Source organism: Hermetia illucens, chromosome 4 (genome assembly GCF_905115235.1).
Source record: "Hermetia illucens chromosome 4, iHerIll2.2.curated.20191125, whole genome shotgun sequence".
In the NCBI taxonomy this organism is placed as follows: Eukaryota; Metazoa; Arthropoda; class Insecta; order Diptera; family Stratiomyidae; genus Hermetia; species Hermetia illucens.
Window position 1 is genome coordinate 76,384,533 of NC_051852.1, and position 144,179 is coordinate 76,528,711.

Here is a 144,179-nt window from a genome sequence, read left to right on the forward strand (position 1 = left end):
CTAGGGAATCGTCCATCCTCATGTAGAGGGCCAAAAATTCTTCGGAGGATTCTTCTCTCGAACGCGGCCAAGAGTTCGCAATTTTTCTTGCTAAAAACCCAAGTCTCCGAGGAATACATAAGGACTGGCAAGATCATTGTCTTGTACAGTAAGAGCTTTGACCCTATGGTGAGACGTTTCGAGCGGAACAGTTTTTGTACGCTGAAATAGGCTCTGTTGGCTGATAACATTCATCATCGTAGCTGTTATTGGTTGTGATTTTCGACCCTAGATAGAAGAAATTATCAACGATCTCAAAGTTGTACTCTCCTATCTTTATTCTTCCCGTTTGACCAGTGCGGTTTGATGTTGTTGGTTGATTCGTCTTCGGTGCTGACGTTGCCACCGTATATTTTGTCTTGTCTTCATTGATGTGCAGCCCAAGATCTCGCGCCGCCTGCTCGCTCCGGATAAAGGCAATTTGTACGTCTCGGGTGGTTCTTCCCATGATGTCGATATCGTCAGCATCGGTCAGTATTTGGGTGGACTTAAAGAGGATCGTACCTCTTGCATTTACCTCAGCATCACGGATCACTTTCTCGAGGGCCAGATTAAAGAGGACACATGATAAGGCATCCCCTTGTCGTAGACCGTTGTTGATGTCGAATGGTCTTGAGAGTGATCCTGCCGCTTTTATCTGGCCTCATACATTGGTCAGGGTCAGCCGAGTCAGTCTTATCAATTTCGTCGGGGTACCGAATTCTCTCATGGCCGTGTACAGTTTTACCCTGGCTATGCTATCTGATCTGTTGCTGATTTGCCTAGAGTGAAGCCTCTTTGGTATAGGCCAATGATGTTCTGGGCATATCTTATAGATGGTACTCAGCAATGTGATACCGCTATAATTGCTGCACTGTGTGATATTTCCCTTTCTATGTATGAGACAGAAAATACCTAGTGTATAAGGCTTCATCCTGCTGACTTGTTGGTAAAACTTCCGCATCTGGTGCGGTTGCTCCCTGTATTTTTTTAGTTCACAGACCTTTTGGTTCTCCCAGGCTTCCTTTTGCCGTCTGTGAAGTTGCTTCTCCGCTAGACGGAGTTCGTGATAAGTCTCTGCGCGTGCCCGCGTTCTTTGAGAATGCAACATTACTCGGTATGCAGCATTCTTCCGTTCCGTAGCTAGCTTACATTCATCGTCAAACCAGCCGTTTCGACTTTTTTTACGGCTGGGGCCAAGTATTTTTGTGGCCGTATCAATGATAACGTTTTTCAGGTGGTTGTGAAGATCATTTGTTGATGCTTCATCTCTAAGATCTCTGCTGACAGCGCTTATTGCTGCATCCATTTGCCTCTTATAGGTGTTTTGGATGGCTTCAGCATTCACTCTCACCTGATTGTCAGAGGGGAGTGGAGGTGGTGTCGTAATTCGAGCTCGGAGCACCATGCCAACGAGATAGTGGTCCGAGTCTATGTTGCCCCCCCCTATATTTTCTCACATTCATCAAGGCTGATAAGTGGTGGCGTTCAATCAGCACGTGGTCAATTTGGTTGAAAGTGGTCCCGTCTGGAGAGGCCCACGTATGTTTGGGGACCGCTTTCCGCGCAAAATCAGGTACTTCCAACAACCATTTCGTGCGATACTGCTAACTGAATAATCCGCAGTCCGTTATCATTGGTATCCCTATGTAAGCTATAGAAGCTGACGTATCGACTGAATACGGGCTCCGTCCCTACTTGACTGTTGAAATCTCCCAAGTATGATTTTGATATCATACTTGGGACAGGTTTTGAAGGTCCGCTCAATTGCCTTGTAGAAGGTATCCTTCTCCGACTCTGCAGTTTTCTGTAGGGGCGTGAACGTGTATGGGGCTTATATTTCTAAATTTGCTTCGCAAATGCAGAGTGCATAGCCTTTCGCTTATATTTTCAAAGCCGATAACAGCAGGTTTCATTTTTTGCCTAACTAAGAAAGCTACTCCGAGCACATGGTTTACTGGATGGCCGCTATAGTATATGGTGTAGTTTCTCTTCTCCAGGAAACCGGTCCCTGTCCATCACATCTATTGTAACGCTGTTACATCAGCCTTAGATTGGGACAGGGTATCGGCTAGTTGCTCAGCAGCATTCGCTCTGTACAGGGAGCGCACGTTCCATGAAAAAATGCACAAATCGTTAATCCGCTGTCGTTGCCGGGTTCGTCGTTGTAAAATCCATCCTGCCCGAGGCTCCTTTCGTAACATCGGTTTTCCGTGTAGGGTTGTCAGCCCTACCCAACCCCCAACCTGGAGGACCAGTTGGTACATTTTGTCCCGGTTTAAGGCGCGGGAGACTTGCCTTCAGCCTTCTCCGTCTGCAGTTTTTCATAAAGAAAGAACTCCCAGCGACCACCACGTGGAAGTGGAGATAGGGTTCGGTAGTAGAGCTGTTGGTGTTGGTTCAGCAGGCAGAAATATCATTTAACTTGTTTATTTCCACTCTGATCTACTTTGTTTTTACTTTTCATACAAACAATCTGCTTTTTACTTAGCTAAATTTAATTTTAGTCGAACTTTTTCCTGTCCAGATGGCTCAAGTGGTCGCGCTTGAAATCTCACTGGTGGATTTTCGTGGGATTTTCGATCGTGAATAAGTACCTGAGTCAGGGTATTAATCTCGGGCGAGCGCAATGCTGACCACATCGCCTCCTATAGTGTAATTGTAGTGTATCGTTACGGCCTTGAATGAAGTGCTCTAACAAACTTTAAGGCTCTGATCCAAGTTGATTGTTCCACGAACGATTATTGTTAAACTTTTTCCAAACACTTCATCCTCTCCTTCACTTCTTCACACACAAATTAAAAGTAAATTTATTGAAACTACTCGATACCGTTAGAAGCTGGTGCCATACATTCTTAGTGATTTCACCCACGATATCCACAGTGGAGACACTGCCCGAGCTTAACATTCAACTGACAAATTCCAGTCCAGGTGAGGAAATAGGGAACAGAATCAATGAATATGTATCTGAAAGAAAGAAATAAAACACCTTTTTTTATTTTTCAAACACAGAAAAAACAGTATATTTTTCCGCTTTCGTTTTGTACTTAACTACTTATATATTTTTCATGTTCTTCCACTTTTGCTCTTTTTTACGATAACAATAACTATATTTCTGCTTTTTGCAAAACATATAGGAAAAAAATCATCTCTTATTTAAATTTAGTTCGTATTTGCACATGAATTTGGATTTGTTTGGAATTTCTTCTGCAATTTGAAGTCAATTTCAATGACAGAACTAAGATAAACTCAAAATTTCAGACTAGTGCGGGGAAGCTAAAGCGATGCATTTAAACAAATCGCACTTGCCCGCATGCACAGCTACAAATGCATTTTCAACAATTTATTCTTTTATACTTTTACGTGGTTCTGCTCTTTCCAGTGCAGACAAGGTAAAATTACGGCTGTATTTGCTCTGTAACCTTGCAGGTGGGCTAGCGGTTAGTCTCTCCTCCCTGAAATATAGGATGAGGCGTAGAGATGTAGAGGGTAAATGAGATCTACACAGCAAAGCTTATCGACTGTAAGTGCTTTCAACTTAGTGAGTTGGAGGCAGCTCCAAATGAAACTTATGAAGGTTTTTATCTGCCAGGGATTCTACCTTGTGAATTGACAAAGCCGCGAAAAAGTATACAGAAGAAGTTTGCAGAACTATCGACATTTGAAATAAATTCCTATCATAGAATTTCTTCTTTGAGCGTGTCCCTCTAAAATTTTGCTTCGATAGTTCTAATCCGATCCTTTAGCCTCAAACACGAATTTTCCTTCCAATATGAGATCCTATTTAGTGCGAAAATAGAGCGCCTTTGAAAAACAGGGAATTAAAATCAGGTAGAATAGAATAGAATCGTGATATAGCTTCGAGTAGAAATAAACCTAAAACGAAGGGTTTTGTATAATACTTAATGTAGGGTATATGAATTTTTTTCCGTTTATCAAAACTAATTCCTTATACACATTTGTCTTCCGCATGTCTTCTAAAAAACAGAATACGAAATAGACCACACATGCAAATATATTCGAGAAATTGAAATATACAATATTTCAAAATAAAACGGATTTCCCTTACATGCTTAATTTGCTAGAGCTCGTCTCTCATTCTGCATGTCTACCCACCTAATCATTGATTAAACCTAGCTTAACAGATTACGATTCATTTCATGTTGCAGTATTCTCAGTAGTGTGACCAACCTTCTCCTATTTGCCTACTTTATATTATGTGGTTTAATTTGTTTTCCCGTTAAGATTTGATACAACATACTTTGAATATATAGAATTAACTAACATTTACTACTACAAAGCGGAACGTCACTTAATTGATGTAAAGGTGATGTAGATTTCTTATTTGGCAAATTGCAGTTTTGTGCTGGTGCTGTTGCAGATGAGTTGATGAAAGTGGTTGCGGTGGTATTGGTGTTGGACAATACAGTATTAGCTGCTACACTGGACTTGCTTTGTGACATGGCTAGCTGCGTCGGTGCCAACGTTTGTTGCGATGAAGGTATCGTGAACAGCAAGGACGCTTGTGGGAGTTGGTTCTGAGTAGCCGTCTTACCGTTATTTTGATTAATATCACTATCACTATTGCCAAGAAATCTAGAACCCAAACAGTTACGTAAGATTTTGCCTTTCTCGGTAAATAATACTGAATGTCTTGTTGTGTTCGGTGGCGCGTTACTATGGATGTTATGATTCACTTTGTCTCGCACAATGGATCCACACGATTGAGCCTTGTAAAGCCGACCGCGTTGAAATAAGCCTGGTAGAGGAATGCAGATTTTTTTATGAACCTGTGTGTGAAGGGAGATAATAAGTGAATATTAGTTCGGGGGGAATTGAATAATGTAAAAGTTTAGAAGGAGCTTATAAAACAAAACTAAATTGCCATTCATTCAGATGTGGCTTTAATGTTTTTCCAAGTTAGCAAATGAAAAATAACGATCCAATAATGGAAGTGAAATGAAATAAAGGATTCTAATTACTAGATTTTGTCTCCATATGAGATTCAAGCCTGTTATATTGGAGCTTTAGACGAAAGCTGCTCTAGTGATATTATAGGGTGGCGTCGAACGGAAAAGTGGACGTAAATCGTAAAAGCAAAAAAGGCTTTGTTGTTGCGCGGAAAATGATCATTGGAAAAGATACAATAGAAATGGTCGCTACGAAAATAAAGAACAATTGACAAAAATAAAACTTATAATAATAAATCATAAGCGTCCGCGTGAAATATTGAAAATGTCTACTGCCAGTGAAGTCTTCCTATTTGAAATGCAGTTCAAATCAGGCAGCAATTGTAAGCGGTGGATATATGAAACAACATTTAAAGGAGGGTTAATCAAAAAAACCAAAAAGACTAAAATCGTTCTTACTTTTCTACAAAGAAAAACTACATTCATACTTAGAAGTGGTCCAAACTTCAATTCAAAGTAAAGAGGTCAATTAATTAGGGCAGTTTACTCGTATAAACTTTGGGCTGAAATTTATTTTCGCATTCACGGCCCTTTTGTCGTTTTTCGAAAAGTACAAAACATATATCTCAATTGGACAGCAATTGCCGATTCTCTTCCAGGTGGCACCACCCTTGAAAGCGGAGGATCCGATCAATTACTGTAGCAACACAACCTCCTGAGTGCCCGGATAGCCAAGTGGTTAGAGCACAAGGCTATCGTACGGGAGGTCGCGATTTAAATCTCACTGGTGGCAGTGGAATTTGTATCGTGAGATAATCTACTCCTCCAATCGCTTTCAGCATTCTACAATGACATATATCTCATACCTCTAGCTCTTAGCTTATATATACAGTACTGGGCAAAAAAATCCGGTCAGTTAAGTGCGCCCTACTTAATCTTGCGTAAGTTCGTTATTTTAATTTTAATTGACAAGCAGTTTTTTGTTGTATAAATACAGATGTGAAGAAAGTATTAGCACCGTTAGATTGTAGTTTCTTGCAGTGGTAACTTTTTGAAGTGCATTAATTAGAAAAAGATGCAAAAAACATGTAAAATGAGTGATATCGACAAAGGAGAAATAATTGCCTTATTTCATGAAGATGTAGCACACGATAAATAGCGGTCGTTTTGGGCTTTAGTTAGCCCTCTGTAGCTGACTTTTAAAAAAATTCCGGGCTACTGGGTCTACTGCCCAAAAAACAGGGTTCTAGAAGAACGAGAAAGACTACATCAGTTGAAGACAGACTGATGCGGAGATTCTGCCTGCGGGATCGATTCAAAACTTTATCGGACATTAAAAAGAACTCAACGATGCCATTCGGGCAGAAATTGATGCATCAAAGGTTCGACGAGGAGGAGGCTCAGAGAGGGCGGATTTTATGGGCGACGTCCCGCAAAAAAAACTCAGTAAAGCAGCTGATTTGGCCCGGGAACAGCTCAAATTTAAACCCCTTAGAAAAGTTCTCGGAACACTGAAGAAAAAGGTAGCTGAACAGAAGCCAAAAAGCCAACATGAGCTGGATTTAATCCTCTTAACAAGGTGGAATAACGAAATTGACCTGCAGGTTCTGCAGAATCTCATTTCATCAACGCCAGCGAGGATTAGGGCCATAATTAAGGCAAAAGGAGGTGCAACGAAATTTCAATCAAGCATTTATAAATTTATTGTTTAGCTATTAACTAAACAAAAAAAAAATATTGTGATGCAACGAGTTTTATGATGAAAACTAAACCAAATTTACCTATTTTTCGTAAAGTAGACTAATTTTCAATAAATGTCCCTCCTGAAAAATTTTACATACTTTTTTTTTCTGAAAACTAGTTTTAGTGCACAATATCAATAAAAAAACCTTCATTTTTATTTTTTTGATCAGCTCGATATTTTTTCTGAAAAATCAGATTTTTTTTTGCCCAGCACTGTATATTCACACTGAAATCGAAAAAAAACCGATAGTTCAGAAAATGTACGTTGGAACTCACGGTACATAAATCAGAGCGCTACAAAAGAAGCTGGCTGGGGGGGACAAAAAGATTAAAAAGGTTGAAACCGGATACACGGCGTATCTGAGGGGGCCCGTGAATGAGAGAAGTAGACTGTACGCTGATAAGACAGTTGATGAATACCAAGGAGGTTTTGGACTAGAAAATCGACAACTGACCAGCTATTTACGATCAAACAGGGGCTAGAAAAATGCTAGCAATTCAACATCGACGCTCATCAAATATTCGTTGACATCAAGCAAGCATATGACAGTATTGATCGAAACGTACTGTATAAAGTAATGCTTGACTTGGGAATTTCAACAAAACTGGTAAGCATGGTAAGCATAATGAAAATGTTTAACAGCGAAGGTCAGAGTCAATAATAGCATAACAGATGGGTTTAAGACAAACCACAAATTAAAGCAAGGGGATGGACTGACACCTCTGCTGTTCAATCTGATACTGGAGAAGGTTATACGAAAGTTGTCTATGGACACAAGCGGCACGATGCTCATAAGTCCCGCCATATCGTCGCATATGCGGACGATATAAATGTCATGGCGTGATCTTTTATGTCAGTAAAAGAGATTTTTACAAACATCGACAAGACAACAAATGAAGTTGGCCAAAGAAAATTTGCAACCAAATATAGTCGAAAATTAAGGATAGTATCTATCTTGCAATTCAAAGCCTTTTACATTTAATGCGAATAAGAGGACGAAACGAATGGTATTATATAGTATGCTAAATGCAAAGTGAAGCTTACCGACTGCTCATTCAAAGTCGTACACAAGTCAAATACTCGTGTTATTAAGAGGTTAGGCTAAGACTCCAAAAATTGAATATCAAAAAACTGTATTACTTGATGATAATATGAATTAAAACGAGAAGCATTCAGCATGAAAAAGCCAGATTAGGTTTTAAAATACGAATAATAAAATGGACGAGTAGATTTCTGAATAGGTAAACCAATTCGTTTACTTAGAAATTCTACTTTCGAAGGACGGACTGCCATTTGTACCCAGTAGCGACATAAATACTATTACAAAATTGAACAATGGAAGAATTCCGGAAATTTAAAATTATTCCAGCTTTCACCATGGAGTGGTCAAATAACGAGAAGCATACCACTGTTGTAGCTCTGTGTGAAATGAAAAAAAGTGATGTTTTCAAAACGCTCCGTCCGTCTTTTGTTCTGGTAGTCTGCGTTATTGCGTGAAGCAATTTCATCACGAAGTTCTCCATTGGCTGATAGCGTTGACCCGAGGTATTGAAATCGCTCAATTCTGGGCAGGAAAACATCATCTATATAAAGCAGTGAATAGGGCGCTGGACGTTGGATGTCACTTGTGACGGTGTCCATTACAAGAACAAAGAGGAGGAGCCATACTTCGAACTTTACTTTTCGGATCGTGGTACAGCAATTGAACCCAGCGCACGAGTTCTTCTGGCACTAAGTGTTGTCGTAAAGCATACCAGATGAGTTGGTGTGGCACACGGTCAAACGCTTTCTCTAGATAGGGAAATGTAATGTAAAGTGGGCGATGCTTCTCACGGTGTTTCTCCATTCGTAACCGCGCAGCGTGTATTGCATCCGTAGTTCCGTAATTTTTGACAAATCCGGCTTGATTCACGGTTATTTCAATGATTTCGCGAATACGGTTGTCAAGAATGCGTTCAAAAATCTTCATGTTATGGGAAAGTAATCGGATCGAACGGTAATTTGAAGATTCTGCTGCACTATCTTTCTTTTTCTATATTGGAACTGTGGTACTTTCTTGGCAATCATATGGTGTTCTTCCTTCGTGCATAACCCGATTAAATAATTCATTGAGCCACAGTGTTGGATCTCAGCTCTTCGCTTTCCAGAGCTCATATGCGATGTCCTCAGGTCCTGCCTCCTCGACTTCAGTTACTCTGACAGTTAAGTCCTTGAATGTTTTACGTAGGTACCTGTCCTGGAGACTTAATCCCACGGTCTTCTTAAGACACCGGTCTTCGTAAAACACGGATTGATTTTGTGACCACAATCAAAGCTCCGCTGTGACAAGCAACAACGGTACCAGTCTACACCAAGTGCATTGCTTAGCATTCATACTGGTGAATGCAAGACATACCAAAATCTCTACCGAACTAACGAGTACGGCACCCGTGTTGAAACGCAACACCACGCCGAGGCCCGAAGGTCTCTTCTCGCTTGAGCATAACCACAGCGCCCATGAAACTCCCACTAGGGGGCCTACCGCAAATAACCGAGCTGTACTCAAATACAACGGGAGTTCACCCGAAGTATGAGAGTCCAGGAGTTATCCCGGTTCCAATGGTACCAGTATACCCCTGGTAAGGTTCCGTGGCCAATTACCACTTCAGATGAGTCCCCGTGCAGACTCGGGTCTGATCGCTGTGATTAGGCCTTTGGATCATTCGCCTACTGCATCACGGCCGGCAAACCAAAATGAGTACAGTGTCTCCCGATGCCAACACTATGGAGGTTCTCCTCGATCACTTGGTTTTGGATTGGCCGACAGGGTTGCCGCCCCGTCTTCTTCACCGCCACCTCTGGGCACCCAGTTGCCTTGACAGGTGGCAATGATTGTGGAAGTGGAGGATGAGCAAATTTTTCAGTTGAAGTCTGCGCGAAGTATTCTCGCCATCTATCCGTTGCGGTTCGACGGTTGGTAAGCAAAGCACCGTTCTTGTCATTAACGCAACAGAAGTGTTCGATATCCTGTGTGCGTTCGTTACGGCTTTTGGCAAGTTGATACAGATCTCTCTCGCTATCCCGAGTGTCCAGTGTATCGTAAAGATTTTTGTAATGGTCCGCTCGGATGACAGCGACTGCTTTCTTTGCTTCTTGGTTGGCATTCTTATAAATTTGACAATTGGCCAGTGTTTTATCGTCGAGAAATTTGTGGTAGGGGCGTTTCTTTTTTATTCCAAAGCCAAGTACCCGGCTTGGTTCCACGATTCTTCCGCATTCGTAATGGTTGGTAATCGCGTAAGTGTTGTTGTTGGAATAACGGAGATAAGCACGTATTTAGAAAGTCTAATACTTTCCTTACAAAAACAAGTTGGAATACGGGAAGCTGGCGCTTCTGACATTTTCCTATTCGTACATTGCTAAACACACAAAATGTTCCTCAATATTTTTTGAAACTACAAAAAATACATACATATTATAGACGTAGATATGCTCTCCCTAAACAAGCAAACGTTGCATTTTGCCAAATACTATACTTATATATGCGTGTGTATAAATTGACCATACACAGATTTCCGATTTATTTCGTGCAGAAAAGATACATATGTACATATAAAGTATGTGTATTGAATACCGCTTGTTCAATGTACAAATATATCTATCTGAATTGCCAAGGTTATGTCTTAGGTTATCCCTTAAGCAAGTGCCAAATCTTGCAATTCTAGCATGAACTTAAAGAGGTTTCTGGCAAAATTTCTAAAATGTGGTAATATACTATCATTAACTTTATTTGTGCAGATATCGGAATGGGATGTATTTTGAGGCCCAGATTTCACTGTGATTTTTTTCAGAGTTTTCGGTTAGAAAGGTTAGATACCCCATATGGCTACATGCTGTGAAAAAAAAAATTGCACCTTCCACTCCCATGTATGGGGGCCCCCTCTTAAACTTAACACAAAATGGCACCACTTGCTGTATGTAAAGGGAACACCAGACCACATGCTCTCATCAATTTTCGTGACAATCGGTCCAGCCGTTTCCGAATAAATCAGGTGTGACAGACAAACAGTCAGACGTCGAATCGATTCTAACGATGTCGCTTAATAAATTATTAAAATATTCACTAAAAATACATTAATATGAACAATTTTGAATGTATTTTGATATTGTTCTTAACTAGGATCATGGCTTATACCGTTCAATTCACTATTACACAGTTAAATTTACAGTTCCCACCGCAAAATGTCGAAGCGCTTCTGTAACAATAGCGCACAAAAGTGGTACCACCTTAGAGTGTAATATAAAATCATCACCGAGGGCGATTCCAAAAACACCAAACACCGCAACATCATTGCGTCACCGAAATGATGAAGATAATTATCTTGTGACAAGTAATGTTTTCTAATGTCCACGCTGATCACATTATAAAAAATTACTAATCATCATCATTTTTTTTAATACAGATTACTATCTATCGGTTGTTGAATCCCGAGCCCCCTCGGTCGATATCGACTATTAATATTATGATTCCGTTTTCTTGTTTGGCTTTGGCGTTCAAAAATTATTTCAGGTTTTTGTGGGATAAACTTCAATAGAAAATGCGTACGCTCCTCAGTGATAACTAATGCTCCTTCAAAAGAATCATGAGTGTCTGTTCTTTGCATGTGAAATTTGGTCTCTTGCAAGAAAGGTTTATTCTTCAAACATACACACTTGGCCATACTTTTTTTTTTATAAAAAAGGGATGTGATATAATAGTACCTACTAGCCTAAGTCAATACTACATGCACAACATATAAACTGCACTTAGAAATTTGCTTTTTGAGACAGAAGACTTAGTTGTTGGATAAATGGAACTGCATTTGGCGTGGCTGAGGCTTACACTGTAAGCAAATGTATCAACTATCAGAACACAGGTAAAACCATTTAATACTTTGGAGTAACTTGCTTGAGCGAGTCGAATTCATAAAATTGGTGGCGATTCAGCTAAGAAAATCAAATCAAAATCCTTTAAACAAACTAAAAATATCTTTTAAAATTCGAAAATTATATAATGAATGAAGGAATTGAGAATTATAAAGCGCAATTTCAGATACTGAGCAGCTGTTCCCGGAGCATGGAAAGTTTTTAAAAACTAATTCAATAATTTTGTGTAGTTAATCGAAAAATTAGCATGTATTTCTGACATCAAACATTAAAGCCAGACTTTCTCCTCCCAACGGTAAAGTTAAAAATATAAATGGTATATTATCAGAATATGATGCGTCACAACCACGGTTAATACTACTATGAACAAAGAGACCAATAATTCAAAACTGTGTTATTATGTACAAAATATCTGATTGAAAATGCCATGAGATTGATTGCTAGTGCTGATATAAAATAGGAAATTCAAATACAAACATTGACGAATGACTGCGTGAGATTGTATTTGAAACGTGAATGCAAAAATTGGTTTTTTCATGGAATACTTTTCACTATCGTCCTTATAGTCGTAATGGGCGTTTTTTACAAAGCGAATTTGGATTGAAAGCTGTGGGAAATGCAACATTACGGAAAACTTCGTGTAATAATTTGCCATATCTTTGCCCGAATCGAATGAGAAGCAAGTACCCAAAGTTTTCTATCGGATTCTGCATCACTTTCCTTTCCTCTCAAAAGACACTTTTGGAATAGATTCTAATATTTTAGACTCCGAAGCGTTAACTGAAAAATTTCGAATCGTCCAAATAGATTTTTACCGTATATTAGGGAATTATTATTTACTATTTATCAAAGAAAAGACAATTCGTTACGGATGATTTAAATGGAAACATGTTAGTTGGAACTGAAATGAAAGCAACACGAATGTCAGCACTTTAATCCGAAATCAATGGTTGGAGTTATTTACAAATGGAACTCATGATTTAACACACCAATTGCCTAATACAGAAAATGTCTACTGAACATTTGTGTCGCTTTTGGTAAAACAATTTGAATTTTCCATATTTTCAAACTGTTCCACGGAACGAAAAACAATTGGAAATGAACACGTAACAACATGATTATGTGCACGAGATGGGGAATAATGAATTGTATCTATCAAAACGTTACAAACGACACTGTTGTTATTTCCAAAATGAAAATTACTCAAAACAAAATCGTATTTACCTCTTGTAGAACTTTGCACAAGTAATCACATAATTCTCTTCGGTTTCGCTAGCATTTTGGTAATATACGGCCAAAATTCAATCAGAATTACATTTTTTGCTTTTCAAGTTTAAATATATATAGAACTTCTGAATGTTTCAAATAAAGATAATGAAAAGAACAGACTATTCAAATCAATTTGCATTTTTGAGTTGTCTCTTTCTCCGATTCAAAATTTATTTTCTTGGATAGCGCAAACGACCTAAGCAATAATAGAAACAACGGAAAGTATGCGTAAATAAAAATATAGTTCATATGATATGATTTCTTGGTATTAAATTCAAGCAATCGGGAATGACAATCACAGAATAAATATTCGATTGTCAGACATTGTTCATAGGACGATATCTATTCCCATAATTTCAAGATGTCATTCTACAAAGAGCATTTATTCTGCGATTTAAATTAATGAAGCTACTGAAAATTACCTGAAAGTATCGGCCAAGCATCTTTAACTTCTTCGTAGCCGATGAACTTTTTGATTCGTTCACACGCAGAGAGTTCTTCGTGAAATCCATTCCCAACACCATATCAACCTCGTCATTTGACCCAGGATCAGGCGATATCGTAACCGTACTCGTGCTATCATGCAATGGTGTTTGAATGACATCGGCTTTCTTGATAAATCCGTGGAACAGACGTGCACTTATTCCCTTTGGTTTTTGGTGGCAATTTACATGAGTTGCCGCTTGCATCATCGACGCCGGCATGCTGCTATTCATTGCACTGTGGCTGTTATTGCTCATGTTGTTATTATTGTTGTTGCTGCTATGCAACTGGCTGGAAGTGGAATTACTAACTGGCGGTAATTCTGACTCTTGAACTTCGGTTATACGGTTCAGCGATTGGCTCTCCCGTAAGCGAGTCTCGCCCGCCCTTCGTCGTCCGGCCCGATGCCGCCGGAAAACGATTGGAGGCTGATCAGTCTTTTGACGTCCATGGGTTGCACAATTAGAATTTTGGTTTGTTGTATGGGTCGTAGTCGATCCGGTACGATCACCAGTTGTAGTCGTCGTCGCGGCCGGAAGAAGGTACATACCCGACGACGAACCATTTCCCCCTGAAGCAGCAGCCGTTCCCTGATCTTGAGAATCGCTTGAATCGTCGTGTGAATCACGACGCTGGCTCTGAAGCGGTTTTGATACATCATTTACGTTAATTTTGTGAACACGCTTTTTTCGTGATTCCGAGTCATCATCGGATGCATCCGAACTACTACACGATGGTGTTCGACTCTTGTGGAATTTTGATCGCCGTTGTGTAGTCGGATTACTCTGATTTGCCCGATTGCTCGTGAAGTGTGAACTTCGAACAACTGGACGGGGTGTTGTAGTTGCACTATCGGAGGAACCAATATCTGTACCCTCCTCGAAAATCTCATTGAGAGCACGTGCTCCTCCTGTTAATATTGCATTTGGTCTCGTTGGCGATGGCATTGTTTTATATTTTGGAATTGCGTTTGTACACGACGAGGTTTGTGATGTCGCCGAACTTATGGGAATTGTGATAGTCGACGAATCGACTAGAAATTTGGTTTGCGTCACATCTGCACGATGATGTTGTTCAGTCTCGATATTTTGGTGATCTACTGAATTAGATCTCTGTCCGATATCATTTAATTTACTATTGTTATTACTACAATTATTTGAACTACTATTCAATAGTAGCTGTTCCTTACATCTATTATTTTCTACTAATTTTCTAGATATTCCGCCGCTTACGCCTCCTAGACGGTTTCTCATATTGATTAGATCCTTATTGATTGGTTTCAGACCACCGGTCGCACCGCTAAGATATTCTACGTTTGTTCCAGTCTCTAAATTGGCTTTTGTTGATGATGAATTAGTTGGAGCATTCGTTGACTCCTTTTTTAATCTTTCTGCTTCAGGGACGCGATCTTGTATAGCTAAATTTATACGACCTTCCGAACGAGAACCTCGTCTATTTAGTGGCGTTTGAAGCTCATCGCGATTCGAACTTGGTATTTCGTCTTCGTCGTCCTCCTCTTGCACAATACTACATTTTCGGCTTCGACCGCCCTAAAACAAAAATATTTCAAATTCATAATTACAATGCGTCTTTTATCGAGCTAAACAGAGTTTACTTACAGCAGTCGATTCCGCACCAGGCGTTCTTGGAGTAAGTTGATTATTGCTAGGTACTAATAAATGATTTCGACTATCTCCCGACGATTCTCGATCAGTACTGTTTGCTGCAGTTCGAGTGCGCGGTGATAATCTAAAATAAATAAATTAGGGAAAAAAAAATCAGTACAATCTGGTACGTGCGAATCCCTTTCATCTGGTTAATATAACAATTCCCTGAATACATTACCTTGAGCAAGCTCCATTCAAACATTCCACTATTCAATCAGTTCAAAATACAAAACCCACTGCACAAAGTCATCTGGCATCAAATGTTAGATACATTTTTTGGCATTGGATAACCATTTTTGATTTCAAATTAGTACAAACATTTTTACAGCCTAAACTCCATCAACTTTCATTGGTTATTATTATTAATTTTAGTTTCCTAAACCATAGGCTTCAAATTTACTTGAATCATATAAGCACAGAGAGAACCACAGAAAGTGGATATATCTATACAACAGAGCTAGAAAGTTTAACGTTAGAAAAACAACTTCTTTGTAGGAAAAAATACTTAAGGTAATGTTTAAATTAACAAAACTTTGAGTTCCCAGAGTTAACTTAGCCAGAAAAGCTTTAGAAATCATATAGAGATCCACCTTTATAACAGGTAAATGAGTAAGCAAATAACCTGCCAATTTCGTTATTGCCAAACTGTAGAAACAAGTTTCTACAATCTGGAAACCTGCACATATTTTCGATACCGAGCGAGGCAAAAGCACTTCTTCTCTCAATTTCAACAGGGAGACAATAGTTGGATAATCCCCCAAATTTGATCAATTTTTTTTTAGAAAATAGTTTATTCCACCACAACACGAAATTTTTAATAATTAAGTACCTATTTTCCTTCCTAAAAAAATACATTGATAAATGTCAATTGCGTCCGCTGGTTCCAAATCTGTGTTTCTCCGCTATATGGACTTAATGCCCCCATATTGATCCAGAACCATTCGTAGGAGATGACTACCCAATTCATTTTATAGCTTGAACCCTTTGTCCATTCTACTTTAGCATGTACCAAGCGATCTTGAATGAAATTCTAACTTGATGTTCATGTCAAATACCAACGCAAGAACTGATTAGCAATGAAAAGTGAACTTTGCTCCAGAATGATCGGCATTATAGATAATGAAGGAATCTTACTGGCAATAAACGGTTCGTAAAGTTACTATTCATTTATAATTGTCGACGAATTGTATGCCTCGCAAGTGAATCAGACCAAAATCCAATCCCCTCTCTTCTTGCAGAAAAAACATTTTTGGAAATTAGATTACAGAAGGAAGCACCGATATTTAATTAACTAACCGCAAAGGATTATTCTAAAATTGTCCATAAAGGAAAAAACTTTCCTAATCTCTTAGGTATTCTAACCCCAAATCGATTAAAAATAGTGAAGATTTGATTTGATTTCTCGCCAAATTAATTTCAATGCAACATTAATATGAAATGATGTTAAAACGTTATTTACGGCCATCACCATCCACACATTTTTTATTAAAACAAGCAGCGAAATACTTACCTCTCTTCTTACTTAAAAAAAATATTAGCACAGAACTACACAGCCAAAAAATCAACGAAGGAAAAGAAGGCGCGTAAATAAACCAGATGAAATAAGAAATCGAGATTTCCGTTACTTCCTTCATTCTAAGCACAGTAATCTGTTTTATTTTACAAGCAAATTAATATAAAGTATAGTACCGAAGTCTAAAACTAATAGTGTAAGTGCTAGCTACATATACATTTAAAAGGTTATTTTGTGTCTTAAGAAATATAGGTCTACTTGCTATGCATCTCCCTAATTTTTGCCATATATAAAGTATGTGTCATTTTCTATGAAAACTTCACTTTGAGTAAAAAATCAAAGAAATATCTGCAAATAGATCTCGTCTAGTAAAAACAAGCAAAATATATAAAACTTTTAGAAAAAGTGTTACATATTGAGGTGACAATGCTTCTTCCTGATTTTCATCGCCAGGCATTTCACTTTAGTTTCATCCCGTTTAGATTCTTTTCTTCTTTTCCTACTTTTTCTGTGCATCTGATTTCGTTATTTTCTCATGTGTTATATATAAATGTCAACAGTTTAAGTTTTCTGCAAGTAATATTTGAGAAAGAAAACCATGCAAAATACCATGCGAAAAAGGAGTCAAATAGAAAATGAAAAAATAAATAAAAATGCCATAAGGAAATGTGTGTGCTATCAAACTATCAAATTAATAAATTAATCTTTGTGCTCTCTAGATAGGCATTAATCATATCATAGTTATGCTATACAAATGCATTTGTGGGTGGATGTGTGTAACTTGGTTTATAAATGCTAAATGTATGGTCGATTATTATCAAACTTTTCATCGGTTAGATATTTTTTGCTGGTACAGCTCTCTGAGTTTAACCCACCTGGACGTGGACGATACGGGCAAGGACAATTCTGGACGACGTTTTTGAATTTGATCTTGTCGCTGTTGTCGAAGTTTACGTTCGGCAAGGAGGAAATACGTAGCAGTGATGTGATTATATTCATTTCGATCTAAGGCACTGCAGAATAGATAAATAAAGTTAGTTACTGAAAACATTTCTAATACAATATCAAACTATCGAACACAACTTCTATTTACAGCAATTATAGGTACGGAAAATGCGCTTTCCCTGCAATTGATAGTTTAACATTGCACTGATTGTATTAACTTGTTTGGATTTTTTCTCTGAATATCACATTGTATCACCATTTACTTGCCTGAAATAATAAAAAACTTGTTTGTTTCGAAAAAGAAATAACAAGTTTTTTATTATCTCTTCTTCTTCGAGAACTTGTTAGCACTGATGAAGGGAACAAGTGGTTCCCGAAATATCGGTATTTGCAAGAATAAATATCCACACCAACGAAAAAGAAACAACAAGTTTTTTATTATTTCAGATAATTAATCGTTGCAAACACCGCATAATTTCGCTCAGATCATTTACTTTTCTAGATTCAGCTAACAAATTTTGTGAAAACAAGCTTCAAACACAATATCTTAGGTAAATATGCAAATATGCAGCATATGTTCAGTTCAGATAAAAATTATTTTTTTATCAGTTTATCACAAAACTTACTCTAGAATCTCCTCTTTGGTAGCTATGTTACCATTCACCATCTTTTGAATAATAAGCGTATGATCTTCATCACTAACTTGTTGACGACTCACAAGTGGCAAATATTCGGGCACAGTATCTTGAGCACCTTGCGTTAACCAGCTGTTTTGGGCGATTGCTTGCAAGGTGGCGCGTTTCTCAGGTTCACGAACAAGCATAGCTGCTATCAGATCGCGACAACCAACCGACACATGCGATGGCATTGTGTATTTGCAGTCCATAATCATTGTAAGCGTTTCCGAATCATTGGCTTTCTCGAATGGTGGAGTACCACAAACAAGCATATATAGAATTACGCCTAGTGACCAGACATCTGGAAGGTGTAAAGGTGTATTAGTGCGTTAGAAAACATGCCGAAACTCAAAGTTTGTTCCGTTAGTACAAGGAATCTTTACTTACCAACAGCCGGTGCATCATAAGAATCACCGAGGAGAATTTCAGGTGCTGAATATGCTAAACTACCGCATGATGTTTCTAATTTTTGGCCGGGACAGAATTTATTACTAAAACCGAAATCAGTCAATTTAACTACACCTAGTTTTTCAAAAAACACAACGTTTTCGGGCTTGAGATCCCTGTAAAGAAAATAAAAATCAAATTGATATTCTAAAGGTTGCGGAAAATATTATGAAATTAACGCAGGAAGGCCAAATTTGATGTGTGTAAGAATGGAAAGGATTCCAATTGTGCCAAAAATTAATAAATATGAAAAAATGTTTATTCCCCCCCGTTTTACCATGTTTCGAAATTAAGCTTCGTGAAAAATACCATTTTATACAAGTTACAATAAACCGCTCACAATCTGATGATGAATTAAGGGGGTCATCCCGTCTGTCGGATCGGCGGAATCGAACTTTTTTCGGCATCAATTGTATCTAGATATAGTGTAGAATATATGGGCAAAGTTATTTTTTGATATTCGGGGTCGTTCGGAAATTATAGTATTAAACACGTGATAAGTCACATGCTAGATTTATGTCGATCCCCGTAATAAAACGCGTATTTATCATTCCAAATTATGTTCGAATGACTTCGTTAAACGGACAAAAATTGAAGCCAAGGCTGTACATGTCTTTTTTGAAGAAACCTAAGGTTTATGAACTAGGTATAGCAAAGTAATGGTCAGTTAAGGTTTTATGGTTAAAAATCGCATTCTACTTTTTAATTGCGGTTTTCTCGAAACTGCATGTTGAAAATCGGCTGCCACCATAGCCCAAAATCTATCCAACGAAATTCTTTGAAATTTTCACGACTTATTCAGAACATATTTCCACTGTCCGCAAACTATAGGGCCTACAAATAAGTTCTGTCGGTTTTTTTTGTTAAATTTGAAGCTTTATTGTGAAAAATTGGTTATATATTGATTGTTCAAAGTATTGCCCATCGCTAGCCACAACTTTCTTCCATCTTTCAGACAACTCATAGATACCATCGCGCCAAAAATTGGCCTGTTTGGCCGTTATCCACTCATCGAGCCATTTTTTGAGTTCGTAGTAATTGGAGAAGTGCTAGTCAGCCCAGTCATGTTGCATTGACCGGAACAAATGGTAATCAAAAGGAGCAATGTCTGGAGAGTACAGCGGGTGGGGTAGGACTTCCCATTTCAATGTTTCTAGATATGTTTGAACGGGCTGTGCAACATGTGGACGAGCATTGTCATGTTGCAAAATAACTTTATCATGCCTTTGCTGGTATTGCGGCCGTTTCTTCTTGAGTTCGCGGCTCAAACGCATCATTTGACGTCGGTAGAGGTTGCCGGTGACCGTTTCGTTCGGTTTTAGCAGCTCATAGTATACCACACCCAGCTGGCCCCACCATATACACAGCATGATCTTCTCACCATGAATATTCGCTTTGGCCGTCGACGATGCGGCATGGCCGGGGTATCCCCACGTTGCCCGACGCTTCGGATTATCGTAATGGATCCACTTTTCATCGCTAGTAACTATTCGATGCAGAAAACCCTTCCTTTCTTGTCGTTGGAGCAGTTGTTCGCACGTGAAAAAACGGCGTTCGACATCTCTTGGCTTCAGTTCATACGGAACCCAATTTCCGACCTTTCGGATCATTCCCATTGCTTTTAAACGGTGGGAAATGGCTTGCTGAGTGACTCCAAGTGTTTTTCCAAGTTCTTGCGTTTGCGATGGATTTTGGTCGAGCAATGCCTCTAATTCTTCATCTTCAAAAATTGTTAGCCGTCCGGCGCGCTCTTCGTCTTCCAAGTCAAAATCGCCACTTTTAAACCGTCCAAACCACCTCTGACACGTTCGCTCAGATAGAGCATGGTCACCATAAACTTCCACCGAAATGCGATGACTTTCGGTTGCTTTTTTCTTGATGAAGTAGAACTCCCCGCAAAAACACATTATTTGGTACAAAATTAGCCATTTTCGTTGATGAAAAAAGTATTGTTGTTTACACTTCAATTAAATAATTTATACTGACGTTTGTGCCTATTGACAGTAGCTTTCCGATGAATGTTTGGAAATGTGGTTCAATGGAATAAAAAACAAGCTACGCCGTCTATTGTGAAAACCGACAGAACTTATTTGTAGACCCTATAGAATAATTGCGATCCATTCAGAAGTTTTTTTTATTTATCAAAGAAGCCTTAAAAAAACATCAAAATTCACAAAAAAAAGTTTAACACGGCACTAAAAATTTAGCTTTTAAGATTTTTTAATAATCCTAGTTTGCGGACTGTAGTTAAGTCTGTACGTTAAAATGCCGTTTACTTTTTTCTTTGAGAGGCAGAAGAAAAACATCTATTTTTGGAGATTGGTGTATAAATAAATAACATTTCAATAACCAACTATGCGATCGGGCTGGAAAAATTACAATGCGCGCTCAAGATATTAATAAATCTATGGTGAAAAATTCGCATTTGTATCTTTATCCAGTTCTTCACAAAAAAATTCTAAAAAAAAATCCAAAAAAAAACGGCCTTCACACGGGTAAGTATTGCAAAAAGTCCAGACTTTGTACGGCACGGACCTAATCTTAGTAAGGAATCAGTCGATAGTCATACAAAAGTGGCACATCAAGTCGTTAATGCCTTCATCCTAGAGTGATGGTTCAATGACTATCTGTACAGTTCATATGTTCAGATTTTCCAGTTTCCAAAGTACGTGATTCTGTCATCGTTCCACGATATTTGCAAAAAGATTGACGCGTGGTTACGTTGATGCTCTTTATGTTCAAATTAGATACATAACCAAGTACCTGCTTTCTGATTTTTTGCGCAAATTAAGCTGGACACTTTAATAATATCGCATGTCTTTCTTCGAAGAGTATTTCAACTGAACTATCTTGATTTGACGTCGGATACCAGTCCACTTAGCTGTGAATGAGTACCTGAGTCAAATCAGGGTAATAATCTCGGGCGAGCGCAATGCTGAACACATTGCCTTCTATAGGGTACTGTAATCCTGTAGTGTACTGTTACGATCTTCAATGAAGTGCTTTAACAAATTTCCAGGCCCTGATCCATTTGGATTGTTGCGCCAACGATTATTATCATCTTAATTTGAAAGCTGTCCCGCTCAATCATCTAAGGAAATGAGTGGTAATCGGAGAGAATGAATGGAAATATGCGGGTCTTATCTGATTATCTCCATTTACGATAGATTTTGAATTTTGTCCCCACTGTCTTTCTAAAAAGTACGTTAGAGAAATACTAATGTCTAGACTTTAGAAAGAGAAAACGTAAGAATTATTGGAATGCTTTTTTGTTAAGGTTTTGTTTGTAAAACAAAACCTTATTAAAATCGGTTTACCGTCTGTCTGTCTGTCCGTCACACGCATTTTTCTCGGAGACGGTTGTAGCGATTGGCATCAAATTTGGTAGAAAGGTGTGAACGCTCACGCATATAGTGAGTTACATCCTTTTACGTCGAATTTAAGGGGGGGTCCCCATACATGCAAAGGAGGGTGCAAATTTTTTTTCATCAAATATAGTCATGTGGGGTATCAAATTAAAGGTCTCGATTAGTACTTTTTGAAGCCAGTCTTAGTGTTGACATTTGTTGAAAAGGTGGGGGGTGCGGAGGGTTGAAAGTGGTCATTTTTTTAACGAACCCAGTCTCAGAAACTACCCAACCGAAAAATCTGAAAAAAATCAGGGGGCTGTCACTATATGGTGCCTAGGCTCCGAAATACCCTTCATACCGATACCTGTTCAAATAAAGTTAATAATAGTACATTACTATAATTTTTAGTAATTGACAGGAAAACCCCCCTTAAGTTCACCCTAGAATCACAATATAGGCTACAGCATAGAGCATGGTCCTGCCAAATTTGGTGAAAATCGCACTATTACTAACAAAGTAATACTAGGTCAAAGCTGTCGGTTCTCTGCAAATTCGAGACTATGAATGTCAATATCACTTGAAAGTGGCTGTTTTCACGTAATATACGCATATTTTACGTGCTACATGCTAATGGAACAAATGCACACCCAAATCTCTTTATAAAAGAAATACACAAAACCTTTCATACCTGAAGCGTCCAGCTTCCGGTTTCCCGACTTGTTTACTTTGTTTATACCGTAAAGAGAAAAATTTTAACTACCTGATAGCAGACTCATTTTTCCGAATAGCTCATACGGGGGTTCAGAGAACTAAGCCGCATATTACATTCAATATCAGTTGAAAGGGGCGCATTAAAGCACTTACTTTGCGAACTTGTTTGATGGTAAAGGATTTTATAAATACCCAAAGTCTGCAATCTTCGACGGGTCATCGCACTCTTCCTACAGGCATTAATGAGCAGAATATCGAGGGCGTGGGACAAATAAGCGGTTAGATGTGGTCTTCTATTTGTAGTTAAGTCTAAAATTGATAGACCAGTAGCTTACTCCAAACTACAATATTATTTTATTATGTATATATATATTTCGGGAGCAACTTACTCCCTTCGTCAGTACAAAGCTACTGTGGAACAAATAGTATCTCTAGAAATTGTTGCTTCTTCCGATGGCGGCACTGAGCTTGCGTTAATTGCACTTTTGTTGCTCAGTCCAAAATCTGGGAACTCAATATCAATATCCAGTTATGGTTGTTCTTGGTAATAGTTTCTGTGTATAATTGTATGGGAATAGCACATGGAAATTGACCGCTACTGCTACAATATTCCATTAACTCATGTCTACTTCGTATCACCGTGATACTCTGGCCTAAGACAATATCAAACAGAGAACTTCGCCGGCGTTCTGACTAGATACCGATGGACTTGTTGAAGTTGATTAAAACACGGAAGTAGGAGTGAACAGGTTATCTATTTTGGATTACGTCATTCAATGAAATTCACTAGCCAACGATGGTCTTTAAACTTTTCAGATAATCTTCACCATACTTGATTTCGATGTGACTTTTTGGTGTTTAAAACGTTAAAAGTACGAGTCTCACTGGGGCGCCGTAAATCACACTTTCGGTTATTGTCAAGGGCACCCATATTAAATTCGGCAAATCATAATTGAATTCTTATATGAATTGGTTTCAACATAGGTTTCGCTATTCGCAAAGCATATTGAACGTTTCAATTTTCATGCAAAATTTAGCAAATCCTATTCCTGGTCACATCTAGCTTCAGTGCTAGTTTTATTTCCACAAAATTCTTTTTGTTATTCACTCATAAACGTCGATTACTCCGCTTGTGCCGGTCATAAGTCGATGATTTTCGACCACTTCGCTTCATAACACCATAATTATCTAGATCTTCATTTTAGACATATACCAGGGAAGTGGTTAACCAGTATATTTCAATCAACTAACGGTACACATAACGGATGCTGCTCGAATGATTTTTTCCCTTAAAAGTGAAGATGATGTTAAAAAAAGCAGCTGCAGCAAATAAACAAGTCGGGGAACCGGAAGCTGGGCGCTTCAGATATGAAAGGTTTTGTTTGCTTCTTTGTGAGTATATTTGAGTGTAGAACTATCCCATTTGTACGTAGCCCGTTAAGAATATGCATTTAGCATATCAGATTTAGTACTTCGGGTTGTAAATTTACACGGTAAAGACAACTTTGAGCTACTGTAACTTTGTTACTAATAGTATGATTTTGATCAAACTTGTAGATAATATGCTTCATATTATATTTCATACTACTCCCAACTTTTATAACTCTAAGATAAATTTACTCAATTTTCCCAAAAATATGGTAATATATTATTATTAACTTAATTTGAACAGATATCGATATGGAGAGTATTTTGAGACCTGGGCACCGTATAGAGGCAGCTTCATGATTTTTTTCAGATTTTTCGGTTGGGTAGTTTCTGAGAATGGGTCCGTTAAAGAAATCATCACTTTGTACCCCTCCCAATCCCCGCCTTTTTAACAAATCTAAAAACTAAGACCGGCTTCGAAAAGTGCTAATCGAGACCTTTCATTTGGTACCCCACATGGCTATATTTGGTGAAACAAATTTTTACACCCCCTTTTTTACATGTATGGGGACCCCCCTAAATCTCAACGTAGGAGGATATCACTCACTGCATGTCTGGGGGTCCACAGATCCCACCTTTTCAACAAATTTCGTGTCAATCGGTATAGCCGTTTCTGAGGAAAGTGCCTGTGACAGACAGACAGACATTGAACCGATTTCAATAAGGTTTTGTTTTTGTTATTATTATTATTTATTTAACAGGGTGTACATACTTTGCGTTCATATCTTACAACTAATGTAAGAAACTTTCAATTACCTTGAAATTTTTTCTAGAAGTGTTTTCTTAGATAGCGCATCTATCCTGAATTTGTTAAATCCGGTAATAATTATATCACCTACAGCATTCGTTTGTTTCAAATTGTTCATTTTTTCAATCGTTCATAAATAACAGAACCACCAAAAACTTAGATAGTTTTTTATCAATCTAATGCATAGCGCATTACGTACAGGTTACCTAAAATATTGTGACGAAAACCACTTTGGGGAAAATGTGTGACGTGAATTTGAATTGGAGTAATGACCATTAGCCAACTCACCAAAATTGTATAACAGTAGGACGAGTATTTAGTTAGTGTTAATCGATGACTCTAACGTCAGTAAGGAGACTTGTCAAAAGCGCAAAGTAGTTTTCTAGTAAAGTATTTGCATGCCTTTCTGGAGTGTTCCACGGCGTACAAAAAGGCCGGAAGTCCGCCGACAAAGTCAGTTGAGTTTCATAAGTAAACACGTCGTTTATAAATACGCCTCGAATTGTAATATTTGAAGAAAGTCTTCTATAATTAATTGTTCAGTACCGTTAGTTATAGTTATAGAACGGGTTTTTGTTTGGTGCTACGCAATCCAGTGATACGAGCAGAATTATCAAAATTACGCAGCGCTTTCCGTCATTTAGCGGGCAAAGCGCCATTCTTCGGGCGCGCGGACACTGTATTACGTTCGCTTTGCATGAGTTGATCTTTGTGTCACTTTTAGTCCAGTCATTAAAGCTGAGAATCGGGTGCGACCTCCGAATTCTTTCAGTCAAGATCAATTGACATGAAATTTGAGTTGGGCGTAGAGGGTGGCATAAAAAGAGGATGTATGGGTAAAGGAGGTAAAAAAAATTGGGGTAAACCACACTTTTTCCCGAAACTATGCACTCTATATTTACCAAATTTTCAGAATTTAATGCAAGGTCTCAAATACAGAGGGTTCTCAGGGGTCGGCTTACTTCAATTTATACCTCATTGTAAAGGTCAAGCACTTTAAAAGAGCTTTAGGTCAATTTATACTAAATGTTACTGGTCAAATAACCTTGAAAATATTTTCTTAGACATTACGAATTTACGCAACTCAATCCATATTGTTTCCACAAAAAATAAAAAGATTATTCTTTTTGTTATTTGATATGCGTTGTTTTATGCTTAGTATCATTTCTACATGAAATGCATGGCTCTCAAGTTATTTACGAAAAAGCGTTGAAAAACCAATTTCATGTCAATCGGTGTTGACTGAAATAATTCGGAGGTTCAAAGCATGTGTGGAATGTTTCCTAAATAAGACACTTGTTGACCACCGTATTATAAAATCCCAACAGTAACAGTGTCCGGATAGCTGAGTGGTTAGAACACAAGGCTGTCGTACGGAAGGTCGCGGTTCAAATTTTACTGGTCGCAGTGGGGTTTGTATCGTGATTTGACGTTGGATACCAGTCGACTCAGCTGTGAATGAGTACCTGAGTCAAATCAGGGGAATAATATCGGACGAGCGCAATGCTGACCACATTGCCTCCTACAGGCTATCCTGTAGTGTACCATTACGGTCTTGAATGAAATGCTCTAACACACTTCAAGGCCCTAATCCAATATGGATTGTTGCGCTAACGATTATTATGAACAGTAACTGTATTATTATCTCTTTACTAAAAAAATGCATGGCACTTGCAGATCATAAACGGCTTTGTAAACATTGTGATTTTATTTTCATATAAAATTAGAAGAAGAATGGTGTTTGAAAATGGATAGCAATACCATCTGGACTCGTACCTCAAGTTCATTTCCACTTCAAATTAAAACTGAACGAAACAACGATAAAACGCATTACGTGCTGAGAGTATCAATTCAACTGCTGGACTTTTCAATTTATACGAAGAACTGTATGACTGGCAATCAATTCCAAGTAGCATTCAGACAATCCCATGAAAATCTCGGAAAGAAATTAATTACACATTACATGTCACTGGGTTTTGACCTTCCTACGTCCACTCACTGATTCATTCACTCATAAATTACATACTTATGTGAACTTACCTGTGTACAACATGTAGCTGATGACAGTACGATATTGCCCGCACAATTTGCCTAAAATATTCTCTAGCTAAATTTTCAGATAGACCGCCTTCATGTTTCATAATGTAATCATAAAGGTCACCCCCATCGCCTAATTCTAATATTAAGTAGAGTTTGGTTTGTGTGTCTATAACTTCATAGAGTCGAACCACATTTGGATGTTGCACTAGCTTCATGCATCTGCAAGGAAATCAGAACAACAAAGTTTCATTATGGTCTTATAGTCCAAAGGCAATTTGCGATATTGAGACTAGCACAGCGATTTAGTCATTCAATAAAGACATAAAACAAATCTAAAGAAAAAAGAACTCAAGAATCGATTTTCCTTGGCTACAAGAAAAAAGATACTTAAAACCGCCCTTTCTATGTATGTTCTACCCTTTTGTGAAGGTTTCTAGCAACTACTTGTACTCACCGAACTTCTTGAAATAAATGTGCCCTAGATACTTCATCCAATTTAGTCTTATCGATTACTTTAACAGCTACTTTTTCGCCGGTGAAAACATGTCTGGCAAGTTTCACAACAGCAAAATGGCCTGATCCCAATGTTTCTTCTAAATCATAAAGACCAGCTATTTTACCATCGTAAACTATGGCACGATTGCCGTTACCAACGCTCTGCATTTTTATAGATGCGAGCAAACTGAAAGTAAAAATGAAAGAAAACGTTAGTTTCGTCGGAATATAATGAAAGTATTTCCAAATTTTTAGGAATTGTAAATATTTCTGATAAAAAAAGTTGAGCTACAAGTGGAACCCACTGTTTTGTAAACAACTTAAGACGGGGGTTTGTCAGGAGGTCGGCAATAGTAAAAACCGAAGCATCAAGAGCTATAGTGCGTTGGCATATTTGATGGATGGACTTCAATCAGGAGTTTTCAGCACTTTTTCGTTATATTGTCCGAAATTTCTGGCGAAGTATTCCATTATAGTAAAACATAACCCGCGAATGCGATTAGCCTTACATAGACACGCTTATAATATGACAAGTTTCGATATTCTGTTAAATATATGCAAATTATTCTATGCCATTTCTAATTCATCTCGATGGACGACGATACAAAGGTGGAACTTTTCAGCGGTTAGGGGTAATTTGGCGATATCCTTACGAGTATAGACTCACCCTTTTCAGTACAGCGCACCAATGGGTTTTTAATTCTAGTTGCAGATCAGCTCACAAACGTTAATATCTAGGCGTGTTTATCGTTAATTTTACTACCCCTGTGGATTGAGGAAGGATAGAAATTTGTGGATTACAACCTGCAAATTTTTAAAACTTTACTGCTAGCGAAATAATAACAACACCTCGGATAGGGACTGACTTCACGCCGAAGACCTTTGGCTATCGAGAACGGACCACAATTGGTTTCTACAATGTGCCCACGCTCCTCGACAACTATAGTGTGAGTCCCGGGAAAGCTCGCTTTTTCCAACTCGAGCTGGAATTCCAACGATATAAGTTGTACGTTCTGGGTCTAAGCGAAGTAAGATATTGGCACTCTGGAAAGTACTTCTCTCACCATTGTCACACGTACGGCAATGTGCTTTTATACTGTGGAACGAAGTAGACGCGAATTCGGCTACCACAAGACCCGCTCTCGCGACCTTGGAGCTGGTTTCTAACTACAAGACTCTGATCCAGACTAAGGAACATCATAATTGTACAGTGCTGTGCACCAAGAAGATTTCCGATACAGTTTAGGAGAGGCTTCCTAAAAGAGACATTATGATAGTGATAGTGATGGGTGATCTGAATATCGAGGCAGGCTCTGACAACACTGTTCGGACATGTGCTGGAGAAACATGGTTTTCGCGACCGTAACGATAATGGTGGGGTTTCAACTGGCCGACACCGTTACGGGCAATCAGATCGACCATTTTGCGATCAGCAGTAGATTTAGGAGTTGTCTCCTGGATGTGCGTAAGGAAAGAGATGCTGACATCGGCCTCAAAAGGGATCACCATCTGATGGTCGCTTACGTGTTGCATCCGCCACTTCTCGCAGGATTGGTGAGCTGCGACCCCAAGCTCAACTTCGGCGGATTAGATGATCCAGCTGTCGCTCAACAGTGGGAGAGCTACCTTACTGCAGATACACTGAGTAACCCGCCTGAGAATATCGAACAATGCCCTTTTCTCGGGTACTACGCAGGACGAAACCCATGTCCGGAAGGGACTTCATAAGATCTGGCTGACTGTGGAATCGTGGATGCGGATCGATGAACGAAACCTTTTGAACGCTCTATTGACTGCTGCGTGTGATGGCGCGGTGGCAAAACGGAAATTACTATTGCGCTGGTCAGGAAAGTCGAAGATACCGCAGAACCCAATGATTTCAGAAGTGTATACCGCATCACAAAAGAACTTGTATATGGGCGGAAATATTTCAATGGTCCAGTGTTAACGTTAACGGCAACTTCTCATCCACGATGACAAGCAACTGAAGAGGTTCAATGGAGTATGACATCTTTCCTCAAACCCCTCGATAATGGCATCTTTAGGTTCGCTTACCATTGACTTTCACCAAATTGCTCTGAATTTGGAAACAGAAACAGGTAGAAAATAAACACCAACGACCTATTATCGAAATACACTAGCCTTACATTATTACAAACGAAGAAATTGAACGGCACACAGGTCTGGTACCCATACACTATGTGATCGGAAGGCGGAAGTGGCAGTGGATAGGTCATACGAAAAGGAGGGGCAACAATCGAATGGCTGGCTGTGCCATGCAGTATCCACTCATAGCCTTGGAAAGTTGCGGGCGGAGCTGAAGTGCATTTCGGGTAGCCGCGAGCGATGGCGCGTAGGTTTGGTTGGCGTACTATACGAACTATAACCTTATGCTTCCATCGACGACGGTTTGGTTCTGGATTGCGCAAACTCGACGAATTTTTCAACTTCAACGATAGAGGCTTGACATTCTGGCGGTAAGCGATATAAGATGATTTGAGGAAGGATACCTACCGGAAGAAATCGTGAATCCGATATCAAATTAATGCTTACTGCTTGCGCTAGGCGTGTAATATTGTCCTCGGTATCGCAACTAAGGAAAAAGAGGCTTTCTGCGATGGTAATGTTAACATTGTGATGGCAATGGGTGATTTGAATGCTGAGTTGAATTGGCGTGAATGCGATGGAAAAAATGGTCTTCGGGACCGTAACGACGACAATGGTGGTTGGTGGGTTGTGGCTTTCTGCAATTTCTACCGCCTCATAATTGGCGACACACTGTTCGAAAACAGAGTCTGCCATAAGGTCAGTTGACTTTCGACTGACGGGCAACGCAATCAATATTAGTTTTAAGAGTTGTTTTCTCAATATACGTAACAAATATGGTGCGAAAATCGGCCTCCACAGGGACCATCATCGAATGGTCGCTTATCTTCGTTGATATATCTGATCGCAGGACAATAGAGTGGCGGTCACTAAAATTCAATAAGGGCCGACTCTGTCATCTGGCTGTCGCTCAGCAGTGGGAAAATTTTCTTTCTATGCAGGCACACAAATTTTGAACAATCCATCCAATATTGATTGATATAATGATAAGCATTGGGCCCTCATCAAAAATACCTTCGGCTCTGGTGCAATAGATGTCGGACACTCTGCCCGACCCGCATACGGGCCAGATAGCGATTGTATTGACTAGAAGGCAGAAGTGGCAGTGAATAGGTCAAAATTCAAGAAAAGACCACAACTTCATTGCTGGTAATGCCAGGCAATGGAATCCGCTATCTCAGAGTGTGCGGCGAGTAGATCGTCCTACCAATATGTAGCGTAGAACAGTACAGAACGAGTGTAGGTTTCTCCGGAAGATCTGGAGAAAGATGAAGCATATATCAGCGAATCGAAAATGATGTGTGATACGTTTAGAGGTAATGACAACTATATATATTGCAAAACTGGTGTGAGCTCGTTGGCCCGACTGACTGGAAGAGAAAAGTAGACCTGATCGAGTTGTGGCTTTAGGAGTGGCGGATTTTATATTCTAGGTTTCTTAATTGCATATCTCCACATTAATTTTTTGAAAATAAACTCCAACATAAAAGTTCCGCGTTTGTCAGTTGATCATGAAGTCATGATTGACTATGACCATGCCAGACTATATTACTGCAGTTGCCCGACCCAAGTTGCAAGACTTTCGTCAGCAGGTGTTGTGACACTCACGATATTTATCGAACTCTAATATTTTGAATTATCATCTCCCTTGACCCCTTCAAAATTGCCTACAAAGCAACGAATACGACGAAGTTGAAGCCCCTATTCGAAACGGATTTCACGGCTTTATAGGAAGATGAGTTGTTTTACTAAAGAGGAAACAATTATATCAGTAATAGTGATGATAATGTAATAGAACAGGCTTAAGTGGTTTAAGAGGGATCATCCCGTGTGTCGGATTCGAGGAATCGATTTTTTTTGGTGTAGAATATATAGACAAAGTGATTTTTTTATATTCGGAGCCGTTTGGAAATTACAGTGTTAAACAGGTAAAATATTACATGTCAGCCTTATGTCAATCACCGTAATAAAGCGCATATTCACCGCTCAGAATGACGTTCAGAAAAAGCCGGATTGAAGCCAAGGCTTTAGTTGTGTTTCCTCAAGAAACCTTTTGAGAAAAAAGATATTTTGATGAAATTTTGCACATATATTATCATGATGTTTAAGTTTTAAGCAAGTCGGAATACCGGAAGCTCGGGGCTTCAGGAAAAAGGTTTTCTGTTCGTTTTATGTGAGCAACTCTCTATGTACGTTTTTCATTCGTACATAGCTAAGAATAAAAAATATTCCTTCATATTTTGCCACACCACAAGATACACATGTATGTACAATACATATCAAAGTCATATGTAAATATTAATGTAATTGATTCTGACATGCTAATAACTAAAAATAGTTAAAAAACAAAAACGCATCACTGTGATTTTTTCAGATATTTCGGTTGAATATGTTCTGAGTGTCCGGATAGCTGAGTGGTTAGAGCGCAAGGCTATCGTACGGAAAGTCACGGTTCAAATCTCACTGGTGGCAGTGGAATTTGTATCGCGATTTGACGTCGGATACCAGTTGACTCAGCTGTGAATGAGTACCTGAGTCAAATCGGGGTAATAATCTCAGGCGAGCGCAATGCTGACCACATTGCCTCCTAGTGTACCGTTACGGTCTTAAATGAAGTGCTCTAACACACTTCAAGGCCCTGATCCAACATGGATTGTTGCGCCAACCATTATTATTATTATGTTCTGAGAACGAGACCTGTTTCACTTTTTGGGGTACACATTTTGAGCTCTATCTCCCCTTTGTTTCATCCAATATCAGAAATAGGATCAATTTCGGAAAGTACTAATCAACTTTTTTCAATTGATGATCATTTGGGGATCATATTCGGTGAAAAAGGTCTCGATGAATACTTTTCGAAGCCAGTCTTATTTTTGATATAAGTTGGAACGGCAAGAAGTGCGGGCGTCGAAAGTGATGATTTCTTTAACGGGCTCATTCTCAGAAACCACCCAATCGAAAAATCTGAAAAAAATCATGAAGCTGCCTCTATACGGTGTTCAAGCCTCAGAATACTTTTCATATCGATATTTACCGAAATTAATTTTATAATAGTATTAATGTCTTTGGCGAAATTGGACGGAATCCCCCCTTAGGTTTAACCAGATTTACATAGTAGACTATAAGGCAAACACGAGGAGTCCATGGACCACAAGAGGAGAAGTAAGTTGTTTCCCAAGTGGTCCAGTCCGTCATCAAATAGATACGGACCCAGCATCCTCAACAATAAAAATTTCCTGGCCAATTTCCAAATAGACTATATGGAGTATAGTATAGCTAATGCTTTTGAAGCACTATGTTTTTCTTGTACAACCAGAAAAATACCTCGACCCCGCAACCATAAACATCGATGCGTTAGGCAAGTTAACAAGCTGCTCACGAAAACTGAAGATATTGAAGAAAGACTGAATGAACTTTCAGACAATTGATAAGTTTCAAACGCAAGAACACTAATCCATAACCGTATGAGAAAACTATTAATAATGAATAAAAATTGGTAAACATTTCAATTATTAGCTTTCCAGCAAACATGTATCCATGTCTAATTTGTTCTACTATGATCTATTGACAAATAATCGAACCGTCTTTCTAGTCGTTGGATTTTATCATCGAATAATTGAATCTGTCCAATTAGGTGTAGATTTCACCTCGAATCAACGAAGTCGTAACTTTATTTTGTCAATCTAATTTGCGATTCCGCAGTTAGTGCGGCCGACATTCTCGCTCTACATAAGAACCAAAAGCAACGTCAACGGCGACGAATTTGCAAAATTAATTTCCTAATTGCATTTTGTAACTGTTGATATTGCACGCGGAAAACAACCAAGAAATGATGTTGGAATGTGGTGTTCTGCCGTTGCTCCCCAACTTACCTAATTAAAATTAAAATTGCAGCACTACTCTCTATTACACGTTCTGATTCAATTACTACAATGGCATCCCTAGCCTCAGCAATGGTAGTACGCGATTCAGGCTGACAGGAGAAAAATCTTGACGTCAACCAGAATAGAGCCATTTAATGGAGAATGTCGAATCTCAGATAAGTTCACGGGCCTTTAATTGGAAAATTACAGCGCCGGAAGATAGATATGGGTCAACAGATGGAGCTAATTAATTCCACAATGCTAATAATGAATTATTTGCAAATGAAGACGGTATTTGCAGCACGAGAATCAAGGGTGGTTCGAAACCAATCATGTATGATGGATGTTGTTTCTGTCCGTCTGTCATATACATTTTATTATTATCCGGATATGGTTGCACCTATTGATATGAAATTTGATAGATGGATGGAATCTACGAAATTATACGCAATGGCGGGATTTTGCATTGAGTTCAGAAGTCTCTAAAAGTGCAATTTAATCTTATTTCTCCATAGTCGTATAAGGTTAAAAGTCTCGATTAGTAACTTCTGAAATAAATCTTGCTTCTAGCATCGTTGCAAAAGAGAGGAGTGAGATGTCAAATGATTCAAACTTAAGGAGGTCACTACAAAAATTGACATCTTTTTAAGGTTTTGTGTAAACATAAAACCTTATTAAAATCGGTTTACTGTCTGTCTGTCCGTCACACGCATTTTTCTTAGAGACGGTTGTAGCAATTCGCACCAAATTTGGTAGAAAGGTGGGAACTGTGAACGCCCACACATATAGTGAGTTACATCTTTTTAGGTAGAATTTAAGCGGGGGTCCCCATACATGCAGAAAGGGGGTGTACATTGTTTTTTAACATAATATATCCATATTTTACGGGCTACATGCTAATGGGACAAATGCACACTCAAATCTCTTTATAAAAGAAATACACAAAACCTTTCGTACCTGAAGCGTCTAGCTTCCGATTTTCCGACTTGTTTTTGCATAATATAACTCTTTCTAGAGATTTTGCAATTAGTGTAATGCGAATCTGGGCAGTAGAATGCTAATGCACAAAACTTTTTAATCATTTTCGACACAAGCATACCTCACAAGAGCAGAATGCGTCATATGTTATAGGGCAAAACACTATGCCATGTATGTTCAAGATAACAGTGAATTCCAAAACATAGCATATCTAACAATGGAGTTGTCGATTTTTCTGCAGGTAGCTGGGCATACGCTGACGCATTTCATCGGTTGAAATCATGTTTGCTCAGAACATCCCGATGATATGGCGGAGAAAGATGTTAATCTAAGCTTCGTGCTTCCGAGTACCAGTGGCCGTCACTTTCCCCGTGCTGCTTCCATATAGCAATACGGAGAGAATATTTGTACTGACCAACTTCAACTTGATGTTGAGATTGAGGCTTCTGACTTCCAAATTCTGGACAAAACAACGAAGGCGGATTTAGCACTGTTAATGCGTGGGGTAACATGGAGTTCGTTGCCACCATCAGCAGAAACAATGCTATTAGAGCGGACAAAGTAATCGACGTTTTCAATGTTCCGACCATTAATGCAGCTAGGAAGTATGCGATGTCTAGTCAATATATTTTCATTCCTTCCAGGTTCCTTTCTTCTCCATTTCGGCAAGGTCCATGTTTCGATGAGAGATAGGAAGACGTCATCAGCGTAGTCGAAGTGTTTGAGGAAAGATTTCATCGTCCATTGAATTGCTTCAATGTCGCAGAGCAGTCAAGTCGGAAATTCTTTTCAAAACTTTGCCACTCCCTGTGTTTCGAGGAGGTCGTCAGACCCAGCGACTTTGCACGCTTGAGTGCATTGATAGCTTTCACTATGGTTCGGAGGGGCAGTCCGCATCGGAAAATTGCGGTGGCTAGCCATTTCATTCTCAAGAAGTGGAACTTCATCAGATTTTTTATGGTTGAGAAACGTGGCGAAATGTTCCCTCCTCCTCTTAAGCTGCTCGTCATAGTAGACGAGGAGCCGGTCGTTGCATTCCTGACCGGACCATCGTTAAATTTACGACCACCCGCAAGTTCCTTTGCGATGTGTGCATCCGTTTTCGGTTTTCCCAAGTAAATATGAATGTACTCTTACCTGCCGGCCAAGCTTAGAGAAAGTCCCGTTGAAGGAGATTGCTAAGACAAAGGTAGTTAATACCTAGACCCAGTGTTGAATGACTGGGAAGTCTTCACTATGGAAGTTGATGAAATTGATTAAAGGCTTTGTTTACTGAATGATCGATCTCGGACACAGGGCAGCGAATTTGTCGAAATTTGTGCGTAATTAACGACGGTAACATTACAACCGGACATGTATTCCAGCAGTAGTTCTAGGGATTTCCTGATCGGGACAGACGGATCGAAGGCCAAATGAGCTTGAAAGCAACGAATGAAATTGTAGGAGGATAAATTAACTGTTGCTGAACTATTAAAGAGATTTAGAGGTGCACCGTACCACCACAGAAAGAACAATCCGATTTTTGAATGGTGTTGTGAAATTTGATTCCTGAGGTCTTTACGAGTTATTTGTCAGCAACGCGTTTCACCCCTGAATAGACAAAAATGGGAAAATTTCCTTGCCCATTTAGTCACTTGGTGAAGGCTCGGATACAATACGCAAGCGGCCGTCAGGGCCGTGCTTCATTATCATCATCATCAACGGCGCAACAACCGGTATCCGATCTGGACCGCCCTTAGTAAGGAACTCCAGACACCCTGGTTTTGCGCCTGTCTGGTGTTGTACCTACGCCATCGACCCATCTCAGGTAGGGTCTGGCTCGTCCTTTTTTTCTACCATAGACATTGCCCTTATAGACTTTGCAGGCTGAATCATCCTCATCCATACAGTCGTGGTATCATAAATTTTGTCGTAACGTAGGCTTCTTTCTTTGGAATATTCTTCTCTCGAACGCGGCCAAAAGTTCCCATTTTTTCTTGCTAATATCCCTGGAATACAGGAAGACAGTTTTTGTAAGCTGAAATAGGTTCTGTTGGCACCCGGTAGTGATGTTCGACAAGGGTCTGAAAGTTGTAGTCTCCTATCTTTAGTGTTTTCGATTGATACCATGTTGTTGGTTCTTTGTTCTTTGGCGTTGACGTTGCCACAATGTCAATATCGTCAGCGTAGGCCAGTAATTGGGTGGACTTGAAGAGGATGATGCCTCTTGCATTGACATCTGCATCGCGAATCACTTTCTCCAGGGCCAGGTTAAAGAGGACGCATCCCCCTGTCTTAGACCGTTATTGATGTTAAATGGTCTCGAGAGCCATCTTGCTGCTTTTATCTGGCCTCGCACATTGGTCAGCCAAGTCAGTCTTATCAATTTCGTCGAGATACCCAATTCCCTCATGGCCGTGTACGGTTTTACCCTGGCTATGCTAAGCAGAAGATCGTAGTCGAAATATGAATCCTCCGACAAAGCATAGTACCCAGTTTCAAAGTATAAGATTTAAGGAGTTGTTTGTTGATATACCTCTATTCTTTTCAGTCGATTTTTGCGGGAAGCAAGGAATGAATGAATTCTAAACTCCCAGCTCACAGGAGAGTCACTATCACAGTGAGGCACTAATTTTCCGTCTTAATAGGAAATACTATTGGACCTAGTAAAATTTGCTCCACTTAACCCTTAAACAAAAAGTGGGCTATGACCATTCAGACCTGTGGCTCTTACCTCATCCTCACTTAATGGGTTTGGAACTAAATGTGCGAAAATCAAAAATAGTAAAATATTATGGCAAAGCGTTATGGAGTATTATAGATGCAAGGCTTTCGAAGGAATGTTTATCTTAACTTCGTCTCCATTAGCAGATTCTATGCTGTGGGCCGTTATATAGATTGAATAAGAAAATTAAAAGTCATTGGAATTTTCATTCATTACGAATTTATGAAATAGACATAAACGAAGAAATTGAAATGAAATCCATAATTAATATTTTTTAAGAACTTCCATTGTTACTTTTTAATCAAAGACAAACCTATGAATGCAATATTAACAAATTGCCAACAATTGTACGCATTCTGATAAGATTGTCCCCGGGCTGTAGCCACCTCACATCAATCACCAGCAACATGCTCCTGCCATACCTCTTCTGTCTAGTTCGTAAAATAAATAGAGCAAACAAAGAAGCCAACATCATGGATGTATGTACATCAGTTTTTAATTTATTGAACAGCACACGCCTGTGTGCTACCAGATCATTCTAATATTTTAGAGCCAAGTAGTGAGTGACCTTGCTGTCATTCTCAGCCCGTTTGCTACCAGAGTGCGGTGGCTGATATTACTTCGGCTGCCACTAGTCAGCCAGCCTATGGTCGGCCACCTTACGTAAGACAATTACGGGCGCGATGGCGGCGACCACTTTGTGAATAAGTCGTTTAGGAAGAGCATTCTTTTCGCAGAATATTATTGACGCCAAGTGGGTGTCTCGACATTGTCTTTTTGTTTATAGTGTTCATAAGATTTAAGATGTCCACAACAGAAGAACATTTAAAACCCAATTGGTGAGATACTAGCGCGATATTCTAGTTTGTGTTTTTAGAAGAAGCAGCCAGCATGCAACTAAGCGATCAGCGGGAGTTGATTCAAAGGAAAAAAACATTGCAAAATTATTTTGATGTTCATCGCTTCAAACATTTAGATCATAATCTCTTAGAAAACTCAATAGAGACAGGGGTGGCTTGAGCTTAGCTTCTAAGTGGGAAGAAACTACTTTGTCCGCATCTAGTAAGAGCACCATGTTTGCAAATTATCTTATTGAAAAACATCAAAAATACAGCCGCTCTACAAAAGTTTAGATAATATTCAGCTTTGAGATGAATTGCTAGCATTCTAAACTCGGAAATTGGATCGGGGAAGTGATTTCAAAAGTTTGAGATAGCAAGAATTACGACTTGTTTCAATTTATCCTGCAAAATTACCATATATATATCCCCTTTTACTCTGCGACTAGCGCATGTTTCGGCATAACTATAATGACGAAAATAGCATCCTAAATCGAAAAAAATTGGTTCGTTTAAGCATGAACAGAATTCAAGAAAAGAGAATATGGAAACATGCTGCATAAATGAAATTAGCAACGCACCTAACCAGTATTCAAAGGATGTATCTTTAATAGCATGAATACTGACTTAGTAAATGTCTAAGTTTGATTTACTGACAATAGTCACCGATCATATTGTAAATATTGATCTGCTGCTGTAAAACTACTCAAATTTCACTAATGTTAATAGATTACGTTACATTATCAAGGAAGTTCTTGCAGTCTTTGTCATTTTAATGTTGCCTGGTTTAACCAATCAATAGAGGGCCTTAGTCGAAATCAATTCGTGTACAGTTGGTCAGAAGCTTTTTGATTTTGTGTGAAGCATCAAACGAAACTCAACGAAATAGATTCAGATTTGACATCGACTGGATAGTAAGGAAGTGGGGGTTAAAAAATACGAATATATATTCAGACAAGACTCATTCTCAGATACTACCCATGTGTACATAAAATCTAAACTTGAAAACCTAACCCAAAAGGAGACGCCTTATGTAAAATCTAAGCATCAAAATACAGATCTGAGGTAGCGAGGAGGTAGATGGGGCAGCAACCCTGTACACTAGATCAACACCAAGTGACCTTGAGGTACCTTCTTGTGGTAGCACTGGAAAACACTGTAACCACACTGACTTACTGGTCGTGATGCAGTAGGCGAATGCTCCAAAGTCTAGTTAGGGCAATGGTTATCTGGTAGCATGGGAATCGGGGCATGAGTTTTCCACCCTATTATTAGCGATAGCATTGGGGTTGTGATTATGTTCACATTGTGGACATAGTCCTTCGGATCTCTGTTTGATGTCTGATATAGGCGCAGACATTTACCTACCCCTACCCTACTCCACGATCACATCGCTAAGGCGCGCTAATATTCGCTATCCAGGCCAATACGAACATTTCACTATAAAAAATTTATATTTGCATTTAGAAATATTAATCGAACAGCATTCGTTTTGGTACCCGTAAATGCGAATACGAATATATTATAATATCCTCATACATGTAAAAGGGGGGTGTAAAATTTTTTTTTCACCAAATATAGTCATGTGGCGTATCAAATGAAAGTAATTAGATTAGTACTTTTCGAAGGGCGGGGAGTGGGAGGGGTGGAAAGTGACTTTAACGGACCCACTCTCAGAAACTATCCAACCGAAAGATCTGTAGCTGCTTCTATATGGTGCCCAGGCCTCAAAATGCTCTCCATATCGATATCCGTTCAAATTAAGTTCTTAATAGAATATTACCATATTTTTGGGGAAATTGAGTAAAACCCCCCTTAAGTTTATCCCAAAGTTATAAAGTTGGTAATAGTATAAAATATAATATGAAGCATATTATCCCCAAGTGTGATCAAAATCATACTATTAGTAAGAAAGTTACAGTAGCTCAGCTACCATATTTTTTCGCTAATTTATTTATTATATTATGTATCGATATTGCAGGGACAGCTTCTTCAACTTTCCCTAATAATTGAAAATTTGATTTAAAATGAATGTTTAATGTGGGAATGCGTAAGGCTGCTTAAAATTTAAACACATTAGGATACTACTAATTATCCGTATTTGACTGAATTGATTCAACACAAAATTATGTTTGCAAAGTTTCACTCATAAATAAACCTGAGAAATTCCACTTGCTTCGATTTCACAATGATCTAAACGTCTCAGAAGTGCAACTAAAGCAGAAAATCTTTTGCACCCAGTTCTACATTACTTCCACGATAAAACTTGGCAAATTCCAGTCTCAGCACGTGCTTGTCCATAAATTAATAATTCGGTTCCGACTTGGGTAGTTTTTTTCAACCCTGGTACATGTAGAAATTCATTTACTCCTAATGGAGCCTATACCTCAATGTATGTCATGTTGCTGGACTAAGCTTTAAAATGCTGCAGATATCTCCTGAAGTCCGGTAAGATACAAAAATGCTTACAGGGTACAATCTTCACCATAACTACTTTTTTAAAACGAACGAGTATGTATTTTATATGAAACAAAGTTTATAGTATTCATAGTTTGGATGAATGCCAGGAAACATTTCTCAAACACCAGAGCATAGACTATTGGGGTTAATTGCAATGAAAGTGCGATTGTCCGCACAAGTACGGACCTTCTGGACTTTCAAAGAGTAAGATAAGAAAAATTATGGAGATGGGAAAATAAGGACACTCCCCATTGCCGAGAAACTATTCCCCTAAGATGACATTTTTCGTTTAGAAGAATTATTTACCTAGAACGGAGACAATTGAGCAAGCTTTCTACATTGCCCCACTAGCGCGCACTCCAAACGTCCACTTATCCTTGCCAAAGTCAAAACCAGACATGTCATTGTCGGAAACTGCTCTACAGAAGAGCAACGTGCAGTTACTAGCTTGATTGCTTGCACTGGCATGCATTTCTACTCCTTTGCATGTCATATGAAGTGATTTTACAAGGGGCTACTTGTTCTACATTAGTATCCATATGCTATGTTGCTTCTGTACTTTCCAGAAAAACAAATAAATGTACATGCATTCTTGACTTGAGCTTTAAATTTATGTTTCATTTGATTCCATCTTACATGACAACCACTTAAAAGATACAAGCAAATCGAGGGATGATGAATCCGACGTTATCGGTTGCTATTGTTGCCGACGCAACCAGAGGAATTGGAAATCGTCTAGCAGATTTTCTTTTCTTTTCGAAGTGGCTTCCGCATAGCAGACAAGAGAGACAAGAGGGAAGCTCTTGAAATATTTGAAAACACCAAGCACTTGAAAAATAATAGTTCTTTGTTCTAAGTGTAATAAAAGTGATACGACATCATCTATATAGTATTGAAACGTCAAATGTCTGGAAATATAGGTCGGAGAGCATGTGGAAAAAACATGTTTTATGATTAGACCCTCATTGGAACAGTTTGGTAGCCATAAAGGGAAGAAAATAAAATGAATTATGTACATAATTCTACATTGTGAGGTTGCAGAGTCAGCTGACTTCAATGATGATACGTCATTTGATCCTGAAGACGTAATTAGGTAGACGAAAATATATCTACACATGCAATCTAGAAGTCATCGTAGTTCAAATGTTTGTAAGGCTGACTTCTTGCAGGCTCTTTCTTTGCATAAATTTTTAAGAAACTACGCAACTAATGATTCTTTTTATAAGAATAAATTTCAGAGGTCGATAAACGATACTAGATCTAGTGTGAGGCAAATTTGTTAATATGAGTTTACCTAAACTCGCCGAGTGGAGAAATTTGAACTCTTGCCGGCAGGCGAAAATCCTTGTGAAAGAATTCGCTCACTAGAGCAGCATTTTTGTTGTCCAATAAGAAGTGGGACATGAAGACTCTAGCAGGGCTTTTAACGGGAAAAGATTGGGGTGGTGGGATGAGACGGCCCTGCACTTTCTATGTAGTTGCCCGGCCTTCTCAAATCTCAGACGAAGACACCTTGGTGAGGTCTTCTTCAATGAAGAATCTGCGCATTCTCTGCCTCTGGAGAATGTTTTCAGATTCGCTGAAGCCTGTGGATGCCGTAGGCTCGAAGCCCTTGAATACGCGATTTACGGGGATAGTGCAATGGCCTGAATGCTCGGAGCTGCGGCTTCCCCCAGCGAACTAAACTGAACTTTGTATCAACTTAACATTCATATTTGCTTACATACAATTCCCAATTCAAAACCAGGAAAGTCTGTGAAGTATCCAATTTCCGTGTGGTTTATTTTTACGAATCAGATGACATCCCCAAATATTTATTACTATTCACATTTCGAAAATCATGGGACATGCAGCAACTGTTACCCGCTTGCCTATTTTCTCATTTGTCCCTCTTTTGTGACGTTAACTTCATCTGATGGATGTACGACATAGATATGTAATATATATGATGACGTTTGTGATACGAGGCATTTCCCGCTCATTCATTTTACATTTTCCCGTGCTTCTACTTCTCGGTATAGTTGTGACGACATTTACAAAACCCTCTCATCCGTTTAATCTTTTACATAATTACTGTCGTGGGTAAACTCTCTTCTCTTAAGCGCAGTACGAACAACACATTGAACAAGGTGCAGCAGCAGTTTAGCACGAATCCATCCGCCGCTTATCCAAAAGGAATTAGTTGGGCTGAAGGGCGAACGGGATGGATGACGGCATCTATGGGACTTGATGGAAAATGGGTGGATAAGAATTCTGTGGAATGAGGTTCGACCATTTCCGTCACCCACTCGAATCTCATTTTACGCATAGTCGTTTTCTTGATACGACCTGGTGTGCGTGTGAACCTTTGAACTTTGACCTAATAAAATTTTGAGTAAAACACTGAATCATCATCGACGTTGGAAATCCCAAATACGACAATGCTTTCTGTGAAACATTGAAGACTATCGAATTTTGGTTAAAAACACATTTTACATAACTCTACAGCACGGATCTTATATCCGATGCATTAATATATTTATGGGGATATTGTTATGGGCGACTATTCCACGATACCATGTTAGCGTACTTTTAACGTAACGATTTAAAGAGATTTAAAGTAAGGGATTGTTGGCAGATTTTATCAATCGACCATATGGAATTACCTTTTCGAGGAGAGAAATGAAGTGCTTCGTGTGGTGTTAGCTACATATGAACGTCTTGATAAGATCCACATTGGCGCTTTGAACATTTTACCACTAGATTAACTCATATATTTTAAAATGTCAGGAAGACAAGTAAATCAAAATGCTTCATAATCGTGGGAATCAACGGAGTCAGCCAAGTGCGCATTAGTATCTTTTATGAAGTAGGAAACCATACACTAAAGAGAACATCGATTGCTCGCCATGTCCTCATTTCGACTGTGATCACGGCGTGATACGTAATCGGTCCAATGCAACATATTTGTCTTCATCACCATTATAGTCCCTTTATCCTATATCTTTTCACTTCATCCAAGAATGGAAAATTGTGCAACAACACAATTTACTATATTATAAGGCATGATAACAAAGATGTGCAAACCCAGGTACTATTATCAAGGTTCACTTTTGCTGAATTAGTTGTGTCTTAAGGCATTTCTTAGTAACAGTGCGATTTCCACGAAGGTAGCATCAAGCTCTATATTATAGCCTACATTGCTGCAAAATTGCGTGGCGCTAGGATGAACTTGCGGGGGGTTCCGCAGCAAATTACTGAAAATTATAGTAATGTACTATTATTAACTTCATTTGAAGGGATATCGGTATGGAAAATATTTCGGAGCCTAGCCACTATATAGTGGCAGCGTCTTGATTTTTTTCAGATTTTTTGGTTGGACAGTTTTTGAGAATGGCCCGATAAATAAATGATAATTTTCGACCTCCCCGCCTTTCTAACAAATGTCAAAACTAAGACTAGCTTCGGAAAGTACTAATGGAGACATTTCCTTTGATACCCCACATGACTATATTTGGTGAAAAAAAATATACACCCCCTTTTGTATGTAACTTACTGTATGCGTGAGCATACACCCACCTTTCCATCAAATTTGGTGTCAATTGCTGCTTCAGTCTCCAAAAAAAATGCGTGTGACGGACAGACAGAAAGACAGGCAGAGAGTAAACCGATTTTAATAAGGTTTTGTTTTATAAAAAACCTTAAAAATGGATACTGCGCTAAGAGAGGACTTTACAGGGGGACAACCATTTGACCTCATTTCAATAAATACAAGTTGGGAAATCCGAAGCTAGACGCTTTAAGTATGAAGGGTTTTGTGTATTTCTTTTATAAAAACATTTGAGTCGACATTTGTCTCACTAGTGCGTAGCATATAATATATGCATATGTATATGTAAAAGTATCCACTTTCGCGTGATATTGGCACTTGACATTTAAGTCTTGAACTTTGTTAGTAATACTGCCACCAAACTTGATATGATCATGGCCTATATTATGGCGTACATTACGGAAAGTATTAATCGAGACCTTTCATTTGATACCCAATATAATATCCGAATCTGATGAAAAATAAAATTACACTCCCGTTTCCATGTGTCGGGACCTCCCTTATTAAGGTTTTGTGTGAAACAAAACCTTATTAGAATCGAGACGGTGTCTGTCTGTCCGTCTGTCTGTCTGTCTGTCTGTCACACCCGATTTATTCGGAAACGGCTAGACCGATTGTCACGAAAATCAGTGAGAGTATGTAATCTGGTGATCCCTTTACATGCAGTAAGTGGCGCCATCTTATGTTAAGTTTAAGGGGGGGCTCTCCGTACATGTGAATGGAGAGTGCAAATTTTTTTTTCACAGAATGTAGCCATGTAGGGTATCAAATGAAAGGTCTCAATTAGTACTTTTCGAAACTGGTTCAATATTTGATATTAGATGAAACATAGGGGAGTGAGGGTTCAAAATATGACCCACAAAAAGTGTAACAGGTCTCGTTCTCAGAACCTATCCCACCGAAAAATCTGAAAAAAATCACAGTGGTGCATCTCTACGAAGTCTAGGCCTCAAAATATATCCGGTTCCGATATCTGCACAAATAAAGTTAATAATAGTATATTTCCACATTTTAGAAATTTACCCGGCACCCCCCTTATGTTCATCCCAGAAGTACAAAATTTGGCATGCGTATAATGAAGAATATAATGCACAGTTTGGTCAAGTTTGAAGGAAATCCAACTATTATTAACAAAGTTATAGGGGGTGAAACTTTACAATTTTTTGTGAATTTCGTTCACTCTACAACCCGCATGACGTCATCATCACATATCAATTCGTCAATATCACAACGAAATGAGTTCTTACGAATTGGGTCCCAGACAATTATTTTATTTTAGTTTTTTAGTTATTTGTCAACCAGACATGTGTGTATGTAGGTATATAATAGATGCGTGCTAATGAACTTTGCGGGTAGTGCCTAATTCAGTTATATATAAGACGTAAATCGGAAATATGGGTACGATAAATTTAGATACGTGCATATATGTGTACAGTAGGTAATAGGCAGTTTGTTTGTTTAGGGTGAGCGTGATATCTATGGCTCTAATATGTACGTATGTCTCGTAGTTTGGAAAAATATGAAGGATTATATTGGATTTGTCGCTATATACGGACAGAAAAATGTGCGTCTCTTACATAAGATGAACACAAAACCTTTATACCCGAAGCGCGAGCTTCCGGTATTCCGACTTGTATTAGAAGTACAATGAGGTAACTCATTAGATGTGTGAGCGTTTACAGTTCCCACCTTTTCACCAAATTTGGTGTCAATCACTATAACCATTTTCTAAAAAAAAATGACAGACAGTAAACTGAAAATGAATTTTAAAGGGAAAACAAGCTTTCGTCTCCCGAATTCCTTGTCCAAAAAACACAAAATTTTTAATCGTTTACTTCAGACAGTAGAATTTGAAGCAAAAAAAATCACTCATAATCGTCTATACTTAGATGCACAGGCATCGAGGCATGTACTGTAAAAAAAAAACTGTCAACAAGATTCATTTTTTACCAACTACGTACCGCGTATCGGGTCGACCTGATGCGGAAAAGATGCTTGGAGTCTTTCGACTTCACCTGGATCTAACCTACGAAAAAGTAAATATGGGATGCAATTGGCTACCAGATAGTCTCCCTACGCCCTGCAAAGGATCTGCCTTTTGATGCTCCACACGTGGTAGATGTGGTCCACGTCCAAATGGATAAATTGGCACTTTCGCGGTTCCCAGAAAGATGGTTTAGATAGGCTTTGGTTATAACAGTTACATTACAGTATCTACATTTTTCTTCCGCGTGAGAAGAAGTGGATTATCTTTTTAAGGGTACATTACATACATACCTAGGACCTAAAACTCCCTTTGGGTTATCCTGGTACACGTATAAGAGCGATGCCCAGTGAACGCACTTGATGTGTTATATTCCAGGCAGGGATTTTAAATAACGATCGGCTACTAGATTTTTTAAAAAATAACCATCTTTTTTCATTATGTAGCAACCGGTAGTTCCAGCGAAATCCATTTGTTTGTGTTTTGAATAGTCTTTGTATTAACTTTCACAATATCCGAGCTGATTGAACAGCTGAATAAAGCGCCAACATCACGTCAACTAATGGCACTCAAACGAAATCAATGTTATTGGGCGTGTCAATCGATCTCCGATAGTTAAGGGCGTGCAGAAATTGAACATGAATCTCGTTTGGTGACAGCGGAGCAGAGGGAACTTTGACTGAATGTATGATAAGAACTCATACAGGGATCGTAACAGGGAACGAAACTTGGCTGTTTGGATATAACATTGGAATAAAAAGGCAGGATCGGGGTCAGAATAGGATCCCCATGTCCGAAGTTGCTCGAATGTCCAAGTGATGCTTAGACTATTATCGCGTTAAGTTTATTTTTACGCAGTTGTTCACCATGTTGACTTCCAAGAGGAAACAGTCAATGTCCGTTACTACAAATGTGTTCCGCAAAGACTGCACCAAAAGGAAGGATTAACATTGTGTCAAGAAAATTCCTGGTTCATACACCAGACAATGCAATTGCAAATTGAAGTCTGTGCTTACAATGAAGTGTTTATGACACCATTGGAAACATCAAAACTACGATCGCCGCAGACCTAGAAGGAAAGAAGTCTTGGGCGAATGTATGGCGAAGTAGAAATATCGCTAGAATAGGTGCATCTCTGGAGGAGGAGAGTACTTTAAACGAGTGGCCGAGTAACGCTAAGGAATAACAATAAACCTAAGTTCTGTTTAATAAACTTTTTTTCGGGGTCACTGTTGCTGTATGTTGGGTTTTGTTCCGATTTTTTTTAGCACTTAGTAGTCCACTTCCAACTTGTGGGTAATCACCACATTCAGCTCTATCAACATATGCACGAAACTATTCATTTTCGTCAATATTGTTGGGGTCTTTGGAACAGACCGTCCTTCACATCCAATTTCGCTTACATTATCCGAAAATTTTCTTTGCATACCGCAATATGAACCAAATTAAAACCACATGCTCTACTCATGCTTCAATTACGTTGTTGAGTTAAATTGAGTGGCGAAATTTGCACAAATGAAAAATTAGCGCTGACCTACAAATTTCCAATATGTGTACAATGTTCAGCACAAGGTAATGGTTGTGATGATGGGAGTTATACTGAATGAAAAAAACCTAACAACTAGCAACCGCTAACAGAAGCAGAAGCATCCTGATAGATTCGGCCGAAAGAGGAAGGAACAGAATACTTGATCATTGGGTGAAGTTCGGTCAAGTTTTCAGGGTTAGAATTTAGTGAACAAAAAGATATCCATACATCAATATGGGAACGTGGACGATTCGAGAGTGTAATGTTTTCTTTCATAATATTTTCGCGAAAATCTAAGCAAATAGACACATAGTTTTATAAAATATTGTTTTTTAGTACAAAATGTTATGATTTTCACGTAATATGTTGTAAGGTGTCGTGTGCTTTTTGACTATACGATGATAGATATTGGCTGAGTGTTATTCCCTTATTATGTCTTTTAATTTTCCTTTGTCATATAATGATCAACTCCCAAAAATAGTTCCACCGTATTGAAACTCGGTGTAGGGTTCGAATGAATTCTGCATCTCTCAGTATTTTTTAGGTAATCAAAAAAGGGCGGACACCAAAGCTGCTCGGCTATCTCTAAAGATTGAGACGTACCTGTCCTTCGATCGCTTGTCAATCACTTCAGTGTCGGTGCGGATCACATACATTTCGGGAAGACCGCTCTAAATTGTCCCAAAAAAAGCAGTTCTCGTTTTTATTTAAGGGACACTCCTGCTCTAAAGCCTTTTTCTACCTTCGAGCCATCGGTCTAGAAACCCACAATACACTCTACCACGAATCCTTCTGATCTGCTCCAGTTCTTTGTACGCATGAGGGTAGCTAAAGTATTGATTGTTTCGATGGTTAATTATTTTTTAATTAGGCTTAAACAACATGCCGTTCCCAAGGTCATTTTTCTATCCTTTTTCCTTCCGATAGCGTGAAGATTTCAAAACTTTATTGGATGTCCAAGTTCCTATCGTGTGTAGCATCTTGAAGTTCTCCATGGTGCTGTTATGGTTGTTGTTTACAGGCTCTCGCTATTTCAATTGCCCATTCGGTGGATTTTAGCTAGCTCACCATCAAAGACATCTCTTTCACAGCTTCGTGCAACTCCACATCGTTTGCGATTGCCCTGATGCGCCTATGTGTAAGGGAATTTCATGGCGTAGTTCACCAGCTCCTCAATAGCATCGATCCGAAGCAGTTACATCGCTATTCTCGGCAGGCCGCTCTCACTGACAGTGATGGTGCCTGGTCCTTTGGGGTCGGTCGTTGAAATTGCATTTTATTCAGATTCAGTCAGACACCACGTTGCGTGCGACGATCTCACCACTTCTGAGAGAGTTATGCAAGGTCAGTTCTGTTATGAGACACAATTCTAAGAGCGTTTTAAATTTGTGATTTCTCACAAAAAAAAAAATCATTTTGATTTTGTGTAAAACAAAATCTTATTAAAATCGATTCACTGTGATCACTTTTCTCCGAAGCGACTGAAGCGATCCGAACGAAATTTGGTGGACATATGCGAGCTATGAAATCCCAGGCACACAGTGAGTCACATAAATTTATGTGGAGTTTAAATGGGGCTCCCAATATATGTAAATGAAGGACGTAAACATTTTTTTCATCGAATATAGTCATCTGGGGTATCAAATGAAAGGTCTACTAGTACTTCCCGAATCTGATATTAGTTTTGATGTGAATTGCAAAGTGCGCGAGTAAGAAGTCAAAATGTACAGACTTAAAGTAAGACAGGATTCATTTTCGGAATCTACCCAACCCAAAAATCAGAAAAAAAATCATCAAAACATATCCCATATCGATATCTACTCAAATAAACTTAGTAATAGTTTATTACCAAGTTTTGGAAATTGACTGCAAAACGCTCCTTAACTTCATCCTAGGAGTACTAAATTTTGTTCCGGCATGGAGGACAGTATCGTGCATACGTAACTATTAGTGTCAAAGTTATAGCTGACGTCATAATTAACGATAATAATTGACATTCGAGTGAAATATAAAATTGCATTCATAAAGAATCCACTTCTCCTCACCCCTTTTTAAGGTTTTATGTGAAAGAAAACCTTATTAGGATCGTCTATGTCTGTCTGTCTATCTGTCACACCCGATTTATTCGGAAACGGTTGGACCGATTGTCATGAAAATTGGCGAAAGCATGTGGTTCGTTGTTCACTTTACATACAATAAGTGGCGCCATTTTGTGTAAAATTTAAGAGATCCCTCCATACATGTGAATGGAAGGTGCAGAATTTTTATCACAGAATATGACCATACATATAGAATACAGTATTCGGTCATAGGAAATGTTTGTTGCATAGCGTGAGCATAATATCTACATCTGTAATGCGTACCTGCATCTCGTACTTTGAAAAACGTGCAGGAATATTTTGAGTTTTTAGCCATATATGAATGGAAAAATGTGCATAGAAAGTTTCTCACATAAGATGAATCATCAACGGCGCAACAACCTTAATAAGGAACTCCAGACATCCCGCTTTTGCGCCGAGGTCCACCAATTCGGTATTCCTAAAAGCTGTCTGGCATCCTGACCTACGCCATCGCTCCATCTTAGGCAGGGTCTGTCTCGTCTTCTTTTTCTACCATAGATATTGCCCTTATAGACTTTCCGGGTGGCATCATCCTCATCCACACGGATTAAGTGTCCCGCCCACCGTAACCTATTGAGCCAGATTTTATTCACAACCGGACGGTCATGGTATCGCTCATAGATTTCGTCGCTCCGTAGGCTACGGAATCGACCATCCTCATGTAGGGGGCCAAACATTCTTCGGAGGATTCTTCTTCCGCACGCGGCCAAGGGTTCGGAATTCTTCTTGCTAAGAATACATGAGGATTGGCAAGATCATAGTCTTGTACAGTAAGAGCTTTGACCCTATGGTGAGACGTTTCGAGCGGAACCGTTTTTGTAAGCTGAAATAGGTTCTGTTGGCTGCCAGCAATCGTGCGCGGATTTCATAATCTTAGCTGTTATCGGTTGTGATTTTCAACCCTAGATAGGAGAAATTAGCAACGGTCTCAAAGTTGTAGTCTCTTATCTTTATTCTTCCCGTTTGACCTTTATACCCGAAGCGCTAGCTTCCGGCATTCGGACTTGTTTGGATTTGTTATAGGTCGAGTTTTTCACATTTGCTAATAATATTAAATTCAGAGTGTGAAACGTATGAGATTAACTATTATCAATACAGTGTTTTCCATCAAATTATTTATTTAAACTGCTTTCGAAAAAATAGAGGGCAATGGAATTTTTAACCATGTACCCACGGTACTGTTATGCGCTCATCGCTCCTGACATAGGAAGACACAAAACCTTTTATACCTGAAGCGTCAAGCTTCCGGTTGTCTTTTTATTTTGAAGATAAAGAATGAAATAAAAAAACGTATACCTCTGTTGTTGTTGTTGTTACACACAGGGTTATATTTGATGTTGAAATTTTTGCCTTTTTTGCAGACTTGATTCAATTGAACCGGAAGGAGAAAGTGTAAATGCAATTTTGTTTAGAACACATGTAGTTATGGCCCGAACGAGAACTAACGGGAACGATTGAAAGACCTTATTTGCGCAGCTTTCAAAAAATTAAATTTCAAAATCGCCCTCTTTTTTTTTAACTAAAACATTGAAAATAGATACTTAGTGTCACCGAATCTCAGAAGATCAGGGCATAACTGGGATTGTTACGATCATTTTGATAAAAAAGTTATTAAAATCGACTCAGTAGTTCCTGAGAAAAATAAAGAGAACGAAAAACGTGTTTTCGAGATAAACGCGTTCAAAGTTTCAGAAGATATTTGCGACCGTTCGGATTGTAAAATCTTGTTAAATTGAAATGCAGCTTCTTAAAGACAAATCTAGAGAAAAGAACAGGAAAAGAATCAAGCCAATAGAATAATAAATGGTCGAATTAAAAAGTATCCGGAAAAACGTGGTGCCACGAATACAATTCACATGAAAAATGTGTCACTGTGTCTTTTGTTAGTTAGTGACTTGTATGGAATTTTCTGACTTGCCTTTATAGAAAACATTTTCCGAAAAAAACTATTGCGAGTTTTGACTTGACACTTTGAACGAACCTTCTTGAGACTACATAATGTAGTTAACTAAATAAAAAAAATAATTAATTAGAAGCATTTGTGACGATATTCGCGACAGTAATGTAAATACCGCCAAAGCTTTTGAAATGTTCTTGGAGAAAAGAAACATGTGCTGATTTGTAATTTGCTGAACTCAGATCTGCAACAAGCAATCAAGCAGATCCCTGGCGAACGTATAAGTCATTGCCAAGCGGCTTTTCAGACATTCTCCATATTTTTGTATTGGGTTAGGAACTAAAATTTATTTCGTCTACATTTAGAAATCACTATTGGAGACATTTCATTTCTTGAAAGCCGATTTGTGGACATTTACAAAATTAATTGGGTGACATCGAAAGTATTAATATTTACAGAAATAGAAACAAGTGGGAATACCGGAAGCTCGCGCTTCGGGTATAAAGGTTTTGTATTCATCTTATGTAAGAAATTTCAACGCACATTTTTCTATCCGTATATAGCTACAAAACCAACATATTCCTTCATATTTTTCCAAACTACGAGACATACGTACATATTACAGGCATAGATATTACGCTCATCTTAAACAAATAAACTGCCTATTTTTAATAGTGTACACATATATGCACGTATATAAATTGATGGTACCCATATTTCCGATTTATTTCCAGCCGGTCATGCCCTCAAATTTCTCGACAAGTCCATATCCCATCCAAATCCACTTATCTGCTAGGACATGCAGATCGAGATCGTCGAAGGAAATCTTCTACGAACCCATCTGTAAGAGTAATCTTCTACAACGGCATTTACTCCCCATCCCAGTTTTCAAAACCCAGCCATCCTCAGCACCACGCCTAGCTTCCTTTCCCAAACTCCTCCCACATGCCCCCATCCTAACTCACATCCTAGCTTCTTCCCCCGCCCGCCTGCTTTTATAAAAAAAATTAACGAGTAGAGGTTTTTTTCGACTTTTCCTCCAAAACACTTTCAAAATTTGTTAATAATAGTTGGATTTTCTTCAAACTTGACCAAATTGTGCATTATGTTCTCCTTACACCCATGCCAAATTTTATAATTCTGGGATGGACATAAGGGGGGTTGCCGGGTAGATTTTTAAAATGTGTAAATATACTATTATTACCTTTATTTGTGAAAGTACCTGTTACACTTTTCGGCGGTCACATTTTGAGCCCTCACTCCCCTATGTTTCACCCAATATCACATATGGAACCAGTTTCGGAAAGTGCTAATTGAGACCTTTCATTTGATACCCCACATGGCTACATTCTGTGAAAAAAAATTTGCACCCTCTATTCACATGTATGGGGAGCTCCCCTTAAACTTAACACAACATGGCTCCACTTACTGTATGTAAAGGGAACACCAGATTACATACTCTCACCAGTTTTCATGATAATCGGTCCAGCCATTTCCAAATAAATCGGGTGTGACAGACAAACAGACGGACAGACAGACACCGACTCGATTCTAATAAGGTTTTGTTTCACACAAAACCTTAAAAATGCAAAATCAAACATGAAATTGTAAAAACACATTGCCCTTGCTTCACTGCCCTTGTTTGCTCTTTGGCGATTCAAAGTAAGTTCGCCAGAGATTTACGATGTAAGTTCTATTTTTCTAGTTCCACCGTTCTCGATATATTCACGAGACTGGCCATTCCTATTAGATCATTTCACAGAGCAGAACATGATCTTGACCATTATATTCCAGGCCTTCAAGCGTGTCGTGAACAAATTACCATTGTCCCCGAAAAACGCCTTCAAGCTATGTTTAACCTTGACGATTCAGACATAAACCAAGGAATCGGGTGAATTATGGCTTGATGTGGGACTGGCTGCAAGCTAAAAATGAGTTGACTGCTGGAATAATCCTAGAGTGAGCAGTCTGCACTTCCCTCGCTGGCCAATTTATACTAACACGCAAAATATTTATTTTTAGTTGATTGTTGAGAGCACCATCGTCAGTTATACCTCCATGGAGAATATACGAGACTATTCGCGCTAATTTTATTAACAGGCATTTAATTCTGAATTGTCTTTTATTTGATTAAACAATCGAGGAACTCATGCTAAATTGGGGGTTAAATTCTGTCAGACTTTGTATGTTTTTCTATTAGTTTGTGTCGGGGGAACTATTTTTAATTGACGTCGTGTGTGATAGCTTCCGCGAGAATTTGTCAGAAATATGAGTTAAAGCAGGACGTATATTCATGGAGATAATATACAATGGTTGTTAATGGTGCAAATTGATCATTCGGCAGCGAAAAACTGACTTGGTTTGAAAATCCAAATATTTATTGGTAGTAGTCTATTCCGCTGTTATTTTTAGATTTTGAGGTTGCATTGTGTATTTCGTTGGTAATACAGTTTGCGTATACCACGTTTCATTTGTAAGTCGTAGACCGTAGTGCATGAAATATTAACTACGAAAGAGTATTTCACTTTAGTGCGATACTGACATTCTTTTTTTAATGTCTTAAATTACAGAAAACAATTTTGATACACTTTCTTAGTGGGATTTCCCCCTGACGTTCCACTATCGTGTTTTATAACCTTTATTAGTGCAGAGTTTTGCACTGCTGAGATGAACCTAAGCGGGACCTTTAGCTAATTTCAAGAATATATGTATATTAATCCAACATCACTATTAACTTTATTGGAACTAATCTCGCTATCGGGGGTGCATGGATACCTAAAGATATCACATATGGACATGATAATAATTACGTTCAGATCTTCCAAATGGAGAATGAGCCGTTGATTTCAATTTCATTCTTTCAGCTCCACTTCGTTCCTTTACAATTGACACTAAAACCTGGGACTTGCATAAAGTACTCATCGATCTAACAGAAATTGACACGAGAGAATACTGGCAGCGTTTGGGAATGAGCAAACGATCGTCGCTTTCGCTTAACCGCAGCACCTCGGTAATGAATACGTGCTCACCATGGCATCTAATCTCATAGGTGATTCAGGAAAGGAATTGTTCAAAATATAACCCACGACTCTACTAACGATGAAGGCGAAAAATGATAGATTGAAAGGGGTCGTAAACATAAAAAATTTTACAGGTGTTAAAAAAATATTTCAATTTATACCACTTTTTTCGCTAATTATGCAAAAAAAAAAACCCTTAGAAATATAATATCCCAAATGTTGGTTCATATTCTTTGTAATATTGTAAATAATCATACTTCTAAATTTCATAAAGATGGATCCATTATTTTTTGAGCTAGAATTCCCGTAAATATAAAAAACCTCTTTTTGAGAAAAAAAACTGTTTGAAAAAAAAAAAAGAAATTGTTTGAAAAATCGTTTCGAATATGAAGAAATTTATCACTCATAATTACGAACAAAACACAGTGCCAACAAATAAAAATGCACTCATACGAGGGAGAGACGCCAAGTATTTATAAAGACGCTATTTACATAACGTTACCAGCTTTCGTAAGGATATAAAACAATCACTACCTGGACGGTGGACCTTGCGCGTATTTTAAAATACGTAAACTAACGGTCTCTATAATAACGTAAAAGTCGATTTCGAAAACCTCCTAATGTGGTCTTCCCCCTTAAGAGGGGCCGGGACCGACGGTTCTGTCCAGGGCAGAGACAACCAATCAGACGCTGCCTTATCTCTGTTCTGGAAGCAGCGTGAGCGAAATCGGCGACATGAGTACGAATTATATTAAATTGAAATCCGTCATGTGTTCAGACCTGAACTAGGCTGAAGTGAATTTTTTGTTGAGAATGCAGTGAGTCCACTTGATGTGGACCGGACCACTTATTTTCTCTCTTGTGGTCCACGGACTCCTCTTTTTGGGCTAAAAACCCATGCCTTGCTTACAATTGTATATAAATGGAGCGGTTACCACCTGTTGCCGCTACCAGGGCAGAGGTGAGGCAGCGTCTGATGAGCTGCTTTTGCTTTGGACGAAACCTTCAGTCACCTTTTTTAAAAAACGTGGGTGTTTAGCCCAAAAACTGCAAAACTTGGTGATTCTAAGAAGGGGGCACCCGGACAATTTTTGAAAACATATTTGCAATGGATATGATAATATATTATTATTCGCTTTATTTAAGCATGATATGGAGATCTGAGTGAAATTATGCGGTGTTTCCAACGATTAATTATTTGAAATAATAAAAACTTGTTGTTTCTTTTTCGTTGGTGTGCTAACTTGTTAGCACTGATGAAAGAAACAAGTGGTTCCCGAGATATAGGTACTTGCAAGAATAAACATTCACACCAACGAAAAAGAAACAACAAGTTTTTATTATTTCAAATGATATGGAGAGTATTTTGAGACCTAGATATCATGTACATAGACCACCGTATTTTATTTCAGATACTTGAGTTGGGTAGTTTTTAAGAACGGGTCCTTGAAGTAACTGATCCATTTCGGAACCCCGCGCTCCTCCCCCTCCCCTTTTGTAGCCAACGTTAAAACTAATATCGGTAACGGAAAGTACCAAACGGGACTTTTCATTTCATACCCTATTCGACCATACTCGGTGAAAAACAGAATTTAAGTCAACATGGAACTGTGTTATTCACTGTATGCAATGGGATTCATAGTTTCCACGTTTTTACCAAAACCGTTTCTTAGATAACAGGCGTGACAGACAGATAGATAGTAAATCGATTTTAATAAAGTTTTGTTTTACAAAAAACCTTAAAAAGGCATATTGGCAGTTCTCAGAAATAGAACTAAATATCGGAAGTTGGAAAACAGCCATCTCAAGTGCGAATGTCTGGTAGAGAAATGAAGAATGCGGGGAATTATTTGAATGTCGACGTAATGAAAAAGGCCAGAGCTGCTCTCAACGAACAGCGGGATTCTCATATTGAAGTTGAAACAAAATTGTCACAGAGTCTGATCCCTTTAGTTCTAGTTCAGACCACTCGTTCTCGAAAAAAAGAAAACAAAAACGAGAAAGATATCTGCAAAAGCTATGGACGAGTGAACTCTTCTTTTTTTAGCTATGGCCCCGCTCACAAACGGGGTCGACCCGTCGGATCGATTGCGTAATTTCATTCGGTTGGTTTTCAAATCTCCAACAGTGGCCAGGGTGATGAATTCTCGTAATCGCGAATTATTATATATACGCCTCTCGCAATTTTTCCCCGATCGATACAACCCGATTACCGATCGCGGATATTCTCATTCCCATTTCATGATCAAAGGGTATCACGCCACTAGTCCAACGCAGCATCTTCGTCTTCATTATCGCAAGACGCGGTTCATCGTCTTTTGTAGTCGACCAACACTCACAATCGTAGAGGGTATTCGAAATGAGGGCAAGAGGGTGGACGACATTGCAGTAAATTTTAGATTTGAGACGTTCGTTGATAGGTGGATCCACAGGTGTGGAACTCCACTTCATCCAGGTTGCGCTAATCCGTGAAGCAATTTCCTAACGCAGTTTTCAATTGGCTGATAGCGTTGACCCGAGATATTTCAATTGCTCAGTTTCGGGCAAGTCATTGACAGTGCCAGTTTCATGGGGATCGGTCGTCGAAAATTCAGTTTTATTTATGGATAAGTGAGCTCGTATGACTAAATCAGCCTTGCAAGACAGGCATTACATCGTCAAGGCAAACGAAATTTATGGGGAAATGGATATGCAGATTCCCCTAAAGTCCTAAACTACTAGTGGAATAGTAAATTGGTTAACCTTCGGCCAATTTACTCGTGAGCGAGAAGAGCGGCAAAAACAGCATGGCTGAAAGGAAGCGCACATAAACCTTAGCTAACTTTCTAACAAAGCAAGGGAAAATGCTTTCAGGAAGTCTATTCAGAGTTCTGGCGCCGTTCACGTTCTCAGATCCAACTTTTTGCTGAAAATTAGCCAGGGTTTATTGCCCAGCAAAATTTGGGTTCCGGAGGATATCACAACGATCACGTAATCATGATTGCAAAGCTCGCATTAGAAGTGGGAATCATATCATAACCTAATCAACAATCAAATGCTTGTGAGTGATATTCGATCCAAAACTCAATTTGATATAGGACATCCATGATTACAAGGTGTTCAGCTCAAGCGTTGCTCTTATAAGGGAGCTGTTAAATGTATATGGGTGGTATGTAAAGGGTTTTGTGAACACTATTTAATTTCAACTGGCGGCAATCTTTTATGCTACTATTCCGATTTTCTTTTGGATCAAAAGGAAACATGCTACAATGTGATGAACTCGAGGGGTCGCTTATCTTACAAACATCATTTTGCACAAATTCTTCTTGAATTCAATACTTACGATATCTTATTGTTGATAGACAAATCGTTCCCTTACCTGCAAAAAATGAGAGATATATTACTAAAAAATATTCCAAGAAGTCCAAATAATCAATCAATATTTTTTTTTTATTGTAATTAGTTTATAGATTAATCATTACCAGGAAACATTTAAAATTTGCCTGATGATTTCAACAGGTGACAAGGGCCTTCAGCTAACTACAAAACTATTCCTTCGACCAGACCTCCCCGTCGTCATTTCGAATACCGTTCAAAGCATTTGGTAATCGATCTTAACGCAATTGGTATGCTTTCGTTTTTTAAATGTCAACAGGGAGTGCATCCCTGAGTAGAAAGTCTATACCAGCGAGGTTCACAGCTCACATTAAAGAAGAATTTCAAAGGAATATAATATAATGTTTGCTTTTCATGAGGCTTCAGATATGAAAGAAAATGTGGTTTTCTTATGAATAGAGCTTTGGACATACAGCGTGCGTAACTAAAAATCCAATTGATTACTACCTTTCAAAAACCATTCACACCATGATATCCTTTTGTAGAGTATTTTTAGTTCACTTGCGTTAAATATCCGAGAAAAAATATGTTTCATTATTCGTGACATTTTTTTACTTAAACAATAAATAAATGAACTCGAGAGTTTCAAAAGCAAAAATCCATTTTCTTGGAAAAGCTGTGAAAAGATTTCTAAAAGAGACACTTATAATTCGAAAAAATTATAATCCTAATGCAAAAATACTAGAATTTTAACATATGGTTCCGAAAACCACGTTTCTGACATAGAATCTTTTTAGGCCTGGTATTGTGCACTCGAGCTCTGACGATGCTAGAAGGCACATTAATGTTATTTCGAACGGTTTGGGGTGTGACATGAAATTGAAATTTACGTTGAATAACGCTGCTGGATGCAGTTGGGTTGGACATGAGACTCAACATGCCTCTCTTCTTCTGTCCAATTAGCTTCGAATCGGCCAGAATGCTTAACTGCACCATAGCTTCCTGGATTACTAACTATCCTCTATCAATTTTACCTGCGGTTTGGTCGTTCAAAACCTGGCCATAGAAAGCTTCTATTTGTCCGATTTCATAAAATGAAACTTAGAGAGTGATAGTGAAGCACTCTCCGGATTCCAAAAGTAATTTTTTTTACAGAAGAAGAAGAAGAAAAGAGAATTTTCAATTAATTTGATTAAACAAGTCAAAAGCTGGACGCTTCGCGTATAAAGTCTTGTGTCCATCTTATGTGAGGAACTCTCTACGCATGATTTTCCATTCGTACGTAGTTAAGAGTGAAAATTATTCCTTCATATATTGCCAAACACCAAAATATATTAGGTTCTTGCGGATTTGATAGTAAAATTTCAAAAAACTAACTCTTATGAAAAAACAACACAGATTCTACGCACTTCTCCCGGCGAGATACAAGAGCATCTATGCCAGTTTCGTAGAAGTTCGATTTTCTAGTGTGAAGAAATTCCTCAAAGGCAATTTTGATACCTGTTTCATTGCTAAATTGTTTTGCCGCCAAAAAGTGGTATTTGGTTGGCGAGAGATTGGGTGAATATGGTGGAAGAGGCAGGGTCTCACACTGCAATTCGTTTAATTTTTAGGCCGTTATTCTGGACACATCCATTGTCATGAATTAGTATCACTCCCTTTGTTGAGCAATCTAGGCCGTTGAATACGCAATTTCCGATGCATTTCATCGCGTTGGACACAGTGTTTCTCTACATTAATAATTTCGCCACGTTGTAAAAGAGTATAGTGGATAACTCCGACTGCAGACCACCAAAAAGTCACCATTTCCTCTTGATCGACGGATGTCTTCATGGCTCACTTTGACGGTTCATGTCAACCGACCGAAATTTTTCGGACCATCGCTGTATGGTTCGTTCGTTCAACGTATCAGCTCCAAATGATTTACAAAGGTTTCTGGTTGCCTCCGCTTTGTTGTGGCCAATTTTAAACTTACAAAGGAAAAGTAGGCACTTTTAACAACCTTCTATGTTTTCCTTTTTTATTCCTCTACAAGCACAATGACTTTTAAAACTGAAATGACACCTTGACCAAATGTAGCACTATTTATACTCTTTTATTCAATGCAACCAACGCCACTTGGCAGCAGTTTGCAAATTAAAATCACACCTAACTTCACTTCTTCGTGAAATCCGATGTTTCCTTTGCAACAACCTAATCCATATGTACACAATCGCTGGCCAAAAAATTACAAACGCTTGCAAATTTCATTATTCGTCTCTTTTCCTTGGGTAAGGTGGGTTTGAACTTCTTCCGTCAAAGGTGCCTTCTCGTGGTGGAGACTATCCAGTTCTCCTTTAGCTTCCGCTTTGCGCCATTTGCACCAACTATCCTCGCCTGCTGGACAATTTTGATGCTGAGGATTTTCGTCTGTAGAACATTTATGGAAGAAAGTTGCCCAAATTTCTTGCTTCATTCCTTCTATCGACTTTGCGTGTCGACGAATAGCTAGCCCAAAAAATGTAGTGAGATCGTTAATAACCTTATCAGTAAGTTTTCCACCCCCTTTTCCACCAATGCCTTTGTGATTCTTCTTTGCCTTTCTAAGCCGCGTTCCCATTCTTTGCTCGACATGTCCTACACATTCCTTTTTTACTACCACGTATATTTTATTGTTTGCAGAAATACCGGAGAAAACTCCAGCAAAATCCAATTTGAACGTTAAAGCGATCTCCCTTCGTACGATCCATTTGAAAAAATCACTGAACACACAAGCAGCACGATACTTACAACAAAATATAACTGAGTAGCTTGAAAGCCTTTCAGTGCTCACTCTAGACTGGATTATCCTTTTTATTCCAAACAGCAAATAAGTTTAGACAATTGGTTGGCTTTCCATCTTTTTATATGTACACCTGTGTTCGAATTTATAAGGCTCAGGTAAAAAACTAACAGGTAAAAAAAAGATTCGATGCTCTTTCTCATCGAGTACTCTAGCCGCGGCTGCAAACTCCTTACCTGTTTAACACTGTCATTTCTGAACGACTCGGAATATCGGAAAATCCCTTTGCCCACATATTCTCCACTATATATGGATACAATTCATGCAAAAAAAAATCGGTTTCTCCAACCCCACACACGGGATGACCCCCTTAAGGGGTTTCTACTGTCGTCGTTCCAAAAAATCGATTCTTTTTTTCGCCTATTTTGAAAGTAGATGACTTACTTTTTGTCCATCTCGTATATATTACATCTTAGGTAAAGGCAGATTAGCAGAACAGACAGTTTTGAGGCACTACAATTTGTTAATAACAGTACAATTTCTATCAAACTTTCTATACGCCCTATATCTAAGATTTGCCTGTGAAAGTATGAATTGAGACCTTCCATGATTTTAATGCATTCAATGCGATTTTAATGGGGTTTTGTTTTATAGAAAAGCTGAATAAATGAAGCACGCTAACACCGCAGTAAATAGTTAAGCTTTTTCATTACAGTTTTTTCAAGCACTTCGTTCGAAAATCTTCCAGAATGCATTTCCAGTTTCGAAGAAAACGATCGTTTTCACGAGTGTTGTTTAACGATTCCGACACTCCATTAAATTTTTCACTTCATTGTTTTAGTTTTCAAGTATCTTTCTAGTCCAGAAAAGTACACACTCTATATGTATTATATATACATATAATATGTATGGTGGATCGATACCCTCTTGATAAAATGGGTAGTTGCCCGCGTTTCTGTGACATAAACTGATAGTGAGTGTTGATAACGTTTCTAGAAAAAAACGGTGAAGAGAATGGTGAAAGTTGTAGTGATATTCAGCACCTTTCTCTACTTAATGGCTAGCTTTACATGGTTGATTTAGGATCTAAACAGGACACAAAGCAAAAGCATTATTCTTCAACTCGTTATCTCACAGACTTTTCAATATGAATGCTGGCAGCTCTTTCAAAAAGTAGAACGCGATGTCGTAACCGTAAATTCCAATATATTCGGGTCAAACATTTTCTTTTTATTGGTTAATTTGATGGCACAATTTCGCCCCTCTTTATTTTGTAATTCAGGAGGGCAACATCACCACGTTTCGGGGTACACGGTGTCGGAATGGATTTTAATTAGTTTGTGGAATGTCATGATGGAGGATTTGATGGCAACTTGATTTAATAATTCAATATAATAGCGTTTAGGGATATTTTATATGTAGATATATAAAATATTCAAAGGACAAGGCTCCCATGAACCCAATCTGAATAAAAATTTATAATGTCCCTGAATCAACATGCGTTGCCAGTGAGTCATTAATATGCATACATATGTACAGTGGCTCCAAGCTTATTTGATGCAGTGACTGATTTTAATTTTACACCACTGTAAAATCAAAACTAGATGTTCAGTAAGCGAGTTTCGAATAAGGGGAATCCCAAAAATTGTTGTTTATTGCATACAAGACCGATTTTCTAATTAGAATTCCGATATTCTAATGCTAATTTGCCGAATTTCAGCTCACAGCTTATTTGATAGGGTCTCCTTTGTGGCGTACTTAAGAGCTGGTTTTTGTCCTATAAATTTTTTGCAGCGTTTCGGTATTATATCAGCGACTTTAGAACTATTCTTAAGTCTTTCTAAAATGGGTCGTCATACAAAAATGGAGCAGTGTGCTCCATTTTAAAAAAGGACGTAGTGTTGGCAAAATTGCTGAAATTGTCAAATTAATTGCCTCTACACTCCAACGCATAATTGAGCTCATTGCACACGAAAATCGATTGGAAAATAAAGCCAAAAAAGCGCCAAACAAAATCTTTAGGGAGTCAGACGAGCGATGCATTATCTGAAAAATCAAACAAACCCCAAAGTGCTTGCTCCAAAGTTGACCGCTGTAGTATGTAATCAACCGGAAAAGTCGTCCAATGCCGAAACGACACGGCATGTGCTGCGCGACCATCATCTCCATGGTCCAGTAGGTTAAAAGAAACCTTTTATTTCAACAACAAACACGGAAAGCCGCCTTGCCTTTGCTCGATGATGTCTTTGTTTGGTACAAAGCAAACATTAAGCTTAATAAAGAGAACCTGCGTACGGGAAGTTTCTACCAAGATAATTCCGAAGCACAAGCAAACAAGCAAGCAAACTTTGTTAATCTGGAACTGCCCGCACATAATGTCCCACCGGCACAGTCTCCTGATATAAACGTCATCGAGATTTGATCGGCAATTTTGGACAACATCATAGGGAAGTATAAGATTTCGAATAAGAAGACTTTACTGACAGAATGGGAAAAGTTACTCCTGACTTCATGCAAAAGATGGTTAAGTCAATGCCAAACCAGACTCTAGGCTGTTATAAAACCGAATAGATATCCAACTTATTATCCCACATGTTTTATTTAACAATAATTTGAAACTGTAACAAAAAAAGCTGTGATAAAATATTTTACTTCTATTTGGTTTTCACTTTTCCTAGTTCTTACATTGTTCTGTTTGGAAACATGAAAACTTCCCAATTAAACAACAATCTTTCTTCTATAAAATCGTATTCAAGCTGTTTTCAATTCTATATTGATTTACTATGTATTTTCAGTTTTAATATCATTCGACAAAAGAAATCTAATCCCATGATACACCATACAATAGAATATATTTCTGGTAAATTGAAATGTCATAAACGGAACAAGTTTTCCAATCAATTGAAACTATCTGAATCCCTGTCATTTTTGCTACACATGATATGCCAACACAGTGGGAATTTCAGGTAGTAGTGATTGTCAGCAAGTAGGTCAATCTATTCCCTCGTCGAACAGATGAGATGGTGCAAGAAGAGGCAATAATAGGTAGGTAAATCTAAATATTCTTGTTACGTTACTAGTCCTTTTGCGACCTCTTTCAATTGCCCAAGAATAAGCTTGTACAGCTGTATGCCAATCGAGAAGACAAAGAACTAATAATTGGTCTATGAACTCTCCAAGATAGGAAACTTTCCATTGCGCCTGGAAGAAAAATTATCAAAATAGACGATAGATGGAATTGAAATATAGCAGTGTAGTGTCTACTACAATATATATTAAAACTAGAACGGCTCGGGATCTTACTTGTTTGTTAGCTTTAATATGATTACATTTGTAAAACTAAGTTCACTCTTGTCGTAACAACTCTCTTCGTATCAGTCCTTTGTATCGCGATCGCCGGTTATTTATTCCTTGCATTACTTCCAATATCAAGCACTGACTCTCACGGCGCTGTGTTCGTTAGAATGCAATTCAGGGCTGCCACAGTACTTCCCCCCTAAGCATTTGTCTCGAATCGTACTTTTTTTATTTTGGGTCCAGAATATGTTTTTCGAACCAGTGGTCGTGGTGCTATTAATTTTGCGTTGTCTGGCAAAAAATCCAAATTTTCATTCAAGATAAATACTGGTTTCAGTCTTTCTGTTGAAACGTTAATTTCCTTTTCGTCTTTTTTTATTGTGTACACGCGATCCGATATTCTCTTGATTACTTCGTGCGGGCCAGTGTACGGTTGTTGCAGTGGTTTTTTACACGAATCGACTCTTAAAAAAACATGACTGCATTTCGGCAAATCTTTATGTACAAAAATGCTGTCTGTTCGATGATGTGACGCTGGTGTAGGCTTCAATCGACGAATGTCTCGTTTGAATTTTTCAAGAAAGATTGATGGATCATTTGGAGCATTGTTTTCCACAAAAAAATCTCCAGGCAGTCGCAACGATGTCCCGTAAATCATTTCGGCAGGAGAACACTTCATTTCTTCCTTGTACACGGTGCGTAGTCCTAACAAAACGGTAGGTAACGTATCAATCCAATTCATCGTTTCGTGGCACATTAAAGCTGTTTTCAATGTTCGATGCCATCGCTCGATCATTCCGTTCGAAGCAGGATGATATGCTGTTGTCTTGATGTTCTTTGAACCGATTAACTTCGTTAACGATCGAAATAGCGAAGATTCGAATTGACTTCCTCTGACACTAGTTATAATTCGAGGTGTTCCAAACCTGGCAATCCATGATGTATAGAATGCAGTTGCAATTGTGTCAGCAAGCGTGTCAGTTGTAGGAACAGCTTCAGTCCATCTCGAAAACCTGTCGATCATTGTAAATAGATATCGAAAATTCTGAGAAGCTGGCAGTGGTCCGACAATATCAATATGTACATGTTCGAATCGTTTGTCTGTCGACGGAAAATGCATTGGTGATTGTACGGTATGTCGATGTACTTTCGATCGCTGACAATTAATGCAATTTTTAGTCCATATTGCTATGTCCTTATCCATTTGCGGCCACACATATCGTTTGCGAATCAACTTCTTACTCGCTTTTACTCCTGGATGCGATAATCGATGAATTGAGTCGAATGCTCTTCGTCGAAGTTGTTTAGGAATAAACGGTCTTACGGTGCCTGTTGAAACATCACAATATAAAATGTGATTATTATCTACAGGAAATTCTTTCAGTTGAAGTGATGATGTAGTCGAATCCAAAAGATTTTTTAACTCTTCGTCCCGTTGTTGTTCAACTGCAATTTCTTCCGGATCCGGCGCAGTTGTTTCAATTCCTTCTAACCGTGATAAAGCATCTGGGACAATATTCAAGCTTCCTTTAACATACATAATTTCAGCATTGAATTGCGAAATATATGCAAGTTGTCGTGCCTGTCGTGGAGTAGCCTTCGATAATTTCTGTAAAAACGCATGCGTTAATGGAAGATGATCCGTTTTGATAAGAAATTGCCTTCCTTCAAGTCGGCTCTGAAAATATTTAATAGCAGAATAAATCGCTTGAAGTTCTTTGTCATAAGTACTATAATTTCTTTGTGCGTTGCTGAATTTCTTTGAAAAGAAACCTAAAGGCTTCCATGTCGCATTTTGCTGCTGCTCCAGTACAGCTCCCATCGCAAAGTTCGACGCATCGGTACATAACACTATTGGTGCATTTAAAATCGGATGAGAAAGCAATGCGGTACTTTCGAGCAATCCTTTGCTTTTCTCAAATGCGTCTTCACTTTGTTGTGTCCATTGTATTCGTGTTCGATCGTTTTTCTTACTATTACCAATCAATTTATTCAATGGTAACAGTACTTCAGCTGCATTCTTCATGAAGCGACGATAAAAATTTAGAAGTCCCAAATACCTTCGAAGCTCCATAATAGTTTCTGGGCGTTTCGCGTTTCGTATCGCATCGACTTTCGTGGACAAAGGTTGAATCCCTTCGCTGTTGACCGTATAACCCAAATATTGTACACTTTCTTTGGCAAAATGGCATTTACTCGGGTTGATTTTGATGCCGTATTCGCTCAGTCTCTTAAAAAGAACTTCTAAATGTTGCTTGTGTTGTTCCAGGCTGTTCGAAGCGACAAGGATATCGTCCAAATATCCAAAGCAAAAGTCGAGGCCTCTCAAAACAATATCTATATACCGTTGAAAAGTTTGAGCGGCATTTCGTAAACCAAATGGCATATAAATAAATTCAAACAATCCAAATGGTGTGATTACTGCTGTTTTGGCAACGTCTTCTTCGGCAACTGGTACCTGATGGTATGCTCGAACTAAATCAATCGTTGTAAACACTTTTTTATTTTCGAGGTTGTAGGTAAAATCTTCAACATTCGCAATAGGATAACGATCGGGAAACGTTATCGCATTTAGTCGACGGTAGTCCCCACAAGGCCGCCATTCCTGTGACTTTTTTTCTACCAGGTGTAATGGACTAGCCCATTGACTACTGGAAGGACGACAGATTCCATCCTCCACCATTCGTTGAAATTCCTGTTTGGCTGCTGCGTATTTGTCCGGTGGTAGACGTCTTGGTCGTTCTGCTACTGGTGTGCCTCGAGTCGTAATGTGATGTTTGACGACATGTTCTCGAATTGCGGTCTTAATACTCGGATTCGTTATTGACGGGAACTTTGCAAGGAGTTCATGAAACTCGTCTCCTCTTCGAATAGTTGACAATGTTGGTGCAGAATCGATTGTAGTTGTTGTAGCTGCTTCTAATGATGTTTCACCGTCAACAAGTCGTTTTCGACGCAAATCGACCAATAAATTATAAAAATTGAGAAAATCGGCCCCAATTATTGGTCTCGACACCTTTGCAACACTAAATGTCCATTGAAATTTTCTGCGAAGTCCAAAATCAAGTTTCAGTGTTTTTTTTTCCGAAAGTTTGTATGATTGAACCGTTTGCGGCGTAAAGGCAAAAAGAAGAAGCCACATCCTTGTTGTTAGTATGCGGAATAACTGAAATATCGGCACCTGTGTCGACGAGAAATGTAATCCCGTTTGACTTATCCGATACCAAAAGACGGTTCTTCGTTACGCCATCGCTGACCGTACGTATTGACGATGGCAGAATTAGTTTTCCGCCGGCTTCGATTGAACGAAAGAGCACGGTTCTCGACACTTGTTGGCTTTATTCCCGAAAGTACGATGATAATAACACCAATCGCTGTTACCATATCGTCGGGATCGTGATCGTGAACGTTGTCGGTTGTTCGAACGGCTTCGCTCTCGTCGTGCACCCATTTCCAATTTCTTCAAACGTTCCAGAATTTCGTCCAACACGTTTTTCTTTGCAGGTTCCTCTTTTGGAATCTGAGTAAATTCCACGTTTCGGCTTACACTTGACACAGACGATGTCGCACTAAATTCGCCCATTATACGGTCGGCCATTTCTGAGAGAACGCTCATTTTTGTATCGGTTGACACAGTTAAAATCGCACGTACGCGGGAGGGTAACCGTCTCAACCATAACGCTCTCACCGCATCTTCAGGCAATTGATCACCAGCCATTGATTTAATTTCCCGATAAAATTGAGATGGTCGTTTGTCACCTAACTCCAATTCTGTTAGAACTTTTGTTAGACTCGTTTCCGGTGTATCAGTAAATCGTTGAATGAGCTGACGCTTTAATTCGTCGTATTTATTCACTAATGGAGGTTTTTCTACCACATCAGCGATTTGCTCTAGTATCGCAAAATCTAGACAGGAAATCACTGCGTTGAACTTAGCATTGTCTGTTGTAATGCGATTTGAAACAAATTGTGCTTCCACTTGCGCGAACCACAACGTAGGCCTCGGTGCCCAAAATGGCGGAAGTTTCACGTCGCGAATAGAGTCTACACGCACGTCTGAACGCGGAGGTAAAAATTCTTCCAGTCTTCTACGCGTATCTATCTTCGGAGTTTGTATATCCTCCTCACTCACTTTATCACTTGTAGCCATTGCACTCACTGAATAATTGTCTTTTATGCGGGGTCACCAATTTGTAGTGTCTACTACAATATATATTAAAACTAGAACGGCTCGGGATCTTACTTGTTTATTAGCTTTAATATGATTACATTTGTAAAACTAAGTTCACTCTTGTCGTAACAACTCTCTTCGTATCAGTCCTTTGTATCGCGATCGCCGGTTATTTATTCCTTGCATTACTTCCAATATCAAGCACTGACTCTCACGGCGCTGTGTTCGTTAGAATGCAATTCAGGGCTGCCACAGCAGAGGTGAAAAGGTTAGAATAAATCGCCAATTACTTAATAGATACATGCAAGGGTATCTACGCAGTTAAGACCTTGTATTAGCGAATGTCAACTAGAACTTTTTATATGACTATCTTGGAATCAGTTTTTTAGGTAGAGTCGGAATGAAAGCGATGACAAAATTGACATCGGAAATCAATCTAGGCCTAAAAGAACCTGACCCTTGTGAATTATCGAGCAAACTTGATATCTGAATATATTTCAACAGTTAACAATGCCACAATGACATTTAAACAAGTCGGGAAACCGGAAGCTGGACGCTTCAGGTACGAAAGGTTTTGTGTATTTCTTAGTACGTAGCACGTAATACATCCATATATTATGTGAGAGTATCCACTTTCGGATGATACTGACATTCATAGTCTTCAATTTTCAAAGAAGCAACAAATTTGAGGTATTATAACTTTGTTAGTAATAGTGCTATTTCCACCAAACTTGGTAAGATCACGCTCTATATTATAGCCTATATTACTGCAAAATTTCATGGTACTAGGATGAACTTAAGGAGGGTTTCTAACCAATTACAAAAAATTACAGTAATATACTATTATTAACTTTATTTAAACAGATATCGGTATGAAAGATATTTCAGAGCCCAGACACCATATAGTGGCAGCCTCCTGATTTTTTTCAGATTTTTCGGTTTGGTAGTTTCGAGAATGGCCCCCTTAAAGAAGTGATCACTTTAAACCCCCCGCGCTCCCCACCCTTCCAACGAATGTCAAAACTAAGATCGGCTTTGAAAAGTACTAATCGAGACCTTTAATTTGATACCCCACATGACTATATTTGATGAAAAAAAATTGTATACCCCCTTTTTGCATGTATGTGGACCCCCCCTTCGATTCGACGTAAAAGGATGTAATTCACTGTATGCGTGAGCGTTCATAGTTCCCACCTTTCTACCAAATTTGGTGTCAATCGCTATAACCGTTTCCGAGAAAAATGCGTGTGACGGACAGACAGACAGACAGTAAACCGATTTTAATAAGGTTTTGTGTTTACTATGAAATGCCGATACGACGAAATTCGAAGTGAATGGGATAAATCAAAATTATTATACTCTTTTTACAAAGGAACTCAACAGGGGAAGGTTCGTTGGACTCTGACAGTCAGTGCCAATTCCGTCAAACTTAAGCAAATAATCGTCGTTTTGGAACTCCATATCACTTCCCTTAAACTAATTTCCTCATTGAAATAAGAACCAATTTACCAGAATAAGATGTTATCAGTGTAGTCGCGGTCTTTGAGAAAAGATGCCATTATCCATTGAAGCATCGCAGACAACCTGAAAAACATCACCGATAATGAGAAATAATAGTAGCGATGATAGATAGACTTCAAATTCTTCCGAAATTTTACCTAAATGCAAAATTTGACATTCTGTGCCGTCATATGTTGCTGATAATAGCTTTTAGTTTCACCCAAATACTCCGTTTGCCAAAAGCCTACTTGAAATCGATAAGGCGGAAATTTGAACTCAGGACAATCCTCTAAACTGACTCGAGGATGTTGATGTGATCAGTGCAGAAAGATTTAGAGCAAAAACCTGTATATTTTCCTCCGTCCCACAAAAGATACACACCCAAAATCAATCATATAAATAGGTCGTCCATGATCTACATTCATTTTAATAGTAGTAGTCAAAGAGAAAACCAAAAGGTAGGTAGGCGCTAGTGGCTGCTCCGTAGTTCCTCGTTCTAACTAAAACTGGACAATCGCTAAGAAAGCGCCTGAATGTTTTCCCGTCCTCTCCGTAACTTCGACACTGCGAATTGCAGGGTATATCGAGACTGCCGATATGGTCTCTCTAGAAACCACCGTAATCATTTCCATGGATTTGGCCAAAAAATTGATCGGATCTTGACTCGCCATGCAAAGTTGCCGGCTGTCAAGTATTAGGGCTGTGGCGGCGTAATTATTAGGTTGTTGCACATGACATGGCCGATTTGATACTAAAATTTGAAACGACTGTAAAGCCTACAAAAATTCATTTAATTAATCAAAATAGGCGACAGTCGATTCAAAACACTTCTCCCAGCGAGATACAAGAGCATGTATGCGAGTTTCGTAGAAGTCCAATTTTCGGGTGTTGATAAACTCGTAGAAGGTAATTTTGATGGCCTCTTCATTCCTAAATTGCTTTTCCGCCAAAAAATGACCCAATACTTAAAAAAGTGGTAGTTGGTTGGCGAAAGGTCCGGTGAAAATGGTGGATGAGGCAAAATTTCATACTGCAATTCGTTGAAGTTTTGAAGACCGCCAAACTGTCACCGTTATCTTTTTCGGATGGGGGCTCGGTTTCGGCATATGCTTCCGTGGCTCATCAGTATCTAGCCACTATTCAGATGACACTATCCTGTGCAAAAAGGGATCGCTTCTGTTGCGGGAGAATAAAAAACTGCAAATTTCCATTCGAAGTGCTATATTTTGCTCCGTTTGGACATGCAGAACCCATTTGTGAAGCCTTTTTACCTTTCCAAGTTGTTGTAAGTGCCGAGAAACTGTCGAATAGTCTGTTTCTCACACACTGATGTGTATCGGATTCGACTAGCACATGCAGCTCGTCGTTGTCAATCGATGGTCTTAGATGTCCACGTGGCTCACTTTGAAGATTTACGTCGCCTTGCCGGAAATGTTCGAACCAGCGCCGTGTGGTTCGTTCGTTTAACGTATCAGCTCCAAATGCGCTGTTAATGTTCCTGGTCGACTCCGCTGTTTTCTGACCGAGTTTGAACTCATACAGAAAAAGTATACGTTCTTCTTCTTTTTCCATCCTTTTTTCCCTCTTATTCACTGTTATCACAACGACGGTCAAAACTGAAATGACTCCTTGATTAAATGTAGGAGTATTTATACTTCATTATCCGACACCAATAGCACCAACTGGTGGTAGTTTGATACAGCAAAATCGCAACTAACTTCACTTGATTGCCAAATCGGCCATTTCATGTGCAACAACCTACTAGTAAGAGTAGGTTCCATCCTTGACAGTCACCACCGGGGCGAAGAGTGCGCCTACCAAGACTGTCAAATCCCGTCTGGCCTGGCCTACTCATTCCCCTCTATGTCCCTATTATCGCGAAACCAGACGAGGATGATTTCGAGCATTTCATTGAGATTATTCGGCATGTCTTCATTGTTAGATTGGCTCTTGGTCAGAGTGAATATGTTATGATTGAGGCTCGCCTGTTAGAATACACTGGTATCTCTCGCGAAACCGTATGACTCGGCTACACTGTGCTTATCCGAGAATACTCGGATAAGCACAGTTTGCTAGAAAGGTGGGAACTGTGGACGCTCATGCATATAGTGAGTTACATCCTTTTACGACGAATTTAAGGAGGAGTCCCCATACATGCAAAAGGGGGATGTAAATTTTTTTTTCATCAAATAAGGTCTCGGTTAGTACTTTTCGAAGCCGGTCTTAGTTTTGACTTTTGTTGAAAAGGTGGGGAGTGCGGGGGGTTGAAAGTGGTCATTCTTTTTAAAGAACCCATTCTCAGGAACTACCAAACCGAAAAATCTGGGGGTTGCCACTATATGATGCCTAGGCTCCGAAATACCCTCCATAGCGACACCTGTTCAAATAAAGTTAATAATAGTATATTACTATAATTTTTAGTAATTGACAGGAAAACCCACCTTAAGTTCATCCTAGAATCACAAACTTTTGCAACAATATAGGCTACAGTATGGAGCATGATCCTGCCAAATTGGTGAAAATCGCACCTATTACTAACAAAGTTATACTAGGTCAAAACTGTCGCTCGTTTGCAAATTCAAGACTATGAAAGTCAATATCACTTGAAAGTGGCTATTTTCACATAATATATGCATATTTTACGTGCTACATGCTAATGGGACAAATGCACACTCAAATCTCTTTATAAAAGAAATACACAAAACCTTTCATACCTGAAGCGTCTAGCTTCCGATTTCCCGACTTGTTTTTATATTATAAATAACTAAATTGTATACTTATTTATCAAATAACACGTTTTAATAAATATATCTCCAGATTTAACTACTGCTGGTATACTAATCAGTAGGTATCTGCTCAATATCAACAAATTTCTACAAATTAATGACGTAGTCTGAGAACGTTTTCGTGTATATTTTTATTGCAAAAATGTATAAACTTCCGATCCATTCTAAACTTAGAATATTCTAAAAATATATATTTACTACTTTGTTACAATCTAACACTTCAGGAAGCTTCGTTTGCGTACATAAATCTTAATTCATGCTAAACTCTGTGATTGTAAAATTAGATGCCACGAAATTTTTGAGTAAATATTCAGCTTCTGTTCTCCCTAATAGTAATAGAAATGGCGGTGAAATATTTATGTTTCCGTATATTTATATAAAATGATCAAAGCACAGAAATGGTTTCAAAATTACACTGGTAAGAAAGGCGCAGGCCGAAACAGAATATACTGTGAAAATATCCCCAAATGGACTAAAGGGAAATAGTAAAAAGGTGAAAATGCTGATTGGAAAATTGTGGTCAAGTAACAATTCTGGAAATTTATCAGGAATTTTCGTTGTGCTTTGCTGGAATAGACGCTAATACTATCTAAATGTTCAGTATTTAATGCTAACAATTGGATACTTTCCGAGTTTCCTTGATTAAACTACATAAAATCGAGTAGGTTCTTGATAAATTTGCAGCATCTTTTCACTTGTGTGATTACTCGCCGGACCAGATTGAACCGCACAAATTCAAGTAACAAGTTTCAGAAAAACTGTTGAGTTACTTGATTCCTCCGACATTAATCCATTCGTAAATTATGCAATTTTGAAATTGCAGGCAGACGCATGAGTGTGGAGTGTGCAGCATTTAACCCCTCGTGCTGAATATAACACGGCACATGAAGGCAAACAGGCTTCCAAAGAAATAACGCATATGGAGTCGCCCAGACTTCCGTTAGAATTCCAGTTTTTCCGCAACAGGTTCTAAAATATTGATTGCATGATAGACTTTCACCATGAAGCTGCTGCTGCCTGGTGTTGTTTTAATATCGTTTGCTCAGCGCTTTTCCTGTATCAACGCTTTCAATGTCGTCGTCGTTGGTGACGAGTTTGTTTTCTTCTGCTGCTGCCATCCACGCAACAATCCAGCTGCATATTATTTTGTAATGGAATAAGCTTAGGTCAACATCTTTGCAATCAAATGATTACCAAAAATTTTGTTTTTATTAATTACAATTTTAAGGGAGCTTCAGCTAATTTTTGGAGAAACTTGGTAGGTGCCAACTTTTTTTTCTTAGAATGGATCAGTCTCGTAGGAAGTCACTTGCTTTTCCAATAAGTATAATAAATTCATCTTGGAATTTCTGGGCACCTTACTGTGTTTTGATTGAGAGTAAGCCATAAAGTCAAAACAAGCCAGCCATTGCATGTAGCTTTTAGGCGACTAATCGATTCATTTCAGAACTAAAGCGAGTTGTCTATTTCAAGATCGAGCCATCGTGAGCATTTCCTGAGAGCAAAATACAGATGCGCCTAGATCAAGTACCCCATATTCGAGGCTATTAATACATCCCCTTTCGAATGCGGAGCCTCTAGTGCCATTTAAACAATCTCGTCGCCTCTGTAGAGCAATTGCGAACTCTGATCTTTTTCACGTCACTCGTCTACGTATTATCACCCAAGTCATACTATGGCGGCAAAAAACCAGAAATGCCACCTACACGCTCATCCCAAATTTATTTCCACAATTTCTTCGTCACCATAACTCGCAGTAAGAACTTCCTCTGCTTTTTCTCTGTGAAAATGGGCATTTATTTGGAACGATCCGATTGCCATCACTTTTATGAATGTAAAATTCCGATTTTAGGGAATCATCACGATATTTTTAGGTGTTGCTGAATGAATGGCAGCGGCGGTGGCTGCGTAACATGGAAGTAATGTGTTCATTTTAAATTAGAAAATGTACGCTAAACGACTCGACTGGGCAATCGGACAGAAAAATGTTGAGCGTCCTTCCTAGGGAGTATTTTTACTTCTTGGCAACATCCGAAATTTGGCAATGAGACTGAAGAGGGGGATACTCTTTAAGGCTGGTTCATTGAGCATTGGCAAGAAAAATGTCAAGGCCAAAAAGAGATGAGTATATGTGAGTTGAGGGTATGTTGGTTTCTTTTGGAACTCCTCCCTATCATTTCAGGTCGTTACCATTGAGTTTATCCCAGAGAATTAGATGACTCCTATTGTGCAGTATAAGGTTACCACCCAGTTTGTTTTTGCGTAAAAACAAAACCTTATTAAACGATTTACTGAATGTTTGTCTGTCGATCATGCGCATTTTTTCGAAAGTCCCTTCACCTATTGCGACGAAATTTGGTGAAGATATAGGCTGTGAAACTTCAAGCATTCAGTGAATTGCATGATTTGGATGAGAGGGGATCCCTGGGTGTAAACTCGTTGTTTCTGAACATAGCCATGTGGAGTAACAAAAGGAAGGTATAGATTTGTTCTGTACGAAACATGCTTTGAATTTGATATCAATTGCGGAGTAGAGGATTGCTAGGTTCTCCAATGCGTATTTAAAATCAAAACTTGGGAATACATCTCACTTTGATCTTTACTCAAATAGTATAATACTAATTTTTTTTAAATTTAACGGGAAGCCCCTTTAAATTCATCCTAAACAAATGCGTAAACAATAATTGTGTTGGGGTGTCTTAGCAAAGGTCGGGGTTTAAATCTCACCAGTGGCAGAAGAATTTCTATCATCTACAAACGAGTACCTGAGTCAAATCAGGGTAATAATCGCGGACGAGCGCAATGCTGACCACATTCCCTACTACAGTGTACCGTTATCGTCTTAAATGAAGTGCCCTAACATGCTTCAAGGCCAGGATCCAATAGTATTATCGCGCCAACGATTATAATTATTATAAATGACAATATTACATTAAAATAAAATCTAGCATAATAAATTCATATACGCTATGAACCACCATTCAAATTTCTCCAGTGCAATACTAAAATGGTTCAAACAGGGATAAGTTTGATTCGGATGCTGGTGAGGTAGGAAGGGAAGCTTGATTTTATTTTCAAATATTTTGGAGACCTACAGCTGAGCTGTCCATAACCTTAGGTGTCATGTTATCTATCACAAAACGTCCTAAGTCGAATCGAGGGAGAAACTGTTTACCTTTGTTCCCCGGTCATCTGATTTTGGGACGAGGCATCCAACCTCCTTTTATTCTGAAAACTGCTGATATTTTCTATATAGATGCGATTGAAAATGTGATTATATGGTATATAAATGCTGCCCGACGATATCGACATCATGGGAAGAACCACCCGAGACGTACAAACTGCCTTCATCCAGATCGAGCAGGCGGCGCGAGATTTTGGGCTGCACATCAATGAAAGCAATACAAAATATATGGAGGCAACCTCAGCACCGAAGACGAATCAACCAACAACATCAAACCGCACCGGTCAAACAGGAAGAATAAGGATAGGAATACAACTTTGAGACCGTTGACAATTTCTCCTATCTAGGGTCGGAAATCACAACCGATAACAACTACGACGATGAAATCCGCGCACGGTTGTTGGCAGCCAACAGAGCCTATTTCAGCTTACAAAAACTGTTCCGCTCGAAACGTCTCACCATAGGGTCAAAGTTCTTACTGTACAAGACAATGATCTTGCCAGTCCTCATGTATTCCTCGGAAACTTGAATTCTTAGCAAGAAAAATTGCGAACTCTTGGCCGCGTTCGAGAGAAGAATCCTCCGAAGAATTTTTGGCCCCCTACATGAGGATGGACGATTCCGTAGCCTATACAATGACGAAATCTATGAGCGATACCATGACCGTCCGGTTGTGGATAAAATCCGGGTCAATAGGTTACAGTGGGCGGGTCACTTAATCCGTATGGATGAGGATGATCCCACCCGGAAAGTCTATAAGCGCAATATCTATGGTAGAAAAAGAAGACGAGGGAGACCCCGGCTAAGATGGAGCGATGGCGTAGGCCAGGACACCAGACAGCTTTTAGGGATATCAAATTGGTGGAACTCGCGCAAAACCGGAATGTCTGGAGTTCCTTATTAAGGCAGGCCTAGACCGGACACCGGTTGTTGCGCCGTTGATGAACGCTGCCCGACCAAATACTGAGTTCCAAATTCCTGTTGTTTTCTTCAAAAATTGTTGGCGTATGAATACGCATGCGTTGTTGGATTTTTCTGAATTTTATTTACTTTTTAAAATAACGTGGAATTAAAGGTTCTTATTTATATTTATTTAGTTATTAATCATTATGAAAAAAAGTAATTTTTTTTAATTTTGAAAAAAAATATTTTTTTTTAATTTTTTTCTTTATTTTTGATGAGGTTTTTCTCAATGAGTGCTATTTAGGCTGACTACTATTCTTCAATTTTTGCTAGTTTAGGAACAGAAAAAATATATATAATCCACGCAGGTACAAAAAGAACACAACTACACTGTCTTTTTATGTATTTTAATACATTAGAACATACAGCCGCTCCAGTCCAGCATTTTACTTTACGTTTTCATACGTCTTTACAAATGTCCATCTAACTTTCAGAATATTCTTCGAATTAGCATGAATTTTTCTGTGTACGTAAAAATTAAATTAAAAAATCAATTTCTTGAAAATTCTAGATAGATATAACCCCTTAAGAAGAGGTTAAAAATAAACACCAACAGAATCAAGGTGTTTAGTCTAACTGGTCATCGCACTCTTTCTATTTGCATTAGTGGGCAGACTATCGAGGGTGCAGATTAATTTGTATATCGCAATAGGAAACATCATGTCGCACAATACATCAGAGCGCTCCATACATCTTCACTGTTTTGTCTAAAATCTGGAATGCAACTATCTTGAAACCAGCAGTAAGTTGAGGCTGTACTAATATTCTCTCTGTTATTCGAAAGTTTTAAGCCTTCGTCAAAACTTGTCTGCGTTGTGTCACCGGGATTTTCCGAAAGACACAATGCCAAATGAACAACTTTGTACTCGCACGGGCCTCGAAGTGGATGTCACATAATAAACAAGTCGGGAAACCGGAAGCTGGGCTTCAGGTATGGAGGGTTTTGTTTACTTCTTCTGTGAGTATATTTGAGGATAGAACTATCCCATTTGTGCGTAGCCCGTTAAGAATATGCATTTAGCATGTCAGATTTAGTACATCGGGTTGTAAATTTACACGGTAAAGACAACTTTGAGCTACTGTAATTTTGTTGCTAATAGTACGATTTTGATTAAATTTGGAGATAATATGCTTCATATTATATTTTATACTACTACCAACTTTTATAACTCTGAAGTAAACTTAAGGAGGGTTTTACTCAATTTTCCCAAAAATATGGTAATATACTATTATTAACTTAATTTGAATAGACATCGATATGAAGAGTATTTTGAGGCCTGTGCACTATACAGAGGCAGCTTCATGATTTCTTTTTTCGATTTTTCGGTTGGGTAGTTTTTGAGAATGGGTCCGTTAAAGAAATCATCACTTTCCACCCCTCTCACTCCCCGCCTTTTTAACAAATCTCAAAACTAAGACCGACTTGGAAAAGTACTAATTAACATCTTTCATTTGATACCCCACATGATTATATTTAGTGAAAAAAAATTGTACACCCCTCTTTTACATGTATAGGGATCCCCCTAAATCTAAACGTAGAATGATATCACTCACTGCATGTCTGGGGGCCCACAGGTCTTACCTTCTCACAAAATCGTGTCAATCGGTATAGCCGTTTCTGAGAAAAGTGCCTGTGACAGACAGACGGACAGACAGACAGACAGACAGACATTGAACCGATTTTAATTTGTTTTGTAAACAAAACCTCAAAAAGAACGACAACTCGATTACTAATTATGCCATGCAAAGTCGGTTGCTGTGTGGGCAAATGACGCAGAATATCTTGAAGGAACCTGAAACATATTTCAGTAAACTGACAATAATAACGCCTAGGCATGGTTGACACGCTATGCACCATTTAGGGATAATGGTAACTATATATACAAGAAGGGCTGATGAGATCGGTAAAAAGGTTGGAACTATGAATCCCCCCACATGCAGTGAATTACACTGCTGCATACTCCTAAAAGACAGATGCACATTTTTTTTAACCATATGTATCATATATATCAAATGAAAGGTCTACTACAGTACTTTCCGAGGCAGGTGTTAGTTTTGACATTGGTTGCAAGGGAGAGGAGTGCGGGGGTCCGAAAAGAGTCAATTACTCCGAGAACCATTGTTAGAAAATGCTCCGCCCAAAAATCTGGAAAAAATTATGGTGGTCCATGGACATGGGATCTAGTCTCCGAAATATTCTCGGTTACGATATCGGAAAATTAAATTGTGGCATATAGCAGAAAAGCTACATATTAACAAAGAATAAATTGGAGAACTGAGAGAACGCGATCGATATAGGGTTGAAGAGATGAGAGAAATTTCCAGAAAAATGTCTTCAATGATATGGTCATGTAAATGGCGCCAACGAAACATAATTTGCCAAGATTGGTCTGCACACCGAAATCGATAAAAACAGCTAGTACTCTGGATGGCGATTTGAATGCTTCGCGGCTGCATACAGATCAGGCCTTTGACAAAGCAAACAATCAAGACGAGCCGACCCCGCTTCTGAGCAGGACAAAAGCTGAAGAAGATAAAAAATACCATACTTTCATAAGAGACAAAAACTAATTTTTTTTCCGAGTGTAGTTATGTGGTGTTTCCAACGATTAATTATTTGAAATGATAAAAAACTTGTTTCTTTTTCGCTGACCGCAAGCCCTTGTTAGCACTGATGAAGAAGAAGAATAAATATCTACACCAGCGAAAAAGAAACAACAAGATTATTTCAGCTAATTACTTGCTCTTTCCGTAAAGTAATATACTGTTTTTGAAGAATACTTTATTTCTATAAATATATATTAAAAAAAACAACATAATCAGCCGAAAAAAAACGTTGGTAGCCCTTGCACAAAACCTACCGTGCTATTATAAATGCAAAAAGATTTTTGGTTCACCCTTTCCTTGAATCAGCGAAATTTTGGAAATTGGCCTCTTTGAAGTACAGGTATTACACGTTTTTAATGGGATCAGTAATTCAATCATCAAAATGACATATACAAGTAACGTCAATATTTGCATGTTGCAGCATATTGTGCGCCGCAGGTTGATAGTTTTTTTTAATTAGCCAAGAAAATCATCAAATCACTGCAAATTTGGGAGCCAAAAGAATTGTGGATGGCCAATTATCAGTCATTCCGCACCATGAACGCACAAGTAGGTTACGACATATTCTCGGATGGATTTCATATGCCAACCGAATTGTGGCATTCAGATCGGTATCACTACTTTCATTAATTTAGAGGTCATTGCTTATTTTATTGGTAACCGTGTATTTCTGGGCGATTTGTACAGAATTTTTTACGTGTAGGTTGCATTCTGGCACAAATTTCTCCGTTTGTATTTCGTGGTATTTAATGAAAAACATTACGACGAGGGAGCTGGTCTTCTTTGCACTGGAACATCTGTTTAAGAATATAGTATTGATATTCCGAACTTGAAAGAATTGTTAACCACAAAAAATAGTTGAATAATCAGATAACATGAGAACAAACGCAATAATGAATTTAAAAGAGATGCTTTTGGTCAAACTGTCAATCAAAACTTCAAATTGTTCCCAAAATCGTTTGCCGAAAATAAGTTCCATGTTTGTTAAATAAAATTGTTTTTGCATAGAAATCTTGCTACCAGCTTTCCACCGCCTGTCCAAATAATTTAAATGTTTAGAGAAATCCACAAAAGGAAGATACGTGGACTCACTACAGCAGTCATATACGCAAATTTTAATTTGCTTATCGCCTTCCGAAGGTGTCTTTAAATGAATTTTTCTTCGCGACTAGCTATTGTCGTGGTGGGCCTTTTTCAAGGCAAGACAATCGTTTCTGCTTTTTATTTTCTTTTGCTTCATTTACCACTACTATATTTGTTGTCAAATACGATTCGGATAGACTTTGGTTTCATTTAGCTGCTTGGCAGATCGAGTAAGTAATGTCTCTTTACGTAAAACCACATTCCAGAGAATTCACCGAGTTTATGTTGGAAGTAATTAGAGCATGTCTCTTAAAAAAAGGTTGTAATAATGCCGATTGAGGTGTGTACGTTTTGGTGACTTTCATCAAGCAAAACGTGGGTCAGTTTTAGAATTAATAGTGATATAATAGGTTTAGATAATAAAGTTATAAACAGTATGATTCAATATCCACATGCAGAAGAAACATTGGTGCGAAAAAATTTCTAATGGCATTTATGGAACTAAAACAAAAACGAAGACATTTCTTTAAAAGGAATACCATTCTTTCAATTTCGTATATTATTTCATCAGTTAAGTATCATGTGTACGAGTATATTTGATGTCACTGTTATTGGCTACAATGTTACGTAGAAAATGCGAAAAAATGTACGTGGTTAGAAAATTCCTCAAGTTGGCCACAGAAAACAAAAAGTAGATAACGCTACTGGTTAGATAAAAAAAGTTTGATCTTTTGTAATACATCAGCACCGATTCGCAAATATAATATAAACAGCGACAACAAATTTTCCAAATAACCGGAAACTACTTTTACTTTCAAAATAAGGAAAACGCAAAGCTGAAACGACGTACTGCACCGTCAATAAGAACAAGTATTGTCTATTTGCTGCACTTCCAATAAAAAATGGGAAACATTTATTGTGATACATTGTGTTTTGAATACCCACAGGAATGATAGATCCCCGAAAATCTACTGTATATTTACAAAAACAAGTCGAAAACCGGAAGCCCGGCGAGTCAGGTATGGAAGGTTTTGTTTTTTTCCTATGTTAAAATGTTCGAGTGTACGGTTGGCCCATTTGTTCCTAGCTCGTAATGCTATTTAGTATTTTCGAATATTCGCTTTAATATGATAGTGGCATTCAGGTTTAGATTGCGGTAAATTTGCAAAAAAGAAACTACTTCGGTCTATTATCATATTATTAATAATAGCGCGATTTACACCAAACTTGATGTATCATGCTCTATATCATAGCCTGTATTACTGCAAAAAACTGATGCCAAACTTAGGGGTGATTGCAGTTAATTTCAAAAAAAATATTCATTTCGATAAGCGGTAGCTTTGTGATTTTTCGACTGAGTAGTTTCTGAGAATACGATTTCCAGTCCCACCTTGCTTTACACAAAACCTTAAAATTATGTTAGTTGAAAGTTTTTAAATAAATCTTAAAACAAGCTTGACGCATCAGGTATGAGAGGGTTTGTGCATCTCTTATGTAGAAATATTTGAGTGGACATTTCTCGTAATGTGTGTGCATTTCATCATCATCAACGGCGCAACAACCGGTATCCGGTCTAGGCCTGCCTTAATAAGGAACTCCAGACAATCCGGTTTTGCGCCGAGGTCCACCAATTCGATATGCCTAAAAGCTGTCTGGCGTCCTGACCTACGCCATCGCTCCATCTTAGGCAGGGTCTGCCTCGTCTTCTTTTTCTATATATATAGACTTTCCTGGTGGGATCATCCTCATCCATACGGATTAAGTGACCCGCCCACCGTAACCTATTGAGCCAGATTTTATCCACAACCGGACGGTCATGGTATCGCTCATAGATTTCGTCATTGTGTAAGCTACGGAATCGTCCATCCTCATGTAGGGGTTCAAAAATTCTTCGGAGGATTCTTCTCTCGAACGCGGCCGAGAGTTCGATATTTTTCTTGCTAAGAACCCAAGTCTCCGAGGAATACATAAGGACTGGCAAGATCATTGTCTTGTACACTAAGAACTTTGACCCCATGGTGACACGTTTCGAGCGGAACAGTTTTTGTAAGCTGAAATAGGTTCTGTTGGCTGCCAACAATCGTGCGCGGATTTCATCATCGTAGCTGTTATCGGTTGTGATTTTCCACCCTAGATAGGAGAAATTGTCAACGGTCTCAAAGTTGTATCCTCCTATCCTTATTCTTCTTCGTGTTTGACAAGTGCGGTTTGATGTTGTTGGTTGATTCATTGATTGTGCATTTACTATGCCTATATACTGACATTCAGTCTTAGATTAAATCAAATTTGCACCAAAGCGACAGATTTCACCTATCATAACTTTGTTAGTAAGAGTGCGTTTTCACTAACTGCTGGGATCAATATTATAGCCATAATATTACAAAACTTTAAAATTCTAGTTTAAATCTGTGGTGGTGCTAATTACTTCCAAATATAATACTTGCGTGGAATTAGAACTTTTCTTCGGTTATATCGAAGTGATCTACTCCCTGAGAGTTAGCTAATTGCTAGTGTTAAGTAGAGCAGTCACTCGGTAGGAGAGACAGTCTACTCACAGCTCTCACTTTGTGAACACCGCAATGAAAAGCGGGATCGATATTGGATTTAAATAAACAAATCAAATATATAAACACGGCTTTCATCGAACTTCTGCCATCTATCATCAATCTCACCTGGTAATTCTCAAAAATCTATTTAACCAATATCTGCTTCGATAAGTACTAATCGAGTCCTTTCATTTGATATCCCAGTGACTATATTTGGGGAAAAAAGGTGCATCCCTCTTTTGAATGTATCTCCCCGCCCCGATTAAACTCAACGTAGAACGACTTCACTTACTGCATGCGAGGGAAATTCACGTTCCTCACCTTTCCGTTAAATTTTGTATCAATACCGTTTCTGAGGAAATGGGCGTAACGACTTTATGAAGGAAGCAGGAAGAGAAGGCATAAACGACGAGTCCAAAGAAAGCAGAGCAGAGGAACATATTAGTAAAGAAAGTGAAGCGATGGCGGCTTTACGGTTTCTTACCAGGGCAGAGGCAAATCGTCAAACGCTGCCTAAGAAACCGTAAAGCCGCCATCGCTTTACTTTTTTGAGAAGGTTGGGTGCAAGCCCTAAGCGAGGGGTCCGTGGACCAGGAAAGAGGGAGTAAGTTGCTTCCCATTTGGTCCGGTCCTGCATTAAGTTGATGCGGACTTAGGTTGCGGGCCACATGCAATGAATGCAGTAAACCCCGAAGACAAAGCCATTTCAGAAACGGAAAATTGGCGGTATTTGCTTGCATGCCTCTGTGACAGACAAGCGGCTGCCTGTAACAATTAAATCACCTTAAAGTTATATTGGGTTGGGGGAAAAGTAATGTCGTATTTGTGATCGAATTTTAACGCTTCATTTAACATACTTAGAATTATCCGATTTAAGTCAAATATGCGTCGTTTTGTTCGCAAACTTGTTGCCATTTAGAAGGCAACTCCATTATCCCCCCCCCCTCCCCCTCCTTATTTGCAAAAAACTCAGACAGCCAGTTTTCGCAAACCTCTTTTGAGGCAAACTTAGTAACACCAAGGACGTTTTGCATGGACCGGAAGAGATGGTAATCACTTGGTGTCAGGTCCGGACTATACGGTGGGTGCGATAGGACATCCCATCCGAGCTCCCGTTGCTTCTGGCGGGTCATCAAAGATGTGTGAGGCCGAGCGTTGTCCTAGTGAAACAGAACACCATTCCCATTGACCAATCGCCTGTTTCAAACGGTCGAGTTGCTCACAGTTGAGGACCGAATTGACGATCTGGCCATAGTTGAGCAACTCATAGTGGATGACCCCTTCCAATCCCACCAAACACACAACAAAACCTTCCTGGCCGTCAATTTGGGCCGACTCGCCGCGCTTCGACCACGATCTTTTTCGCTTGAGATTTTCGTACGTGATCCACTTTTCATCACCAGTCACCATCCGCTTCATCGCTTTTTTTGGAATCCGATCTTCTGCAAATGGTTCCAAACTATTTTATGGTCCTTACCCAGTTCCTGCCAAATCGAGCGAATGCTCCCATGCCGTTCTACTTGGATGATTTCGACGATTTTATCGGTTTCTACGACGATTGGCCTACCAGTACGGGATGTATCTTCGACATCCACTACACCAGAACGAAATCAATCGAACCAACGCTGTGCTGTGCGAACCATTACAGTATCGGACCCATAAACTTCACAAATTTTGTTGGCCGCCTTCGTTGCATTTTTACCGCTCCGGTAGTAAAAATGTAAAATATGACGAATTTCTTCCTTGGTGGACTCCATCTTTGACGCGCTACAACTTGAGACTGAAACGTACGATCATAAAAGTGTCTAACAGACACCTGTAGTCCAGATTGTTGTCTTCAAATCGCCGTATAGTATGACCCGATGTGATGAGTACAACACAAGATATGTTTAAGTGTCGCCATCTATTGACAAAATATGACATTTATTTTTCCCCAACCTAATATAAAACTTTAGAAATGATAATAATCGTTGGCACAACAATCCATATTGGATCAGGGCCGTGAAGTGTGTTAGAGCACTTCATTCAAGACCGTAACGGTGCACTACAGAACACTGTAGGAGGCAATGTGGTCAGCATTACGCTCGCCCGAGATTATTATCCTGATTTGACTCAGGTACTCATTCACAGCTGAGTCGACTGGTATCCGATGTCAAATCACGATACAAATCCCACTGCCGCCAGTGAGATTTGAATCGCGACCTTCCGTCTTATAAAACTTTACTTGTCTAATAAATGCTGCGTTGGGATCGCTCCTTGATCTGAAACTAGTGAACCTTAGAAACAATTTCGTATTTGAGGATTTAGAAAAGATTAAAAAATCGGCGCGATTGCACCTCACCGACCTCTGGGAAAATAAGGTTCTGGGGCTTAACCTAAGCACCTACCGTGTATTAAAAATCCCACGGTCCTTTTCGGACATGGATTAATTTGGAGAACACAATCAGCGTCCCACAGTGAATAGAACCACGATGCTGATTTATACTAAGTGCAGGTTCAGCATTCATACTATTGGATGCGAGGCGTATCTAACACTAAACCGAAAAGATTTATGAAAAAAAGCTTCAAAATAAATCATTTGTTCAAATAAATTGCAGCAATTTGAAGCAGGAGGATCAGTCGTCAAAAATGCTGTTTTATTAAGATTCAATCTGAGACCATGGTACATGAGGCGATCATTCCATTTCTGAACAAGTTGCTTGAAATCAGCATCCCTATGAGACGCTAGGAAAACGTGATCTGCATAAAGCAGCGTGTCCAGCGCTCTGCTGGACGTTGGACGTGCCGTGGGAAAGGGTCTATAACGAGAACAAAGAGCAGGTAGTGAGAGGGCGCTTCCTTGATGAACACAAAGACAGGGAGCGGTTTTGATCTGTACATCACCCTTTACCTTTCGGGTCGTGGTAGAGCAATTCAACTCAAGAGCACTAGTTTTTCTGACACTAGGTTTTACTGCAGAGCATAACAGATAGGATCGTGTAGCAAGACTGCCTTCAAAAATTGTTAATGTATGGGACAGCAACCGGAGTAGATGGTAATTTGAACACTACTGCCATATTGTAACGGCCGTGCTTTCTTGCCAGTTATATGGTATTCTACCTTCCTCAATAACCCGATTGAAGGACTCACAGAGCCACGGACGTCAGTTCTTGGTTTTCCAGAACTCAGATGCGATGTCGTCAGGTCCTGTTGCTTTCCCCGATTTCAATAATTTTATTGCCTCCTCGACTTCAGGAGCACTGAAAGGTGGAATTACCCCAGATGTCGGCAGTGCTTGTGGAAGCGGAAGACGAACAAATTCTTCCTTTGAAATCAGTTCGTCGCTCAGAAAGCAAAGTACCGCCATTGTCAGCAATGCAACAGAAGTGTTCGATATTGTATGCGTTAGTGTCAGTTTTCGACGATTCGATATCACAGAACGTGATAATAGCCTGGCCAAATTCAAACTAAATTTCTTACACTGCAATTTACAGCGGCGCAGCGATCAAGCTTTTTCGAAACCGTTCCAACAGTTTTCAAATAAATCGCATCTTAGAGAAAGGCGACAAAATGTCGATTTAAATAGTCCTACAAATATACATAATTCTCAATAATCTTAAATTTCTCTAATTATCATCTCGAAACGTTCATTACCACTTATTATTTAATCAATATCAAATCCACATGAGTCACCTTAAACCACATCTATTCACCTCTGGTCTGATCTGGCCACTCTGTAAAATAGGCATGTGGCGCACTGCTGTGAGCAATGGGTCTACATCAGCAGATATTCTAAAAAAATAATCGAAAAGCACCACGCATGTTGCATAATATGAACAAAAAACTGTTTAATTTTGCGGATAGAAGAAAAACGATTAATAGCCAAAAATATCCCATTAACATTGACTTATAACCACGAATGCAGGTGAGAAATTATTTTCCTTGATGTAAACTGTAATGACCCATGCACTGAGATGATAAAATTGAATGAAGAATAGGGTGGTTATGCAGCTGAAGTAAGAAAGAACTCTCCAGTCGTTATTATATGTATTTTGTATTTCGTGTAAATATTTACTCGCTCGAAAGAACACAGCTAACGTTCCACTAACATAAATGTTTGAGTTGGATCGTAAGAGTGTAAAGACATATTACATGTAAAATAAAACTTAATGAAAATCGACTCATTGCCTTTGTGCCTGATAATGACATGTGCAACCATTGACCATGTTTTGGGGCCAGATAAGAATTGGTAGTAAAAACTCGGGATTTATCTCGTTTTATTGGAGAAAGATGTCAAATTAGACCCCAGGCCCAACATGGAACAGCATACGCTTACGCACTCCGAATATTCGAGGCACCCTCAGTTTCGATCAAATGAAAGGGGTGTGAATCGTAGTGCGAAAAAATTGAAGAATCAGTACTAAAATACAGGATAAATTCTTATCAAGACTCATTGATATGTCTATGTTGGGATCGATCGGAAATCGAGGTTTGACATTAAGAACGTCAAAGTGACCCTGTGGCCCAATTTAACCCCATCAACAATGCAAAAGGTGTCGATCGGGGATCGCTGCTGAAAACTGTACATATCTTGCTGATAATTTTTATGAAGGAAAACATCATCATAGCACTCATTCATAACCCCTAGATCAGAGACTCAATTATTAAAGAATCCCATGAAAGACGTTTTAATTTTTTATTTTTCAGGACAGCATATGCAAGCCTAGAATATACATTCGTGATCTGCGTAACAACAACTAACCCGCCGGGTATTCCGTTTGTCTAAATGAGCGACGACAAAGCTACTCCATTCGCAGAATCGAACTATTTTATATCCTTTATTTGTGCCAGGAGAGTGATCCTTCTAGTGTGATACAGGAACCCATGCAATACACACGCTATGAGGGTGCTCAGAAAACAATGACCGACATGAGTCTTTTTATTAATTTCTTTCTAATAGAGGCGGAACCTTGACCTTTTCGTTAAAAGATCATTTTCTGAGCACAGTTGAATAATCAGTGATGTGAATCTCAGTACGGAGATTCGGGACCCTAAAGACTGAGCGAAATTTAACCACGTCTTTAGATTAAAGTTTTTGAGAACAACCAACTCTAATATCGGCGATAGAGAAAGATTGCTTACATTTTCTGCCTCAAGAAATACTGACTGAAGCAACTAATTCGGAATATCTTCAATTTCTGTTACAGGTTAAAATTCTAACCAACCTACAAACATTACCTTGAAATATATCAGGCCACTAGAATTGCTAAGAAGATAGCAGAGAACGGGCCTCTACGGGTGCTATTGAGTATTGCGACACAAGTTATTAAAGCGATACTTGCCGTTGAGAGGATAAAATGGACTATCAACACCTATTCATATCAGAAGTTTCAATAATGGAGCTACCCAAACAGTTGTAATTAATATTAGTTTGTAGAGCTACCCCATTCAATGACAGTACCTCTGCTAAACAGCCCATGATGCAAAAACCTTAATCGCAACTTTCCGTTCCGATGGCTTAGCGCTCCATCTAGCTCTAGCTAACAGAACATATTTATACTAAAAAAACTCAGGATAACTGGGGCACGGAATGGTCAACTTACATGGTAGAGAAACATCCCAAGGCGTAGTCACTACCCTTATTTCCCTTATTGGAGTAGAGCAGTGATGTATGCGGCCGTTGTGATGATATTATTATATTTTCAAGATTGTTCAGTGGATGAGGTGTCGACTGTGAACTGTGGATCCAATGCCAAACCAGGTAAAATGAAAAACAAAATAGTAGACTGCAGTCGACTCCGATCGTCCGGAGAGAGATTGTAATTGTCCACTAGTGTGAAGTATCTTTAAAGATGAATGTTCACACCCATAATACCAAACATCCTATGAAATGCGCTGTGAAGCGTTATCGACCCACGATAGTGGTTTTCGGGTAGGCCTGTCAATTATTAAACCGCCATGTAAACCCTCAATAAAATATAGTTATTCATACATTGTCTAAATTGCGCTCGTGATGTCGCACTAAAGTGAAAACACCAAGCGAATTGCCCAGTGTTAACATTATCTGGGATCCCGTCCCAGAGACAGCCGAAAATGTCAGCATACGAGCTGATCCTACAGGTTCTTCATTCAAAATACAGCTGTTGTACAAGCCAGAGTCTCGACGAATCCCTTCAGAAGTAAAATTTTCTTCAACTATCTTACTGAAGCCAACGCCAAATGACAAGGAACTTGTGATGTGGTCATCATATTCCTCAGTACCACAGTGTATCTAACAGGCAGCACCCTCACTAAAATGCCCCGGGTTGCAAATGTATTGCGGAAACTTATCCGTACACATGATCGGGGCTAAAGAAGCACAAACCATGTCCTTCGTCAAATCGCATTGGTATGAGAGAGATGAAAAGAATATGTCAGCCATGGCACTAATGCGTGCTCACCCATATAGCCAAAAGTAGTTTCACGTATTCACTTAAATATAGACAAAAAGCTGCTAATCTCACCAACACATTGGCAAGTCCGGGCGGCATGTCAAACACAGCTGATCCGATTTTCGTTATATCTCGCACCGATTTCCTTTCATGAGGGGCAAGAGGGAGTGTGTTATCTGTCTAGTATCTACGTGTGGCTCTGGCAACAAGATCTCAGAGCTCCGCTTCATTAGCAAAAGAAATGGGAGTTACTACCACATTTCAGGTAGAATAGGTTTCCTAGGAAAACTGAAGAAAAGGCGAATGACATTGCTAGTTAATACGCTGACCAAACAGTGTGAGTCGTTGTGCTTGTACTTCCTATTTAATGCTTAAATGTCGAATATTTTATTGCAGTATAAAACTTTTGACCTACACTTTTACCACAATCAAACCAGTACAGTGCATTAAAATTGCCTCCTCGTTCTCCCACTTCCATCATTGCGACTAATTGCGAAAATCATCTAACCGTCCATTTCAATAACTTCTTCAAATTGACTTGATTACAAAATCGCTTTAATATCAAACGCGCCCATTCCAAGCCGCTATCAAGTAGAGCAAAGCCTGAACATGTGTCATTTGGCAGATACGTCTCCGGAATCTAATCCGGTTGAATCCAGCCAGACGGATGTTCTTATCGCTGTTTCGTCTCGAACGTTTTTGCGATTCTAGCACTTTATCGTAGTTTTCTATTCCTTGTTTACATTCAACCATGCAAATGTTACAGCATCTTCATCACCGGCATCGGCGTGAGGCTCATAGACGGCGACGAATCGAAATGAGGAGACACCACGGTCGTAAGATCTTCTATACGACGCCGTGTTTGTCTGGTCAAGTTCACTCGATTGTTACAGCACACAAACAGACCATAGATTAGAAATAATGACATGGCAAAAATAAAAAGATTCAAGCAATTCCAACAGTTTAAGATGGGGAAAAATCGAACTTGAACAGCCTCGAATCGGATGATGGCTTGGTTCAGAGGAACATGGTTGGGTTTCGCATGAGAAAGCTTCAAAGTTGTCGCCGAGTAATGAATGTACTTAAGATTCATCACCAGACACGGAGAAAAAATTCAGCGGAACCTGCACCATGCCAAATTTTGAAACTGAAGCTGTTCCCTGCTACAACACAGAAAAGATGGCACCGGCAAAACAGCCAATAGCGCAGTAAGTGAGTTCAATCTACGAAAGTTATGGTGACAACTATTGGCATCCATGTCACCACTGTTTTGACTTTTTGTCCGCTGTTCAAATGAGTTTGACTAAAGTTCAAGTTCAAATTGTCTCGGAGGCGTCATCGCCATCACACCGAGCTGGAGCGGACAAGTTTTACAGCCTCCAAATGGAAGCTTACATCATTTCTGCTGAGTTAAGGAATAGAGTGCTAAAGCATGCATGCCGGGGAATCAATTCTGCAGCAACGTGAAAAATATATGTATTTGCAAATTGAACTTTGCTCTATTAGGAAACTTACTTCGTAATGACCCAGTGATGGACTGCGCTGGTTATTGAGTAATGCAAAACGCTGGTTCGAGTGTGACATTAGCGAAGTGTGTTAGAAGGTCGAATAATGTGCTGTTCAATGCCAGTCAGCTGAGGTTCATTTTTCTCACGTTCATTTACTTTTCGGAAGATATTTATATGCCGACATTAAAATAAGGTAAATCTCGAGACAAGTGTGAGCAGGTGCCAGTTGTCATTTTTCATTAATAGGAATTTCGCTTTTTACTGCATTTTCTTCTAACGGGTGTAATGCACACAGCGGAGATGGTAAAGGCAATTTGGAGACGGAAACTTTCGTCCTTACTCATTGCAAAATCAATGTCTCCATTCAAGGAAGTGAATGTGAAACATATACTTATATGCTAGTGAGACTCAGCCGTCAGGACAAAGTGAGCCGTTACATCATTTTTGATTTTGTTTTTAAAAAAAAAAAAAAAAAAAAACGATACGGGACGACCCAGAGGTTTTTTGACGAAACCATTTTTACAGTGGATGCAAAAATCAATCGCAGGAATGACCGCTGGCAATCTCTCTAGCGAGGTGAGGTGATGCCTTTGCATTTCTTTATCAAAGAGCAAGATAACACAAAAAAGTTTATTTCCGTAAGAGAAAATTTTTGAAACCAACTGCCCCTTCTTCAGCATTTTCACTTCTGAACCACAAATTATTTGTTTTTGAATTCATACAGGTATTATTAGCATTAGATTCCACCGAAAAAAACACTGTGTACCAAACCGAGTTTGTTAAGAACTGTGAAACTACTGATGGAATCCACGTGATGCAGTTACTGATGGAGAAACACCGTGTCGTCCGTTCTGTCACTCTCTGTGTTTTTGAGTGTTGACCGAATATAAAAGACATTGAAAGACGTCTCCCGATAATGGAGACGAAGATATTTCGTTGAATCAGTGGCGTAACACGCCATGATCACGTCCTAAATGAGGACATTCGTGATCAATAGGAATCAAGGAAAAATTGCGAGAGAGGCGTCTTTGATAGTATGATCACATCATTTGCGCTAACGAATATTCAATTGCCAAGACTAGACCGAGTGAAACTACGGTGGCTTGATGCGCTGGATAGTGATCTAAAAGCCTCGCTACTGCATCCAGATCAAGGCTTCGGTAGAACAAAATGGCGCAATCCCTATCAAGACGGACCAATCCTGCTTCTGATTTATGAACGGAACAAATATGATATTAGTCTTTCTTACCAAGTTTTTTACCCAATAAAGGAATTCCTCAGAAGAACTCTTTTTAATTTGCTTTCCGTCACTGGCAATGACGTTTATGATTTGTTGCTTCTCTTTAATAGAGAAGCCATCTTTTTTGAGATTTGTAAGAAAGGCGGGGAGTGGGAGGGGTGGAACGTGATGATTTTTTAACGGGCCCATTCTCAGAAACTTCTCAACCGAAGAATCTGTAAAGCTCTATATAGTGCCCAGGCCTCAAAATACTCTCTTTCAAATTAAGTTAATAACAGTATATTACCGTATTTTTGGGGAAATTGAGTAAAACCCCCCTTAAGTTTATCTCAGAGTTATAAAAGTTGACAGTAGTATAAAATATAATGTGAAGCATATTATCCCCAAAATCATACTATTAGTAACAAAGTTACAGTAGCTCAAAGTTGACTTTACCGTGTAAATTTACTGCAACTAAATATCAATATCACAATAAAGTGGGTAGGCAGACATGCTAAATGCATAACATAACGGGCTACATACCAATGGGATAGTTCTACACTCAAATATACTCACAGAAGAAGCAAACAAAACCTTTCATATCTGAAGCGCCCAGCTTTCGGTTTCCCGACTTGTTAAATATTTATTAATTTAGTTTTCTATAATAGCGTGACTTATTATACATTTCAAATTACCCAAGAGGAGAAAGTAAGTAAGTTTTATAAAAAAATCAATTGAATTTGTATGTTTAACTAACAACATACCTTCAGAAGGAAAATTTCTTTACTCCATATAAGGCTGCATTTACTCGCAATTCACTGGAACGATAAGATCAGAAATGGAATATTTGTAAATAACAATTGTGACGTCAAATAATACTATATAATAATAATGTGGGGATACCAAATCAATAAAGAAGCCACCAGAAACTATATTAATGTCATATATTGCGACTTAATTTCATGGAGTATTTATCTTTTTTTATTGGAAATTCGGAAAAACATCTACGTCTGGTAGCTATCAATACTCATTTACTTCAATTTCTGCATCAAGTAGTAATCGTTGAGGACGAGATAAATAGACACCTCTTCATTTTAACCATGATAGATTACTATTTTATCTTTACGTTGCTCCGATAACGGTTAAAAAACTGTGTCGCTAATTAGTCTTGACGTAAGAATGGAATCAGTCTGTGGTTAAATGGCTTTATCGAATAGTCGCCAATAATCAAATTTTAAAAAAAAAAAACTACGAGCAAAACCCAGAAATCTACGCATTAAGATATAAACGAATCAGATGAACATTGAATTTTGACGTCATTAATTTATATATGATCTTCTTTTCTGTAGATAACATGTTGAAATAAACAGAATGAAATCTAAGACTTTTTAAGGCACAATGAAAAATTAAGCTGAGTGCAGACAGTCACAGTGACTTTTCTAAAGGAGTGGCTGGCTATAAGCCGTTGATAACTTTCACAGCTTGTGTAGATATTCATGCTAAATTCCAATAAATGGAAGTGCGAAAATTTAGCGGATTCATGTGTAAAATATTTGTCTTACAGTACTTTTGGTATGTTATCTGTTCCAAAGTAGCTCTCCCACTTTGTTATTTTACAGTGAAACAATTGCAAATTCTAAGGATGCAATGTTTTGACACCGAATGATGCTTATAAAGATAGTAAAACTTTAAAAAATAATGAAATTCCGAAAAATATTAACAGAACCAAAGAAGATCAAGTTCGAGATGAAAGTTTATTTAGTATGGGCGTTTCAGATTCAAGTCAACGATCGCGCCTACTTAAAAGTATTAGGTTGTTGCAAATGAAATGTCGGATTTTTCAATGAAGTGAAGTTAGTTATGATTTTAATGTTTAAAACTGCCGCAATGTGACTCTGGTGGTATGGGATAATTGAGTATAAATAGTCGTTCGTTCGATCAAGGAGTCATTTCAGTTTCAATCGTCATTGAAGTTCCAAGTAAAACTCAAAGAAAAAAGCATGGAAGGGAGTCAAAAACGTCTACTTTTTCTATATGAATTTAAACTTGGTCACGACGTAGCGGAGGCAACCAGAAACATTTGCAGAGCATTTGGAGCTGACGCAGCAAACGAACGAACGACACAGCGGTGGTTCGAAAGATTCCGATCAGGCGACATGACCCTCCAAAGTGAACCTCGTAGACACCCAGGACCATCGATCGACAACGACGAGTTGCGTTTGATAGTGGAATCTGATCCCCGATCATCGATTCGTGACATTGCAGAGAAAATAGGCGTACACTATTCGACAGTATCTCGGCACTTAAAACAGCTTGGAAAGGTGAAGAAGCTTGATAAGTGGGTTCCGCATGAACTCAACGAGCAAAACATGGCGCTGCGAATGGAAATATCCAGTTCTCTACTCAACCGCAACAGGAACAATCCCTTTTTGCGCAGAATAGTGACATGCGATGAAAAGTGGATATTGTACGACAACCGTCGCAGATCAGTGCAATGGCTAGATACCGATCAGCCTCCACAACACATGCCAAAACCGAGCCTTCACCCGAAGAAGGTAATGGTAACTGTTTGGTGGTCTGCATCTGGAATTATTCATTATTCGTTTTTGGAGCGTGGTGCAACAATTAATGCAGAGAAATATTGTGCCCAACTTGATGAAATGCACGAGAAATTACGTGTTCAGCGGCCTAGATTGGTCAACAGAGATGGAGTGATACTGCTCCATGATAACGCCCGACCTCATGTTTCCAGAATGACGGTCCAAAAATTAAATGAATTACGATATGAGACTCTTCCTCATCCACCATATTCACCCGACCTCTCGCCAACCGACTACCACTTTTTTAAGCATTTGGATCACTTTTTGGCGGGGAAACAATTCAGCAATGAAGTAGCTGTCAAAAGTGCCTTTGAAGAATTTCTTAGCTCTAGAAACCCAGACTTTTACGAAACTGGAATAAATGCCCTTGTATTTCGTTGGGAGAAATGCATTGAAGCTGCTGGTTCTTATTTTGACTAATAAAATTAATTTTCATAAAAGTTATAGTTTTTTGAAATTTTACTCAAATATCCGACATTTCATTTGCAACAACCTAATATATCAGAAACCGTTTCAGACCTTCCATCACTTCGATTGACGTTTTACGGTGGACTAGACCCCTTCAACATATGTACACAGATGTCGATGTTCCAGTTTATTCATTATTTATTTGTTCCAATAGTGCGAATTCCGCTACATTTATATTTAACTCAGATATTTTCGCTTAAATCATTCCCATTGTGCTTCCATAGCTTCCAAGTTTTATATTTGTGTTTCGAAGCGTCATTGGAAATTTCCCACTTTCGAGTTCTTGGCTTCTAATCAAAGGTTGCACGTTCTAATGTCGGCATTCTGTCAAGCAATGCAGATTTTCCTATACTGCGATACAATCTACAGGGATGGAAGCAGAGCCGAACATTCTCTTGTCATATTCATATGAAAAGAACTGAAACTCATGTCAGATAATAAAACCCCATTAGCTAATTTACTGCAGACGTGACGGAGGATTTTCGTTTTCTTCTTCAGTTCGATCCACCTCCTCAATTCCACGTTTCCGCATGGTTACGGGGTTTTGGAAAGTTACGATTTCATCGCAACGTCGAAATAGTTGAGTAGATAGTCAAGTACTCTTCACAACTTTGTTGAAAACAAATGCAATGGTGCGACGAATCGCTTGAAGCCTTATACGATATGTAATATGTAGTTGGCATTTTGTTTCCTATATTATTTCACAATACTTTGTAAGTTGTTTTGCAACGTCATTAAGGCACACCCGAATAAACGCAAAGTTTATGTTAAGAGAGTTATATAGACCGAACATATTTATCGTCTGCTATCCTCTAGACGAAAGGAGCGGCGCTTAACAGATCTCCTATATAATACTGCTAAACATCGTCATTACTGTTCCAACTGCAAAATTATCACGACTGACTCTTTGCCGGATGGCTAAAGTGTCGTAGCGGAAGGTCGCGGTTCAAATCTCACTGGTGGCAGAGGGATTTGTTAAGAGGGTCATCCCGTGTGAAGACCGTTTTTTTTGCCTTTCTTTGAAAAATTATTTTGAAGGACTGGATAAAGATAGAAACGTGATTTTTTCACCATATGTTTTTTGATATCTCTAGTATATGTGATTTTTCAGCTTGATATCGTAGCTAGTTTTTGGAATATGTGTCAATTTATGCACCCATCTCCAAAAAAAGGTGTTTTTCTGCTGCCACGCTGGAGGGCGCTGTATTCATCTGAGGAAAAAAAACTAAACGGTATTTTAATGTGGACAATATTCCACGATCCGCAAACTAGGATAATTAGAAAATATTAAAAGGTCAATTTTTGGTGGGCTTTTAAACTTAATTTTTTGGATTTTGGTGTTTTTTTACGACTTTTTTTATGATTAAAAAAAGAACTACCCGTCCGATTGCAATTATCCTAGTTTGCGGACCGTAGAAATATATACTAAAGAAGTCGTGAAAATTTCAAAGAATTTGGTTGGATAGATTTTGAGCTATGGTGGCAGCCGATTTTCAAGATGCAGTTTCGAGAAAAACGCATTTGAAAATTTAAATGTGATTATCAACAGTAAAATTTTAGCTCGCCATTAATCTGCTATACCTGGTCCATATAGAGCAACCTCCGTTTCTTCAAAAAACTCTTGTAAGGCCGATTGTTGCTCTCTGATTTCAATTCTCGCTCTTTTAGCGAGGTCAGTCGATCGTCGTTCGGACCGCCAAATTCGCGCTTCATTACGGCGGTCGGCATAAACCTGACATATGTGACCAACTTGACATCCCATTGTCACTTTTGAGAATGCTATTGAATCCTTCATTGAAAATAATTACAGTCAGAAAAGTGGCTATTTCTACGACCTTGGCCCCAGAATGAACGTGTTTAGGAGCGAAAGTCCAGATCAATGCATTTAACGACTCATTGTTATTCTGGGTCTCAGCTCCTAAACATCTATTCAAAAGATCATCTCGTGAGAAATCTTCGTAGATTGGTTTGATGACTGTTTGAACTTCTTTAGTCAAAAGTGCCTTCTTGTGGTGGCAACTATCCAGTTCTCCTTTAGCTTCCGCTTTGCGCCATTTGCACCAACTGTCCTCGTCTGCTGGACAATTTTGATGCTGAGGATTTTTCTCTGTAGAACATTTATGGAAGAAAATTACCCAAATTTCTTGCTTCATTCCCTCTATCGAATTTGTGTGTCGACGAATAGCTAGCCCAAAAATGTAGTGAGGTCGTTAATAACTTTATCAGTAAGTTTTCCAGCCCCCTTTTCCACCAATGCCTTTGTGATTCTTTTTTGCATTTCTAAGCCGCGTTCCCATTCTTTTCTCAACATGTCCTACGCATTCCTTTTTAAGGTTTTGTGTAAACACAAAACCTTATTAAAATCGGTTTACTGTCTGTCTGTCTGTCTGTCCGTCACACGCATTTTTCTCGAAGACGGTTATAGCGATTGACACCAAATTTGGTAGAAAGGTGGGAACTGTGAACGCTCACGCATACAGTGAATTACATCGTTTTACGTCGAATTTAAGGGGGGGGGGTCCCCATACATGCAAAAGAGGGGTGTAAAATTTTTTTTCATCAAATATAGTCATGTGGGGTATCAAATTAAAGGTCTCGATTAGTACTTTTCAAAGCCGATCTTAGTTTTGACATTCGTTGGAAGAGTGTTTAAGGGGGCCATTCTCAGAAACTACCAAACCGAAAAATCTGAAAAAAATCATTAGGCTGCCACTATATGGTGCCTGGGCTCCGAAATACCTTCCATGCCGATATCTGTTTAAATAAAGTTAATAATAGTATATTACTACAATTTTTTGTAATTGGTTGGAAACCCCCCTTAAGTTCATCCTAGTACCATTAAATTTTGCAGTTATATAGGCTATAATATAGAGCATGATCTTACCATGTTTGGTGGAAATCGCACTATTACTAACAAAGTTATAATACCTCAAATTTGTTGCTTCTTTGAAAATTGAAGACTATGAATGTCAATATCACCCGAAAGTGGATACTCTCACATAATATATGGATATATTACCTGCTACGTACTAAGAAATACACAAAACCTTTCGTACCTGAAGCGCCCAGCTTCCGGTTTCCCGACTTGTTTACTACTACGTATATTTTATTATTTACAGAAATACCGGAAATACCTCCAGCAAAATCCAATGTACAATATACAAAACTTGTCGCAATTGGAACATCCATGTTTATGCTTGCTAAAAGTTTCTTTGCTGTGTTGATGCGAAGTCTTTTTAAAGGTTTTGTGTGAAACAAAACCTTATTAGAATCGAGACGGTGTCTGTCTGTCTGTCACACCCGATTAATTCGGAAACGGCTAGACGGATTGTCACGAAAATTGGTCAGAGTATGTAATCTGGTGTTCCCTTTACATGCAGTAAGTGGCGCCATCTTGTGTTAAATTTAAGGGGGGCTCTCCATACAAGTGAAAGGAGGGTCCAAATTTTTTTTTTCACAGAATGTAGCCATGTGGCGTATCAAACGAGAGGTCTCAATTAGTACTGGTTTAATATTTGATATTGGGTGAAACATAAGCGAGTGAGGGCTCAAAATATGACCCCCAAAAAGTGTAACAGGTCTCGTTCTCAGAACCTATCCAACTGATAAATCTGAAAAAAATCACAGTGGTGCATCTCTATAAAATCTAGGCCTCAAAATATATCCGGTTCCGATATCTGCGCAAATAAAGCTGATAATAGTATATTTCCATATTTTAGAAATTTATCCGGCATCCTCCTTATGTTCATCCCAGTGGCATGCGTGTAATCAAGAAGATAATGCACAGTTTGGTCAAGTTTGAAGAAAATTCATCTATTATTAACAAAGTTATAGGGGGTGAAACTTTACAATTTTTTGTGAATTTCGTGCCCTCTACAACCCGCATGAAGTCATCATCACATATCAATTCGTCAATACCACAACGAAATGAATTCTTATGAATTTGGTCGCAGACAATTATTTTGCTTTAGTTTTTTAGTTATTTGTCAACCAGACATGTGTGTATGTAGCTATATAATTTATGCGTGCTAATGAACTTTGCGGGTAGTGCCTAATTCAGATAGATATAAGAAGTAAATCGGAAATATGGGTACGATCCATTTATATACGTGCATATATGTGTACAGTATTCGGAAATAGACAGTTTGTTTGTTTAGGGTGAGCGTAATATCTATGACTGTAATATGTACGTATGTCTCGTAGATTGGAAAAATATGAAGGAATATGTTGGGTTTGTAGTTATATACGGATAGAAAAATGTGCGTTGAAATTTCTTACATAAGATGAACACAAAACCTTTATACCCGAAGCGCGAGCTTCCGGTATTCCGACTTGTTCTTCTCTGACAAGTATCGATTCCCATGAAATACTCGTTTTATAGTGCGAGCATGACGTTGAACGTTAAAGTGATCTCCCTTCGTACGATCCATTTAAAAAAATCACTGCACACAAACAGCACAAAACTTACAACAAAATATAACTGAATATAGCTTGAAAGCCTTTCAGTGCTCACTCTAGACTAGATTATCCTTTTTATTCCAAACAGCAAATAAGTTTAGACAATTGATTGGTTTTCCATATTTTTATATTTATACCTGTGTTCGAATTTATAAGGCTGAGGTAAAAAACTAACAGGTAAAAAAAGATTCGATGCTCTTTCTCATCGAGTACTCTAGCCGCGGCTGCAAACTCCTTACCTGTTTAACACTGTAATTTCTGAACGACTCGGAATATCGGAAAATCCCTTTGCCCACATATTCTCCACAATATATAGATACAATTCATGCAAAAAAAAATCGATTTCTCCAACCCGACACACGGGATGACCCCCTTAAGGTGACTGAATGTCAGACAACAGTCGTCTCAGCTGTGAATAAGTACCTGAGTCAAATTAGGGTAATATTCTCGAGCGAGCGCAATGCTAACCATATTGCCTTCTACAGTGTACTGTAGTATACCATTACGGCCTTGAATGAAGCGCTCCAACACACTTTAAGGCTCTGATTCAACATGAATTGTTGCCTCAATGATTGTTATTATTAACTCTTTGCTGAAGTTTTATTGTTGTCGAACAAGATGTCATCAGGATTCAATTTTTACAATATCAGGTTGTTATCAAGAGAGGCAATGTATAGTATCGGACGTGAAATGTTACCAACTAGTCTAGACATGCTTGAAAGACCCCAAAGGTTTTAGGTTCGTTCAAAGCTCCAATCATACGATCCAGCAGTTAGCATGTGTCAGACACAAAAGAATTACTCTACACATTTGCTATGAGAATAATCATACGATCCAGCTACAGCCGTTCCGAATCCGCACAGCACAGCGCAGCACGCTGCCAGAAGCAAAGAATATTTTCCCCCCCAACTAGCCAACTCTGCTGGAATATGTCGCAGTAAATAATTTTAAAAGCTATTCTATTCTACATGAGGATGGACGATTCCGTAGCATATACAATGACGAAATCTATGACCGTCCGGTTGTGGATAAAATCCCGCTCAATAGGTTACGGTGGGCTGGACACTTAATCCGTATGGATGAGGATGATCCAGCCCGGAAAGTCTATAAGGGCAATATCTATGGTAGAAAAAGAAGACGAGGCAGACCCTGCCTAAGATGGAGCGATGCCGTAGGCCAGGACGCCAGACAGTTTTTGGGGATATCGAATTGGTGGACCTCGGCGCAAAACCGGTGTGCCTGGAGTTCCTTAGTAAGGCAAGCCTAGACCGGATACCGGTTGTTGCGCCGTTGATGATGATGATTCTATTGGAAGCGAAGAAATGTAGACATGCGCATGAGTTTTTTAGGATTTGTTTCGTCGGAGGCCAATCTATATGAAAATGTAGCTATCAAGCATAATTTTCGCAAATATAGAGTGGTTCCATGTGTAGAATGCAATGCAAACTTCTAGTTGATCTCTAATTTCGTGAAGATAGTAGTGTTATGCCAAACTCGTTCCTTCTACAATTATGAATTTATCATCAGCGTCGATAAATTAACGAATAATTACCAGTTTGCGTTTCTTGATACCAATTTTACGTGCATTCATTATTCATTGTTTGTATTGATGAAATTATCGGTGCAATAACGAAATAGTTACATAAAGTGCCACTGGGATGCGGAACAGCGTACATGTGCAATCATTTTCTTCCGCTTTAAAAGACGGGCGGGATAAAGACGAGCGTACTTGACATCTAAGTTACCGTGTCTGTCATCTTCCGTGTTGCATCCGGAAGACCTGCTAGCTGCTGGATCGCATGAATACTTCCGTTTGTGCCGCGCTGGCCACCCTCCATACAGGAAATGCTAGCTGCTGGATCGTATGAGAGAGAGAGCTTAACACATATACGGTTCCATTCGGGTTGGTTCATTTTAGTCGCCGCCGACAAGTGTGAAACGATATTTCGGTTTCAATTAAGTGTCTATTCAGTTTCGGTTTTGAACTCACAGTCAGTGGACTTTAATGATAAGTTGTTAAAAGCTGCCGGGTTTTATTTGGGTAAAATATCCGATTTGCAGAATAGGAACTGCATATGGCTCGTTCCATACGTATATCGTTCCTTTCAGTTTTTTTTCGTTTTCGGTCGCTTCCGCAAGTAGTAAAACGGTGTTTCCATATCAATTCCATGTTTATTCGGTACCTAATTGAAATCGTATAGAACCGAAGGCTTACACGACACGAATAGGTTTTAATTTCACTTGTCGACAATCAAAACAGAACCAAATGGAACCGCATACGTGTGAAACAAGCCAAAGGGTTTCATTCGATTCGGTTCGTTTTCGGTCCCAACCGAATGGGACCGTATTCGTATGAAATGAACCTTACGCTAGATTTTTTGCTACCTGAATATACATTGAAGTCCTATGATTCCATGAGTTCATCTTCCGCAACCAATTTAGTTTCCCATCGAGTGCGATGTTTAAACCAATCTTGGCAAGTGAGTTTTCATCAGTGGGAATTTCATATCCTTATCATCGAAGGCGCCTCTCTGGCAATTTCTCCACGATGAGTACAACTCCATATCCATGTGATCCGCGTGTTACGCCGCTGGCCCAACGCAACATTTTCCTCTCCATCATCGCGAGGAACCGTTTATTGCCTTTTATAGTCGGCCAGCATTCAGAATCATTGAAGGCGGCAAGGCGGACAACAATGCAGTAAATTTTCGATTTGAGACGTTCCTTGATACTTTGAAAAGTTGCGCTAATGCGTAAGATAATTTCATGAGGCAGTTCATCACTGACTGAGAGTATTGATCCGAAATATTTGAATCACTTCCAGCAAATATCATTGCCGCAAAGCTGTATAAGGAGAGGCTACAGGAGCAAGGACGAGGCTAACGGACATCATTCTGGGAAATAGAGAAAGTAAAGTATATCAAAACAGAAAACGGTCTATCAGGCCGTCAAAAAGAGGACGCATGTAATGTTTAAAGTTCTTCGGCATTTATGATAGATAAAAGAAAACAGAGAAAAGTTTACGAGTGAGTTTGTTTGGATTGTAAGACAGAGAAGAAGGAAATCGTATTACAGCAGCCTTTTTAAGAATATTTGTGAAGGAATTAACAGGGTAACTAAATTGTAAATATTCAGTTTATTAAACAAAAGAATATATATATGATAGTATAAATAGTGTTTGGTCTTCTTTAAAGGATTCCTTAAAAAGAAGCGCCTCTACCATAATTTCCTCAACGATAAAACGCTGCCCATTTGGCAAACTTACAAGAATTCCGCCCGGGAAGCAAAAAAAGCAATTGCTGTTACCCTGGTGGCCAATTACAAAGATCTTTACGATAAATTAGGCACACACGGGATGGTGAGAGAGATTTGCATCGACTTGCCAAAAGCGGACAACACACACAAGATGTCAACACGTCTGTTGGATTAATGACAAAAACGGTACTTTATAAGCCAGGATAATGACTGACGTTGATATAATACTCGTAATAATTAGGCCAAATTTCGTTGTCGAAAGAGTAAGAGGAAAGGGAAACTTAGCTAAAAGGAAGATCAATCATGCTAAACGAAAACAGGAATGGAGTCCAGAGAAATACCTAATAAAATCGAAAAAGGAGCCGACTAGAGACTATCCAGTTACCCAATCACATACGTAAAACTTCGCTTAAAGAGAGCGCTGAATGAGGAAAACAGAGGATGCTTGACGGAATCGAATGTTTGTATAATAAAGTTATGATTGGTGGAATTTTATTTTTAGCGTGAACTAAGTTGCACTATTAAATATTAGTAAACAGCAGTATATATTGGGTTGGGGGGAAAGAAATGTCGTATTTTTGATCGAAATTTGACGCTTTATTTAACATACTTAGAATTATTCGATATAGGTCAAATATGTGCCATTTTGTTCGCAAACTTGTTGCCAATTAGAAGGCAACTTCATTATCCATCCTTCATTAGGGAGGGGGCCCTTATTTGCAAATAACTCAGATAGCCCGTTTTCGAATGCCTCTTTTGAGGCCAACTTAGTAGCACCAAGAACGTTTTGGATGGACCGGAAGAGATGGTAATCATTTGGTGCCAGGTGCAGACTATACGATGGGTACTATAGGACATCCCATTCGAGCTCTCGTAGCTTTTGGCGGATCATCCAAAATGTGTGAGGCCGAGCGTTGTCCTGGTGGAACACAACACCATTCTTATTGACCAATTCTGGCCTGCTTCAAACGGTCGAGTTGCTCACACTAGAGGACCGAATTGAGCGTCTGGCCATAGTTTAGCAACTCATAGTGGATGATTCCCTTCCAATCTTACCAAACACACAGCAAAACTTTCCTGGCCGCCAATCCGGGCTTGGTGATGGTTTGGCCCGGCTCGTCGCGCTTCGACCACGATCTTTTTCGCTTGAGGTTATCCTACGGTATCCACTTTTCATCACCAGTCACTATCCGCTTCAAAAATGGGCCGAATTTGTTCCGTTTCAGCAGTACGTCGCAGGCGTTGATTCGGTCCAAGAGATTATATTGCGTCAACTCGTGTGGCACCCAAACATCCAGCTTTTTTTGGAATCCAATCTTCTGCAAATGGTTCCAAACGGTTTTATGGTCTATACCCAGTTTCTGGTCAAGCGAGCGAATGCTCACATGCCGGTCTACTTGGATGATTTCGACGATTTTATCGGTTTCTACGACGATTGGCCTACCAGTACGGGGTGTAGCTTCGACATCCACTACACCAAAACGAAATCGATCTAACCAACGCTGTGCTCTGTGAATCGTTACAGTATCGGGCCCATAACCTTCACAAATTTTTTTAGGCCGCCGGAACATTAACAGCACATTTGGAGCTGATACGGTAAGCGAACAAACCACACGGCGGTGGTGCGAAAAATTGCCGTCAGGCGACGTAAACCTTCAAATGAGCCACGTGGACATCCATGGCCATCGATTGATAACGACGAGCTGCGTGTGCTATGCGAATCCGACACATGTCAGTCTGTGAGAGACATTGCAGAGAAACGGGATGTACAGCATTCGACAGTTTCCCGCCACTTGCAACAACTTGGAAAGGTGAAAAAGCTCGAAAAATGGGTTCCGCAGGCCCTTACGGAGCAAAACATGGCCTTTCGAAAGGAAATTTGCAGTTCCTTACTCTACAACAGCAGCGATCCCTTTTTGCACAGAATAGTGACATGTGATGAAAAGTGTATATTATAGGACAATCGTCGCCGATCGGCACAATGGCTAGATGCTGATTAGCCACCGAAGCATATGCCGAAACCGAGCCTTCATCCGAAGAAGGTAATGGTGACTGTTTGGTGGTCTACAGCTGGAGTTGTCCACTATTCTTTTTTGGCACCTGGAGAAACGATAAATGCACAGAAATACTGTGCCCAACTCGAGGAAATGCACCAAAAATTGAGTATGCAACGGTTGAAATTAATCAACAGAGATGGTGTGATACTCCTTCACGACAATGCACGACCTCATGTATCCAGAACAACGGTTCAAAAGTTGAACAAATTGCAGTATGAGACTCTGCCTCATCCAACCGACTACCACTTTTTTAAGAATTTGGATCATTTTTTGGCGGAAAAAAAATTAGGAACGAAGAGGCCACCACCCGACAGTCGGACTTCTACGAAACTGGCATACATGCCCTTGAATCCCGCTGAGAGAAGTATTTTGAATCGACTGTCACCTATTTTGATTAAATAAATAAATCCTTGTAGGCTTTACAGTCGTTTCAAATTTTAGTACCAAAATTTCCATTTCATTTGCAACAACATAATAAAAATACTCTCACAAGAACACAGTTTCAGAGTTTCAATTAAAGACAATCGCTCTAGAAATTCTAGAATTGGGAAACAGACAGAACATAACCGTGCCCTGCAGTTTGATTGCGAGGTGTGGGTGACCATGCAAAAGGCTCACATTTAAACCACGTCCAAGTTGAGGGTTACTGTAAGCTTCTTGAAACATAATATGTCAACTGGCCAACTCTAATGGGTTAAAATATTCAACAAATAATATTCCTTGCGAGTACACATGCAAAATACGTTAACGTTCAAATCTAGCGCATATTGAATACGAAGTGAACAAGCACCAACGCAATCTACCACTCAGCAACCTTCCTTCGCCCACTCAAGTATTAAATTGCACCGAGGTGAAATTCTAAAGCTATTTTTCCGGCTCTTTACATGCCAAGTATACACATTACAAGCAACTTCTGCCTACCTTAGAACTACCCGGAAACTCGGCAAAACTAAAGCTTCCAACACACAAAAGATGCTTTGAGAGCTGAAATAGTCGTTCCCGCTTTTCTCTGAAGTCTCTTTTCAAATTACCGATCCCTTTCCGTCCTCACATTCTCCAGTGGCATAGAATCTCTCCAGGCTATATTTGACTGAATTCAAAATTACACGGCAAAGATAAAAGGTACATATGCGGTTGTACAGTAAAGTTATATACAGCAAAGCAAACGTCCTTGGTAAAACACCCGATTCTGCGATTCCGCGATTCTGTAAAGTACAGGATAAATCCCTCTTTGGAAACAAAAGATTCAGGACAATGCAATTTGATCGCTACTGTGTGCTAATGCATATAAGCAAGCAATTCTGTGCACACACTCTTTATGAATGGTTGGATATAGTGGATCCGATAAATAAGTTATTCCAAAGTGAAATGGGGAGGCGACTATCCGGTGGTGAAGTATTGAATGGAACGGATGCAGCCATGGGAAAGTGCTGCCGACTAATCATATTATTCAAGAAAGGCAAAGTGTATTCCAGGCTTTCTAAATACAATATTGAATCTGGAGCAGTAATCATATGTATCGTAGATGCTCGTGGCACATGTTTTCATTATCAAACTGGGAGTATATTCTCTTTGAAGAACACGACAGCGATGAAAGCTTCAACGCAAACTGAATTCCGGGAGTTAATGATGTCTGAACATCAGCCTATAGATTTGGGCGCCAAGGAACGACATCTAATGTAAACAGTATGAAATCTAATATGAAGCATATTATCCCAAAGTTTGATCAAAATCATACTATTAGTAACAAAGTTACAGTAGCTCAAATTTGACTTTACCGTGTAAATTTACTGCAACTAAATATCAATATCATACTAAATTGGGTAGTCAGACATGCTAAATGCATATCTACTCACAGAAGAAGCAAACAAAACCTTTCATACCTGAAGCGCCCAGCTTTCGGTTTCCCGACTTGTTAATATTTTGTAGGAATATTAAAGTCGACTCACGGTGTTTGTCACAAATATTTTGCTTGAAAGCCATCGAACTTTTTCCCACGAACTGAAGGGATTATATGCAGTTGCAGTGGATGATATGACATTTTCTCGTTTTTTCAACAACTTAGTAAATTTTTATAAAAAGAGGTTAGGAGCATCTATTAATACATAGTTTGGGGTACCTGTAAACCCTTTTCAAGAAAATATAAAGGCGGATCTACAGGTGTTTGTTAAGAATGTTTTTTGGGAACGGTTTGCGGTGGACACTATACTTCGAAAACGGTTTAGCCGAAATCAGAATTTCAGAAAATGTTCGTTAGTGTACCATATTATTTAGTCCCTGAACGAAAGATTCTTCCCTGCTTGTCGTAAGAGGCGACTAAAAAGGATGGACATTTGTGGGCTAGCAATCTGCAAATTTCGTCAACAACGCCTCGGATAGGGTTTGATCTTTGAGTATCGAAAACGGACTGATTGGTTTTTGAAAAGTGCGCACGCGCCTCGACAACGCTAGCGAAGGTGCCCAGAATGCTCGCTTTTTCCAACTTGAGCGGGAATTCCACCGATATAAACTGGACCTCCTCTTGTCGCAATGTGATTTTGTACTCGGAAAAGCCAAATGGAAGTAGGGGCGAATTGTCGTAATGGTGAGAGGTTCATGCATTTCTGCAACTTTCACCGCCTCGTCATTGGTGGCACATCGTTCGAGTACAGAGCTTGCCGTAAGGTCAATTGAGTTTCAACTGATCGACCAGTTCGCGGTCAGCAGTAGATTTAGGAGTTTTCTTCTGGATATGCGTAATAAGAGAGACGCTGACATCTGATTTCAGAACTTTATACCGCATCCCGCAAGGGTTTGCTTGTAGTCGCAAATCATTCGATGGTCCTGTGAAGAACGTCAGCGGTCGACTCCTAATCCACTATGATGAACAACTGAAGAGATGGAGAAAACACTTCACCATAGTTCTTCACAGTTTCATATCCGATGAGGTTCCTCCTCTTGTGGATAAAATGACTAGTCATTGTAACGCGCCGATACGAACTGTTTCTCCAAGAAGAAGAGAAATCATTTCGTCTATCAATGCATTCAAGCGGAGTAAAACCGCTGGGTTTGACGGTCTGTCTGCAGAGATATTTAACGCTGCATCTGCAGTGACTGCAAATCTGCTACTACTACTCGTACGGAAATCTTGGAAATCCGAGAACTTCCTTAATTGCAATAGGGGAGTAAGGGGGCGAGATGTGCAAACCTAACGCGAGGCAGTGCTAATTTACGGAAACTACCCAGCTAAAAAATGTAGGCCTTCAAATACATTGCATTTCAATATCTGCTTAAATAAGCTCGGTAATAGTGTATTACCAACTTTTTTAAAATTGATCAGAAACCCCGCTTAGGTTTATCCTGGGAGTACCAAATTTCTCAGTAGCATAGAGGATGTCCAGATAATTGAGTAGTTAGAGCACAAGGCTGTCAGACGGAAGGTTGCGATTCAAATCTCATTGAGGGCAGTGGGATTTGTATCGTGATTTAACGTCGGATACCAGTCGACTCAGCTGTGACTGAGTACTTGAGTCAAATCAGGATATTAATCCCGGGCGAACTCGATGATGGCCACATTGCCTCGTACCGGGTACTGCAATCCAGTAGTGTACCGTTGTCAGCCAACAGAGCCTATTGCAGCTTACAAAAACTGTTCCGCTCGAAACGTCTCATTATAGGGTCAAAGCTCTTACTGTACAAGACAATGATCTTGCCAGTCCTCATGTATTCCTCGGAAACTTGTGTTCTTAGCAAGAAGAATTGCGAAATCTTGGCCGCGTTCGAGACAAGAATCCTCCGAAGAATTTTTGGCCCCCTACATGAGGATGGACGATTCCGTAGCCTACATAACGACGAAATCTATGAGCGATACCATGACCGTTCGGTTGTGGATAAAATCCGGCTCAACAGGTTACGGTGGGCGGGTCACTTAATCTGAATGAATGAGGATGATCCCACCCGGAAAGTCTATAAGGGCAATATCTATGGTAGAACAAGAAGACGAGGCAGACCCTGCCTAATATGGAGCGATGGCGTAGCTCAGGACGCCAAAGAGGTTTTAGGGATATCGAATTGGTGGACCCCGGCCCAAAACCGGGATGTCTGGAGTTCCTTATTAAAGCAGGCTTAGACCGGATATCGGTTGTTGCGCCGTTGATGATGATGATAAATGGGTTGTTAGCTTTAAGTTAGTCAATGGAATTCTTTTTAGATAATGTCTTGACTTGTCTTTGTCCAATCATTTCTACAATCGACACACTAAAGGCGAGAATATACTTTTAAGAGCTTGTAGTTGATGTGGTGCTAATGTCATTCTAACAGATTATGGGTTCGCTTCACTATTCATTGTCTAGAAATCAAATCGTGGGATTGTTTGGTCAAATTCTGTCAATAATTTTGTGACTCATAATTGAATTCGAAGCTAATCGGAAAATTATGCTCCTAAAGGCCGAGGCAAATTTTGAAACATGCCCTTCTTTCTTTTTGTCATTATAACAACTTGCGTTTTTTAGAAATGGTGCCACAAGTTGAGTATGAACTTTCTAATCCTACAGAAACAATGTGAAACACGCACACACATTCCACATACCTTATTTCACCTACTATAAGATATACTAATCTATAAATCAATTCGGCGAGGAAATTCATTTTCTGAAGTTCAGGATATCTCATGATAAAAGGTAAAGAGAGAGAGTGTGTTAACTACCTGAAAAGAATCAAGCTCCCGTTGAAAAAGGAGGGCGAAGTTTTTTGGGCATTTTTTCTCAAGAATTTTTGCAAAATCCATATCAAAAAATAATTGATATTGACAAAATGTTCATTCCGCAATTGAAATTATTCCAGCAATCACTGAAAATAGAATACGTTGAAATTTCATATCAAATAGTTACATGCCGACGTGATGCGCGAAGAAGTAGGGTTGCCTTTCAAACTCTGTCAACTTGCATATGTAAACACTGTTCAGCCTCGTTTTCGGTGTCTCAAACCCCAAAATCAACCGCCTTTCAGCATGAAATATCCTACCCCAATATTGAAGAAAGGCCAAATGTTCAATGCCGCCACCAGCTTCTCTCTTTTTACGCAAAAACCATTTCAAGGTCTGTTTAAGCGCGAGCGCCGCCAATAACGACATTAACCGCATGAATTTGTCCTTTATCCTTTGAATAATTTTACAGTTCGATAAATTGAAGAAGTGAGCGGAGGGGTGGTCAGTGAGGCAATTTCGCGAGCTTGGTGGACTTGTCTCACCACCTTTCGGCTAATTTTAGCCCTGCTCAGGAGGCAGTTATGCAAGGTTGTGCGTGGCCGGTGGAGTCTTGGCCGCGTAACTTTGACATCACTAAAGAAATTTGTAATGCACAAATAGCTTGAAGGAACTGAGTGAACGCTCTGCCTCATATCTAAACTGTGTGACGCATGAAAAGAGTATAATTAGAAATTAGAAAGTTAACGGCCTGTGTATAGCAGACGCTGACCTAGGGAATGTGCTTAAGCCGAAATTTGATGTCACCTGACGAAGGTCACATTAAGCGAACAATCCAATATAGTTTTCTTCAGTTTACAGCTGAACATATACACATACGCACGCTTGATTTCAAGCACGAGCCGTTTGTTTGTTTAACATAAACTAGTTTAGATGCGATTTCTTGACGAAACACCTCTTCATTCACAGCTCGCAAAGTTGTTGATCGCGTTCAAAAATATCACGCTAAATATATTTACATTTTTTATGAGGTCATTTCTAATTTATTATTCTCGATGAAAATCACTTTGAAGCGCTGGTTACATCACTTCAGAGTCATGTTGAGTGCGATTGTCTGAGGGGCAATGGAATTTCCTATTTCGCGCTTCTAATTTAGAATTTATTAGCAACCGAAATTGGGAAAACAAGTCTGTCGAATTCTAAAGGGTTCTACAGCGACCGCATTCTACTGTGAGAATGTAGCGATCAAAAGTGGTTCACAGCTCGAAAATCGAAGTGAATGCCAATCGAATCCCTCGCACATTAAAATTGAAGATTATACATTCAAATTATGAGTATCTGTGACTCTCTATGAAAGAGAATAGATAACAGTAGTTTGCACACGTAAAAGGAGAGTTTATCTGGTTCATGGCTGATGACCTAGTGATGAAATGGTTGGCAAATAGCTAGTAGCAATGACGATACTGGGACACCCTATTTACCGGTTAAAGCAAGAGGCAACCGCGATGCAGCTCTAAAAGCAGTGAGTCTGGAAATTATATGGGATGCGATTTCAATTAGAGCAATGCAGGCGTTTTCATTGAATAGCATTGAATAACGTAAACTGTATTTGTTTATTATGGAATCATGATTGGGCACTCTTGAAGACTTAAGTACTCAAGATGTAAGATTTGATTGATCGCCAATGAGTCTATCACTCTAAATCCGCGGAGTGATTATTGGTTGACAATAAATGGAAATAAATCTGAGAAATGCTTGGTTAAGTGGTGATTCTGGTCTTCGAACTGCAGTCCTGGGAAACGATCAAAATAAGGCTTGAAGGGTATTAGAGAAGTTCATTCAAAACCGTAAGTCGAGACTGCACCCAGATCAGGCATTTGATAGAGCCAAATGGCGAAACCGATCACGACAGGCTGACCTCGCTTGTGAACGAGACAAAGGCTGAAGAAGAAGGAGATTCAAAGCCGTAAGTGTACACTACAGGATTACAGTGCCCTGTAGGAGGCAATGTGATTAGCATTGCGTTCACCCGTAATTATTACCTTGATTTGACTCGGGTACTCATTCAGAGCTGATTCGACCGGTATCCGACGTCAAATCACGATACAAATCCTACTATCACCAATGAGATTTGAACCACGACCTTCCGTACGAGAGCGTAGTGGTTTAACCACTGAGCTAACTGGACACGTAGTTAGAGAGCCTCTTGACTCCATCGAGATGAAGCTTATGACCGAGGGGTATGATGCAATCGATCGAGACGAGCCGACCCCGCTTCTGAACAGAAAAAAACTAAAAAAGCAGAAAATAAAAGCCCCTATGCCGGACATAGTGTGCGAAGCATACTTACGTGCCATTGTCATCGCCTCTCCGCCAATACTCGTAGACGTACGTCTACAAGAATGGGTGAATGTAATTTGGATTCTGATTGAAAGGGCAGACTATATCCGCAGAAGGGAAATTGACACTAATTGCAGTAGATTCTCCTTCCGTGAGCAATACAATGCTGCAATTTCTTCTGCGACGGTATACACTACGCAGTTCCTTACGTTCATCAATTCGCTTCCACCTTTTCGCAGTTAATCAGGCCTTGTGGTGTGGCCAAGAATTTCACCCGCGCCAGAGATAAAGGCACTTTTGATGACATCCAACCGCCTTTCAATATTCTCGCACAGGTTATTCAGATTTGTGTCGGTTACCCTGCGAGCAGACTCAGTAGCAACACACAACATTGAATCATTCCTTTCGAGGCCGCATATTCAGATGACAACCTCCAAGTTTCCTCTACGGATTGATTTGAAGACCACGAATGAGAGCCCTGCTGGGGCTTGCACCGAAGTATTCGCTTATAATGAGTGGAGGTTCAGAAGTCAAACGAGTGGATGTGAGATCTGCCTAACACCTCTGTCACAAGTAAGGAGCACGGCGCACGATTTGCCCGGAGCAACTCTACATTTGAGCCCACATCCTCTAGGAGCCTATGTTCTCAGAAGGTCATTCCAATTCGTGGCAAGAACCACTTCAGATGAGTTCAACTCAGTGCATAGCACTACATAATTAACATGGTCCTTAAGCTTGTATTTTCAGAGAGGTTCCCAGATCATCAGAGTGTGCTGGTCAGGCTGATTACCACCTTCTATCGCTAGGTTTCTCAGAATAATTTAAAGAGACGACTACTCTTAAGAGTCCCATCATTTGCAATTCTCGCTTAAGGTGGAAAAAGCTGATATTCTGAAAACTCTTGATACCGTTGACGAGAAGCATGGGCACATTTGGGGAATCAACCATAAACCGTTTTCGGCATGCCAAGTTGCAGCCATGAGGTCACTCTTTATTTGAGGCGACGATGACGAGGCTCGAATTAGAAGGTTTCTAGCTAACAAATTTCTATCCATTTTAATTACCTTTTTCTTTGATTGTTTTATTGAAATCCAGGACAAAGAGCTGCTGGATTTATTTGATTGTATTTCTTGTTGAAGTATAGTATCAGAAGAAACCTATTAACCTATTTTTTAATGATATGTACGTGATGTGAGCAACAACTACGCGCTATGGGCATTTCACGAAGAACTTGCATAAAATCATATAATACATTTCCGCAGTACTGAGAGACGTAATTCAAGGGCACAAACTGCTCCTTCTTGCTAATGTATGGTCTATACATTGCACCTCATCATCATCATCAATGACGCAACAACCGGTATCCGGTCTAGGCCTGCCTTAATAAGGAAATCCAGACATCCCAGTTTTGTGCCGATGTCCACCAATTCGATGGCGCGCGATGGCGTCCTGACCTACGCCATCGCTCCATCTCAAGCAGGGTCTGCCTCGTTTTCTTTTTCTACCATAGATATGTCCTTATAGATTTTCCGGGCTGGATCATCCTCATCCATACCGATTAAGTGACCCGCCCACCGCAACCTGTTGAATCGGATTTTATCCAGAACCAGACGGTTGTGATATCGCTCATAGATTTCGTCGTTATGTAGGCTACGGAATCGTCCATCCTCATGTAGGGGGCCAAAAATTCTTCGGAGGATTCTTGTCTCGAACACGGCCAAGCGTTCGCAGTGTTTTTGCTAAGAACCGAAGACTCCGTGGAATACATAAGGAGTGGCAAGATCATAGTCTTGTATAGTAAGAGCTTTGACCCTATGGTGACACGTTTCGAGCGAAACAATTTTTTTAAGCTGAAATAAGCTCTATTGGCTGCCAACAACCGTGCGCGCATCAAAGTTGTAGTCTCCTATCTTCATTTCGTTTGACCAGTGCGATTTGATGTTGTCCGTTTTGTTTGGTTGTATTGCATTTTGGCTTCATTAATGTGCAGACCAAGACTTCGCGCCGCCTGCTCGATCTGGATGAAGGTAGATTGTACATCCCGGGTTGTTCTTCCCATGATGTCGATATCGTCAGCGTAGGCCAGTAGTTGAGTGTCGCCTCCATATTTAACCAATTCAGTTGTAATTCCATCGGCTCCTGGCGACTTATGGTTTTTAAGCCCGTGAATTACACGGACTGTTTCTTCTATGCTTGGTAGTAGTAGCATTTGTCCTTCGTTTTCAGTTGGCGGGACCTCCAACTCGCAGATATTTTGGTTGTTGAGCAGTTCATCAAAATACTCAACCCATCGCTCCAAAATGCCCATTCTGCCGGAAATCAGATTTCCCTCTTTGTCTTAGCAAAATGAGCAACGAGCAAGCAAAACTTCCGCGCTGGTGCGGTTGGTCCCTATACTTTTCAAGTTAGTTCGCAGACTTTTTGGTTCTCCTAGGCTTCCTCTTTCCGTCTGTGAAGTGCTTCTCCGCTCGACGAAGTTCGTGATAAGTCTCTGCGCGTGCCCCGTTCTTTGAAAATGCAACATCACTCGGTATGCAGCATTCTTCCGTTCCGTAGCTAGCTTACATTCATCGTCAAACCAGCCGTGCCCGTTTCTTGCAGCTGGGGCCAAGTGTCTTTGTGGCGGTATCAATGATAACGTTCTTCAGGTGGTTGTGAAGATCATTTGTTGGTGCTCTCTCCAGGATCTCTGTTGGCTGCGGCTATTGCGGCATCTATTTAAACCCTTATAGGTTTTGCCGAGGACTGTGTTGTGAAAGGTTTCGGTATTCACTCTCACCTGATTGTCAGAGGGGTTGTAGGTGGTGTTGTAATTCGAGCTCGGAGCACTATGCCAACGAGATAATTGTCTATAGTGGCCCCCTATATGTTCTGACATTCATCAAGGCTTAGAGGTGCGTGGTCAATTTGGTTGAAAGTAGACCCCTCTGGAGAGGCCCACGTATGTTTGTGGACCGCTTTCCGCGCAAACCAGGTACTTCCAACAACCATTTCGTGCCACACTGCTAACTGAATAATCCGCAGGTCGTTATCATTGGTATCCCTATGTAAGCTATAGGAGCCGACGTATCGCCTGAATACGGGCTCCGTCCCTACTCGACTGTTGAAATTTCCAAGTATGATTTTGATATCATACTTGGGACAGGCTTCGAGGGTCCGCTCAACTGCCTCGTAGAAGGTAACCTTCTCCGACTCTACAGTATTCTCTGTAGGGGCGTGAACGTTTACGAGGCGCAAACGCAGAGTGCATAGCCTTTCGTTTATATTTCCAAAGCCGATAACAGCAGGTTTCATTTTTTGACTGACTAAGAAACCTACTCCCAGCACATGGTTTACTGGATGGCCGCTATAATATATGGTGTAGTGACTCTTCTGCAGGAAACCGGTCCTTGTCCATCGCAGCTCTTACAACGCTGTTACATCAGCCTTATATTGGGACAGAGCATCGGCTAGCTGCTCAGCAGCATTCGGTCTGTACAGGGAGCGCACGTTCCATGAGAAAATTCGCAAATCGTCAATCCGTTATTGTTGCCGGGTTCGTCGCTGTAAAATCCATCCCGTCCGAGGCTCCTTCCGTGGCTTCGTAACATCGGTTTTCTATGTAGAGGTGTCAGCCCTACTCAACCCCACAAACTGTAGGACCAGTCGGTAAATTTTCTCCCGTTTTTAGGCGCGGGAGACCCGGCTTCATCCTTCTCCGCCTGCAGTTTTTAATGAAAAAAGAACTCCCAGCGATCACCACGTGGAGGTGGTGCACTTGCCGTCCGATCCGATTGTTGTCCCATTCCACGAAGATTTTTCCATTAATTCTTGACAACTGTATTTGCGACATCGTGCAAATAACCGTGAACTGACGCAATACACGATGCGTGATCTATATTGTATTTCGAACCTAGAGAAGGCGTTTTACCGTGTGCTCACGAACTTATTAGGTATGCTACCTAGTAACAGAAGAACTCTTGCGCTGGGGTCAGTTGCTCTATCATAATCCGAAAAGTAATGTCCGAAATATGGCACTTTGTGTCTCTGTCGGTGCTCATAAAGGAAACACCCTCTCACAACTCCTCTTTGTTCTTGTTATGGAAACTGTCACACGGGACATCCAACATCCAACGCTCTAGAAACTGCTTTTTGCAGATGATGTATTCCTAGCCTCTCATAGCGAAGCTAATCTTGAGCAATTTGATCAAAAATGGAATGGTCGCCTCATGCAACACGGTCTCAGATTGAATCTGAATAAAACAGAATTTTATACGACCGGTACTAATGAAACAGGTGATATCACTGTCAGTGGCCGCCTAGAACTGAGCGATTTAAACATCTCGAATTAGTGCTATCAGGGCAACCTGGATAACGTAACGTTTCACAACTGATGTTTTTGTGTCCGACGCATCAATAAACGTCTCAAATCCAAAATTTACCAGTGTCGTCCGCCGTATTGTCCTCTTTGGTTCTGAGGGTTGGCCGACTATAAAAGACAATGAACGGCGCCTCGCGGTAAATGAGACGCATACTTTACGGCGGACCACGTAATGCGCCATGATCACATCCAAAGTAAGGATATCTGCCATCGATACAGGGTTGCACCGATCGTGGAAAAATTGCGAGAGGCGTCCTCGATGGTATGATCCCGTAATTCGTAAACTGTGACTTGAAATGCAAGATAGTGAAAGCCTCGCGACTCCATCTACATCCAGAGAGAGCAAAATGAGGCAACTGATCAAGGGCCAGATGTCCTCGTTTCTAAATGGGACAAAGGCTAAAGAGCAAGACGATTATTAATAAGTAAAAGGAAATAGAAAAAAACTGCAGAGTGTAACGAGTTCGGAGCTAATATTGCGGATGAATTTGACTCAATTGATTAAATACGCTAACAGAACAAACTTCATTGATCCAAACTGCAATTTGAGCCTTTGTGATTGTGATCGAAAAAGCTAAAACTCCATTTATGTGACCCTAGTTAGAGAATACTGGAAAAAATTAGCTCCTTGCCCACCAAAATCCGGCTCCCAACCCAGCTGATGACTTTCTTTACAGGGAGGTTGATTTCCGAGGGCTTTATGCGCTTTTTCGCTATCAATATCAAACGTAAATGAGGTTTAATTAAGTAAAGCGCTTGTGGTGGTAAGAAGCCTAGGAAGCCTGCATGTGAGCAGCAACTCAGCCTGAAAACCTGAACAAGCTAGCATCGTAGATACGCGCCAGGACACTGCCCCATCAAGTTTACTCCCACTGCCAGGACCATTGCTCGCTGGATTAAATGCGATCTCTTCCTTTTCACTCACCTGGCAACGTTCTTCTCGTGGTTCTGGCTGGTGTCGTTCCCAACTTGCTGACTTTAACATGCACTGCACGACGGCTGGTTGGAAGGTGGGCGGCGGATCTGGTCTGGAACTGGAGGCGTCCAAGCACCTTGGTTGGCGATCGCTCACCGTGCACAGCGGTTGAAACCAAAACCGCAACCTGTGCCTTCCTCTCAACGAAATAGCTTCCGCAGCTGTAACCAATTAAAGATAAAAAAAAAACACGACGAAACTAGAACACGTAACACTTGACAGCACTCGTTTCTTTGCAATGTATTTCTTCTCACCGCACTTGAATCTTTCTTAAATTCTTCTGGGATTAGCGATTAATTAGGAATGCAAACCGCGAAACACAAGCTCGTTCCGTTGCTCTGCGAGCGGAGAAATTTGGAAAATTTGACAAATCGCCGCACGGAAACTGTAGATTGCACAACGGAACTTTGGGACGGCGCAAGAGAAAACGCAAATCAACTGCGAGCCAAGCCGTTCATGCCCGCGGGGCTAAGGAGCAGGCAACGTGTTCGAAGTTCGCACGGGCACCGTGAATCCGCGACCCGATCCGCACGCACTTCCCTTCACCCGCCTTATGTAACTCTTCCCGACTCGCGATTCACCTGCGACTGGATTTCACGCTTCAATTGACGTTGCCCACAATTACTCCGCTTTCTACTGAATTTCCAATTGGAATGGGCTCAAAACGTCGGTCGCGGGCGGAGGGGCAAGTAGAAAATACATGCCCTGAATAGGGAGCCCCTGCACTGGTGGTAGGAAAACGGTCAGCGACTGGTCGAGTCGGCGGCACTCACGTTCCGATGCAAGTGGGCTCAGCGGGACTGGGTCCAAACCGAATTTGTCCCAAGAATCGCGGCAAATGTCTCCTTGGCAATCGTCAAGCTGTGACCCGGGCTCCTGTCAAAGTCAGTGGAGTTGCTCGACGATGGTGGCCTTCTAGCGAGAACTCCTGGAACGCGAATCGCCGACCGACTCTGGGAGTGGGCACTGATTATCCAGTCCGTATTTCGAACTTCCGACAACCTAATTCCTTCCCCAATCCACGCCACAAGCGACGCCCGCCTCTCCCTTAGTAGAACACATCAAAAACACCAACAACGCGGCGAAACTCGAGAACAAACAAATTTTCCTCGGGAATCGATAAAAGAAAACACTGGACGCGATCGCTCGCACTGGGGGAGCGAGGCACGGGCGCACGACAGGAAATTTTCATTCAGAATTTTTTCGTTGTGTACACGGCGCGCGGCTTCTCGTTCCGTGAAAACGCGATAAACGAGCAAATTTTTAATGGAACGCACTGCACTTGCACGGATCTCCGCTGCAACTTCGGAGAAGGGTGACGACCGCTTCGGGAAATACACAATTCAAAAGAGAACACGGTGACAAACACAAACCCCAGCAGCCAACGTCGATGGCGACACCTCTCCTCACAGATTCAGAGAAATGAAAATTTTCATATGGCCGTTTCGCGTCTATGACGGTGTGTTAGAGTGTGAAGTTGGTTCTGGTTGCCGCCAGCGGATTGCGCCCTCGCCGGTTTTCACAGCAATACACAGTGCCATCTATACGTAAAACCTGAATCGGTTCATAGAGTGTTTACGGAAGGCAATGATCAGAAGCGATTGTGCAGGGAAGCTATTCTAGTAGGGATGCATCCAAAATAAAATCGACGTCGGTTGCAGCTGCTTTTGTTTTAAGGTGCGGTTGAGCGGTAGTTGACTACACTTGCAACTATTTGGCATAAAAATTAAAAATTTACTTTAGAAAGATGAAAACACCAGACTTCCCTCTAGTGTAGTCCCAAGGAGGCTAGACTAATGGATCTGAATACAATTACCCAGGACGAAAATTCAGTGATTAAGTAAGGTTGGGTTTGGGTATCGTTGCTTGCTGGGTGTCTTACGACTTACACAGCGTTAAATGTGATGATAATGGAATGAGTTCGGTCTCGTTGAAGACATACAGTGGGCAATATTATGTGAGAATATCTACTTTCTCGTGATACTGGCATTCAAAGTCTTGAATTTGCATAGAAGCGACAACTTTGACCTATTATAACTTCGTTAGTAACAGTGCGATTTTCATATTTTTAAAAAAATTAATGTACATATTCGCATCTATATTCCTCTTTACGTCCCTCAGGGATCGTCAACGATCCTTCACGGGTCGTTTACGATACGGGAAGTGGCGTCCTCGAGGTGCCCGAGCAAGTAGTTCTGACCCCCTTACTACTTGCGTCCTAGGTAGTAGCCTCGGAGAGTTTCTCGGTGAAGAGCGAGCTGCTAATGACCGATACACGCCGGGACACACTGGGAGTCCCCGGAGCCGTCGACAATTCCTTGTCGACGTCGATGGGGTGATGTGAGCTTAGCTCTGCCAAGGTGGTAGTTGTGCCGTGTATCAGGAGCCAACCCCTTTGGGACCCTGGTCGAGTAGTGTGTATTGAACCGGTGTTAGTAGACCGCGTTGCCCCGAGCGAACGCTGATCCGTCCGTGAATTCCGGGATCAGCTAAGCGTAGGTCAGGACTTAAGGAACTGGGGTAGGGGCTGTGTCCCGGAGTGTATACCCGTTCCTGACTATTGCGGCCCGCTCCCTTGCACACGATGCGCTGGTAAACAACTCAAATGGAGAATAAAAACCAACGAAACGAGGAGATAGTGGAAATGGAGAGTGAGCTGGCTGCGTTTATTCGCAGCACGAAAATGCGTCGTTCGCCCCAGCGCCCAGCGAAGAACGCAACAAGGGCTGAAATACCCGAAGAGACATCGGGACGCGCAGACGGAGAGAAAGACTCGCAAAGTGATGCGGCACCTGCAACGCAGATAGGAACCCAGACCATACCACACAGTGCTATAATTGGGGAAAGAGGCGTAGTGGAAACTGCCGAAACTAATCAAACGGTTTCGAATATAAGCGGAGTGGGAGGACTGTCGACTACTCTGGCGCAAGCTGAAGAGGAAAGGCTTATTAAGCAATACACGGCAATTGTGAAGAGCTCCTGGACAGGATTTCAAATTATAGGCGAACATGGAAAGTAAGACAAAATCCGCAGGAAGTAGAAACAACCGCGCTTCCCGAGGAGAACACCACGAGTACCACACGGATCGCTGACAGCCCATTGCAGAGCGAACTTGGTAAAAAACGAAAGGAGGAAGGGACATCTGAAGGAGACTTCACTCAGGTACTCTCCAGGGTTGAAAAGAAGAAGGCGAAGAGGAACAAAAGACAAGAACACGTCGCGCCATCAGAAAAACCTCTGCCTAAAACTAAGGCGGAGGACGGAGCGCCAAAAGAAAAGGTGGGGAGACGAAGTCCTCAGCGAAATCCGTTACAAAATTAAACCCGAAGGCAACGGGGCGGAAGTGTCTTCCATTCGTGAAACGAAGGGTGGTGGAGTCTTAGTCGAACTAGACCCGAAGACTATAAATAAAGTCACGTTCTGTGAAGCAGTCAAGGGGCTTCTAGGAGAAAAAGCTTTGGTTTTCAGCCTCCAGGCTGGGTTCCAACCCACGGGTGCTTTGGAAATCCGAGACCTTGACTGTCTCACGGAAAAGAACGAGGTAGAAGAGGCCATCAAACGCGAATGCCCGGAGGTAACCAATGTCCGGATTGGTATCACCTCCGCGAACTGCCGAGGCCAAAAACTCGCTGCGGTGGAAGTTGCCGAGCAATACGCGAGGAAGCTTTTAATAGCGGGAAAATAACAATTGGTTAGGTAGTGTGTAGGATACGAATTCGGGCCGCCAAATGTTACAGACGTTTGGATTATGGTCACACATCTGAAAATTGTCGGGGACCTGACAGAAGGGCATAATACCGTAAATGCGGTCAGGCAGGCCATAAAGCGAAGACCGGCAATGAAAAGGAAAGCTGCGTCCTATGCAGGGACCGTGGCGCGACTGATGAAAACGCTGCACACACTGCGGGATCGGGGCGGTGTCCAGTTTTCAGAGCAAAACTGGAAAGAACTGGGACACGGTCAACATGATTCGCATCCTACAAATCAATATGCACCGGAGTGCAACCGCTCACGAGTTGCTAGCGCAGTTCGCTGCGGACACCAAAGCTGATTTAGTACTCATCAGTGAGCAGTACCGAAAGGGCCCAGTTTCATGGCACCCAGACATATCAGGTACCGCTACCGGGTTCGGGATAGCACCCTCCTTAGGGTTCTTGCCCAAGGCCGAGGGGACCGCTTTATCTGGATTCGGTGTACAGGGATAACGTTTTTTAGTGTCTATCTTACGCCGAATGAAACGATGCCGGACTTTCGTCGGAGGCTTGATACTTTGGAGGACGCTATCCTAAGCACGGATGGACGGGGAAACGAATTCTGGAAATGGCGGCGAGTACAGGACTGGTAGTTCTAAACACCGGATCCACCCCAACGTTCCGGCGCCCGGGCTGCGAAGGAAGCATTCCAGACGTAACCTTCGCGTCGGAATCACTAGTGTCGCTAGTGGACGGGTGGCGAGTTCTGGACGACTTCTCGGCAAGTGATCACCAATACTCGAAAGGAATGCCAAGTGGTGGACACAAACTCTCGGTGTGCGCCACCCCGGCGATCTTTCTGTGCATGGAACGTCGCGAAAGTGAACACCGGGAAGTTTGTCGAAACTCTGGGAACAGGTGGGGCCACGCTGAAGGGTACTCCTGGGGGCGGTGACGCCGCAGCTGACACTGTCGTAAATTCAGTTATGAACCTGATAACGACGGCCTGCGGAGTCTCCATGCCCAGGAAGACATCGAGGCGCGGCAAACCTTCCATGTATTGGTGAACAGTGGAAATCGCAGAGCTCCGGAAGGAGTGTCACAGGCTCCGCCGCTTAACACAACGTCTAGGCGACCGGGAGGAGGCATGTACCATAATGATGGAGTACAAATCATCCAGCCAGCAAGGCTCGCTGCTGGCAAGATCTGGTAGACGAAGTGAATGGGGATCCATGGGGACTCAGTTACAAACTGGTAACCCCAAAAATCGGGGCTCTGCGGAAACTCTGTTCACTTAAGGCCAAGCAGATGGACCGCTTTGGAAGGGAACTCTTCCCTGCGCACCCTGTATGGGATGGTGACGTCCACTTTTCTCTATAAAAGAGTTGGCACAGGGGAACAGTCCTCTCCAGCAGAGGTATACAAATCGGTATTCCAACACCGGCCAGACCTATTGTTCGGTGCATTCAACGCTTGCCTGAAAGAGGGCATTTTCCCTGCTCGTTGGAAAGTTGCGAGACTTGCGCTGGTCCATAAAGGGAAAGGCGACCCCGAATTGCCGTCTTCATACCGCCCACTATGTATGCTTGACACTGCTGGGAAAGTGTTCGAAAAGCTCATCAGAAGTAGACTCGCTGAAGCGATACGCCCTGCCGGAGATTTATCACCCCGGCAGTTTGGTTTTAGAGCAGGGAGATCGACAATTGATGCTGTCATGCAAGTCGTGGACGCCGTTCGACGAGCAGAGGCACATAGCCGCCGAACTCGACGGGTGGTGCTCCTCGTAATACTTGACGTCAGAAACGCCTTTAATTCCGTAAGATGGAAAGACATTCTAGGCACACTCGACAATACTTTCAACGTGCCGAACTATCTCTTACGGAGATGAGGGACTATCTGGGGAACCGTTCCCTGCTCTATGAAACACTAGAGGGTCAAAGGTGGATGGAGGTCACGTCGAGGGTAGCAGAGGGATCCATCCTAGGGCCGGACCTCTGGAACGCTACCTATGACAGTCTACTTAAACTCGACATGCCAGAAGAGTCGCGCCTGGTCGGCTATGCAGATGATGTCGCAGTGCTTGCTAGACGCACTGTCGAACAGGCGCAAAGCAGACTGGGAATATTGATGTGACGGGTAAGCGGATGGATGACTACTCATGGTTTCAACTTTGCATCGGAAATAACCGAAGTAGTCATCCTGACTAAAAAGAGAATTCCGACCCTCCGTCCCATATCGTTCGACGAGTCGATAATCGAGTCAAAATCAGCGGTAAAGTACCTCGGGTTGACCCTTGACTCAAAGCTGAGCTTTTCTGAGCAAATCAAAGCAGCAGCGAACAAGGCTGCGCCTGGAGTTTCAGCGTTAAGTAGGCTAATGGCAAACATTGGGGGTCCTACGTCTAGTAGGCGACGTCTCCTGATGAGCTCAACGCAGTCTGTCCTGCTCTATGGCGCAGAGGTATGGGCTGGCGCTCTTAAAAAGGAGGTATGTCGTAAACGCCTGGCGCAAGTACAGAGACGGTGAGCTTTACGGGTGGCGTCTGCGTACCGCACTGTCTCTGAACCGGCCGTGATGGTGATCGCGGGAGTGATCCTCGTTGCCCTTCTTGCTAGGGAGCGTCAGGCCATATACAAGCCCAAGGGAGATGAGCCAAGGGAGGTGGTTTCTCGCGAAGAACGGCAGCACACTCTAGACGAGTGGCAGCTCTCTTGGCAAAATGAAACTAGAGGCAGATGGACTGCGCGGCGCATTGGCAACTTAGGTGCGTGGCTGCACCGGAAACATGGTGAGACTGACTATTTCCTTACCCAATTTTCAAGTGGGCATGTAAGTTTTCAGTCTTACCTGCACAAGATTGAAAAGGCGCGTTCTCCGGATTGTGTGTTTTGCAATGGAGTTGTGGATGACGACCACCACACTTTTTTTCTTTTAGAAGGTGGGATGGGGTTCGTCAGCAGCTCTATTTAAACACAGGGAATTTCTCTCCACACAACATTGTCGAAGAGATGCTGAGGACTGCTGTCAGGTGGAACCGTGTTGCCCATTGCGTTCGGGCCTTTCTCGTTGCTAAGAAGATAGAACTCGACGGTGTGGGTGCCGGATGGCAGGGGGTTCCTCGAACTGACAGTTCCCTTCCTCTTCTCCCCTCCTGTTGGTGGAAGGAATTCCCTGATTTGAAGGCTCCGCAAGGCGGGAGAGTTCGAGGACTAGCCCGAAGTAATGTGACAAACGGTTCCAGGCTAGCTCTCTGACGATGGGGAGATGTTTAGTTGGTAGTCCGACGACGTACCGAATCGGGAGTCCAACACTGTGTGCATAAATGCATTCACCTGCCCTACAAAAAAAAAATTCCTCTTTACGAATACCACATTACCCGCGGCGCCACCCCAACATAGGACTTCCTCCGTCCTGCATTTCGTGTATCGCACGGAATAAAATGTATATTAATGAAATCAATCAAGTAAAGTGATTTGAGTTTGCTCAGAACTATATTTTTGAAGATCGAAGGTTTGTGGTGATGAACACTTTGGCGGCGAATTGAAAATTTAATGTATTTTCTACCGACGGAAAAGTGAAAGCGTAGAGAAAACCTAACACAAAACTGGAGCTGCAAAATTTGAAAATGACAGTAAAGAGGGAAGTGTTGGGGTGGGGTGCTATTACAGAGCGAACGGCATAGGGAGGAATATGGAATATTGTAGTGTCCGCATCTTTGCGACCGATGCAGTCCTTCATTCGCCTTTTCCAGAGATAATCTTAAAAAGGGAGAGCATTTACTAATACATAATATTCTCCCCTGTTGGAAAGAGATAAATAGAGTATAGTTGGAGTTATTCTACTATGCTGCTCTTGGTGACAGGCCCCGCGACAGGTCGACCAAGAAAATGCATAGAATGTCGTTACAAACATGATGATCGGATTAAGTCACAGGCCTCGGAGAAATGCTAGGGCGTCAACCTCAGTCGACGCGGCAGGACGGGCCCCGGTCCTGTCGAGAAATGGGCAAGGGTTTTTGACGCATGGACGGCGTCAGGACGTAAGCAAGTTAGTCCGTACACAACGAACAAAACAAATACGTGTCTGCACGCTAAATGTTAGTACCCTAACTGGAAAGACCGAGGAACTCGCAAGAGCCCTTCGGAAAAGGTGCATTGACATCTGCGCTCTGCAAGAAACCCGATGGTCTGGTTCCAAAAGCTGCTACATTGAACGCGAACGCGGTAAAAATGGATACAAACTTCTCTATTTTGGTAACCCACACACTCAATATGGTGTTGGCATTGCCATCTCAGAGGGTTTCCGTGATGCCATTAAAGAAGTCGAACGATTTGATGATCGGCTGATGAAGCTCACCATTATATCAGCTGATCGCACTATTCACTTCTTCACCGCGTATGCACCACAGACAGGTCGACCTGATGCCGAGAAAGATGCCTTCTGGCAACTTCTCGATGAAAAGACTTGTCACGTGTCTGCTGACGATTACATAATCATTGCCGGCGACCTTAATGGTCATGTGGGTGAAAAGGCAGACGGTAACAGGTGACATGGGGGAAAGGGGTTCGGAGCGCGCAATGAAGGTGGCGAGCGTATAATCGATTTTGCGGACACCCATGACCTTGTACTTATGAATACATGGTTCATCAAACGATTGTCTCATCTTCCCACATTTTATAGTGGGAACAATAAAACGCAAATCGACTATATTCTTATAAGACGCCAACATTTTATCACTGTCACTGATTGCAAAGTCGTTCCCTATGAGACCATCGCACCTCAACATCGGCCGTTGATTGCTGTCCTGCGAATTAAGCCACCGATAAAACGGCGTGAGGAACGCACTGGCCCGCCGCGCATTAAATGGTGGCGATTTGGTGAGAAGAACGAAGAAACGGTCTCACTCATACGATTGCCAACCATTACGAATGTGGAAGAATCATGGAACCAAATGAAAGACACGATCCACAAAGCGGCCTCTGCAAGCCTCGGGGTCACCAAGCCGGGTAAGCGGTACATCAACCGAGATACTTGGCTTTGGAATGATGATGTTGAAATGAAGGTCCGTGAAAAGAAACGCCTCTACCACAAATTTTTCGACGATAAAACGCCTGCTAATTGGCAAATTTATAAGAATGCCAACCGGGAAGCAAAGAAAGCGGTCGCTGTCACCCGAGCGAACCATTTCAAAAATCTTTACGATAAACTGGACACTCGGGATGGCGAGAGAGATCTGTATCGACTTGCTAAAAGCCGTGATGAACGCACACAGGATGAATCAAGCCGGATTTGTCAAGAACTGCGGAACTACTGACGCAATACACGCTGCGCGGTTACTCATGGAGAAACACCGTGAGAAGCGTCGCCCTCTTTACATTGCCTTTCTGGATCTAGAGAAAGCGTTTGACCGTGTACCACACGAACTCATCTGGTATGCTTTACGACAACACTTCGTGCCAGAAGAACTCGTGCGCTGGGTTCAATTGCTCTACCACGATCCGAAAAGTAAAGTTCGAAGTATGGCGGGTGTATCAAAACCGCTTCGTGTCTCTGTTGGAGTTCATCAAGGAAGTGCCCTCCTCTTTGTCCTTGTTATGGACACCGTCACACGGGATATCCAACGTCCAGCGCCCTACACACTGCTTTATGCAGATGATGTTTTCCTAGCATCTGATAGCAAAAATGATCTCGAGCAACTTGTTCAAAAATGGAATGATCGCCTCATGCAACACGGTCTCAGATTGAATTTAAACAAAACTGAATTTTTGACGACCGATCCCCATGAAACAGGCACAATCACTGTCAGCGGCAGTGATCTGCCCAGAACTGAGCGATTTAAATACCTCGGGTCAACGCTATCAGCCAATGGAGAGCTGCGTTATGAAATTGCTTCACGCATTAACGCAACCTGGATGAAGTGGCGTTCCACAACTGGTGTCCTTTGTGATCGACGTATCAACGAACGTCTCAAATCTAAAATTTACCGCAATGTCGTCCGTCCAGTCGCTCTCTATGGTTCTGAGTGTTGGCCGACCATAAAAGACAATGAATGGCGTCTTGCGGTAATGGAGACGAAGATGCTACGTTGGACTAGTGGCGTCACACGTTTAGATCACATCCGAAATGAGGATATCCGCGATCGTTATGGGGTTGCACCGATCGTGGAAAAGTTGCGAGAGAGGCGTCTTCGATGGTATGGTCACGCAATTCGTGCAAACGAGAATTCACTTGCAAAGATTGGTCTGAACATCGAAGTCAATGGTAAACGACCAAAAGGCAGACCTAAGCAACGGTGGCTTGATACGCTGGATGGGGATTTGAAAGCCTCGAGATTGCACCCAGATCAGGCATCCGATAGAGCCAAATGGCGAAGCCGATCACGACGAGCCGACCCCGCTTGTGAACGGGACAAAGGCTGAAGAAAAAGAAGAAGAATATTCTCCCCTGTTCTTCCATTTTCACACCCCTTACGTTTCTAAATATACTTCTCCCAAGTTCCGCCTTCCCGTCTCCGACATTCATTTACATCAACCATGTAAAATTTTAAAAATTAATCAGTTCATTTTATTTATCAAAACCTACTATTTGTTACCTATCCCTAAGACTCATTTATACATTTATATACAAATTGTCAATTTGTACACAAAAACAATGTTCAAATATTGTATGACCGGTTAAAAGGGGAACATTGACCTTGCACTTAAACTTGGGCGGTTCATATATTTTGGATAGAGGCCTAACAGTTGATCTGGTTGAGGCGAGTGAAAATGCATTTTGTATGAAAGCTAGTGGGACCGGGACAGGCTGATCGATTGACAGCGCAACAGCTGGGCCCAGGAGTTGATTAGACGCCTCTGTAGAGGTGAATGGTGTTAAATTTGTTCGCATAAGGCTCTGGAACTTTGGTCAAGATTGAGTCCGGTGCAGAAGAGAAAATATTCGACGAGGAACAAAATAAATTCTGGTTTTCCCAACTTAATTTTGACCAACTCTGGACGAAATTCAATGCGACGACCCACGATTTCAGTGTGTTGCTCTTCTATCTCCTGTGAGACTAGGAGGTAAACCTGATGGATACAGTCCTTTCTTATGAGGAAAATCAGATTTGTGGTAAATTGGTCGGCATGGGAGTTTCGGACCGGTGACCTCAATTTGACGTTTTGCTTTGAGACTTTCTTGTGTGTTGTTACTGCGGCGGCCGCGACTGATTGTGGATAGATGTATTTTCCTCCACCCGAGATCTTATTTTGCTTGCGTTCTTCACGTATGCGGAGACATGGATACTAGTCGAAATTGTTTCGCTTTGGAACTAGTGAAATTGTTTCAAAATTTCGCTGTCAGAACGTCGATTGGCGATCGTGAATGTTTAACGCGAAAAAGAGGTTTGTGTCTTCCCAGTATCTTGATATTTGGACGATCTCAATTGTCTTGAGTGCGCGAACTAAAACTAATCTATCCTGGATTCCTCCAACACGCTCGCGTCAATGCTGCTTTCATTCTGCGCTTCATAGCGTATAGTGTATGAAAAAGATGTGAATCTGCCGTAAGTAGAAATTGTATTCTATTGGTGATAGCTGTTTGCATTGGGGAAACAGCTGCAATCACAATATATTATTGTTGGGTCCTGTGAATGTGTACTCAAACTTTGTTAAAGTGACGTTGTCTCACTCGAAACAGATAGTGCTGTTTTCGGGAAAACGTTCCTGAAGGAGATAAACTTTGCGGACTTGAGGACAAAGAAGTATTTACCTGAGGTATGGCCGCAACAATGCAAAAGAAAAAATTTTCCAATTAGAGCAATCTCGAATCCACCAATGCTCCTTTGATGACAAGTTGACAAGTTCATCAAAGAAGTATTGATAGAATCGTTTTTGTCTTTGATAAATTACTGCTGGAATTCAATTCATTTCTTAATTCATGTGAACTCCCCTGGAGAGCTCTCAAGGGAAGGGGGCCTGTATTCCATATTTATTGTCGTCTAATCGATATTATTTTCTTATTTTTTTTAAATTTTATTTTCTAGTTGTCATTGTTATTTTCTTATTGTTATATTTTCATTGATATTTTCTTATCTTCAAGTTGTCACAATCTCGGAAAATGCCGGATTTTTCCTAGTACTAGCACTAAGTGCCAAGTATTTAGGCTCGGACAAATCCTACTTAACAAAAAGATAAAGGGGCGCTTATGGTGGTGGCGAGGACTCCCCGAAAGATCTAACATGTATGCAGAATTATATACTTCTGCATAGTTTGAACGAGACTGTATGAGAGTCCCATTTACTAGTTTTCAAAATTAGGTGCTCGATCTAGTCACTACTTTGAGTGGGTCCTCCCCTCCATCTAAATTAAATTAATTTAGTATTGGCCAATTTTTTCTATACACACCTTTTTGTGTAGTGCACGAACTAGTTAGAATGTTAGTTTAGTTCAGAATTTATATCCATTAGAATGGATAAACACTATCTTTTCACATGGACCACCAATTTTTGTGCAGCTTTGAGGTTTTTACTTACTTTTTCCAGCATTTCCTGTTCTTAAATACTTACGAGTTTTCCAGCATTTTTCCCACATATTTGTCATATTTACTACTTATGACTGCTCAAATCATTTCTCTTGTTCCACTTGATTTTTGTACGGTGAGAGTGTGACTACTACATTACTCTCCTTGCAATTTTTGAGTTGATGGCTGATCATCACTCTCTTTGCTGATGGTTTTGGCATCTTCCTGCTTCTCATTATAATCGTATTATTTGTGTCCGAAGTAGTTTTACTATTTCTATTCATTGGCATAGTTTCCTTTCTTTTTCTGATTGTCTTGTGGGGTTGTCTGTCTGGCTCCAAGTCGGACACAGGACACAGTTTATGATGATTTACCTAAACGGTCGACGAGAGAATCTTGTTGAGTTGTTAGTTGGGACTTGTTCCCCCTGGGGTACTCCAATATAATGCCGAGAGTACAACTTCTCCTTATTAACTTTCTTCATGGCGATGACCTTCATCATTGTAGCATGATAGATCCTGGTCATATTAGCCATATGCTTGTTTTTCCAAGTTTTGCTTAAACGGCAATCTTACGTCTCTTTATTTTGAGAATTAGCTGAGAATTATGGTGAAAATTTCTGCGGGTTGTGGGTTGGATCCTCGATGTAAGTTCAGCTATCTGAGCTTTTTAACATTGATTTCCGCTCATAACAGGGAGATCGTAGATGTAGAGAGGCTGATGTCCTACTGGGGTGTCTACTCCTCCTCCCTATTATACCTAGAGTCGTATGCCTTACAGACAGTGTAAGGCAGCCCTTCTGAAAGCAGTCGGATTCCCGAACTTTTAATATTTTTCAAAATTTCTTCAGATGACGTTTGTGGATCTTCTTGGAATCTCCTTCAACTCTTTTTTAAGTTTTTGAAAGACTTCTTTGAGGTAATCTTCTTATGTTGTTTGTAGTTTTTTGGAAAGTCTGTTAAATACATAAAAAATTGACCGCTTCGCACTCTTGTTCGACGAGGACTGCTCCACGCTCCGTTCTCCGTATGGAAGAAACTTCTGTTCCATTGCCTTCATCCTGTAGCAGATTTCACTAAAGACTTCCACAAATGTCTTGCCTTCTGTCGGCTTAAAGAGCAGAACCGACGTCTAGTCCTTCTTGTTTCCTCATCTTTTCTCTTACTCGCATTCGGTTTATACCCTCGTTGTCTTTGGAGAGACGGATTTCTGCCGGCATAGCCATTGCTTTCCTTTTATCCTTCTTTGGCTTCCTTTTTGGGCCCTGAAAACTACTTGGAAAAAGTCTTCTTCAGGCACGTCTTCCTCTTTCCGCATTTTCTGCAATTCGTTTCGCAATGGGTTATCTGCGATCCGTTTGGCGTTTGCAGTGTTCTCAGCGGAAAGTGGGGCTTTTTCTGCTTTCCGGGCGTCTTCCACTGCTCTCCACGTTCGCCTCTAGAAGGAGATGCGGTCCAGTAGTTCCTCCAGTCCCATCAGCCCATTTTTGACACCTTTGCTGACGTTCTTCTGGAGGAACGTTATCGACCGCATGCGCTTCACCACTATTGCCCATTTCCTAATAAACGTTTCCTCTTCAACTCTAGCTTAACATTAGCAAGGACATCTCCAAATATGGGTGGCCCGAAATATAGCCGTGAGCTGGCCGTCACTGTGGCCATCAGTGATAATAATTGTAGAAAATCGCAGACAGTTTCAAGTTTCATATGTTCTCCCAACATGTTACTTCTCCCGGACAACATCTTGTGAGGCAGCGAACATGATTGCTGGGATGATCCCAGTGGACAATTTAGCCGATGAGGTAAGCTGATGTACGAGAAGCAGGAAGCGAGCCTAAGCAAGCAAAGTGAACGAATGAAGTCTTCGGCAAACAACATGGGACCAGGCGAAGAATGACCGGTTTATCCCAAACATAAGTATGTGGACTACGCGAAACCAGCGGGTTAGAACTCTACGATCTGATTCAGTTTTCAGCCAAGTACAATGAGCACAGGAAGTACCTCTATGGGTTTGGTTTCGATGAATCGCCCGATTGTCCAATGTGTGAAGGTGCAGCCGAAGAGGCAGAACACTTTTTCTTCTAATAACCAAGATTTAAAAGCTCAAGGAGAAACATCGAAACAGAGCTAAATACCGGTTGAACAGTGGATTTTAGTCAATATCTCAATAACTCAAACCATAATCATCGTCACAATGTTGTTTATAGTTGCTTTAGTTGATCTGATAAAAAAATGGACGGTCAAAATAAGTGTCGTGCCTGTTGACACTGGATGCTGGATCTCCTAAACTAGCGAATGCCTTCTGAAAGTCCTCTGTGTTCCTGTGTTATAGCTGGTAAAGGCATGGAATTCTAGTAATGCTTTGTACAGTTGCAGTCCTAAATGTTGAAACGTAAGTGTTTTGAGTGTATTATAATATGTCGACAATTTGATAATCCACACCCAATATCCGTAGATGTTTACTGCTATTTTGTGCAAGTTTCCCAACATGATTATAGTGATATTTGTATGAGAGCACTATAACATTACAATCTAAACTTAGTTTAGCTGTAAGATAAATAGCTCTGGTGGCAGCTTCTTCGTGCGAATGGCGAACAAAATCGGTATTTTCCACTCAAACACTATTACCATTTATATCAGCGCTGCACGAGTGATAACGAATAAACTAAAGTAAAATATTTTTACGGTCTTGAATGAAGTGCTCTAACACACTTCAAGGCCCTGATCCAATATGGATTGTTGTGCCAACGATTATTATTATTATTATTAAAATATTTTTCTTCCTATGAGGCAATTAGAGTTCCTTGGTTATCTTGCACTGATTTTTTTCATATCCAAAAGCTTTCAAATGGCTTTCAAAATGGCATCTGGTATTACGTATTCTCCCAGGTGCCTCAACCTACTTTGCACAAGTGCGGGAAACTGTCCCAGAACATGTGCGGACGTTTCGTCACTCTCCTCACAGAATCTACAGACAATTTATGTTGATGTCCCTAACTTCCCCAAGTAATAATTCAGCCTTCAGTGACCAGTGAGTTAAGAATACTATGATCTGGAGGCTCGCTTGGTTTTTTGAGCGTTTGGGTTCGTATCATTCAATGGACTTGCAAGTTATTAGAGCCCTTGTGCCATTCTGACATATGTCTTCAACATGTGTCTTCTAGAGTAGTTTTTGGTCTAGTGTGATTTCTAAATATTTGACCTCTGTTACTCGTTTCACTTATATGCAATGTGATCTAATGATTCTCACGTGATCAAGTTTACGCTTCCTAGTGAATGGACTATATCAGCCTTGGCTGGATTTATGCGCAGCACTGCCTTCCTGCGAGTTACTAGTGGATTCGTCCGTCGATCCCGTACTATGTCCGGTCGACCCTCCTGCCTGGTAAGAGTATTGATATGGATATAGGCGATTTGGCATTGTAACGTCCGTTCTAACATAGTTGTCTATCTACCTTGCCCATTATTTTAGGCACGAACGAAAGTATACCTTGGGTGACTTCAGTAGTTTATAGGTTCTGCAAATCTTACTGCATAACTCTTTTTCTACTTAGTATTTATCTTTTCCCCCTTCTGTCCGTTGTTGGGGTGTCAGGGAGAATGCTGTTGCCTTCCGGTTCCCTGGGAAATGAGCTCTGAAGCAAGAGTAGCCTATCCTCCCCATTTTCGGTAAATGCCCCAGATTCTTTCTTCATACAGACAGAAGATATTGCTTTGTCTTTAGCTGTAGCCTTCTATAGCCTGAATTCTTCAGTGGTTTGCTCTATGCTCTCACAGAATTCCCTGAAACTATTTCATTTTGCTTCCCTGATTGCGTTGCTGCGGACATGCTAACGTATGTATAAAACGAAAATTTAAACGCATATTTCTCGAAACCATATTTTTTCAACTGGTGAGATTCATAACTAAAATTCTATTAAACCGGTCGTGAGCTTAAGTGAGAGCTTGAAGCTATCAGCTTCCTTGTGGATGGATCTAGAAGCAAAGTACCTAGATTTCCTCTGAAAAGGGTTATCTAGCGTCCTGGCCTCATTAATTTTGATACTTCAGCTATGGAAATATTTGCTGAGGTCCACCAAATATTTCTCGATGGCTTCAACTGCCTCACTGAAGTTGAGGTTCGAAGAAAAGATAAGTGCGTCACCGGAAAGTGCCATCAGGGTGCCGATGTAAGGGATCGGGGTGTCAGTCGTGAAACTGTAATATAGGCTTATCAATCCATATTGGATCAGGGCCTTGAAGTGTGTTAAAGCACTTCATTCAAGATCGTAACGGCACACTACAGTACACTGTAGGAGGCAATGTGATCAGCATTGCGCTCGCCCGAGATTATTATCTTGATTTGACTTTCCGCTGCGACAGCCCAGCGCTCTAAAAACTTGAGCCATCCAAGCACAACCTTCGTAAACTGCACCTTCGTAAACTGCACCTTCGTAAACTGCACCTTTAATTCTCCTCTTCTTTTATCACTGCAGGATAGACTGATGCGGAACATAGCTCCCTGAGGCCAACCTATCTCTCTCTAAGGATGAGCTGTCTCTCCTCTGGGACGGTGTGTGCCTTTTCAGGGGCCAAGCCTCTCGTCTACCAAGAACGTTAGTGAGTGGTGATAGCCACATCCTGTACGAGGTGACCCTACTATTAACAAAACGCTACTGATCTAGACTGAGGAGTTGAAAAACACCTCCCCCAATCCAGGGTGTCATGCGAACCGTGCCCATTGGATAGTTTGCAGTCGGGGGTAACTGACTGTATTCGAACCGAGCCTCACTGGTACCTGGTCGCCTCAGCGAGTAAGTTAGACCTTACCGTGCTACGGGGGGCTATGGCACGGCGGACCACTTAACCCCCATACTCGTGGGAATCAAATGAGTACAAAACAAGAAAATAAAACGAAAACCAAACAAGCGGGGCCCCGTACCACACCCAAACTGGTTAATCAGGCGGAGGCACGTCTCCGAATTACTGAGAGCCAGGTGACTACACCCAAGAAGGGAGAAGTTGGGACGTCAAGCAGTGAATCCAAGGTGAGCATTGGTATACTGCGTGGACAACAGCCAACGAACACCACTGCTCAAAGAGCAGAGACCAGCAAAAGCACGTCTGAGATAAACCAGGACCCAGGAAGCCCGCCATTAGTTATGTTAGTGCGGTCAAGGGCATTCGACTGGCCATACTGCCAAAAATGTTTCCCGAGCAAATACTCATTCGTGGGGAGCAGGAAATCATTGAGGACCTTGTCGTCAGGCAGATGGTCAAGGGTTGGACTTCGAAACTGGTGTTCACCGGGATACGCTTTCGACCAGGCCTTATACTGGTGGACTGCGCGACGGAAGACACCGCAGAATGGGTTAGAACTATAGTTCCTAGATTGCCAGGCTGGGAAGGGATGGAACTGTCAATATGTACTGGGGATGATATACCAGAAGTCCATATGGTGACAGTTTTTCTGCCTAAAGCTGCGGCAATAGAAACGGAAGACCTTCTGAGACTCCTAATTGCTCAGAATGAAGATCTCCATACTCGACTATGGAGAGTCTTCAGAAGCAAGGTAGAGAAGCTGGACGACCTAGACCTAGGACTCCTAGGGCTCAGGGTGGACAGCGACGCGTAGGAAAGCGCCATGTCGGAGGAGGAGGGTTACACTCCGACAGTGGAGAAGAACTCCAAACAATAACGGAGCCAATGGCCAGCACGAAGATAGCCCAGATAAACGCCCACCATGCGAGAGCTGCATCTGCAGTGATTGCAAGGGCAAATTCCAAGGAGAACATTGGAATAGTGCTGGCTCAGGAGCCCTGGGTGTACCGGGGGCAGATTCGCGGTCTGCAAGGAGGAAGCATGCAGGTAATTTGGGACTCCTCTTGTGAAAAACCAAGAGCTTGCATAATTCTCAAACGTAATTTAAAATACATATGTCTTTCAGAGTTCTTAACCGGGGACCTTGTGGCTATCCAAGTCCCATTGGAAGCCGGGAGGAGCACTCGAGAGGCAGTGGTACCATCGGGATACTTCCCAGGAGACGAGAGCCGGGCGCCACTGGAACAAGACGCAAAGCTGACGAAGTATTGCGAGGAGAGGGCGTTACCACTTCTTCTCGGCTGCGATGCCAACGCCCACCACGAAGTCTGGGGAAGCAGCGACACCAATCGTTGAGGTGAGTACCTTCTCGAATTTATTCTTAGCAATAAGTTAGAAATATACAACGTAGGGAACACTCCAACATTTGTGACAAGCACCAGACAGGAGGTACTAGATATAACTCTAGGAAATACCCTAATGAACGGGATGGTCAGGAATTGGAGGGTGTCGGATGAACCCTCAATGTCTGATCACAGGATAATCAGATTCGACATTGAAGGTATTTCCGAAATAGAAAGAATAATGAAGAATCCCAAGAGAAGGGATTGGGAATCCTACACAACGCGCTTGAGCAACAACATTGTCCAGCTTCAAGTGGGCGGTGACATCAGGAGCGAACTGAAATTAGAAACGGTGGTGGAAAACCCCAGGGAAGCGAAACGGAACAGCTTTAGGGAATTCTGTGAAGGGATTGAACAGATCACAGAAGCAACCAGGCTGTACAAGGCTGTAGCCAAGGACGGGGGAATATCCTCTGGCTGCTTGAAAAAGGAAGATGGGACATTCACCGAGAATGAGGAGGACAGGGTACACCTGCTTCACAGAACTCATTTCCGGGGGTCCTACCCCTCGGTGGCAGGCGACAACAATCTGCCTGACACCCCAACAACGAATAAAAGGGGAAAGAAGGAGAGCTGGAAACTAGCAAAAGAGGTATGCTCAGAAGCTAGGCTAAGATGGGCAGTGGGAACTTTTAAACCAATGAAATCTCCCGGAGTAGACGGCATTTTTCCAGCACTTATCCAAAGAGGCCTAGGAATTATCTTAGAGTCTCTTCTGAAGGTGGTAAAGGGGAGCATAGCAGTGGGTTACATACGAAGGGCATGGAGACGGGCAAAAGTGGTCTTTATTCCGAAAGCGGGTAAAAAGGATCCTTCTCATCCCAAATCTTTCAGACCAATCTGCCTAACATCGTTCGTACTAAAACGGTGAGAAGGTCATAGACAACTATATTAGAACTAACGTTCTAAAGCGTAATCCCCTACATCACTGTCAACACGCTTACCGGGCAGGACGGTCAACTGAAACTGCTCTGTATCAGCTGACAGAGGTACTACGAGATGCCATAGAAATAAAAGAAAATGCACTGTGCGCGTTTTCGGATATCGAAGGAGCATTCGACAACACATCGCAAACAGAGATACAGGATGCCCTGAGCCGCAAAGGAGTGGGAAACACCATGGCACTCTGGATGGGCAAAATGCTAGAAAGCAGACAAATAGAGGTACAAACAGGTACAAATTTTATTATCTGGAAGACACATATCGGAAACATTTGTCAGAAAGCCACGAGGGCTTAGATGAGTTGCAGATCCATAGCAGGAAAAAATGGGGTTGCAGCCCGAAGATACTACTTTGGATATACACTGCAATAGTAAGGCCAATGATTACCTATGGAGCGGTAATCTGGGTAGAAAGAATCCAACTCAGCACACGAGCCAGGGAATTACATAAGCTCCAAAGGCTGGCTTGCGTGTGTATCAGTGGGGCAATGAGGACATGCCCAACGTCATCCCTGGAGGTCCTTCTGGGATTAACCCCTCTCCATCTGCACATACAGATGCGGGCAAGGAGATCAATATTCAGGATGGCCGGTAGTATGAGTGAGGCGGGGAGCTGCCTAAATCGAAGGAAGATTGATATCCTTTCTAGGCGGTATCCCGAATTACTGATACCGAGGGACAACATGACAACGAGGTTTCACTTAGATAAGAAGTTTGAAACACGTTGGAGTAACAAGGCAAACTGGGAGAGCGTGGCTGCGACATACGGCTTAAACCAGCAACTGATTACTTGGTACACTGACGGATCCCTCACAGCAGAGGGAGCGGGTGCCGGTGTCATTGGTCCAAGGAAAATGTACTTTGAGCCAATGGGCAGGTACACTAGCATATTCCAGGCGGAAATATACGCCATAGATAAATGTGCCTCCTTTAATCTGCAAAGGAACTACAGGGGGCAGAATATAGCTATTCTCACCGATAGCCAAGCAGCGATCAAGGCACTTAGGTCCAACCAGGTGAACTCTAAACTGGTATGGGAATGCCTTGAGAGACTGAATACACTCGCCTCGTCCAACAAGGTCTGGATTCTTGGGTTCCAGGCCATGCTGGGTTGGAAGGCAACGAGGCAGCAGATGAACTAGCCAAGAAGGGAACAGGGATGCCTTTACACGGGCCAGAACCCTTCTGTGGAATCGGAAACGGTTTCATGGCTAAGAATCTAAGAAATGAAGAGAAACGGTTGAGGGAACTATATTGGGCGGGCCTACCAGGGATGGAGCAGTCCAGGGTGCTTATTGGGGGACACGAACCCATGCGTGCAAAAGATTGCTTAAACCTCACCAAAAAGAACCTCCGAATCATAGTGGGAATTCTCACTGGTCATTGTAGGCTGAACTATCACCTAGGGAAGCTGTGGATATCTACGGACACTGCCTGCAGGTTTTGAGAGGAGGAGGACGAAACCTCTATACACGTCCTGGGACAGTGTCCGGCTCTTGTGCAAAGTAGGTCGATGCATTTGGGAGAACACTTAATACCAGATGCAAAGCTGAAACATCTGGAAGCGGGGAACATATTAAATTTCCTAACGGTTACAGGCCTGCTTGAGATACTATGATCAACAGGTACACTATAACCAGTAAAAGGGGGCACAATAGTTCTTCAAGGACGCGGTGTGACTTTCCCTTAACAGAATAATAATAATATCTATTAGTCATTGTGATCAGCACGGTTATAACTGCAGCAACATTATTTACAAGTATGCCAGCACTGATTCCGTCTCCGATTACGGCTCCGCAAGCTTAGTGGCATTGCCAACAGCCGAGTTTAAGGTAGCCACACAATCATTTGTTCCGGGCTTGGTCAATGTTACGTTTTGATGCGGAAGTCATTTCCAGGATATTTACTAGCACTATGAAGATAACAGTGTTCAAGAATAATCGTCGGGAAACCGGAAGCTGGTCGCTTCAGGTATGAAAGGTTTTGTGTATTTCTTTTATAAAGACATTTGAGTGTGAATAGAGTGTGTGACACGTAATATATGCATATATTATGTGAGAATATCCACAACTGTCTGTCTGTCTGTCACACGCATTTTTCTCGGAGACGGTTATAGCGATTCACACCAAATTTAATGGAAAGGTGAGAACTGTTAAGCTCACGCATACAGTAAGTTACATAATTCTAAGCATGCAAAAGGGGTGTAAATTTCGTTTTCATCAAATATAGTCATTTGGGATATCAAATGAAAGAGGTTGCCACTATATGGGCCTAGGCTCCGAAATACCCTCCATATTAATATCTGTTCAAATAAAGTTAATAATAGTATATTATTATAATTTTTAGTAATTGCCTCCAAAGCCCTCCTTAAGTTCATCCGAGAACCACCAAATTGTGGCAATATAGGCTATAACATAGAGCTTGATCATAGTTTCCTAGAAATCGCACTATTACTAACAAAATTATAAAAGGCCAAATTTGTTGGTTTTGTGCAAATTTTTTAAATATCAGGCAAAAGTGGATATTCTCACATAACATGCTTATATTACATGCAAGTTACTAATTGGACAAATGTACAATGTATTATATTTATAAAAGAAATACACGAAACCTTTCATAACTGCAGCTTCCACCTTTCGGTTTCTCGACTTATTTGATCTAGTAAGATTAGAATAATTTACGCTGGAAGGTAACGTATTGCATGATTTTACCTGAAAGTTTTGTCTGGTTCTTCATACAGCAGGAAGTAGCCAATATAGAATTAAAATGTGATTTTCTTGTGAAGGATATGGTGAAAATGTAATGAAAAATCCTGATTGGGACTCCATTCAAAGCGAAGAATCCGCCTTATGGAGAGCTTTGTATTTCTTTATCGTCAAATGCACGGCCAAACTTAATTTTAATTGAGGGTAAGATCCGAGAGCTCCCTCGACGACCTCGACGACCTACCTTGTCATAGTGAGTGAGCTCAGGAAGGAAGATCCTCCAGGGAACGGGAGGTGACACCTGAATCGAAGCGGTAATCAAAACCCCAAGCCAAGGTGTGACTACCGTACCGAGGGCTGAATGGTCACAGGGGTTAAGATGTGGCCGTAAACGGTGAACTCTGGGTACCAGGGGACCCCCAGTTTCAACTAGCCTTGTCTAGGCAAGAAGGGGCTCTGCCGAGTTCGACTTACTTTCCCCGATGAAACTGAGACCATGGCAGCCAATTATGAAAAAATAAAAAAAACATAAACCTGTTAAGCAGACCCAATTAAACCTCGATCGTGATGATCCAACCCCGAGTGAAGGGGCAACCCTAAGCTCATCGATGGAGAACCTGAGTCTAGATTCAGATTCTTCACTTACTTAGGTGGGAACCAATCCATTTGGGACCCAGTCCTTAACAGACGAGCTGAAGCAGGCTCCTTCTGTCAGCACTCCTGACCCCAGGCTCCAATCGGCGCCACCTGCTGAGGCTAAAGTCTGCCCACCTGTCCACGGACAGCAAACTGCCTTCGGGCAAACCGCCTTCGGACAAACCGCCGATGTTAAGAAGGTTCGGGAGAAATCGGAATGCCGGCTCTACTATGGGCTAGGGACCGTCACGTTACAAGTGTCGGCTCCTAAAACCATTGAAGGGAACGTGCAGCCCTCGGCATCAGGGAGATAAAGAGATACCATGGTGCTCTGCATATTTTCCCTAAGACGCAAAGACGTTCCCAGTGGAACATTCAGCAGAGCTATCCAATATGCCAAAAGTAGAGGCATTGAGGTAATAGCAGGATGTGATGTCAACGCTCACCACATATGCTGGGGAAGTTCGAACATCAATGCAAGAGGATCGAAACTACTGGAGTATTTGGTAGGAACCGATTTGCAGATTGATAATTTGGGTAATGATCCCACTTTCTTCAACGTGGTCAGGCGAGGGGTCATCGACATTACGGTGCCATCTTTTGACATCGGGGCTCTGATCGGAAAGGGGAGAGTATCAAACGATATCACACTCTCGGATCGCAGACGCATTGATTTCGTAATGGGCATGGATCCACCTGTGGTCAAAGGGTAGTATAGGTCCCAGGGCCGAAACGTGGGTTAGTACCCACGATGGAGCATAAAACCTGGGAAATGCCTGCTGAACCAACACCAATAGCTCTACTACCAAACCCTATTTCCACCTCCACGTCGTGACCGCTGGGAGCTCTTTCATAACGAAAAGCTGCAGACGGAGAAGGATGAAGGCGAGTCTCCCGCGCCTAAAAACAGGACAAATTGTACCAACTGGTCCTCCAGGTTGGGGGTTGGGTAGGGCTGAAAACCCTACACAGAAAACAACTTGTTACGAAGCCACAATAGGAACCTCGGACTGGACGGATGATACAACGACGAACCCGACAACGACAACGGAATAACGATTTGCGTATTTTCTCATGGAATGTGCGCTCCCTGTACACAGATGAAGCTGATAAGTAGTTAGCCGATACCCTGTCCCAATATAGGGCTGATGTAACAGCGTTATAGCAGATGCGTTGGACAGGGATCGGTTTCCTGGCGAAGAGCCGCTACATCATATATTATAGTGGCCATCCAGTAAACCATGCGCTCCGAGTAGGTTTCTTAGTTAGCCAAAAAATGAAACCTGCTGTTATCGGCTTTGAAAACATAAGCGAACGTCTATGCACTCTGCGCTTCCGAGGCAAGTTTAGAAATATAAGCCTCATTAACGTTCACTCCCCTACAGAGGAGACTGCAGAGTCGGAGCAGGATGCCTTCTATGAGGCAGTAGAACGAACCCTCGAAGCCTGTCCCAGATACGATATCAAAATCATACTTGGGGATTTTAATAGCTAAGTAGGGAAAGAGCCCGTATTCAGGCGATATGTTGGCTAACATAGCTTATACCTAAATACAAATGATAACGGACTGCGGATTATTCAATTAGCAGTGTCACATGAAACGGTTGTTGGAGGTATCTGGTTTGCGCGGAAAGCGGCCCAAAAACATACTTGGGCCTCTCCAGATGGGGCCACTCTCAACCAAATTGACTACGTGTTGATTGAACGCTGCCACCTCTGAGCCTTGATGAATGTCAAAACATATAGGGGGGCCAATATAAACTCGGATCACTATCTCGTTGGCATGGTGCTCCGAGCTCGAATAACAACACCACCTAGAATCCCCTCTGACAATCAGGTGAGAGTGAACACTGAAGCCATGGATGGCTTGGATGGCATGGATGCCGCAATAACCGCAGTCAACAGAGGACCTAGAGATGAAGCATCAACAAATGATCTTCACAATCACCTGAAGAACGTTATTATTGATACGGCCACAAACATACTTGGCCCCAGCCGTAGAAGGAGTTGCAACGGCTGGTTTGACGATGAATGTAAACTAGCAACGGAACGGAAGAATGTTGCATACCGAGTAATGTTGCATTCTCAAAGAACGCGGGCACACGCGGAGACTTATCACGAACTCCGTCGAGAGGAGAAGCGACTTCACAGATGGAAAAAGGAAGCCTGGGAGAACCAACAAATCTGTGAACTAGAAAATTGACGGGAGCAACCGCACCAGGCGCGGAAGTTTTACTAACAAGTCAGCAGGATGAAGCCTTATATACCTCGATGCTCATCCTGCCGAGACAAAGAAGGAAATCTGATTTCCGACAGAATGGGCATATTGGAGCGATAGGTTGAGTACTTTGATGAACTCCTGAACAACCAGAACATCGGCGAGTTGGAGGTCCCGCCAACTGAAGATGACGGACAAATACTGCCACCACCAAGTTTAGGAGAAATAGTCCGTGCAATTGATCGGCTAAAACAATCATAAGTCGCCAGGAGCCGATGGAATTACGGACGAACTGGTTAAATATGGAGGCGACCAGTTACACGAAGTGGTTCATCAACTTGTGCTTAAGGTATGGGACAGCGAATCAATGCCTGACGATTGGCAATGAGGCAGTATCTGTCTCATACATAAAAAGGGACATATCACACAGTGCAGCAATTATAGAGGTATCACGTTGCTGAGTACCATCTATAAAATATTCTCCGCTATCTTGCTAGGCCGGATAGCCCCATATGCCCAGAACATTATTGGCCCATACCAAAGAAGCTTCACTCCATGCAAATCAGCAACAGATCAGATTTTCTCTCTGCGGCAAGCGATGGAAAAACTGGGGGAATATGGACAACAGTTGCACCATCTATTCATCGACTTTAAAGCCACCTATGATAGCATAGCCAGGGTAAAACTGTACACGGCCATGAGAGAATTCGGTATCCCGACAAAACTTATAAGACTGACTAGGCTAACCCTGACCAATGTGCGAGGCCAGATAAAAGCAGCAGGATCACTCTCAAGACCATTCGACATCAACAATGGTCTACGACAAGGGGATGCCCTATCATGGGTCCTCTTTAACCTGGCCCTCGAGAAAGTGATCCGTGATGCTGAGGTGAATGCAAGAGGCATGATCCTCTTCAAGTCCACCCAACTACTGGCCTATGCTGACGATATCGACATCATGGGAAGAACCACCCGAGACGTACAAACTGCCTTCATCCAGATCTAGCAGGCGGCGCGAGATCTGTCAGCCAACAGAGCCTATTTCAGCTTACAAAAACTGTTCCGCTCGAAACGTCTCACAATAGGGTCAAAGCTCTTACTGTACAAGACTATGATCTTGCCAGTCCTTATGTATTCCTCGGAAACTTGGGTTCTTAGCAAGAAAAATTGCGAATTCTTGGCCACGTTCGAGAGAAGAATCCTCCGAAGAACTTTTGGCCCCCTACACGAGGATGGACGATTCCGTAGCCTACATTACGACAAAATCTATGAACGATACCATGACCGTCCGGTTGTGGATAAAATCCGGCTCAATAGGTTACGGTGGGCGGGTCACTTAATCCGTATGGCTGAGGATGATCCCACCTGGAAAGTGTATAAGGGGAATATCTATGGTAGAAAAAGAAGACGAGGCAGACCCTACATAAGATGGAGTGATAGCATACGTCAGGACGCCAGACAGCTTTTAGGGATATCGAATTGGTGGACCTCGGCGCAAAACCGGGATGTCTGGAGTTCCTTATTAAGGCAGGCCTAGACCGGATACCCGTTGTTGCGCCGTTGATGATGATGATGGATCCACCTCCACCCACTCCATTTCGGAATCCGCGGAAGACAGATTGGGTGATGTATAAAATAGCATTGAGCGCCCGAGTCACGATCCCTGGGAAGCGCAGCAAATCCATTGCTGGAATTGAGAATGCAACCCAGATGATCACAACTAGCATGAGAGAAGCTTTCGAAGAAAACTGTCCACTTAAGATGCCAAAGAAGGGTAAAACATCATGATGGAACTCGGATTTGGCAAAACAGAGGAGAACGACAAGGATGCTCCTCAATCGTGCTCTGAAGTGTGATTCAGGCGCAAGCTGGAATCGCTATAAAGAGACACAGAAGACTCTAAAGAAGAGCATAAGATCGGCTAAATGATCCTGATGGAGACGTTTTTGCGAAGGAAATCTTCCGAATCCTATTCTATGTGGAAGCCTCTGATAATGAGAGACTGGGGGTCAGGGGTTGTTCGGGAGCTTGGTGAGGCATATAATCCTTTCTCTCTGACAAGAGGGAATATTGTAGTTAGGTCCTCAGTGGAATCATCATCATTAAAGGCGCAACAACCGCTATCCGATCCAAGCCTGCCGGGGGGCCCGAGTTTGCGCCGAGGTTCACCAATTTGATCTACCTAAAAGCTGTCTAGCATCCTGTCCTACGCCATCGCTCTATTTTAGGCAGGGTCTGCTACGTCTTCTTTTTCGACCATAGATATTTCCCTTATATTGCTGTCCAAAATGTGGAGCATGTTG

General features: G+C 40.7%; 2 protein-coding genes across 7 annotated transcripts; both read right to left on the reverse strand.

Moving 5' to 3' along the window:
* Positions 1 to 3,008: 3,008 nt before the first annotated feature.
* LOC119656113 (serine/threonine-protein kinase MARK2) lies at positions 3,009 to 118,437 on the reverse strand. Of its 6 annotated transcripts, none has more exons than XM_038062430.1 (12): positions 117,238 to 118,436; positions 116,933 to 117,144; positions 92,553 to 92,606; positions 27,310 to 27,537; positions 26,856 to 27,074; positions 18,519 to 18,694; positions 18,081 to 18,432; positions 17,385 to 17,522; positions 14,949 to 15,078; positions 13,269 to 14,879; positions 12,802 to 12,849; positions 3,009 to 4,808 (listed from the first exon to the last, which is right to left on the reverse strand). In XM_038062430.1, exons 4-12 carry the CDS (start codon positions 27,516 to 27,518, stop codon positions 4,299 to 4,301), a joined length of 3,393 nt encoding a protein of 1,130 aa, XP_037918358.1. In that variant the 5' UTR covers positions 27,519 to 27,537; positions 92,553 to 92,606; positions 116,933 to 117,144; positions 117,238 to 118,436; the 3' UTR covers positions 3,009 to 4,298. The 6 variants fall into 6 exon arrangements, 4 of the variants coding, with proteins under 4 accessions (XP_037918358.1, XP_037918359.1, XP_037918360.1 ...); XR_005249995.1 differs by adding an exon at positions 12,265 to 12,357 and having other exon boundaries at positions 4,675 to 4,808; positions 116,933 to 118,435; XR_005249996.1 differs by having other exon boundaries at positions 4,708 to 4,808; positions 12,802 to 13,042; positions 116,933 to 118,435.
* On the reverse strand, positions 67,092 to 67,961 carry LOC119653976. The gene has a single exon (XM_038059139.1). The coding sequence runs from the start codon at positions 67,959 to 67,961 to the stop codon at positions 67,092 to 67,094; it is 870 nt and encodes a 289-aa protein (XP_037915067.1).
* Positions 118,438 to 144,179: the final 25,742 nt, after the last annotated feature.

What these genes read in the sequence shown, in the direction of transcription:
- LOC119653976 (XM_038059139.1), bottom strand. Translation starts at nt 67,961, where the DNA reads ATGGCTACAAGTGATAAAGTGAGTGAGGAGGATATACAAACTCCGAAG.
- LOC119656113 (XM_038062431.1), bottom strand. Translation starts at nt 27,518, where the DNA reads ATGCAGAGCGTTGGTAACGGCAATCGTGCCATAGTTTACGATGGTAAA. An exon ending in TTATGATGCACCGGCTGTTG is followed by an intron (nt 18,433 to 18,518) that starts GTAAGTAAAGAT and finishes TACACCTTCCAG; the next exon opens with ATGTCTGGTCACTAGGCGTA. An exon ending in CTGGTGCGGAATCGACTGCT is followed by an intron (nt 14,880 to 14,948) that starts GTAAGTAAACTC and finishes TTTTTGTTTTAG; the next exon opens with GGCGGTCGAAGCCGAAAATG.